The following is a 143,888-nucleotide window of genomic DNA, read 5'->3' on the forward strand; positions in this document are numbered from 1 at the left end:
AATTAAATCACTTCTGAATCAAATCATATTCAAAACCATTCTATGCTCATCATCGATACTCCAGGGTTACGTTCACTTTCGTTCTCTGTACCCCTGGGATATACCAAGACAAAATTGAAGGCTCAGTTACCGCCACCTCGTGGATACAAAACAGACAAGTGCGAACTTTTGGTGAACAAAATCAGTCTCGAAGTCGCAGTATCGTTAAATTGACAGGATATGAACTGGACGGTCGCTCCACTTTAAAAGAAATACATCAGTTGAGCGATCGGTCATTGTTTTCCCCGTGATACAATCAAACAGCTAGTTGTGTGCCTTCAATTATGGTGCACAGAGCGAAGGTGAACATAAGCCCTGGAGTATTAGATTTTCAAGATTTGAAGGTTAATCAATGTATGATAATGTATGTCTTATAGCCAGGAAGTCCAAACAGTATAAATTCATAGAAATTGGAACTTTTGGAAATGTTTATAGAAGAAGTGCAATTATATCAACATGTATCAGATCATATTTAATTGAACGAAACTATTAAATATTCACATTAATATTCTTCATGTGAAACTCGTGTTACATGTTACATCAATACCTTCATACTTGCATGAATAAATAAACCAAAGCATGACGTCAGAATATGACGAAGTCATAATTAGGACAATAAGATCGATATCAAAATGTTAGCATATTGGTAATTACCAATTTAAGCAAAGTCTGGTGAAGTGGAGCTACAAGCTCCTTTGATTCAAAACAACAACCAGCGAATTGATTATTGATTTCTGGCTCATATTTTTCAAATTAATTATTATTAAATTTTGCAAAGAACGCTTGTATAATATCAGATAGAAAAGAGGTCCCTTACATATAATGTTTACGTTAGCCTACAGCTGATAATCGATATAATTTCGGTTCAATTTTATTGAACAAAATGTAATTGTGTGATCTTAATTGGATCGTTCCTATTTTAGAAGTTCCAACCACGCCTTCTCACACCTAAGCCACGCCCCTAACACCAAGACCACGCCCTCTTACGCCTCTCTGATAGTTTCATTTTGACTCATTCATTTCAATATTGCTACGTTTCTCGGGGTTTGCATACCTTGCCTATGCTTGTTATGTCATCACAAACAAAAACATATAGACCCATCTCTGGCATTTAAGGTTCTTAAGTGTATCTATATATAATATTCAAACATAAATGACGAAGGAGGACATTTTACTCGTGCACTGACTGGGACTCGAACTCATAATCTACGCCACCTATTGCTCGTTCATATACTGCATTGTATTCATATATTATGAAATATTTCAAATAAACGAAACGAAATCCAGATTAAATTGTGAAATAAGAATGGAAAATTCTATATAATACGCAATTATCTTAGCTCTTGAAAAATTTGAAGTACACATAACATAATATTAAATGGTGAATATATCGTGAATATTTCCTCTCTATTAATATTATATACCAGGGTACATTCATAGTGCTTTGTCAGACATTTAAATTGGGATCATAAAAATTGGTCAAAATAGAAATATTTTGGGTTTTATCGGTTTATGAATGGAATATTTATGAACTGCACAAGAGGTTCTGTTATTGTAAAGCGATGGGCTTGAATGAAATGCATCCATAACTGCGTCACAGTTTGAAGAAGATCCTAAAATGACTCAAAGCTGAAAATACGAAGATAGTCAGATAATATGTAGCGGTTTACCGCAGACATTAACTGAGCACCAGTCAACTCTGATAAAATCCAGAAAATCAGAAATTTAAGTATTCATAATCCAATAAACGTCATCATATTCGGCTAAGTGACCACAAATGATGTGGATATCAGAGTTTATAAACCTGAAATATACCAACAGTAACCGACCCGACGGTTTACGAATGAGTGGGACCCCCTTGCTGTATACGAATTCGACAAGACCGGGATAGTATTGTCTGTTCATGTAAATTACACGGCATTTCTCAATGAAAGATTGTTGACCTGTGTATTTGTGTGAAATGTTCGGCACTGCAGTATGAAACAAGATTTAGACGAGTTTTAATCGGATTCACAGCCACATCAAAAGATAATTACACTACCCTAGGTGAGTGTTAAAGAAATGTTGAAAAAGAGTTCTCAATCAGGATGACACCCCTTTCATCCTCTTCTCAACAGAAAACAAAATTTGTGCAAGTCAACGAGAAAATCTCCCAGTAGCTGTCAATGGAAAAGTATCCCTATAGCCGCAATAGCGGTCTATATAAGGCTTGACCTTTAACCTACATTGGCGTAGATCGGGCACCTTGCTGTGCCGACGAAAACCTGTAAGCAACCACTGTCTACCATACAGACCTGCCCTAGTGGTTTATTGTCCAACTATGAACAAAACTCAATATATTTTGTCCCTGAACATTTTTTCAACTCTTCTGGAGTATATTGTACCTGAGCACCCCTTACAGAGCTCTGGTCGGTACAGAAAGAAGCCCCTTTGTTGCTCACGAAGTGTGAAACATGGCCCTGCAAGTGTTTACAAAGCCAGCGGTAAAGAGAAAATTTATCGGTTTTTTCAAAAGAGATCCTTTCATTTTAACGCCCTAATCCGAGAGGACTTTTTATAATAATTCAATTTAATATGAGTTAGAGAAACATATTTGATATTTTATTGACAATCTGTATGCCCCAACCATGAAAACCAATATTACGGCCGTATAGTCGAATTTGTTGACATATAGTACCGCTTATCTGTCGTTGAAGAATAATATTTTCAAATATTCTCAGCTACGCGGATAAAACCTATTCTTGTCGGATTTTATTAAATATTTTAGAAATGAGCCAGGACAATTATTTCATTTTATACAAAAAATATGAACCTATTTTTGATCTAGTTACTTTCAAAGTATTCCTTATTGGTGTCCATATTACAAATTGGTATCAAAGGACACTAATAAAAATCATCCGCAAGACCCATCCGCTGCTGAATGCATTAGAAGTCTTGTGTTCGTTCACAAGAATGCTTACATATGTAATACCTTTTATTTATTTTACAGGTCTCCATAGAAGCAGATGTATGTTGCAATGCAATGAAATTTCTCTGTAACATTTGAAACGTTGATCAAAAGGTCGAGACATGTTTTTAAATTCTGTCTTTCAATTTTTATAAGCACCTTCAATATAATAAATTTAGTTAAAATAATAAATCTTATTGAATATTACATAACAGATGTTGATGGATTTTAATATTGTCTCCAAAATAACTATTTTAATTTCTGATTTTTTTCTTGGCTGGACATTTGTACACTTTGTGAATTTAATTTGATTTTTATTTTGCCAAAGGAGTTCGATATCTGTTCCAACATTCTTTGCATTTGAAATCTAATATTTTTTTCATATTATGTATTTTGTATGTGTAAATCCATGTACAAGAATTTCATTATCAGTTTTTTTCTGAAACGAAGAAAAAGGCATATTAAACGAAATGTCGATTACGCTTTAATAAGGCCTGTTTCACTTTTATATAATACATTGGGACGTGCCCGACTTCGCCGTCTATGAACGAGAACTACCATTGGAAAGATCTTGACAGCTTATCAGCTTCGGGTGCAATCGAGCACTTACCGCGGGAAATGTGATCCTTACTAGTATCAGAATTTAACTCCGGAACAAGAGAGTTCTTATCGGGACAATTTTCGTCGACGTCTGATTAGGAATTAAATTATATCGGTTGTATTTGACCTTTGACATCTCAGCACGTTTAACATCATCCGTTTTTACAGTCACTGTCAAGTGTAATAGCGAGTGATAGCCCAAAACCGAGTCGGTCACATCGGCACAGGGCGATGATAAATCCCAGAACCAACGTTTAGTCATTGATACGATCATTCCGGAAAAGCCAAAATGGTCATCGTTGTCAGCAATTACGCTCGTTTTAGTTATGAGTGTAATAAATTTCTGCAGAAAGAAGATATAAAGTGTTGAGAAAGATGATTCCCAAAAATGCTAATTATTTATAAATACTTGGATCTTTAAGTCAAAAGGGGTTGACTAAAACTGTTCCATACACATAAATTATTCCCGTTTGTAAAGGCAATTCAGTGCAAACACAGCGAGATACAAGACATTGTGATTCTGTTACGTATTCTTTATCAAGTTGAATATGTTTTCCTATCGCTTTCTCCTTTGATGTTAAAAGCATACGCTTTAGTCAAGAGATCCATTTCAGTGAATTGGTATACACACACTTCATTTCGGGGACATTTTAGCATATTAAATGGTTACAGATATACATATTTTGTGTCGTCATTTACTTTGTAATTTTAAAGAGGAATTCAATTTGCATTTCATATTTATCATATGTAAGGATATACAATCACATGTATCGTATTCCACGTTTGAAGCGTTTTACCCTCGGGAAATGGGGCGTTCCCCCTTGATAGAGGCGTAATCATATCACCGAACTGAAAAACTAAATTTATTTGTGGTTTATCATCTTTGAGCAGATAAAAATCAAATCTGGTTAAACCTTTCCTTCGGGAAAGAAAAGCTGGTCGCCACACGTGGGTAGCATGTGCCTAAGGCGGAAGTGTAATTCAGCAGAAAATGAAGTCTCGCGATAGGCGTGAATTTGAGATAAATAACAATGGCGGGCGGTTGTAAGCCCGCGGGAATGCTTCATATGGACTAAGACCACAATTAGCTTCGCTATATGTTTCATTGTAACATTAAAATTCATAATAAATTCCCAACATCTCATATGCAACTTTCCATCTCACCTGGCCAAGACCAACATCTGAGAAGCAAAATATAAAAGTTTCAACCCAGCATGTTCAGCATTTTCTGGAGATAGCTGTCAAAATGTGTCACCAACGTGGATTATATACATCCGGGTCAGGGGTAGAGGTCAAATCAGGACTCATCACACAGGGTCCTGGAGCACATAATAAATGATCAATATCATTATTTTACATCACAAAACCTAGATTGACATCTCTACTATAAATCCACATTAAATTCATCAACAGAAATCAAGTTCAAAGAGGCATTTGATTTGTTTTCCTGAAATACATACATTTTTGAGGGGACTTCATTCGTGGGGCCTGAACCCGGAAGTACTTAATTGTGGTCTTAGTCCTATTATAGGACACTATTTTTATCAAAAACTTAAAATAATTATTTTCATAAACTTTGAGCTATTTGAAATCATGCTGTGAAAACAGAATTACTCTATGACACATACAACAGGAATTACAGAGATCTAAAAACACCCTATTGACACTGAAAATCAAGACACAATTCTACACACAGCTACTATGTATATTTCTGATATCATGTGATAGATAAAATGAAACAGTTTTTTCAATAATTGAGATATTTCAATTCTGTAAACTGTTTTAGAAACTTTGATATCCACTGCATATAACTATATATAGTTTGCTTCCAATTTCAAATTTTAACTTTAATTTTTAAAGAATTTAAAATTTTGCTTCAAAATATTTTAATTTTGTTATCAGACTGATATCATAACTGTTTCAAAGCATTAATCAGGTCTCATAAGGACATGAAATAATCTAAATGCAACAATAAAGACTTGCAGTGACCAACCACAGTGAGTTACCACCAATAGACACACTAGCCAGCACTTGTTTACAATTACTGTTATGCTGTCCACCCATAGGCAGAGAAGAGGGGTGGAGGGAAGTGAAGCATAAGCTGGTTCAACTGAGCTCAGAGAACTATACAGCAAAGTATAAACCTAAAATGAAAAAGAGAACTCTATCGCTACCAGTAGAACAGCACCAAGATCATGCGAGAGGTCCAAGTCTGCTCGGAAGTCTAACTACAGGAGAGGACAGCTAGATCCAGCAAATGCAGGGGAGACAATCAGCTTCAGGATCATCTATGTTGAGAAGCCAAAACAAACTGTTTAAGATACAGTGGGAAACCTGAAAATAAGACATTGAATTCAAAATTCAAAAACAAATGTGTAACAACAACAAAAAAGTTACATATACAAATATATATGACTACCTAAAGAGGGAGCCTCCCCGTGGCGGTGGTCGGGAATGTTGTGTCTCTGGATACAATAGCTAATACCCTCAAATCAATTAAAAAAATTAAAATAAATATGTTTTAAATTTTCAAATCTAACAATCAGTCCCTATAGAATACATGACCATGTCAAATATTTAAATAAAAAACAATACAAAAGTAATAAAAAAATTCTAAAAAAATAACATAAAAAATCATTTTAAAATTTAATTTGAAGTTAAATTCATGTTAAATTTGAAAAATAGCTTTCCTAACTAATCACAAATATAACTGTCAACAAGTATGTCAAATTTTAAGAGAATCGGCCAAAAAATGTGGATTTGTCAAATAAAAACATGTATTTCAGGGCCTATCATATTAGGACTAAGACCACAATTAGCTTCGCTATATGTTTCATTGTAACATTAAAATTCATAATAAATTCCCAACATCTCATATGCAACTTTCCATCTCACCTGGCCAAGACCAACATCTGAGAAGCAAAATATAAAAGTTTCAACCCAGCATGTTCAGCATTTTCTGGAGATAGCTGTCAAAATGTGTCACCAACGTGGATTATATACATCCGGGTCAGGGGTAGAGGTCAAATCAGGACTCATCACACAGGGTCCTGGAGCACATAATAAATGATCAATATCATTATTTTACATCACAAAACCTAGATTGACATCTCTACTATAAATCCACATTAAATTCATCAACAGAAATCAAGTTCAAAGAGGCATTTGATTTGTTTTCCTGAAATACATACATTTTTGAGGGGACTTCATTCGTGGGGCCTGAACCCGGAAGTACTTAATTGTGGTCTTAGTCCTATTATCGATCTGATAGCTACATATCGATACATGAAAACACGAGCAGGCGAGAGTTAATTACATACATACCCAGACAGGTGTAACTTAATTGTATACAAAGTATACACAAATACAGGTGGTCTAGAAGATTATATCTCTGAAGCCTAAAGCATGTTTGTTGATAGATGGGAGCTACTTCAGACAAATTGGATAAACCTCATCCTCCATACTGATCCTGCGATCTGAGCTGATCTTGAAGTACTCAAATGGATTACAGAGACAAATTGCTCGCGTTTTAAGATCACAGTTTAAGTAACCCCATGCCTTAATTACGATTACGACACATTCCTTTGACAATCACCACTTGTAATTTGTACTGTGTTTTACGTACACGCATACTACTATACAAGTACACGTGTTGTCGATACTGTGCAGGTGTCGGTCAAAGAGACAGTAGAATGATTTGAAATCCATCCATTCGCTATCAATCAAAGAGAAAACTAGTGAATCTCTCTAAGTTCTTATCAGAACACCACTTCATTAAGGTAAAGACAACTACCAGGCTATTTCCTTTGGAAATGTCATTGTGATGAAATGGTTTTATTCTTCTTCTTTTTTACTTTTATTCATTTTAAGTTATATGTTTAATCATATTTTTAAAAAAAGTAGGTTTTTTTCAAAAATGTTTGTGTTGCAAAGTAGTATACTAGTCAGCTAAAAGACGAAAGAAATCAAGTTCTAAATGACTAATGATTAAATCTTATAATTCACGGAACCAAAAGGAAATAATATTGTTTCAGGGGACATAACTATGAACGGGAAAACAGCATTTAGATTATTTCTATTTTCTAACGAATACATGTCTGAAGTAGTACTCGATTACAACTGGTAGTACAGTCGTTTATTTTACCCAGGCATGTAAAACATGTACTTTATATCCAAGGAAAAATAACCTTGATAGACATCCAAGCAATTTTCCATTTTTTTATCATCATTTTAGAATCTATAGATTAGATTTTATGGCGAAATCCTGTGCTTCAGAAATCCAGTTTCTACGCTAAAAGTTTATTTTTTTAACGATTTGTAATTAAGTTTTCATTATATATCAAAGTAAAAATAAAATTGATATTGAGTGTTATAGCCGATATACTAGTTCAGTGTGGTTTATAAATTATCGTACAGGCCTGATCAATTAGATGGCGTTCTATTCCGTAATTTGGGATAATAATGTTGTTTAAATGTGGAAAGGAGAAGGATTTGAAATGACGTGTATACTAACGTAAAACATATCTAGGCGGGAACATTTCCTAAGAAAGATACTTGAAAAAAGTACATGTTTAAGGTTTTTAATATTTATCTTGTAATTAAACTTTGTATCATTGTGGTTTAATTTATCGAAACCATCATAAACAAGACGTGAATTATTATCAACTTAAAAGATACATTTATAATTTCTAAACATTTCACAAGTCATTATTATAATGAATTGGGTATTGGGATGTAGCTGTTAACTAAACTGCATTTCTATTTGCCATCTGACAAAAATGACGATATTTTGCAATGATAACACTTGAAGTTCCGTTTTAAAAGTTAATTTTAATCCGATCCGAGATAGAGCAAATTGTACAGGTGTATAAGCTTCTAAAATCGGAACATTTAAACTACCAATATACATGCTTTCAAAAAGTCTCTTTTTTGTGATTTATAGAAAACATTTTTCCAGAGAGAGAAAAGATCATAAACATGCTTATTATCACATTCTTGCAAAGAGCACGTCAATATAGGTAAAGCTATGTCTATTTGTATAGACGTTTATATTCAAAATGATTAAGATTGCGAAAAAAATATCTCCCAGACCTTTACAAATATCTCAAACATTTTTACACCTTATCAATTCTATAGGGACAGGTTTGGTTACCTGTGGAATACCTGTAGGTGACACATCTGTCACCCTGATGAATATGTTCACGATTTACCTTAAAGAAGCTACCTCGTAACTCACAGGTATGTTGAACAGGTGCGCGTACATTTGATATGTTTCAGTATTGTACATCTCCCACCAAGATACCTGTGTAAAACTCTATTAATGATTCATGCCTTTGCAGAAATCATTCCTCTCGTGACGCGTTCCTATAGAAAACCAAATTAAATGAATATTTGTATTTGTGTAGTATACATCTCGAATGATGAACTTCACACATGAGAAATAAAAAATGTTTCAAAGGAGAATTAAAATAGGTTAATTTACAGAATCTAGTATTTCAAGTCTTACTCATCACCCATAACTCAGAACTCTTCTGTTCTCCCACACTATAAAGCAGTTTCAATTTTATTATCTGAGTTCTAACATCTTATCATTATTTCGTAGTCTAATTATGTTTTTGATGTGTTAACATTCCCAAGAAATACCTCAATCTAAAAAAGAAAAAAAAACCTTTTAGAAGTTTCACATTTTTGGGATGAAGTGCTATATTGTCAGGGTTTTTTCTGGGTTTTTTTAAGAAACTCAATCAGGACATTTTTTTTTCATTCTAAAACTATTATGCAGTGTTATTTTCAATTGTTTCTTAACCGACAAATTACATACAAATTATTAGAAACAATCCTCAAAATTATATACGTTTGATTTTGACAATTTAATGTAATTTTCAAGATTAGATAGGTTAATTTTGGACAAGAAAAATCTTAGCCCTGAAAAGATACTTCATGAATTCATTTAATCCAGAAATAAACTATTCAAAACAAAAAATTTGATACTTCTTTAAATCTTTATATTGGTCATTGATGTTATACATTTTGTGACTTACAATTATTTAAACTTGTTTCATGAGTAGAACTATTTAAGATAAATTATGGTTTGATTTACAAAGACCGTTTGGAGGGAGAGAATGGCAGAGTGTGTGGTAAGATTCAACACAAATCTAATTTGCCCTTCTTTTTATTTTTACACCAACTTAGATTTCAAACAACAAAGGACATCAAAGGATTAAACTCTTTAGGGATCAAACTTGAATGACAATTTAAAGAAAAAATATACAAGTTCTAAACTTTTGAGCTGCTTAGAAAATTGATTTTGACTAAATAGGGCATTTTGGTTTGTGCTACAAAGGAAAACGGAGAAGCAGGGTCAACCACACTATCACCTTCCAACAATAGGGAACCTAATTAGGGTAGCTCCCCTCGATAACCTCAGGGGCGTAATTGTAGATCGGTCTAGAGGATAGACTGAGGTAGTGTGCCCAACAGGGGTATAGAGTTCACCACCCTGTTCATGGCCAAGTAATACTACAGGTGAGTAGTTAAGGTGCGGAGCGAAAACGCTGAATTGACGCTGACCAAATTAGTCATCAGAGTCATTAAAATGTTTGACGGGTACATTGCGCACACAGATGATGTTACGGTTTTGTTTACCTGTAATGGACTTAGAAGATCAACAAAATAGAGTCTCCTTTTTTTTTATATATATATTTACGTGATTGCACATGATTTTTAAAGATTTATAGGAAAGAAGATACTATGTAAACACAAGAATTTATTTATATTTGGTCGAGTTCCTCTCCGATATTACGTCCCTCTCGGATCGCTTTCCCACATGACACGTCGCAAGTTTCTACATACTTCACGAATAAACATCATTAGTATATATTAAGCATTCATTCTATCATCACGTTATGTGTTTATAAATCCGAAAAAAATAGACACTGGCAAAATTTGTCGAATGTGTAAAACTACTGCGATATACTTTATAATTGAGGTGAATTTTGCAATAAATAAATACTTGCTTTAGACGGAATCACCTCCAGTCGGAATAACTATTCACATTTAAAGAGAGGTATGCTTTAGATGAAATATACATGGTTCAAGTAAATAATTGTGGTTCGTCGTAATTCGGGCAATGCTCGTGCTCACGAGATCAGTAGGCTTGAACAGGTGTAATTCTGTATGTCGTTCCTCCGTTTGAACTACACTTCAAACTTAAGAAAATATTCCGGTGACTTTGAATAAGGCACGCTAAAAATTGTTTACAAATACTTTCTATATAAACATCTATCCATCTCGGACCCCAAACGAATATTTCTCAAAACACACATACGCATTAAACATGTGTGGCTTTAGGTTGGTTTTCAAAACGTTGCGTTAAAGCGGCAGTATCTTCAGTTGAGGCATTCAGGAAAGTTCATGAATATTTGTTCCACACACATGAAAATGATCAATACAGAAATACACGGCCGATAAACCATTGATGTATTTAAATATTTGTGTTTCGATAAAATAATTTTAAAATGCATTTTTTCACTTAAATCGGAGTATTAATCAAAATGGTATCCTGTTCATAAATAGCTAAGTGTAGTTGGATCAGAGCCGAAATGTGGTCAAGAAAAACTCCATGTTATTTTATATTATATCACTAAATACTGATGTAAATAAATCTAGGGTTTTGAATAAGTTGTATAACTTTTGCCCAATCCCATTGCTAAGAAAAGGCAATAAGATATGTTTGTATCAAAATCAAATAAATATATACAATTTACAGGATTAACACTGGGTAGAGGTTTACAAAATGATGTAAACAATATTTCTTTAATTTTATTAGAGAAATGCACAGCATAACTTTATTCTGTATGGATGATATCTGCCGAGCTATGTCTAAGCTACATTTTAATTCAAAATCGACAACTAAATTATCGAAACTCAAGATTAGTTTCAATAATTAGTATCGCCATCTCTATAGATATTTTGAATATTTTTATATACATTATGTATTCTATGAAATGCACAACTTTTGTATTTGACCAAATTTCATGATCTTTTTTAAAATAAAGCGTAGAAATAATTAAAATGGATTATGATTTCTATTGCCATGCGTTTGTCCGTCCATTACGTACTTCCGCGATAAGACATGAGTTAAGTTACCAGCAAAGTCATTGTTCTCAGGCGAAAGAAAATGTTTAATGCATTATGAACGATGTTGTCCTTTAAATATTAAATATGTACCTCGACAATTTGTTTTAAGAAGACACTCATGCTTTTTAATTAACTGAGAATCGATAACATATAACGTAAACAAGAAAATAAAGTGTTGGCGCTCATTAAAGTGAATTGATTGTTCTCCTAATCTCCCACAAAAACAAATATATCACTGCGATATCTCGATCCTCCTACGTTTATATAAATAGTCTTAGTGAGATGGTGTAACCATCCACTTCAGGCTCTTAGCTTCACTGAAGAGCAGCTTAAGTAGATCTTGAAACGTAGAGAGTATTTTCTGTCAAATATGCCTCTAAACAAACTGCCGTACACGGCTGTTAATATACCTCACCACGCTTTCTCCGAATGGGGCAAAACCCACAACATTTTTTTTTTGGGTGAAGAAAAATCTGTATTTGTTTACCATCCGTGACAAGATTGTTTACAAAATTTAACGTTAAAGCCGGCATGAAGGCATGGGTCTGTATTTGTATGTTTTCGCTACAGTAACTACACTATATTTATTTTTGATTAGAGTAAACAAAAAAACTGTACTTACCCCAATGACAGAGGCTGCCATATTGTTTCACTAGTGAGTACTACTGTCGAGTACACACCTTCCCACTCAAGCTGTCTTGTAACACGCGGGGAGAGTGTCCCACACCCAGCAAAGGTATACATTAAAATCGCCCCGGATCCGCCTCCGACCGTCCCGTCTATTGTCCCGTTTATTAGTATAACCATCCTATCACCGGCACGCTTCAAGCTGCGTGCTATGATTGACTTCTAAAGGCGATGGGGCGACGCCCACTCCTCCTGATAACCTTTGATTGTACTGATACAAACCGGCTGTTAGTTTGTGCGTGGCGAGGAGAAGTTTACATAAAGATGAAAACTAAGACTTTAGTAGTGTATAAAATGACTCTAAATTCATTTAATTGGATGGTAGTCTTTAGGCCTTATGTCAGTGGCACGTTACTGGGGATTTGTAAGATGTCCCATTTAGTGCTATTATATCAACAAGTTTTGGAAACTTAACATAAATTTAAATTTTAGAAAACGTAATTATTTACATAAATATTAACACATGTGTTAGTTTTATATTTTTTTCCACTTCAATAAATGAAATTTCGGTGAAAATTGATACTTAAGAAAAAGTTTTTCTTTTGGTGTACAAATAACAGGAACATGCAGCCAGCCGTTATATACTGTTTTTATTAAATAAAATTGTATAAAGGGCATAAAGACAAAACAGAAGCTTCTCTTTCATGTGAATAAATACTGTAATACTGTTAATTAATTCCCCTCGCTCACATCATATTCCAGATGATTCGAGTTACTCGTCAGAAGTAAATGGATGGAAAATTATGCAAGTTGCTTTTATGTTTAACCATCAGCGTAATCGGTGAATTAGGTGAGAACCTCAATATATAGCAGCCTTGTGGCGAGGCACATCAGCGAGTCCCTCCCCTCAAATAGTTCCCATCCTCTATTCAAACACCCACTGAATTGATAAAAATTAGTAAATGAATTTCTTTTACTTTTTATGATAACTACATGTTTTTTTACATATTCTCAAAGTAAGAGTGCTGTATTTTGTAACTTGCTTGTTTTCAATTCTTAACTATAAAATACATTTAACCAACGGCTGATTACACTTGTTTTGTGAAAAAATGATTAATTGATAATACATTTATACATATGTATGTACATATTTGTTTAAAGTTATGCTATATTATATACATCTAAACATATGTTTTTACATATTTGTTTAAAGCTATATGTTATATTATATACATTTATACATATGTATGTACATATTTGTTTAAAGCTATGCTATTATATATACATATGTACATATTTTTTAAAGTTATGCTGCATCATACACATTTATACATATTTATGTACATTGTATATAATTGTTTAAAGTTATGCTATATCATATAGCAAATGTTTGTGAGAAACATCAAGAAATAAAAAGTATCCTGTCGACTCACTCTCGGGATATGAAAACTTTTTTTCTCTGATTGACTGTATATTTTCCTCTCATAGAACCAACAAGTGTTATGTATATATCATATTATTCATTATAAAACAGTATTAGTGTATTGTATTACACGTATATAATTTGTGTCCGTCAATCACCGGAAGTTGTTTTTATGTTTAGTTGAGAATAATAAGAAATAGAAGTTGGATGCAACACCCGTTCGACATAGTTAATAAAGAAATTGAAATTGACATTTTATATTGAAATAACCAGCCAAGCGATCCAAAACATGTACAAGAGTTGAGAAACAATTTCGAAAATTCTTCTAAATGCATTTGGTATCAGCATATTGTAGATCGATTTGAATTGCAGTTGTATCTCACGAAGTCTTTTAAATTCAGAAATGTACTTACTAAGTATAGGATACAAGCACACGATTCAAGTGTTGAAACTGGTAGATACCAAGGTATTCCCAGAGCCCAAAGACTGTGTGTATTATGTAATAGAAGGGAAGTTGAAGATGAAACTCATTTTATATTATTATGTCCAGTTTATTCAGAGTTGAGAAGTGTGTACATCAAGCCGTATTTTTATCGCCGCCCTTCTGTATTCAAGTTAACTGAATTATATGCAAGGGAAAATGTTAAAACTTTAAGAAATTTCAATAAATATCTAATGCATGCTTCGTCCAAAAGAATATCTCTACTCAATAACTGAATTTTGCGTTAGATAGTATTTGTCAAGTTTCGTTATTTTGCTTGCTTTAGGGAGTGTGTTATATACATGTGTGTAATGGTATAAATTATAATAATATCGGTTGTGTTCTCCGCCATCTTGTTCAAATTAATTGTAATGTACGTTTATGTATTATGTGATTCCTATATGTTGTGCTACATTCGGAAATAAACTAAACTAAACTAAAAACGTTATATGAACGCATGTACATGTACGCAAAAAAAATGTACATGTACGCAAAAAAAATGTACATGTACGCAAAAAAATGTACATGTATAAGCAAAGATGTATGGGCAGTTCGACCCTGAACACGGCCTTCTGAAGAATCAACCCGATCTCCATGGAAACGAACAAAGATAATCATATTAAACCAAATCTGTTAATTTTTTATTAACTGATCAATAAGGAATCGAATATATTATCCCGTTATTTAAATTGTTTATAAGCTTAGTTTTCGGTTATTATTTCCTCTGGTTAAAACTATAAACATCGACCTTAATAAAAGTGAATAGCTGTATATGACGTTTAATTGTCATATAATGTATACTTAACTATATGTATAGATATTAATTTGTATTGATATAATATAGAATTGATCAACCAAGTTGGAATCAATTTTACCTGAGCATGATCTTTTATGTAATACCAATTTGCAGAATGAGGACTTTTGAATAATTGAATAACCTATATTTATATACCGTATAACGAAACATAATAAAAAGATAAATTCACAGACATGCATGACAATGCCGAGCCATCGGACATTCGTTATGGTAATCCGAAAATTAAGGACTATAAGATAGCTTTCATGTTCTAATTGTATACTTCAGATTAAGTTGAGTTAAGTTTAGAGATATTTTTACAGGGAATTTGTGTGCTGTATATTCATTAAACATGTAATGAGGATTTCCTCTTTCTTTTTCTTGCATTCCCTTCAGTTACTCTAAGAGAATGTACAAATCTAAGTCACGTAACAAAGCCAAAGCCACGCCACTATGTAAGAGACCAGGGATTAGAGGAGAGGGGGGAGGGGGGGGGGGGGGGGGGAAGGGGGGGGGGGTGGTAAGATGGGGGGGGGGGGGGGGGGGGGGGTGGGGGTAAGATAGGGTTAAGATGGGGGGGGGGTAAGATAAGGGGGGGGGGGGGGGGGTAAGATGGGGGTGGGGGTGGGTGGGTTGTGATAGGATACAGTATAGTAGAATACAAATGTACACATCCAGACATACGTCATAAATATACACAAGCACATACTTCATGTTGATAATTAGAAGGTACAAAAATGAACAATAGTATGAATAAAGCAATCTAAACACAATGCGGTTTGTGAAGGATGTTTCATGTTGCGTTTTCGGCAGATTTTGCTAAAGGTATCGATTTATACATGTTTTGCAAACAAAAAGGCTCAAAGTCCATTATTCCTCATTTTTACACCTTATTCCTAATTTCTGATGTTAAACAAACCTTTCTCTCCTTAACCATAATACACAAGTTTTGTTTTTTATCGTCCTATTTCCTCAATCTTCCTTCCTTTATCTAACACTTAAAGCTATTTATAAATCAGTTTGACTTTCTTATAGTTTCTATATTTTCTATTATCCCATCTGCACTTCGCATGTCTCTTTTGGTGTCTCCTCCTCGACACCCGTCCTAAAATGACTCTGGCCATTGTGTCCTCCTCGACACCCGTCCTCAAATGACTCTGGCCGTTGTGTCCTCCTCGACACCCGTCCTAAAATGACTCTGGCCATTGTGTCCTCCTCGACACCCGTCCTAAAATGACTTTGGCCGTTGTCTTTTCCTCGACACCCGTCCTAAAATGACTCTGGCCATTGTGTCCTCCTCGACACCCGTCCTAAAATGACTTTGGCCGTTGTCTTTTCCCCGACACCCGTCCTAAAATGACTCTGGCCATTGTGTCCTCCTCGACACCCGTCCTAAAATGACTCTGGCCATTGTGTCCTCCTCGTCACCCGTCCTAAAATGACTCTGGCCGTTATGTCCTCCTCGACACCCGTCCTAAAATGACTTTGGCCGTTGTCTTCTCCTCGACACCCGTCCTAAAATGACTCTGGCCGTTGTGTCCTCCTCGACACCCGTCCTAAAATGACTCTGGCCGTTATGTCCTCCTCGACACCCGTCCTAAAATGACTTTGGCCGTTGTCTCCTCCTCGACACCCGTCCTAAAATGACTCTGGCCATTGTGTCCTCCTCGACCCCCGTCCTCAAATGACTCTGGCCATTGTGTCCTCCTCGACACCCGTCCTAAAATGACTCTGGCCATTGAGTCCTCCTCGACCTCCGTCCTCATATGGCCCTGGCCTTTGGTGTCTCCTTGGTGTTCGTTCTCATACGACTCTGACCTTTGGTGTCTCCTTGATATTCGTTCTAATATGACCCTGTCGTCTCCTTGACAATCGTCCTCATTATGGCCCTGTGTGATGGTGGTTCCTTGGCGCCCATTCGCTACGACTGTGGTGTTTGTCTTCTCCCCCTAAATACTCGTTCTCATATTACTCTGGCTGCTTGTGTCTCCGAATGTGGCTTTTGGTGTCTTCTTGACATCAAACCTCATCTGACCAAGACTTTTTTTTTTATCTCCTTGACACCCGTTCAAATTTAACCCTGACTGTTGGTGTATCCACAGTGCTCACATGACCTTTGCTGCTGGTGTCTCAACCATAGCACCCGTCCTCTAACTGTCGTGGAGACTTGAAATTTTGAAATAACATGCAAAATAATATATAAAACATACACTTTGCATCTATTTTTTATGTTCTCAAGACAATACGATAATGTTCCAAATAACACTGGATTGTGAAAAGCGACGAAGCAAATTCATGTTGGTGAATCATGTGGTTTGTGATTCAAGGCAAGATGGCGGCGAAACGCTCTCCTCAACTGATGAAATCGACATAGGCGCGTCGGATGTCTAAACAATTATTTTTCACTTTAAGAAACCATTACTGAGTGATTCAATACGTCATCTTCCATAATGCTTACATATGCTGCCATGGATATAATTCACGGTTTGATCACCGTTTCAGGGTAAATTACCGTTTAAGCGTTGATAGTCTTTCCATCTTGATAGAAAGGTTTACTTTTGTCACAATCAAGACTGTTGATATATTACTTACGACAGCATGGTATGGATTGAAAGCTGTCTGATTTTATTTTTAAAACGATTTATTACAGGGAATGGATGTAAGTCTTTAGGCGTTTCAACCAGTAACAATCACAAAAGCCTTCGATTGTTGGATTACCAGTGGTTTTGCTTGTTCAGTGGACGTTTTTACAGTGTCATCACACTGAAATGATTGGGCCACTGACGGTTGTTTTTAAAGTGCTAGCCTAACACACCGAAAAGATGGGGCCAGTGACGGACATCTTTATAGTGTCATCCCACTGAAATGATTGGGCCACAGACGGACGTCTTTATAGTGTCATCAAACTGATATGACAGGCCACAGACGGACGTCTACTTAGTGTCATCACACTGAAATGATAGGGCCACTGACGGACGTCTTTATAGTGTTGTCACGCTGAAATGATGGGGCCACTGAGGGTCGTCTTTATAGTGTCATCACACTGAAATGATATGACCACTGAAGGCCGTTTTTATAGTGTCATCAAACTGAAATGATGGGACCACTGACGGACGTTTTTATAGTGTTATCACGCTGAAATGATGGGGCCACTGAGGGTCGTCTTTATAGTGTCATCACACTGAAATGTCGAGGCCACTGACGGACGTTTTTACAGTGTTATCACGCTGAAATGATGGGGCCACAGATGGTCGTGTTGATAGTGTCATAGCACTGAAATGATGGGGCCACTAACGACATCTTTATAGTGTCATCACACTGAAATGATTGGGCCACAGATGGTGGTCTTGATAGTGTCATCACACTGAAATGATATGGCGCCACTGACGGACATCATTTCAGTGTTATCACGCTGAAATGATGGGGCCACTGAAAGACGTCTTTATAGTGTCATCACACTGAAATGCTGGGGCCACTGACGGACCTCTTTATAGTGTCATCACACTGAAATGATTGGGCCACTGACGGACGCCTTTATAGTGTCATCACACTGAAATGATGGGATCACTGACGGGCGTTTTTATAGTGTCATCACATTGAAATGATGGGGCCATTGACGGACGTCTGTTTAGTGTAACCCACCCACTGAAATGATGGGACTTCTGACGGACGTTTTTATAGGGTCATTACAATGAAATGATGGAGCAACTGACGGACGTTTTTACAATGTAATCAATCACACTGAAATGATGGAGCAACTGACGGACGTCTTTATCGTGTCATCACACTGAAATGATGGAGCCACTGACGGACGTTTTTACAGTGTCATCACGCTGAAATGAGGTTTTTATAGTGTTTCACAATGAATAGATTGGACTACTGACGGACGTCTTATAGTATCATTACAATGAGATGATGGGGCCACCGACAAACACTTTTAAAGTGCTAACACACTGAAATGATTGGGTAACTTATAATTACGGACACTTTTGTCGTGCGATCACACTGAAATACCATACACGAACAAGGGAGCACTATACTTGTAACATGGTAATCAGTTCTTATCCATCTTCCATAAAGAACGTTAATGAATACCCGGGATTCCATTGTTATCGGATTTTAATCTAGCCCACCCATCCGCCCCTTTATCAAGACACAGATAATACAAATACAATCACATGATATATAAACAGCATTAGAAAATACAATTGGAGACTAGTATTTTTGGTAGTTAATCATGGACCCGTCAGCTGGTGTGGGCCGAAGGCGGTGGCTAGCGTGACATGTACAACGCCATGTTCTATTATGGAACGCTAGTGACCAATGGCCAAAGACATTTGAAAATATCTCGCGCGTGCAAATGCCGAAATGTTAATGGACGTTTCGCCCCGTAATGATTTTATAAGGATACATCGTATAGGAACAGATGGACGATATTACATAAATACATAATGCATTATCGTCCATGAAATGATCATAAATATAATAAATATATTGTGTATAAAGTCTGGAGAACTCTCCAAATATCCTGTAACAAGTCAAATTGACCAACGTCCCAGACAGCAAAGTTATCTAAAAAAAATTATCAGGACAATACAAACCAAAATTTACGGGTGCCGAAATGTCACTTTGGGATACACTACAGACTCTATCAGAATCTATAGATTTAGAGTGGATTATATTTCATTTTCTAAATATTTATTGCATTAATGAAAGACTTAATTTTGTGTGACCTTATGCTTCCTCTGGTTTCTTTCTTCTGACTCCTAGTCTTGTCGTTCTTCTCCATAACTGCCGTTCGAATACTATGGTTTGTATTGTATAACGCCCTACCAATAGTTATGGTTATTTAAGGACAGCCTCCCCTGTGTGGGTTTGGTTTGGTTTGTATTGTATAACGCCCTACCAATAGTTATGGTCATTTAAGGACGGCCTCCCCTGCGTGGGTTTGGTTTTGGTTTGTATTGTTTAAGTTAACTATAACGCCAACGTAAAGTGTAGTAATGGTGTTGATGTACGAGGTTAAACTTCCTAGATAACATGTTCATATAAGGATGGGTAGCAATGGTCATACGAGGACACGTGTCATAGAGACACCAACCGCCAGGGCCATATGAGGACTGGTATAAATGAGACACCAACAGCCAGGGTCATATGAGGACTGGTGTCATGGAGACACCAACAGCCAGGGTCATATGAGGACTGGTTTCATAGAGACACCAACAGCCAGGGTCATATGAGGACACGTGTCATGGAGACACCAACAGCCAGGGTCATATGAGGACTGGTGTCATAGAGACACCAACAGCCAGGGTCATATGAGGACTGGTGTCATAGACATCAACAGCCAGGGTCATATGAGGACTGGTATCATCGAGACAACAACAGTCAGGGTCATATGAGGACTGGTGTCATGGAGACGCCAACAGTCAGGGTCATATGAGGACTGGTGTCATGGAGACGCCAACAGTCAGGGTCATATGAGGACTGGTGTCATGGAGACGCCAACAGTCAGGGTAATATGAGGACTGGTGTCATAGAGACACCAACAGCCAAGGTCATATGAGGACGGGTATAAATGAGACACCAACAGCCAGGGTCATATGAGGACTGGTGTCATAGAGACACCAACAGCCAGGGTCATCTGAGGAACCAGTTTCAATGTGTATTAGGAAACAACAGAGTAGGAAAGAAGGATCAAACGTAGAAAGAATAAAGATGTAATATAGATCCAAAGTGTTGCAATATGGTTAACAAGTAAATTTTGGTCTATTTAATGTATCACAAGCAGAAATCCTATTGGGCAGGGACCCACTTTTTGTCGCCTCCTATGGCCAATATGCACTGGGATGAGTTAGCCTCATTATTGGGGCTCTCATAAGTCTCCTGAGCAAAATGCATTAAAGAAACACTCGACGGTACATTGTTGGAATCGGAAGAAATATCTTGGCATTAATTATTAATGTTCTTAATGGTAAGGTATACATTCTTTACTCCGTCAGAAAGTCAGTATTGTCCGAGGTAACCACGTACGAACTGCGTTACGATGACAACCAACTCTGACAGCTCGTTCCTCATATAATCAATTAATTTTCCGGAAATAAAAAGAAATGACAAAAAACAACACGAGCACGTTTAGGTGGGTTTGAAACACGCATCAGAAAATTGCAATATTGCTACACACAAAATGCATTACCACTATTTACTCTTTTTACCAAAGAGAAAAACACAGAAAAACAATACATATTAATATTACTTCTGTTTTCCCACTTAAATAAATATGTTATAAATAACATAAATGATATTCTGTTAGGTTGTGAAGACGATGGGTTGTTCCGAAAATTATACCTATCAGCGTTTGCCGTTTGCTTGTAAATAACATCTATTTACTGTATCGCTACATCAGTTTAGTTGGGGAAAACATATCTATGTCATGTTTGTAAAAAAAACAATACCTGTACAAATGCTTACAGATGTTTTACATGTGAAATGTGCATCATACAGCGTTCAGAACGAATGTAAAAAGTGCGAAAGAGTTTCAGGAGAATATTGGCGCGGTTTAAATGAGAGCATAGAGTGCATATATTATTAGGAATGGTTATCTACTAAAAGAAAAAAACGAAACGAAATCGTTACATATTTATGTTCCCCTTTGTCAAATTTATCTCGAAATAAAGTAATAGCAACACGCGATGATTAGGCGTAGTTACAGCGCCGAGAGAACGGATGGTTTTACTTTTCGGATGAAAGAGAAATTTGTGGCGTAAATCTGAAATAATGGGTCGGTTAATTGTAAAATACATTAAAACCGAAAGTAGAGATGTGCGTGTTTCGTTAGATCCTTCGCTGTGTGTATAACGTGAGGCACTTTCATAGGAAATCAAATGAGTCCAGCACGGCCCTGGTTGCCAACTCGCAGTGCTTCACGGTTTTAGAGTAGACTGATGCTGTGGTGTATATGGCTGCGGGAGGGGGAGCTGCAGGAAAGTGGGAATTGAAGGGAGAGGGTGTTGTCAGCCCAGCGATAAAGTTTTATAGGTTTACATATTAAACCAAGCCGTTGACAGACCTGATTTATACCCCTTTAGTTAAAATCCTCCGGTCTTCAACGTAGGCTTACGTGCTGTGCAGCACACACGTGCGACTTTTCAAGAGAAAATATATCAGAAAGTTTACATGCGTGTCAAAAATGTTACTTTTAAATATGATACCGAGGATTATTATGTTTTAAATGTTGTCTAGAATGCATAATACGGCCATTTCAGTGCAAATATTTTTTCCTTATCAAGACATATCTAAAAGGCAAACTTTCGGGATAGACCATATTATTCAAATTAGCTGTATTTACGCATTCTATATTTCGTTTTTAATTCATTTTATTTTAACCTTTCGATTTCAGTTTTGAGCACAAAAAATACAAATAATGTAGTTTTGTAAAAAGGAATAACTATTATATGAACAACCCGGGTTCATCTAGTGGGGATCCTAACAACCAATCAAAATACAGTAAAAATTTGTCTTAATCCTTACTTCCGGTATTACGTAATGCAAACACATGAGATTAATACGATAGGTCAATAGATATTACATGCCGCCATGAGTAATTGGCATAAAACAAAAGGCCTGACAAAACAAGAGATTGGCATTGAGTTATGACTATTGTTTGCCGTTTTTGAATGTTTGTGAATTGTTTTGCGTTGTGTATACATTTTGTAGACGATTATCAGGAGATGTTTCATATCATCGCTCGTTACCAATGACTTAAGCCTGTTAGTGCTGCATTTTTGCACTTTCATTAGAATACACCTGTTGTATCACACTGCATGTCGTAGGAGGCGACTATTGGTGGGGCCTCCTCCAGACTCGAGGATGGTTTCTCTGTTGCGAGGATGTTAAATCTAAAACCGTTTTTTTGCTGAACTGATAATTATCAATAAACTCATTGTTTTGTTTATTTGTTCGTTTTGTCATGTTGTTTTTGGTTTTATTTCATTTTTTTAAATTCACCTTTTTGAATTTTAATCAATTTTATTGCAAACAATACACAAAAGGATTGGACGCAAGTAATCACAACTTATCAATGTCCTCTCCGTAATACAATTATATATATAGATTATCAATGTCCTCTCCGTAATACAATTATACATATACAAAACTTAGCTATGGCCTAATGATAAACAGCATATAATAATTCTATTATAGTATCTTAAACAGAGAAGAAAAGGAAAAGAAAGGAAAGGATAGAGGAAGAGAGAGAGAGAGAAAGAAAGAAGGATATTTGTATGTGAAATGAGAATACTCTGTAAAAGATAACGGACAGGCAGATGGTATATGAATATTAAACATGTATAGTGAATTGTACACGTACATATAACGTATTATGAATATTTCGCTATCAACAATCACACAAAACAATTTTTGCATAGTGTTAGCACTTTGTAATTATCTCTTGTAAAACTATATGGATATATATATATATATATATCTCAAAGTCCGTAACATTATTTTAGGGCCGCGGTGGCCGAGTGGTTAAGGTGCCCCGACACTTTATCACTAGCCCTCCACCTCTGGGTCGCGAGTTCGAAATCTACGAGGGGCAGTTGCAAGGTACTGACCGTAGGCCGGTGGTTTTTCTCCGGGTACTCCGGCTTTCCTCCATCTCCAAAACCTGACACGTCCTTAAATGACCCTGGCTGTTAATAGGACGTTACACAAAAACAAACCAAACTGTCTAGATATTATGAATGAAAATGACATTGTGTTACCTCAAGTACAAGTTACTATCGGGACAAAATTATAAAGGTCTTGTGACTATACATGCACGTCTTGTGGAAACGGATTAGCATTAGTAGTGTCTCCTCATATTCCCGTATACAAAATGCTCTAATTCTCGTACAAACTGGATAAGATAATGTTTAAACAGAAACTCACATAGATATTGTGGTTAAGTGATAAAATGTACTATCGTAGTTTTATACAGGGAGCTAATGAACTGCATGTTCTTTAATTAAAACGGGGTCGCAAATCATGATGAAGTGTTACTTAGTTAACATCACCGTATCTAAGAATGCACGTGCATAACGAAACTTTAACGTCCCTAACGAGCTCGCGAACGCTTTGCATGGACAACTAATAACATGCAGTATTTGAAGCGTTGGAGCTTGTGCAACAAAAGGGACGGTTCGTTTAATTGAGTTTTTGAAGGTCCCACGTGCCTTTGCAAGCTGTAATACAAAGGGGCCGGGCCCTTTAATTGTGTTTGTGGGAGTTAAACATGTTCATCGTTACTCTAAATATATGGGCGTCAACTATCGCTACACAAGGGTATCGCCAGTACACGCCTAGAGAAGTTTAGATACGTCCTAATTATGGAATCATTTTCTTCCAGGAAGATTTCACAAAATGACTGCATTTGAAATAAAAACATTTTTTTTTTTTTTTTGTATTTAATTCCAGTTTTTATAACAGGTTATATTTTACTTCAGTATTTATTTATGTAGATAATGGCTTATTATTTCAAAATGCTTCATCAACTTTTCGGAAAAAGTATCTCTATTTTCTACGATGTCTTAAGTTTATTTCAGGGAATGTTTATCTGAAACATCCGTTAGTTTTCTATACAATATGATTTTAATGACAATATTTGATGGATAGATGATGTATATTAATATTTTAGAAAAAAAAACATATTTGTTGCATTTTCATGACAAGTTGACCAAGCTTCGAATTTGATTTATTGACTACATGGGAGCAAACCCATTCTAAAATAAATCGTTTCTTGTTGAAAAATTTGCTAAATTATTCGGTTGTCCGTGAGTGAAGAACGAAGAAAAGTAAATATTGACTTTGGAGAATGGCTGTGCTTGTTAAACTGGCGTCGTGAGAAATTCAAATGTTGAATTTTAAAAAAGATAAGATTTTAACAAGACGTCATATATATTGGACCAAACGAATAGAACATTGTTAGCTTAACACCAACTAACTAAAAATCTTAATGTCAGATATTTTCAAAAACACCTTTAAAATATTTTATAGAAATATTAATGTTTTAGACCAATGCATGACATCCACATTAAAAAAAAATGTTTTGGTTATAACATTAAAAAATATCTGAAAATTGATGAAAGATAAATTTCAATTAAAAATCAGTTAACCGACTATGCATTAAAATCTTGAGTAGTCTGACTTCTGTAAATTGGGTGCAAGTTTCCAGTTAGTACGATTTCTAGAAGGTGGTAACAATAGGACAGTGTTTAAGAGGTAATACAATGTTGATATATCCTTATTGAGCCTGGAATAACCCTTTACATACCCGTCAAATTGTATCGGAATTCAAAAAGCGAGCCCCAGGATTAAATAATTAGATGTGTGTATATGGGCGTCATCGAGTCGCGTATCACACGAACAACTGTATACAATCACTAAATGCCTATGTGGACTTTGGAAACATCTTCTTATTAACTATTTGAAATACCAAAGTTGACGTTTTGATTGAAGTATGTTGACTTCCAGAATCGTGGCAGCAAGACTAAATGAACAGATTTTTTTTATTCTTTTCATTCACAAGATATGTCGTAAAACATCCCTTTTTAAAGTGTTATTTTTCTTATTAATCTCAAAATATATTAACAACAATAGGATCAATTAAAATTGGGTGTGACTAAGAACGTGCAAACAGTTTAAAATCATCAGATATTTTTCTTGGTATTTGAATCGATCTATACAGACTCTAGTACGATCTTATAACAAATATAGAAATCTAAAACTAACAAAACTAACATCACTTTGGTGAGGATATAATCATTTTTGTCCTTTTTTCATCAATTTGAAGACATGCATAACCATGAAAGCTTTGATTAGGCTTAAAACCATATACAGTGTTATCCCGTTCAGTCTCGATTTTTGTTGTATTTTGTCTTGTCTGTATGAAACGAGATTAAGTTCATACATGAGGCGATTCTAACAACTATCATCCAAATATGCTATACATGTACCTTACTTTCGTGTTAATTGTTTGAACATCTGTTGTTGTTTTTTCACATCTCAGAAATTAAACTAAAATAATATTTTTTTGTGAGGGTCAATTTTCGTGGTGTTTTCAAAAAACTTTTTCGTGGGTTCTTGACTTCATCAGTGAATAGTAACCGCTAAACACATTATTATAAAAGAAATCATGTTAGATTTTAACAGTTGATAACATTTTTGGACAAATTAGTTCTTAGAGTACCCACAAAATAAACTAAAATAGTAAAATTCGTCATCTTAGCTGTTACAAAATCGCAAACTGGAGACATAACTATCTCATGGTAAGCAAGAAGAGTTTAACCAGTCCTTTCTGGATAACCGGTAATGGACAATGTATTTCTATTGCCGCGCTCCTTAGCTCTTGGAAACTGCTGCTGTAAAACCGTATATAAATATATCTTATAAGAACAAAGACATTATACTGTCTCGTGCTAAGCTTGGATTTATTCAAATCAAAATAAACCACATTCACTAGCAAGAGCTTCAATTCACTAGAACTTCCGCACCTCAAATTGAGAAGAGTTCCAAAAACACAATTCGGCTGGTGCCATCACTTCCGGCATCAATTGCTGACCAATTAAAATCAATCTTTGTAATGGCATGGTCGATCAACCCTCAGTAAGTATAAAGGATTGTAAATGGTCAGCTTTGGTAGGCAAAGTTGTACTAATGACGACAAAGGTTGTCATTACGGCGACCTGTAATGCCAGGTTAGCTGAAGATACACACTAATCTTCTAGGTCAATTTAGGTACAGCTCAACATTGTTCCCGTTATAGATGTCCTGCCTCCCGTACTCACAAGTACCGTAAGTGGCTTCAACATGCAATGCTATGTTAAGATTATCCCGGTACAAAAAATGTGAAAACTGGCGTCTCTTCTGTTTTTGTAAAAAGGCGTGCTGTTGTGGACTGTATATCAGGCATTTGTTGTTGGTTTTTTTTGTTTTTGTTTTGTCTGACCTAGAAACTCGAATTTACATCATTGTTGTTTGTTCACCAGACTCCTTCTGTTTCAAAGGATTTTAAGTAAAACATCCTTCCAATAATTAATCTTTAACATGTTTCTTAAATGACAAACTACACTGCCATTAATAAGAATCGATACTCTCTAAAAAATGTTTTGAAATTCAGTAAATATCATTAGAATACTATCATTCTAATCTCTTGACCTCCCTAAAATCTGAAAGGTGTATTCTCATGAAAATGTGCCATTTTCATTGAAAAATGAATAATCTTCAAGAAAGTGCAAAGTTTAAGTTTGTGATGTACTTACAATATTTCAACATGTCAACGGAGGGTTTAAACAGAAGATTTTTTTAATTGATTGCAATGTTTATCATTTCCGGATATCAATGTCATCTAAACGGTTAAAACCCGTGTAAGTCTAATATCGCTACTCGGGCCATATTTAAATAACTTAGCCAATTCTTAGTCGTCAGCATGTCTAATGCGGGTCATGCTGTTGTTATGTTATTTTCTAAATTGTCTTTTACCAATTTTGCCAAAATGAGCGAAAAATGCATGTTTCAGGAGAACCTACACGGGCTCACGTGGACCACACATTTTACACACAACATCCATGACGCTATGCCAAGTAGCGACTATAGGATGCAGTAGTGACATTGGTTTAACCGGATATGTCGATATAAAACAATACACATTTACCTTGTCAATAGCAAGGTCCATGGTTAGCCATGGCAGACACTTACAGATGATCAAGTTCTTTCTGTTCAATGACACCAGAGTAGTGATGTATACATATAACTGGATTTGTTATTTAGCTCCATACCTAATATATATCTTACCAAACCATCATATCGGTTACCGAGTTGAAGGGTTAACACAAAGATTAACGTCAATGTGTAGTGTGGAAAATCCTCCAATTGTCATGCTTACTGAATATAATATTGCATTATTAACTAATTGAGGACATGATTTGCAAAAATGAAAATAAAAATGAAAGAGCACCAATCTTTTATTGATTTTTTAAAAAGTTATCGATCTTGGATAAGAAATGAAGAAATTTGACAGTGTCATTAACTGATTTATAACAATAGCATGCTACAATATATACTGATTTATAACAATAACACACTACATAACATACTGATTTATAACAATAACATACTACATAACATACTGATTTATAACAATAACATGCTACATAACATACTGATTTATAACAATAACGCTACATAACATACTGATTTATAACAATAACACTACATAACATACTGATTTATAACAATAACACACTACATAACATACTGATTAATAACAATAACACTACATAACGTACTGATTAATAACAATAACACTACATAACATACTGATTTATAACGATAACACACTACATAACATACTGATTAATAACAATAACACTACCTAACATACTGATTAATAACAATAACACTACATAACATACCGATTTATAACAATAACACTACATAACATACTGATTTATAACAATAACACTACATAACATACTGATATATAACACACTACATAACATACTGATTTATAACAATAACATACTACATAACGTACTGATTTATAACAATAACATACTACATAACATACTGATTAATAACAATAACACACTACATAACATACTGATATATAACACACTACATAACATACTGATTTATAACAATAACACTACATAATATACTGATTTATAACAATAACACTTCATAACATACTGATTTATAACAATAACACACTACATAACATACTGATTTATAACAATAACATACTACATAACATACTGATCTATAACAATAACACACTACATAACATACTGATTTATAACAATAACACATTACATAACATACTGATTTATAACAATTACATACTGATTTATAACAATAACACTACATAACATACTGATTTATAACAATAACACACTACATAACATACTGATTTATAACAATAACACACTACATAACATACTGATTTATAACAATAACACTACATAACATACTGATTTATAACAATAACACACTACATAACATACTGATTTATAACAATAACACTACATAACATACTGATTTATAACAATAACACATTACATAACATACTGATTTATAACAATTACATACTGATTTATAACAATAACACTACATAACATACTAATTTATAACAATAACACTACATAACATACTGATTTATAACAATAACATACTGATTTATAACAATACCACTACATAACATACTGATTAATAACAATAACACTTCATAACATACTGATTTATAACAATAACACACTACATAACATACTGATTTATAACAATAACACTACATAACATACTGATTTATAACAATAACATACTACATAACATACTGATCTATAACAATAACACACTACATAACATACTGATTTATAACAATACCACTACATAACATACTGATTTATAACAATAACACTTCATAACATACTGATTGATAACAATAACACACTACATAACATACTGATTTATAACAATAACACATTACATAACATACTGATTTATAACAATTACATACTGATTTATAACAATAACACTACATAACATACTGATTTATAACAATAACACTACATAACATACTGATTTATAACAATAACACACTACATAACATACTGATTTATAACAATAACACTACATAACATACTGATTTATAACAATAACACACTACATAACATACTGATTTATAACAATAACATACTACATAACATACTGATTTATAACAATAACACACTACATAACATACTGATTTATAACAATAACACTACATAACATACTGATTTATAACAATAACACACTACATAACATACTGATTTGTAACAATAACACACTACATAACATACTGATTTATAACAGTAACACTATATAACATACTGATTTATAACAGTAACACACTACATAACATACTGATTTATAACAATAACACACTACATAACATACTGATTTATAGCAATAACACTACATTACATACTGATTTATAACAATAACACACTACATAACATACTGATTTGTAATAGTAACACTATATAACATACTGATTTATAACAATAACACACTACATAACATACTGATTTATAACGATAACATACTACATAACATACTGATTTATAGCAATAACACACTACATAACATACTGATTTATAACAATAACATACTACATAGCATACTGATTTATAACAATAACACACTGCATAACATACGGATTTATAACAGTAACACACTACATAACATACTGATTTATAACAATAACACACTACATAACATACTGATTTATAACAATAACACACTACATAACATACTGATTTATAACAATAACACACTACATAACATACTGATTTATAACAATAACACTACATAACATACTGATTTATAACAGTAACACACTACATAACATACTGATTGATAACAATAACATACTACATAACATACTGATTAATAACAATAACACTACATAACATACTGATTTATATCAATAACACACTACATAACATACTGATTTATAAAAAATATCATACTGATTGATAACATAACATACTACAATACATACTGATTTATAACAATAACATACTACATAACATACGGATTTATAACAATAACACGAAAGTACATATTGATTGATATTAATAGCGTCAATACTTTTGGCTGACAAATTCCACTCACCATACTTATACATTTATACAATTCTCATTATTTAAGCAAAATACAGAGCTGAAATCTGACAACATCATAGGGAAAAACTCATTTCTGATAATGACATTTTAACGTCAATAGTAATCAGTTATGATATACTGAACACTGTATACGGAGGGTGTCCTAGGTATATGTGTCCCCAAACCTTCCCGCGAATTCTGAAATGATCGGCAGGTGAGACTGTATGTACTGACTCTAATAAAAATGATTGACAAATCTTGTGCAAACATCTTTACACGTTATAACTAAGACGATGAAATATCATTGTTTTTCAAGAGAGTGAAATTGTTCAAGAAGGAATTAGGTTATTTTTGTGGACATCATTTTTTTCTATACGGATGTATGGCCGGCTGTCAGCTGACATCCCCACGATTTCTCGAGTGGTTATTTTAGATTGCACTTATAATAATACGCTTTCAAAAATATCTCTTAAACCGACGACAAAATGAAATTAAAATCTTCTCAATGACCAAAATTTCCATACAAATCGATGAAAGGTTATTGGATATAGTCGCTTCAACATTATACCTTGTTCTCGGAGGTGAACTATTAGATCCGTGGAAATCTAGCACCTGCTTGCACCGGGCGTCTAACTCATCTGTGCACAGTGAAACCTTTTCAATTCAATAATACAAATGTCGTTTTGAACTATAATATTGGATATGAAATACAAGTGCACCTGATGTTAATATTCCGCTGTGATCGCACTTCTTCTAACTTACAATAATATTATGGAAATTTAGCACGAGACGACCCTTTGACTTGTCCGGAAATTAGCATGTCCGACTCCGATTTGGATATTAAACGGACAAGGGACACCGCGGAGGAGGAGAATATCTTGGGTTCATTCATCCTAACTGCATGGCGGGCGGTCTAATGGCTGTTTGCTGTTGATGAAAAAGATATAAATCATATCAAAGTCGTTTATACAGTTGAATTAAATTTCTTCGCGGTTATTTTTTTTCCTTCACTTCTTTTTTTTATAGAAATATGTTATATATTATATATCAATCAAACAAACTGGATGCAAAGATATTTTTCTGATATTCTGAATTAATATAAATTCACGTGGCCAATATATCAATCAAATAAACAAACATAATAAAAATCAATGTGACGAACTGAGACAAGGAAGCATGTCAATCCAATAAAGGCAGAAACATAAAGACATTATCAAACATTTTTGTCAAACATATTTGTAGATTGACTGATCAGTCTGATTTCGACGAAAAATATTTGTAACTTCGTTGTTTTTTGTTGTTTTTAGTAAACATTATTCTCAAATAATTTCTTTTTCTATAACAAAAGTGAATACTGACATGCGAAATCGCAATTCTAAATAAAAATCGACATAACGAGGGAAAGCTATGAACAAACAAACCTGGATTTGCATGTGAAGATCCCTGAAAATGTACAAATACTAGTTTAGATTGGTTAAAGTTTACACAACGGCAGTTCGCTTCTGGCAGGAAAAAAAAAACCATGCGTACAACGAATTATCTCAAGTATATCTTATCCATTTTATTATGCTCAGATGTATATTTTCATTGGAAATAATGTCATTATTATCAAGACAACGCATACATTATCTGCTTATAACATATAATTACTCTCGGATCAATATATAATGTAAAATAATGATACATTTAAATCTAAACTAAGGCTTTGATAAATACGTCTTTAGTATAACATGATCAAATGCCATAAATATATCACCAAGATATCAAAACCGAATTTTCATCTGTGCGTAAAAAAATCATTTCTATTCTAACAGTAATGTTATTTTAGTGCCTTTCGTGCTTAGATACTTTAGTTAATTTCTGTATACTGTATGGTTGGTAATATTTGCGGTCATTAAATATACCGCGACATGATACCGAAGTAATATTTTCACCTGTAAAATGTATAGATTGACATAGATATGTGTTTACCTGCTTAATACTATGTTTTGACAAGGCGGTATTCCGCAAGATTTAATCCCGGCAAGCCAGTCCCAAACAGAAAGCTACGAAAAATTGCCACCGCGAAATTAAACATTTATGCAATAAATTATTTTCCGTTGTAAAATATTGGTTATTTGCCATTTCATAATTGTACAAATTTATAAAAGCTATGCGCTGAAATTTGAGTGGACCAAACTAAATAAATGAATTTCTTATACCAAAATATAAACCAAAGCCCAGCCATTAATGCACTTGTAACCATAATTATCAATATAATGCCAAATACAATTGCTACCCCTACTAATTTTACTCATGTACGAAACATAGCGTGTATAGTTGATGATATTGATGTAAATTTATGTTAAAAAGAAAGGACTGGTTTACAAAATCCCCGTCGAATGGATTTCAAGCGATCTCGAAGCTATAGAAAATCTGCCATTTGTATAACAACTAGACGGATATGGAGATGAGATGGTAATTTTTGGTCCGGATTTAGTGATATGTTGTCAACTTCAAAATTAAGGAATCCGGACCGTAACAATGGTCTTTTCTTTTCTAAATTATATGATCGGTATGCATGCATAAAATGTGTGGTCACTTTAAATACATTCAGTGTGAAAACATTCGTTTTAATTGAAATGTATGTCCTGTTTAATGAATTGTGAGAAAAAGTCGATCCGAACTTGACATCAAGGGTACTTACTCATAATAGGTTTTCCAGATCGATCATTTTGTGAACATTTGACGCATTTTTCTTGCAATGCAAAAACTATAACAATTACACTCATCAAACAACTAAATAAAATAGAAATTAAGTCTAATTCGACCATTGTATACACAATACTATTGTACCATATCATTATGATTGTTTTCGTATATCAGTTAAATTGCCCAGTTAACAAACATCAATAACATGCAACATACCAATCTATGTAAAAAGCACTTTTGTTAGCCCGGATGGAAGCGCGCGAGGGGTGTTACTGTGGAAGGAATTCGGATTACCCGTAGAAAACCCACGTGGTCGGATAGATACCCCAAATCTGTTCACTTCTGATCGGGGAATCGAACCCTAGCCGCCTAGGTACAAGTCAAGTGTGTTTCCGTTGTGCCACCAGACACCCTTTAGTATGCATCTGAATTAATACAGAATCTGCTACCAAACTTCCACAAGCATACATTTTAAAATAACATACATTATAATATAATATACATTTTTGCATCCAAAAACCATATAACGTACCAACATGCTTCATGATATAACATGGACACTTCTCAGCATGTATCAAAATATTGCAAACAATTCCATGCATACATCATTTTATAACATATCACTTCTTATCATAAAGCACGCATAGCATGCACTTTCAAGTGCGTACATGCATCATATTATCACATACACTTCCTAGCATACAGTACATTCCCAAACATGCATGCATCACAATATGGCATGCACTGTTAAGAATGTATCAAAATATTACATAAAATCCTACGCAAGCATCATATCATCATGCACCCCTTCCTATCATACAGCACAATGCCAAGCATGCATACAGTGTAATATGGCATGCACTGTTTCAGAATATCACATACAATCCTACACAAGCATCATATAATCTTATATTACTCCTATGTTATATAGCACATTCCCAACCATCCATGTATCACACTATGACGTGCACTGTATCATATAGTCACTGCATTTTTTTCGGCATAGCCGCATAATATTCTTTTGGCCCGGATATGACGCGACAGGTGGCGTTACTGGTCAAGATGAAGTATGTCATTGGTCAATGTAGCGGTCAATGCAAAATGCAGATATGAAGTTAAAAACGAAACAAAGTTAAGATTGAATACAAGCTGAATAAGTGGATGTATCTTTTCAAATGACACATTAATAAAATGATATTCCTGATTCAAATGCACTCTTATTATCGCCAAAAATTATTCAAACTGATATAATTTTGTTATCTGTGCTGAAAAAAAAACACGAGTTCATTCATTTATTTCACCAGCAGTTTTATATTGTAACCACCAGCATTAAAACTATGCCGTTTATCTTTTTTAAAGATATTTCTTGTTTATTTTGAAGTGACTATCAGGGCAGTGCTACACAACTAAAGTATTTAACATGTTAGGACACGCCAATAGCCCTTACTCCGAGTTTATGTTAAACTAACCATACAGTAAAATCTTTGTGTACAGCGAGCAAATTCACCATGAAATCCATCCCCATTTTAATACAGTTATTAGCGGCATTTGCTTTGATGACCGAAAACCTTCATCTACTAATCGGCCCATCAAAAGGATTCTCTCCACTGCGGTTTGCAAGTAGCCTGTGTATATTTTCTTTGCAGTTTGCCGTCACAAGTTTTTACTCCAAAAGAAAAATGCTTGCATGTTTTAGAAATACGTATTGACATGAGCTCAAAGCAGTTCACACATTGTACATGTGGATGCTTCGCTGTAAATAGAATTCATATTTTGATTTTTTACGCGAATTCGGTCATTAAAATACCAACGCATACCCAAATATGTACTTCAGGAGATGACTGCAAATTATAAGTCGCTGTCGTGAAAATAGCATGATGGTTTTTTTTTGTTTTTTGTTTTTCAATAGTATATATTTACATTCTGTGTTGCATTTGCCTATACATGTATATCGTTAGTAAACCAAATTGTATTCATGAGACTGTATACTACAATTTACAGTGATTCGGTCAGAGTAGGAATACAGCCCCAGGTGTTGCAGGTCAAAACAATGGCCGCCAGTTACATTCGGCCAGGAGAGATTTCGAATGCTAGCATTTATCTACGTAAACCATCACAAAAAAAGCAACGCAAGTTATGAGAGTAAAATTTAATAATAGAAAAAATGAAGTCGACACAAAATTATTATAAGCTCTATTCCTGATCTATAGGAAGTAATAAAATTGTCACTGTCGTCACACAGGGGCTCGTTGTCGAATTGTCAGAAATGCTAGACACAGCAACATTTAAAGTCCAGCATTTTTTTTTTTAAATCTTGCGAAAAATCGACATGGTTTCTGGTTGTGTATGCATACTGAATTATAGTTATGTGGTTATTCACTGATGTCAAAGGCCTACCTTACTCCAAAATCGAGCCCCTGTGAAGTTGAACATCGTCTGCTAAGTTAGCGACACTGATGTGACCGGTTAGACTGGATTCTGTTTCTAATAAAATATCCTTGGAATCGTTTTCACCTACTGTCAAGACGATGTTCATTTAGAATTTAAGAGATGATATTCCTCTGAAAATAACGTAAATCCAGTCGATAGAAACATAAGTGTTTCCGAGGAATCGAGTCTGTCCATTCAACGCCGCATCACTTCTAAATGTTAACCGTATATCATGCGCCGAAAAACGGCTTTATTTTAAACAATCAGAAATTATGCAATTGTGAACAATTTGAAGATATCTACAAACGTTTATAAAATATAATATAAAGCCAAATTGTGCAAAAAACATTTCATGTGATTGCTATTGATAACGACATGAGGGACTATATTATTCCTTCTGGAAATTTCGGCTGTTCCGGTATTTGAACTTGATGACGTCAGTGATAGGAGAAGCGGCAAATTTAAACGCGTCTTAAGCTACAGTAAATAAAATAAAATTATGAATGTAAATATAAGCATTGAACTGTTACCAAATGGTAGTATACAGTCGATATGAATACAATTTGGGTGACATATAAATAGAATGTCGCCCGTTAGGACATTCTATTTATCTGTCACCCAAATTGTATTCATATCGACTGTATACTACCATTTGGTAGCAGTTCAATGCTTAAGTAAATGTTTCTCTGTAAATACACCATGTCTGCCTATGGTGGAGGTAGGTTATGTTAACAATAGTACAGCTATACAGGACAGAAAAACAATTACGCAATCATGATTTAGCGATAAAATAAGGTCATCGCTAAAATATAAACGTTTATAATACTAGTTTCTTAGTCTTGTAATGTGGTGAAGGGGTGGAAAGGAAACAGTTTGTGCTTCTCAAATGTTCCTTAAGACTTGAAACTCCGGTTCCTGAATCAGAAACAGTTGAACCAGGATGCAGTAGGACGGGTTCCATATCAGTTGGTAAGTCCTCAGATGGTCCAGTGTTCGAGAACAACCAGGTTCGTGTTGGGTTTTTTCTTCTAAGCACACTCTTATAAGGGAACGGTTTGGGTTTATCAAATGTTCCCTAAGGTGTGAAAACGCCGATTCTGAATCATAGAAAGTTAACGTGGAATATAGAAGGGTGCATTTCTTACTGGTGGATTAGTCCTACGATGTTCTAATGTTCGGAAATAGCCATGTTTGTGTTTCTGGGCGCACACTCATTAGGGGAACAATTACGTGGTCTGTCCCTCCTTTTTCCGTTAGCGGCAAAGTCATTTTTGCTCGCCCGTACTAGGTTTATCCGCACTATTTCCGAAAACATGGGATATAACAAATACCGATGAAGCGATAAAAAATAAATCAAAATAAAAGAAAGATATAGAATAAAGACAAGTAACGCCGATATACTACAGAAACCGTACTTCTAACTCAAATCCGACAAAACGAGGGTAAAGTATAAACAAAAAATACAAACATACATGGAGGCCCTTGGAAAAGTACAAGGAGAATAGGACCAGGTGTCCTCGAAGAATAAGCGTCTTCTGCTTCATCGACGTCACCCGCGCCATACAAATCTAGGTCAAATCCTAATTGTCATATTAAGAACTAGGTAACTTACAATTGAATCATTAGGTATATCACGTTTGACGACATAACTCTCAAGGAAAACGAATATTTCTACATGATATCACAGTGTCGACTATAAGACTTTCATGTGGTCTTCAGCAAACAGCACCTGCTAAAGATAAACATTTGATTGGTTTAGTTTAGATTAGTGTTGTTGAACGGCTATGGTGATTTAAGGAAGGTCTCCCCTTTGTCAGAGATGCATGCGTGTGATGAGTGTGTATTTGTCTTTGGATGCTGTGGTATACTCATGTCTGTTTCCATGCAATAGCGAAGAACTGGTGTCGAAATTATGCTATGTCACTGAAGCATACTGCCGAAGACATCCAGCATGACACCTCACACCGTCACATTATACTGACAGCGGGAGAACCAGTCTTCCCACTCCCAGAATACAGCGCATTAATTAAGCAAGAGTACTAACTCCATTTCTGATAGACTCTGGTATGTCTTTGGCAGGGGCAGAACCCAAATCCTTCCTCATGGGGGAAAGAGCTTAGCCAAAAGCCAAAAGTGAGGCAGTGTCAAGGGAGGCATTAGGAAGATGAAGGTTGTTAGAAAATTTGGTTTGGTTTGGTTGTTTAACGTCCTATCAAGAGCTAAGGTCATTACCTCCTGTGCGTGCAATATGCATGCGTGTGGTGGTTGTGTATATTTTTCGTATGTGTGTTTTGGGAGGCTACAATATGTTTGTGTAAAGTCTCCTTGTGATAGTCCGGAACTTTTGCCGATTTAAAGTGCTATCTCACTGAGGCATACTGCCGAAGACACCCAGCAGGACACCCCAGCCGGTCACATTATACTGACAACGGGAGAACCAGTCGTCGTCTCAATCCTAATTTGCTGAGCGCTAAGCAGGAGTAGAAACTACCATTTTTAGAGACTCTGGTACATGTATGTCTCGGCCAGGGGACAGAACCCAAAGCCTTTCTCACAGGGGCGAACGCTTAACTCAAGGTCAAAATTGAGGCACTATCAAGGGAGACATTAGGAAGAAGATACATGTAGTTGTTTAGAAATAAAAAAAATAAGATCCCAAATTTACGATCATGCAATGAGGACATTAGGTACAATTCTAACGCCCTACCTGCAGGACAATGTAAGAAAAGACTAGATCCGAAATTGTGTCGCCTCTTACGATCACGACCAAAATGAAAAAAAAGAAGAGGTACAGTTGATGGAACTAACGGGTATATTAATATCAGTATATTGTATATTAACAAGTAATTTGTTCGATTACACATTGAATTATAAAGTACGGAGAAACACCTGTTGAAATCATCGTAAATTCGTGATTCAATACTCAAATCCCTGCCTAGTGTTTTCCAAACGAAAACCTATGCACATGCATTTTTGTATTACCTACATGTACCTAAGTAGAAATTTTCTATACAAATACTCATTGTCTAAACTAGTAAGTTAGATTATGTTGTAAAGAAGTGACCAGATTGACTACCATTCCGTCTCCATTTTTATTTTAGAGAGCAAAAATATCATGTAAATGTAATTGAAAAGGAGTATTTTCTTCTCAACATAGGGAGATGTTTATCAGATGTAATTTTTTCTAGTTGAAAAGATGAAGATCCAATTAACAGACAATAACGCGAACTGTAATGAACAAGAAGACGAAGAAAGGTTCAGAGGCAACTCGACCGAAACTTCCTATCAACCCGTTACTTGCACGCTGAAATTTTTATATACTCTGTGTAAATCTTAAGAAAAGCTAACTGACCCCTCGCGGTCATAACGGGATGGTCAACCTGTTGATCTACCTAGACCCCACACTTCTCAATTACACTCATCCATCATCCCGCCATTGAAATTAGTCAGCTGAAAACTTTCCAATTTTGATGATTTGTATTAAGCTACTATGTACTTCTTACTTATCAAGGAGGAAATCGGAAACAGTAATCACACCACTAATAGCTCCTTAATTGATTTATAAATGACGGGTGATAAAAAATCATGTCAAGATTGGCCGGGTACAGCCACGAAGGTTAAGTCACCCGTAGCAACCGTCTGACAGGACGCACAAGGTCACTGAGTACAAAGTGATCGATTTTAACGTCAAGGGGAGTGCAATGGATATGTTGAAGGAATTATGAGAGGATATTTATAGATCTCTTGACTAGCATGTGATGATGTATTGGACGTGACAAAGGCAGACTTCCTTCTGTTAGTTATTAGTAGTGCTTCTAGAGTTGTGGGGGAGTGATAGTGGTTATGTTAGGTGTCGTGAGTGGTTGTAGGTGGAGACGGGTTTCTTTTAAAAGAACAAAGCGACTAGTACCGGTAGTTCGTTATTGTAGGAATTGAAAGTGATACCATGAGCTAAAGTAGTGAAATCCGGAATAGATTTTAGGAAAGTCGGTCTAAACTGTTAAAATGTAGAAAGTGTGCTAGTCCGAATAATTAAAATAAATTTGATAAAATTAGATATTTTGATAATTTTGAAAAAATGTCAAATGCGAGGGTATATTCTGAGAAGCTAGAGACACCCTCGAATTGAAACCAGCAGATTGACCCTTGATTTCACAATAATTACATTCTGATATGTATGTTTATTGTGGAGGCTGAAAGGAAAGCACAGACGTTCGTCTATAATATTCTTAAGTTCAACTCCTACTTAGTACTAGAACAACTAACTCCTTCACTATTGCTAGGATGTTTTCATAGGGCTATTTCTTTTCAACATAGGTTATCTCCCTTTTTGTGGTGATTATCTCCCTTATTTGATGCTAGGTCATGAATTTTGTTTTGCCTTCTCATTGATTTCAGATAGATTTTCAATAAATGTAAATGCTATCAGACGTTTTTTATTAATACTATTCCCATTTTATGCAATATCTCCACGACTTCTAGTATATTGTCACATCATTGGATTATTTCCATTGACTCTATAATTGTAGTACGCGAAATCAATGATGCATGAATGTTTATGTTCTATATATATTGATCTAGAAATGTACACTTGTCAGTGAATAAACCCCGAGACAAACATGTTTTACACCGCAATATGTATGACAGGAGTTACTAATCTCACAATGATATGCAATATCTGTTCCCAAACCGAGGTCTATAAAGGAACCTCGGTTTGACATTCCGCCCAATTACACACTCTTTTCTAATCTACAGAACAGGTGGCCGATACAACCGTCGACAGACAGCGCTGCTCATCGGCCTTACAAAAATTGTTTCTGACAATAATTTCTTGAAATATCACCGATCTGGTTGGTCTGTTTCTCTATAAAACAACAAATCAGTCATCAGTTTTTTGTTTGTTTGTTTGTTTGTTTGTTTTGTTGTTGGTGGTGTTGTTTTTGTTGTTGTTGTTTTTAATGTAACTATTTTTAGTATTCCTAACCATCAACATGAGGTAGGGTCATCAATATCCTTTATTCTAAACTTATACATGTAGCTATGGCTGTTTTGTCTGGTTCATTGAACACATTGCATCAAATCTTATAGTTATAGTATAATATTCCAATACCAACCAAATGTACTTTTAAGACAATATCCTACGTTCGATAGTTTGCTTGATGTCCTTATTGTAACGTGAACTTCCCATTTATTGATAGCGACATACCTACGCCACACACTTATATTATGAGTTCTGTGATAGAGATGCATAAAACCATTGAAAAGTGTTCAGTATTGTGATATTTATAGTCGAAATTCTACTTCCTTCTGAGAAATGACATAAAACATAATTTTTTTGAAACTAGTTAGTATGTCTGACGGGGTCGTTAAGTGTAATTATCATGTGCCTTTGTGTAATATACTAATATGACAAGGGGCCGCGGTGGCCGAGTGTTTTAGATGTCTCGACACTTTATCACTAGCCCTCCACCTCTGGGTTGCGAGTTCGAAACCTACGTGGGGTAGTTGCCTGGTACTGACTGTAGGCCGGTGTTTTTCTCCGGGTACTCCGGCTTTCCTCCACCTCTGAAACCAGGCACGTCCTAAAATGGCACTGGCTCTTATAGGACGTTAAACAAAATAAATCAAGCTAAACTAATATGACATTAAACATATTCTATTTAGGGGACAATGAAGAGACCAAAATAGATATGTCCCCTATTGCAACACTTAGGATATTAAAATATGTCCCTTCTTTCCTCACTGCTCTGTCTTCTTTAGTTTTGTTTCCTCTACACGTGTCTCCTCCTCTACACGTGTCTCCTCCTCTACACGTGTCTCCTCCTCTACACGTGTCTCCTTGACACCCATCGTCATATGACCCTGGCTGTATGTGTCTCCTTGACACCCATCGTCATATGACCCTGGCTGTATGTGTCTCCTTGACACCCATCGTCATATGACCCTGGCTGTTGGTGTCTCCTTGACACCCATCGTCATATGACCCTGGCTGTTGCGAACCTGTTAAACCCCTGAACGTCCTAGCGTCGTCGATTTTGGGACAAAGTTTCGGGATATGTTTTTACACCTTAACCTCGGGTTTTCTGCGAGAACCGTAGAACATCAGCAGCATAATCAATAACAAAAACTAGAGTCCTGTGTGGCTCCTTTTTATAGTGAGAAAATGATGATTTGAAGTATTTGTGCGATGTAAACATTTCATGTATTTTTTTATATTATTAAGCAGTCCTTAATTACTGTTGATAGGACGTTTAACAATACAACCAAACCGTTGTTCTGAACACAAGAAAACCCCTGCTACAAAACAATAATGTTTTTATTTTTCTGCTCGATAGCTTATTTTCTATGATCAATCCCAATTATCTTGTAGTTGATAAACACTTGAATGACCTATTGAAAATATTACATGGTACATGTGAAAGCAGACCGGTTAAATTAATTATATGGACGTTTTATATGAACACATTACCATTGATATCAGGGACCTCTACATTTCTGTTCAAGGCAGCTCAAACAACAGCTGTATGCAACTGTTGGAAGAGAGGTAACTCTTCGTTTTAAACAGCTCCAAGTCACCAACAGTAAGATGGTGAGTTGGCTGTTAATCCTGGCAATACAATAAATTCATTTGAGGACGTTATCTACTCGAATGGGTCGCTTAAAAGTGCTACTTCATTGAAATACAATATGTCTGAGGTACATTTGGATGAAATATCTGCTAGTCCGTCATACAGACACTGGAATCACAGGGACAAGATAATCTGTTATTGTCTATTAGGACATTCCCTGGTGTATATAGCACATTTTCAGACTTCCAAGGCCTCCCCGGCTTGACCCTCATACCGCAAGGGACAAACATAACTTGTCTATACTCCACAGAGACCTCAACATTTGCTACAGTCTATAAGTATTTGGACATTTTCTAATATGTATAGCACATTTTCAGACGTTTTGGAGGGCTAGAAACTCGGTTAATATGACACCACTCTGTTCCTAATTTTATATAGAAAATAGAAATATTATATTCTTCGCTATTTTTTTTTATAATAATTTCATTTAAGGCATAGATTATATTATATTACCTGACAAAACATCGTTTGTTTTAATTGATATAACTATATATATACATCCATTATCGGGCGGGCATTATGTAAATACATTGCGATCCGGGTATTCATCATCTAATAGACGACTTCCACAATAATCATATCAAAATATCGGGCCGACTATCACTGCGCCATTGAAACGTAAGCTTCGGGTATTTCTGCCTAGGCAATTGGGTGCCGTAGATCGTTAGTTGGAGGCCCGGCCAGGGCACGAGTCATAAAGTTGTCTTTCTTCGTCAATTGTGTTACTATGATATATACACCTGAAGAGCTTGCTCTCAAAGCATGTTGAAAGCGCTAGTGTGAATTTCTGGTTTGTGTTTTTTATTATTATTACTATGTATATCCATCACAAGGACATTATATATTTTTAATTATATATATATATATACATGTATAAGTAAAATAAAAAAAAAAACTCTCCGTTAGCGCTTTCGTCGCGTCATGGCGACTCTTCAGAATGATTTTATTTTCAAAATAGATGATTATGACGTCATATATTATGACGTCATAGACGTAGACACAGAGACAGTAATACACAACACAGAATGGCAACATTGTGAATATAAAATTATTCGAAATGAAAATAAAAATAAAACTGCCCTTACGAGGAATCGATCTCACGATATATGTATATATATATATAGGGTCTAGTAAGTAATAACGACGGTATAAACCAATATAGGTACTGGATCCTAACAAACAAATGTTGGATGCGTATTACTAGAAATATATATATATATATATATAGAACTCAAAATTTATATATATACACACTGTATATATATAAATTTTGAGTTCTAATGAAAAGATCTAGGAAACACTCTTTGTACCTGGAATATTACTCGCGAATTGTGATTATTGTATGCTGAAACAATGAGAATGTGTTGGTGGAAAACAGTCGTCAATATCTCTTTGATTACGATGATGACAATGAAAATATTCAATTTGAGAATCGTTTCCTAGAAACTGGACATATATTCTATGACTTTGAATGTAAAGTAAAGTTTACTCATTACAAGCACCAGTAAGAAGCATTCTGATTGGTTGTTACATTATTTAACAGTCTGAATCACCATCACGTCTCCAGCTAAAGGTTGGTGTCCAAGCTAATGAGCAGTCCAAGCTGTGAGGAACCTTGATGTACACAAGAACAGAAATAGATTATGTTCACTGTGTGATGGAAATGATATAGAGGATGAATTTCACTTTATTATTAAATGTCCTTTTTTTTGTCGATTTACGTAGGTCACTTATCAAATCGTACTATATCAGAAACACAAGTATGTACAAATTTATCCAATTATTATGCACAGAAAATCAAAAAGATCTATATAATTTGGCCAAATATATAAAAACTGCTAATAGAAGACGTGATATTGCATTAAATTAAGCTAACGTCTTGAGAGTTTATTAATCACAAAATAGTTATTATTATATGCAGTGCTAGATATCTCTCTACACTTCTAGGCGTACTGTAGGTGCGATAGTGGTGCGTGTGTGTTTTTGTTTATATGTTAAATGATATATTGCACTGTATATATGCACAACTGATGAGCGGTATAGCTCAAAGTAATAAATGAACTTGAACTTGAACATTGAAAGCTCTCTGATCATTGAGAAACAGATTAACACTATCGCAAGCGCCTGTTATTACCAAATTAGAAATATCGAATGTAAATGACAGTTCATCACCACTTATTACTTCTGTATTAGACGGGAACAACTTACATTATTACCGTGCAACTGTTTCCAGGAAGACCAAAACCCTTGACAAATTCAGGGAGTGCGCTATACAAATGTTGTTTGTTGTCATAATTATTATCTTTATTCCTCTATCGGAGGCAGGTCCCCCCTGGAAATGTAAAAAAAAAAATGAATGGTAGAGTATAATGAGCATCAAAACTAAATTGTTGTGTTCACTTCTATAAATTGTTACAAAACTCCGTCACTTGATAAACTTAAATTGTATCTCTTGGTGTACATTAGAGTTGCTTACTTCGTAAGTTTTATTAAGGAAGTATTTCCCAACCCTTTTCCCTTTAAACTACGCTAAACAATCGGGGAGTCGAAATCACTTCAAAATGACCCTACTACAGCCAGTACATGGGGAATAGATTGTTCTGTAACAAGGGAGCAGAAAATGTAGCGGCCAGACCGGGGTTCGAACCCGGGACCTCCGAACACTAGCCAGATGCTCTACCAATTGAGCTACCTGATCACCGATGATCGACCTAGTCCAGTCCCGCTACAGTTCAAAGGGAGATAACTCGAACTAGGCTAGTCGCTGAAACAATATTAGGCGTTCCTTACACGTTCTATTAATCCTCTCCCGACAGCTTTTGTTGTTTTTAATTCAAAATTTTAACCTTAGATAGTGTACTAAATAAAATGCAAACTTGTTCCGATTTCGTTTATCGTGGTCAGTTGTGGTGATTTTTCCCCCCGACGAACCCTGACAAAAGCTTTCAATGTCTGCAGGTCTATCGAATATATGCCTTAAATGTTACATTTTAAAAAAGACGATCCGGTTTGTCTGCATATGTACATTGCTTGTATGTATGTCCCTGCATAAACCAAGAGGATATTGAAGGTTAGTTATTTTTATTCCTACTTTCATTTTGAGCAACAGGAAGTAGGTGGCGATACCGCTTTCCTGTTGCGATTTCGCCATATTGGGTAAACCACGTTTTGCCGGTTGGCAGGGTAGTGACATAAGCTATTTTGGAAAACACGTAAGTTGCTCATCGAGTGGTGCAATAAATTGTGTTTTGTGTTTTAAAACGGCTATAGAAGTGTCTTCATCCTACATATATTGTTTTCGTCAATCCAGAGGTGAGAATTGAGTAGGTTAAGCAAAATAATCAGAGGATGATTTATATTATTGACATCTGACACGATCAAAATAATATTAAGATATTGTTCTGTAACTTATCGAATCCTTATAAACATTTATATATATATATATATATATGTTGATGAGCCAATTGTGTTACCGAAAACCAGAAATTAATTGGGGGTTACAACTTACAGATGTGCTATCAGCTTGTGACGTGCATGTACAGTCAAGATTATCATTGTTTGTGGTCGTTTAAAGAAAACATGTCTTAGCCAGGCCTCTATTTTGAACTGAGATCCTTGAATTTTTAGTAAACAGTGAATTAGCAATGTCAATAGATCCTACTGTATCACAAGTTCAGTGTAATCTTGGACAATAAAGATGCACATTACATAGAACGCTGTATGTGTTACTCCTACGTTACATCAGAGACTGCTGGCCAGCTGTCTACACTGACAAGGTACCTGATACCCTTCCTAGATGACACTGGTTAGCTGATGTCAGCTAATTCTGACGCATCTTGTAATAATAACTCGCTGTTATTCATAATTTGGCCTAAAAAAATGTACCTGTATTTCTGATTACCCTACACCAAATTAAACCTTAATTAAATTTTATGTCCAATTTCAAGAAGGACTATATATATATTAAAGCCAACATTCTTTGTCTATATAGCATTAGTAAAAACTATTTCAAAAATAAAAAGACCTCTCTACCTTCCTGCCCAATTTGTCTGGCGTGTTACAGGGGTCGACATTAAGGCTTGTCCGGTACCACACTAAATTGCTGTCGGACAAGTGAAAGTATCAAAACACTTGTCCGACTGGACAAGTAACAATTATTGTCTTCATGTTGTTTATTTATATTCTGAAATCAACATTCACAAGACTTCACCTTATACTTATGATGAAAAAGAAACGAAAACATGGATAGTGTACATGGAGTGTGACTTGTTCATAACGAAAATAGTTGAATTTGGAACACTATGCAGATGATAACTAAACTTCCATGTTTTTCGAAAATATTCAATCAGCCCCATTGGTGTCTTTGAATTCCATACTGGAAAAAAGGGAATATGAATGAAAGTGTACAAGGAAATTGAAAGGACTAAAGTGGCGACAGATGCTGATACTATCTGCCTCGCTATTTATTGCAAGATTTAGCAAATATATTTTTTCAGATATTTATATATATGCACTATTGCATTTCTTCAATTATGTTCATGTTTTAGTCAGTTTATTTCTATTCTTATAAGACTAGTTTAGTTTCTGTAAATCGAAAATAGGCAGTCAGTAGTGTTTTTTTCTTCATTATTTAACTTGGACAAAACACCAATAAATATCAGTAATATAGTTGCCATTGCAATGTTATCGTTTTACTGCATGACACACAGACATTGAAAAACATCATTATTTGATTGAAAATGTTCAAGTGGGACAAGTGATAATTCCATTCGGACAAGTGAATAAAGTGTTATTTGTCCAAAGGGACAAGTGCAGAAAAAGGTTAATGTTGACCCCTGTGTTAGCAGAAACATCTATTATTTTTTAGGTCCGACTCTCTTGTTGTGTACCTCTAATGCTGTAATTAAGTGTGTATATATATATACTGCCTTCCAAAGGTTTAATTATGTTGGAAACAAACATAAAAAAGAATGATTCAATTCAATGTCAAAACCTGGATTTTACACTTCCAAACTCGAGTACATGTAGTCAAAAGCTTATGTTCATGTCTTATTGTATGAGTTGCTTTTTTCAAAGGGCTACATCTAGATACAGTCCAAATGATCACACTAGATTTGAGAACGTAGCCTTACCAAGACATTTATTTATTGTCTTGGGCGAAAGGGGACGGGGTAAGATTATTGGTACTACACCACCTTGTTCTCTAAGCCCATTACTTGCCAAGCTAATCCAAATGATTCAAAATAGCTAACACTTTAATATAACGTAGGTAGCAGATACCTACAGTATATTGAAGGGGGACAGGTTAAGTCCATCATAGTATTTAATTATTAAAAAGATCGAAAACTGGCCCGAATTAATATTTAAACCCAAATATCAATAGGAAACGGACAAGAATTTTAAATTGGGAGTTTCTGAGATGAGATCACGTCATGAATATTAGATTATCAGATTTGGACAAAATATTTATTTTTTGCCAGATATATATCCGTTACCGGTAGTATCATTTTGTTTTTACAGGTTGGAAGCAGACCAATTGGTGAACGATGCCTCCCAAGAAAAAAGATGATGGGGCTGCAGCCATACCTCCTCTAATTGGTCGTCTGGGAACGAATCTCAAGATCGGGATTGTTGGTCTGCCCAACGTAGGGTAAGTTTTGTGGCAGGTTTAGCATAATAAGATGATGAAGCCATGTTGATTATCAAAACCAATCAGAAAGCTGCATACAATTAATGGAAAATTAATTATATACGTGTAGGTTTGTTACAAGTTCAAGAACAAAATGACTTGCAAGTAATTTGGAATTCAAAATATTAAAAAGAAATCTCGCTATTATAGATAAAGGGTTGAACGTCATTCTAATAAGACAATATCTTACAGCAGTATGATTTTTTGTGCATCAAATCACCAGATTCGGTTGTTATATTGACATAGGTATCAAAACAATGATTTACATCCATTAATGATAAGGATGATAATAAATTTTAAGATTACAGTCATAATGGTGGAAGCAAAGATCCGTCGGGTATCATTTCTCGTGCTCTTAATTTGGGATAGTTTTGAAAACAAGAAGCATAACGATATATATCATTAATTAAACTACTCATCTTTTGTCTTTTTTTTTGACATTTCAGGAAATCAACATTTTTCAATGTACTAACCAAAAGCTCCATCCCTGCTGAGAACTTTCCATTTTGCACAATTGATCCAAGTGAAAGTAAGTTTTAATCTATTGATACCCAACTAAAACAAGATACATGTTTGTTAAGTTGTACTGTTCTAAAAAAGATGGACAAGTGTACTGAAATAGAAGTACACTGTATTTATCCTTAAACAAGCCCCCTCCTCACTGTAAAAGTTCAGTGACATTTTTTGTCCTCAAATAATCTCCTAAGGTAAAAGTTTGGTAACATATTGATCCCCAAATAAGCACTCTCGACAAGTTAAAATGTTTAGTACTAGTTTTATCCTCAAATAGGCCCCCTCGGCTAGTTCAAAAGTATCATATCCTCAAATAAGGTCCTCCCCAAGTGCAAAAGTTTAGCAACATAATTATCCTCCAGTATGCCCCCTCCCCAAATGTAAAAGTTTAGTTTGTATTTATTGTCAAATAAGCCCCCTCTCCTTAATACAAAAGTTTAGTTCTGGTTTTATCCTCAAATAAGCCCCCTCCCCTTAATACAAAAGTTTAGTTCTGGTTTTATCCTCAAATAAGCCCCCTCCCCTTAATACATAAGTTTAGTTCTGGATTTTAGCTCACCGGTTACGAGTAACCATGAGCTAATGCTGTCACCCCGGCGTCGGCATCCCACCCCACTTTAAAGTTTTTGAGATCAGTTTTTGGAAAGCTTGTAAGTCCAAAAGTATACACCTCACACCCTTCTAATATAGTTTATACATTCATTAGAGGTCTAGGAGTAATGTTATGGCAAAATCATGCAGAAAAAATTGTGATTTTTTTTTCGCATTTTACCATTTTGTGAACTAAACTTTTAAAGCACCAAAATCCACTTTAAAGTTTTTGGGGCAAGTCCAAAATTATGCTCTCACACCCTTCTAATTTGGTTTATGCATTCATTAGATGTCCTGGAGTGATGTTATGGCAAAATCATGCAAAAAAAATTGTGATTTTTGATTTTTTTGGGCATTTTACCATTTAGTGGACTTAATTTTTTTGGCACAAAAACCCTCTTTAAAGATTTTTGGATTAAGTTTTGGAAAGCTTGTAAGTTCACACCCTTCTTATTTGGTTTATACATCCATTGGAGGTCTAGGAGCGATATTATGTGACATGCAATTTCAAAATGACATGCTTATACATACATAAAAAATGAATGCCTAGTGTGATTGCTGTCGCCGGTGAGCTTACGTAATCATTGATTGCACTTGTTTTATCCTCCAGTAAGCCCCCTCCCAAAATGTAAAAGTTCAGTGTTGAATTTTATCTTAAAATAAGCCCCCTCCCCTTAGAAGAAAAGTTTGGTACTGGTTTTATTCTCAAATAAGTCCCCTCCCCTAGTGCAAATGTTTCATACTAAAGTATGGTGAGCTTATTTGTGAAACGCTTTTAGTTTACATATTTCAAAATTGAACATTCTGCTTATTTGTGGGTGGGGGCTTATTATCAGATAAATGTGGTAAAAGTAATTGCTTGTGTTTAAATGCTATAATTAAATATCAAGGAACATATATTTGGTATTGAAGAGATTTGTATTCAACTAACCAAAATTTATGTTGATACAGACTGTGTAAATGTGTATATGATCGGTCCTCATGCGAGGAACTGAAATTTCTGTCATAAAAATAAATACTGGAAAATAAATAGAAATGCTTCCCAACCTACCTACCTTATATTTTTAGCCCACCATCATCAGATGGTGGGCTATTCAAATCGCCCTGCGTCCGTGGTCCGTGGTCCGTCCGTCCCTCCGTCCGTCCCTCCGTCCGTAAACAATTCTTGTTATCGCTATTTCTCAGAAAGTGCTGAAGGGATCTTTCTCAAATTTCATATATAGGTTCCCCTTGGTTCCTAGTTATGCATATTGCATTTTGAGACCGATCGGAAAACAACATGGCCGACAGGCAGCCATCTTGGATTTTGACGAGTGAAGTTTGTTATCGCTATTTCTCAGAAAGTAATGAAGGGATCTTTCTCAAATTTCATATGTAGGTTCCTCTTGGTGCCTAGTTATGCATATTGCATTTTGAGACCAATCGGAAAACAACATGGCCGACAGGCAGCCATCTTGGATTTTGACAATTGAAGTTTGTTATCGCTATTTCTGAGAAAGTATTGAAGGGATATTTCTCAAATTTCCTATGTAGGTTTCCGTAGGTGCCTAGTTATGCATATTGCATTTTGAGACCAATCGGAAAACAACATGGCCGACAGGCAGCCATCTTGGATTTTGACAATTGAAGTTTGTTATCGCTATTTCTCAGAAAATACTGAAGGGATCTTTCTCAAATTTCATATGTAGGTTCCTCTTGGTGCCTAGTTATGCATATTGCATTTTGAGACCAATCGGAAAACAACATGGCCGACAGGCAGCCATCTTGGATTTTGACAATTGAAGTTTGTTATCGCTATTTCTGAGAAAGTATTGAAGGGATATTTCTCAAATTTCCTATGTAGGTTTCCGTAGGTGCCTAGTTATGCATATTGCATTTTGAGACCAATCGGAAAACAACATGGCCGACAGGCAGCCATCTTGGATTTTGACAATTGAAGTTTGTTATCGCTATTTCTCAGAAAATACTGAAGGGATCTTTCTCAAATTTCATATGTAGGTTCCTCTTGGTGCCTAGTTATGCATGTTGCATTTTGAGACCAATCAGAAAACAACATGGCCGACAGGCAGCCATCTTGGATTTTGACAATTGAAGTTTGTTATCGCTATTTCTCCGAAAGTGATGAAGGGATCATTCTCAAATTTCATATGTAGGTTCCCCTCGGTGCCTAGTGATGCATATTGCATTTTGAGACTAATGGGAAAACAACATGGCCGACAGGCAGCCATCTTAGATTTTGACAATTGAAGTTTGTTATCGCTTTTCTCAGAAAGCACTGAAGGGATCTTTCTCAAATTTCACATGTAGGTTTCTCTTGGTGCTTAGTTATGCATATTGCATTTTGAGACCGATTGGAAAACAAAATGGCCGACAGGCAGCCATCTTGGATTTTGACAATTGAAGTTTGTTATCGCTATTTCTCAGAAAGTACTGAAGGGATCTTTCTTAAATTTCATATGTAGGTTCCCCTCGGTGCCTAGTTATGCATATTGCATTTTGAGACTAATGGGAAAACAACATGGCCGACAGGCAGCCATCTTGGATTTTGACAATTGAAGTTTGTTATCGCTATTTCTTAGAAAGTGCTGAAGGGATCTTTCTCATATTTCATATGTAGGTTCCTCTTGGTGCCTAGTTATGCATATTGCATTTTGAGACCAATCAGAAAACAACATGGCCGACAGGCAGCCATCTTGGATTTTGACAATTGAAGTTTGTTATCGCTATTTCTCAGAAAGTAATGAAGGGATCATTCTCAATTTTCATATGTAGGTTCCCCCTCGGTGCCTGGTTATGCATATTGCATTTTGAGACCAATCGGAAAACAACATGGCCGACAGGCAGCCATCTTTGATTTTGACAATTGAAGTTTGTTATCGCCATTTCTCAGAAAGTGCTGAAGGGATCTTTATCAAATTTCATATGTAGGTTCCCCTTGATGCCTAGTTATGCATATTGCATTTTGGGACCAATAGGAAATCAACATGGCGGACAGGCAGCCATCTTGGATTTTGACAATTGAAGTTTGTTATCGCTATTTCTCAGAAAATACTGAAGGGATCTTTCTCAAATTTCATTTGTAGGTTCCTCTCGGTTTCTTATTATGCATATTGCATTTTGGGACCGATCAGAAAACAACATGGCCGAGAGGCAGCCATCTTTGATTTTGACTATTGAAGTTTGTTATCGCTATTTCTCAGAAATTGCTGAAAGGATCTTCCTCAAATTTCATATATAGGTTCCCCTTGGTTCCTGGTATTGCATTTTTGGACCAATCTGAAAACAACATGGCCGAGAGACAGCCATTATCGCTAAATCTTAAATTTGTTATATAGGTTCCCTTTGTTTGAAAAGTACCAGAGGGCTATTAGTAAGACTTAGAGGAAGGGAAAAGTATAGAAAAGATCAATCTGACATGGAACCTATAAAGATCATTCAATGGTGGGCGCCAAGATCCCTCTGGGATCTCTTGTTTGAAATAGAAATGATAGAAAGATGAATGTTTGATATATTTTCAGGTCGTGTAGCAGTGCCTGATGCTAGATTTGACCATCTCTGTCAGCACTATGCACCTGCAAGGTAAGGTTTATCTAACGATCAATATCCCCACTTCGATAAATTTTATACATCGTGAATTAGCATCTATGTCAGTTTCATGTATCTGCAAGGTAAGCTGTCTAAAAATCAATATCCTAGCTTTGATAAAAAATTTGTACTGTGTGAATCAGCATCTGTATCTGCTATGTACCTGAAAGATACAGTAAACTCTCTCTAAAGATTTCAGCTAAATTTTATAGCTTGATATAGGTCTTTATTCTTACAAAAAATATCTCGGCAATCATTCATTGAAATAGAACCCTTGTACAACTTATTAGAGAAATATTTAATTCAAGTTTGATATAAAAAAAATCAGTCAACAAACTTTAGATTTACATTTTCATAGACAATAGGTCTATGGGATTTGAGAATGTGATAGACCTATTTTACATAAACCAACAACAAATCGTCTCGGTCCATCAGTCTATCGTTAAGTTCGCAAATTGCACAAGTGAGGTCTTAATGAATGAATTCTGAAGGGAAAAAAAAACAAAGTATGTGGTAAAGAAAAAAATTCATCTAATAATGTACAAATGGGGCTGATAGGTACAAAAATACTGTGTATATTGTCGACTACAAAGGGGACAAAGGTGAGGTCCTAACACCTATACCTCAATTATATATTTTTGCTAATACCGGGTAGGTCATTTAATTTTTGAAGCATTTCTTTTTGTTAAAGGGAAAAAAACATTTTGGGAAAGGATTTGATAAGCTTCGAATATGTTGATTAATTTATGTTTGCAGCAAAGTACCAGCATATTTGAATGTGGTGGACATTGCTGGACTGGTGAAGGGTGCTCACGAAGGTCAAGGTCTCGGAAATGCTTTCCTGTCCAACATCAACGCATGTGATGCCATCTTCCATCTCATTCGTAAGATTTCTTCGGACATTTGAATTGCTTGCCTCTTATTATAATTCAAGTTAGCATAATGATTTGTAATTTAAAGATGTTGAATACTGCTGTCTGTGTTTCTACTGCTTGTCATAAAAATGCTTAAAAATAGAAATACAGAGGAGCCCACTTATTTGCATATCGGTTATTTGAATATCCCGCTTATTTGCATAAAATTCTAAGGTCCCGATTTTTTTCTTCTTTATCTTTGTATTTTAATCCCGTGTATTTGCATAGTTCGAACAAAATTCAATAAATATTGACGAACCTGTTCGAATTATTCGAAATTATGCTTCAGAAAATAAGCGCGAGTTCGAACTATCCGAGTTGATATCGGCGAAAATCTCGGCAGAGTAAAATCATTAGACACAAACACATCCATTGTAAATCTGATACGTAACAACGGCCGCCTGAACAATGGCACACTTATAAGTAAGTAAAATGATACTATTTTATTTAATTCAATGTTAATTGATCGTGAAACGTTCTTCATTTCGCGATAATTATGATGGCGATATATGTTGAAAAAATTAGGTCAGAACATCAACATGTTTAAATATGCCCAGACGTATTATCTACCACACATATATTTGATACCTGCAAAATTATCCATCACTAATTGGGACACCTGTGGATTGTTTTGACTGGATACGAATGCTTATCATGTCACTCAGCATGACTGGGCAGCCGATCCTTTCAACTTTACCGCAAGCGACACCTCGTGTGGCTTGCTTACCTAGCGTGAGGTCGCAGGTTTTCAGGTAATACCTTGATTGGCAATACTCAAGAGATGTCCAGTCACAACTAAATAATCATAATGCTAAGTTAACACTAGTTATATTTGAAGATACACAGACGATTTCTTAGTTTGCCATACAGTGCGAATACAAATATAGCATGTTATTTATACATTGTCGGGGCCTAAATTTGGAATCAGCTGTCTCGTGCGTGGTGTATTTTGCAATATAAAAAAACTGAATTAATTTTTCTGGGTTGGTCGTCGGGGCCGTGTCATCGCGAGCTTTCAATTGAGTTTGCCGAAAAAAATCTTACTTTACGTTCTTCATTTGACAAGTTTGAACTATCCAAAATATTGTCAGTTATAAACGAGAGTTCAAACTATTACTAGCTAAAAAATATTGTTTTTCTAGAAAAAAATGTGTGTTCGAACTATCTGCATGTTCAAAGTAATCAGGTTTACCGTATGTAAAAGATCAACTTTTGTAGGGCGGTAATAGTGTAAAGTATGTAACTTTTGTAGGGTGGTAATAGTGTAAAGTATGTAACTTTTGGAGGGTGGTAATAGTATAAAGTATGTAACTTTTGGAGGGTGGTAATAGTGTAAAGTATGTAACTTATGGAGGGTGGTAATAGTGTAAAGTATGTAACTTATGGAGGATAGTAATAGTGTAAAGTGTGTAACTTTTGGAGGGTGGTAATAGTGTAAAGTATGTAACTTATGGAGGATGGTAATAGTGTAAAGTATGTAACTTTTGGAGGGTGGTAATAGTGTAAAGTATGTAACTTGTGGAGGATGGTAATAATGTAAAGTATGTAACTTTTGGAGGGTGGTAATAGTGTAAAGTATGTAACTTATGGAGGGTGGTAATGGTGTAAAGTATTTAACTTATGGAGGGTGGTAATAGTGTAAAGTATGTAACTTTTGGAGGGTGGTAATAGTGTAAAGTATGTAACATATGGAGGGTGGTAATAGTATAAACTATGTAACTTATGGAGGATAGTAATAATGTAAAGTATGTAACTTTTGGAGGGTGGTAATAGTGTAAAGTATGTAACTTTTGGAGGGTGGTAATAGTGTAAAGTATGTAACATATGGAGGGTGGTAATAGTATAAACTATGTAACTTGTGGAGGATGGTAATAATGTAAAGTATGTAACTTATGGAGGGTGGTAATAGTACAAAGTATGTAACTTGTGGAGGATGGTAATAATGTAAAGTATGTAACTTTTGGAGGGTGGTAATAGTACAAAGTATGTAACTTGTGGAGGATGGTAATAATGTAAAGTATGTAACTTTTGGAGGGTGGTAATAGTACAAAGTATGTAACTTGTGGAGGATGGTAGTAGTGTAAAGTATGTAACTTTTGGAGGGTGGTAATAGTACAAAGTATGTAACTTGTGGAGGATGGTAGTAGTGTAAAGTATGTAACTTTTGGAGGGTGGTAATAGTACAAAGTATGTAACTTATGGAGGATGGTAATAGTGTAAAGTATGTAACTTATGGAGGGTGGTAATAGTACAAAGTATGTAACTTATGGAGGATGGTAATAGTACAAAGTATGTAACTTATGGAGGGTGGTAATAGTGTAAGGTATGAAACTTATGGAGGGTGGTAATAGTGTAAAGTATGTAACTTATGGAGGGTGGTAATAGTGTAAAGAATGTAACTTATGTAGGGTGGTAATAATGTAAAGTATGTAACTTATGGAGGGTGGTAATAGTGTAAAGTATGTAACTTATGGAGGGTGGTAATAGTGTAAAATATGTAAATTATGTAGGATGGTAATAATATAAAGTATGTTACTATTGGAGGTTGGTAAAAGTATAAAGTATGTAACTTATGGAGGGTGGTAGTAGTGTAAGCTATGTTACTATTGGAGGTTGGTAAAAGTATAAAGAATGTAACTTATGGAGGGTGGTAGTAGTGTAAAGTATGTAACTTTTGGAGGGTGGTAATAGTGTAAGGTATGAAACCTATGGAGGGTGGTAATAGTGTAAAGTATGTAACTTTTGGAGGGTGGTAGTAGTGTAAGGTATGTAACCTATGGAAGGTGGTAATAATATAAAGTATGTAACTTTTGTAGAGTGGTAACAGTGTAAAGTATGTAACTTATGGAGGATGGTAATAGTGTAAGGTATGTAACTTATGGAGGGTAGTAATAGTGTAAAATATGTAACTTATGTAGGGTGAAATGTAGCACCTTAGATGTAAAATGTCTGAGATATCGTGTGATATGGTTTGATAATTTCATTATATATACAATGTGTTGACAGGTGCGTTTGATGACGAGGAGATCGTCCACGTGGAGGGGGATGTAAACCCTGCACGAGATTTGGAAATTATCCACAATGAGCTCCGACTAAAAGACCTGGAGTACCTAACCAAACATCTAGATGGACTAGAGCGTACTGTCGTCAGGGGAGGCAACAAGCAGGGCAAGGCTGAATATGTATGTTGTTGATACGAAGGTCAATATATGTAGTAAGATTTACCGTAACTTGGATATTCTTTTTCTTGCATGACTTGTGATATAAATTATGTTCTTGGTTGCTTATTTTTGTTGTTGACTACCAGTAATATTGTTTTGTTGACCACTAGTAATATTTTTTGTTGACCACCAGTAATATTTTTTGTTGACCATCGGTAATATTTTTTGTTGACTACCAGTAATATTGTTTTGTTGACTACCAGTAATATTGTTTTGTTGACTACCAGTAATATTGTTTTGTTGACCACCAGTAATATTTTTTGTTGACCATCGGTAATATTTTTCGTTGACTACCAGTAATATTGTTTTGTTGACTACCAGTAATATTGTTTTGTTGACCACTAGTAATATTTTTTGTTGACTACCAGTAATATTGTTTTGTTGACCACTAGTAATATTTTTTGTTGACCACCAGTAATATTTTTTGTTGACCATCGGTAATATTTTTTGTTGACTACCAGTAATATTGTTTTGTTGACTACCAGTAATATTGTTTTGTTGACTACCAGTAATATTGTTTTGTTGACCACCAGTAATATTTTTTGTTGACCATCGGTAATATTTTTCGTTGACTACCAGTAATATTGTTTTGTTGACTACCAGTAATATTGTTTTGTTGACCACTAGTAATATTTTTTGTTGACTACCAGTAATATTGTTTTGTTGACCACCAGTAATATTTTTTGTTGACCATCGGTAATGAATATCGCAATTGTACCTATGATCTGTAAATGCAGTGTCTATGTGTAGTTATTTAGATACATTTGCTGTTCTCCAGGACTGTTTGGTGAAAGTCAAAGATGTACTCAATGCGAATCAGTGGGTCCGACAATCATCTTGGGACAATAAAGAAGTAAGTATACCTATCTATTTGTCACACACTTTTGTTGTCTCCCACCCAAAATATCTCCATGCCTTCCATCACCCACCCAATGGACAGCTTCATTCTAACTTAAATACCTACCTCCAATCATAATCACTTTCTCCACTAGTAATCCAAACTACCGACAGAGCCCCAATCCTCCACCTCTCTAGCCCGATACCTGATCAGACGACCTACTTGGAAATCCACCCATCCTTCCTGTCTAGTTATTTGCCCAACCTACTAATCCCAATTACCTGACAAACCTGCTAACCTATCTTCCCACCTATAAAGGAATTTCTCTCTCCTGCCTTATAAAAACATCATACATAAAACTTAGGACTTTGGTTAGAGGATATTCAATAGAAAAAGACTCTAATCATCTTTTAGCTTTGATTAAGTTATCTTTCGGTATATGATTTAAACAAGAAAAATGTCAGCACCATGACATGGTTAAGTGATAAATTGTTTTCATTGAAAGCTTAGAATATGAGGAAAATGAAAGTTGGTATCAAAACTAACAAAAATGTTAATTTAAGCAGTGACAAACAATATTAATAAGCTGTGGAATATTAATATGATTTTTAGAAATGTATCATATGACTACTGTGAGATATATGTCTGGTTTATTGTTAGACATACATCATAGAATGATGTGGAGTGTCCTTATACAGCAAGTTAATGTTTTTTCTTTTTTGTTTGCACAATTTCCAGATTGATATCTTAAATGGACACCTTTTCCTGACATCCAAACCTGTAATATATCTAGTAAATTTATCAGAAAAAGATTACACAAGAAAGAAAAATAAATGGTGAGTATGATTTATAGCTATGTTATAAATTTCTCTGACTTCCCTGTTTGAGGGGCCGCAATAGCTCCGTTTGTTAAAGCACCAGCCAAGGAACCGCCTGTGAGTGGGCTGCGATGATGTAACCTCAGGTCAAAACCTGAGGTGGATAGTTTGATGCTCCCTACCCGTGTCAGTTTGTGTTTCTCAGGAAGTTTAGTCTAGTCTGTACTGTCGTGGTTGTGTCCTTTGGCAAGACACTTAACCCTAATCGCTCTGGATGGCATGCGGCGGGCATCATTTATGTTGTGAGGTAGTCACAAACTACTACAAGGAGATCCCGCAGCCTCAGAATGATATGGCTATTCACAGGGCAATAGCAATACCAATGCTGTAGTTTTAGTCTGCCTTCTAATTTGTATATTTGCTTCTTGACCACCTGTTTACATATCTAAAACTCCACATTTTCTTTAGAGAACCCAGCAAACAAACAGTATGAGAGTGTCTACTGTAGTTTAAGTACTTAATCTCATGTGTGCCTTTCACTTATTCCAAGGTGAAGAAATATGTATTTTGAACATTTCGAATATATTTTGGTAATTTGCAGCAAAAAATAGGCTGGTTTCATCTAAAGCATACAGAAAAATGAGATGTATTTCTGAAATTCATTCCAAATCAGAATGCTGTACAAAATTGATAGAAGAAGCTAATTTTGTATTTAGTTATATACCACAAATTACTGGCTTTAGTCGGTGAGATGAAACCTATCAATAGGCAGAGTCGTATAGGCGATAAACCATTAACTAACTAATGCTGACAGAACACAAAGACAAAACCTGGCAATAGGCGGAGTCATAGGTGGTAAACCATTACCTAACTTACATTGACAGAACACGGAGACAAAACCTGGCAATAGGCGGAGTCATAGGTGGTAAACCATTACCTAACTTACATTGACAGAACACGGAGACAAAACCTGGCAATAGGCGGAGTCATAGGTGGTAAACCATTACCTAACTTACATTGACAGAACACGGAGACAAAACCTGGCAATAGGCGGAGTCATAGGTGGTAAACCATTACCTAACTTACATTGACAGAACACGGAGACAAAACCTGGCAATAGGCGGAGTCATAGGTGGTAAACCATTACCTAACTTACATTGACAGAACACGGAGACAAAACCTGGCAATAGGCGGAGTCATAGGTGGTAAACCATTACCTAACTTACATTGACAGAACACGGAGACAAAACCTGGCAATAGGCGGAGTCATAGGTGGTAAACCATTACCTAACTTACATTGACAGAACACGGAGACAAAACCTGGCAATAGGCGGAGTCATAGGTGGTAAACCATTACCTAACTTACATTGACAGAACACGGAGACAAAACCTGGCAATAGGCGGAGTCATAGGTGGTAAACCATTACCTAACTTACATTGACAGAACACGGAGACAAAACCTGGCAATAGGCGGAGTCATAGGTGGTAAACCATTACCTAACTTACATTGACAGAACACGGAGACAAAACCTGGCAATAGGCGGAGTCATAGGTGGTAAACCATTACCTAACTTACATTGACAGAACACGGAGACAAAACCTGGCAATAGGCGGAGTCATAGGTGGTAAACCATTACCTAACTTGCGCTGACAGAACATAGAGACAAAACAATAGGCAGAGTCATATAGGTGGTAAACCATTTACGAACTAACGCTGACAGAACACGAAGACAAAACCTGGCAAAAGGTGGAGTGATATAGGCAGTAAACCATTAACTAACTATCACCGACAAAACACGGAGACAAAACCTAGCAATAGGCGGAGTCATATACATGTAGGTGGTAAACCATTAACTTACTAACTAGCTACAACAAGTTAGGTTAATACAAATATTGATTTTAATACACAATTTTAAGAAATATGTATACCTACCTTTGTTTGGGGTGAATTATAAAAGGGTGATATTACCATCTATCTGCCAGGTTAGTGAAAATAAAGGAATGGATCGATGCTAACGATAAAGGTGCCATTGTGATCCTGTTCAGTGGAATACTGGAGACCAAACTGCTGGACATGGAAGTGGAGGAACAAGAAGGATACCTCAAGGAGCATTCAATTGTCAGGTAGAACTGGGATACTGGTACTGTTCAGGGGAACGTAGGCTATATTACCGTATTTATCCTCTAATAAGCACCCTCCCCTAGCTGTGCTAGTGATTGGATACAATTTCTTGTTGTCATTTGGCTAATTTTTATGAATATACTTTTGCCGAAACACATGAAATGCTTTATTGTACTTTGCATATTGGCTAAAAATCTAGTGAAAATAGCAGTTGCATTTAGCCAAACCATCTCAAGATTAGCCATTGGCTAAATGACTACTGTCTAGCGGTAGCACAGCCTAGTATAAAATTTTAGTTTGAGGAGGGGTTATTTGTGAATCACTTTCAGCGATTTCAAAATTGATTATTCTGAAAAAATGATGAAGGGGGCTTATTCGTTGGTAGGTACTTATTTGAGATAAATACATTTAATCAGTTCATGTGTATGTGTGTCTATACTTGTATTGAAGATATCTCGTGAATCACTTGGCAGAATAAGTTCTTATTCTCACCATAATATCACACGATGATTGCATTTTCAAAGGTCAAACTTTACCATGAGATGTTTATAAAAGTCACAAAAAATTATTTGAAAAGTATGTGAGAATCTAGAATATTTCTGTAGGAAATATAAAACTAGTTAAAACAATGTTACTAGTCCTGTGGATGATCACTAAATCTGAGCTAATTTTACTCATGGTCATGGATAATTATTTAATACATATACATATATATTATTATAATTTAATACAATATTTGTTATTACACTTAATGTTTTTGTGAAGGAATGATTTTTAAGACAAGTGCTTTTTGTTTTCAGCGCTCTAGACAAAATCATTGTCAATGGCTACAAGGCACTTAACTTGGTGTACTTTTTCACATCAGGAAAGGACGAAGTCAAAGCCTGGACTATACATGTAAGTGACTATTCTTATTACCCTGCCATGTCGGGGAGCGGCGATACTGTTATCCATGTGTATCAACTTCTTTACTTTAGAAATTTAGAATTTGATTGGGGAAAAAAAATGATTGCAAAGGTGCAAAGGTGGATTGCAACAATACCTCAGATGTTTCAGGGTTCCAATGCCAAATCCAGGTCATCTCAACTATCCATTAAAAATTGTCGCAGAAATGTTTTCATCACTCTAGCAACATCATTTCCTAAGGGATTTTATATAGAACAATCTTTATACTTGCATTTCATAAACTGTGCATCCATGATTTTCAATTAACAACTTCACATCATATTGTCATCTTGAACTTATTAAAGAAAAACCTGACTTAATGTTGATTATGGAAAATAAGCAAAATGCAATTTTAAATTAAAAAGTGAAAAGTAGATATATTTAAAATGTTTCACCTGTTTCAGAAAATCACCAAAGCACCACAAGCTGCCGGTCGGATCCATACAGACTTTGAGAAAGGTTTTATCATGGCGGAAGTCATGAACTATGCAGATTTCAAAGAATTTGGTTCTGAAAGTGAATGCAAGGTGAGGGGTTGATTAATGATATTTATTTCATATAATCTGATACAATTAAATAGCTGAATAATGAAATAAATAAATTCATCTATTTTGGCACAATTAAATTTCAGCACAAAATTTTTAACATCTAATACTGAGGGGCGGAATGGGTAAACATCTTTCCCCTCCCTCTGCCTACCTACAGCATTAGAGTGCTTTTTCGGCCTATTTTGGGTAGTGAGCCAATTTCAGCGGTCAGAATACAGACACTCGGGTATTGTACTCTTTGCTTGACAAAGGAAACACACGTTTTTGAAGGCTTGCAAATTAACTTTTTGATTTCTGTTTGTGTACAAAACAAACTTGCAATCCATTTCGGTAATAGCTTACGTTTATTTTTTTAGGCCAATGGAAAGTACCGTCAAAAGGGTCGTGACTATCATGTGGAAGATGGTGACATTATACTCTTCAAATTCAACGCTGGAGCTGGATTGTCAGATAAAAAGAAAAAGTGAAGGATATTATCAAATATTCCAGCTGCTTGTAGACTCCTGATGTACCCAGGTATTCCAAAATGACTATCCTGATTAAGATGACTTTGGTACCAATTCATGCAAGTGAAGCGCATGTCTGATGAATTAACTGAGGGTGGAAGTGTATTGAAATATCCCCTGTCAGTATGTCGGGGACCAAAATGTGATCAACAGTGTGAAATTCTCAACAGCTCAGCTATTGAATATTGAAATTTTGTTTAATTTGTCCTGTTATAATTTTCTATTGATGCTTTCAGCTACTATCAGAAAACCCTGTAGCATTTTGCCAATGAAATTTCACTGTACATGCCCTGTTTTAATTAACATATGTGAATTACCTCCCTTTAGATGTTAAATTCTTTCATAAAAAGTATTTTAATTTTGACATGTATTTTCTTTCCCTTATTTTTTTCTTCCAATAATCTTAACTTTTCTTTTTGTCTTGCATGAAATGAAAGGGATAAAACTTATTAATTATTTCTTCTAGAAGTTAGAAGACTATACAGATGTAATAAATGTTGTTTGGGGAGGTGAAGTGTTAAAGATACATGATATTCCCCAAATACTTTCATCATAATTTTTCAGAGGTTTCATTCATATTTGGAGAAAATTGGCCTTAAATCTGTTTGTTCTGACCCCACAAAGCCAAAAAAGTCCCAAAGGACCTGTACGAGCCTTTCATTTTATTTGTCCTCAAGTCTACTTGTAAAATTACTGTTAGTTATGTTACAAGATTATGCCAATTACTTCTAGAATTGATTTTGTTTTAAGATTTGCTCGTCATGTTTATTTAGGGGGGAAACAGAAATATTCATGCATGTATTGCAAGAAAATATATTGCTTGTTGAAAGTTTAGAAACATTCTTCAACTTATGAAAATCCCATTGGTGATGTTGCTTGTGGGTTGGGGAATTCCACTGGAAAATTTGCCTGTGAAAAGCAGGATTAAATTTAAATTGAATATCCTTAAATGCTTAACTTTTAAATGAGGAAAAATGAGTTAAAAAGTATTTTTAAACTGACCAAACCAAATTTATGATGATAAAGTGAAGAGTTGCAATTTGCTCAGTTGCTGCAAAAGTATTGATACTTTTATTTTCACTAAATATTGCTTAATTTTAGAGTCAATATTAAATATTATGCATGCCACTATATTGCATAAACACCACATATTATATAAGATATTGTGCACTGACAGTCCAAGGGTTCCACTTGGACTTGAAGATGTTTCAGTATAGTTAAGAGGTTTTTCACTAGACATAAAACCTGACCAAGGCCGATAGGGTTTGAGGATAATCAGGGAGATTAATTAAATTCCAAGTTTATCTGTTTTACTATCACTTCATCTTAAAGCATATTTTCCAAGATCACAGGTACACTGGACTTGACAGCACTGTTACTGGGTGTCATGTACGGGACTCGATGTCTGCCAAAAATTGATGCTTCAGAACAAGAAAATAAACAATGCATTTCATAGATATATTAACAAGTTCCTATAGAGTATTTGACTTAATAAATATTTGCCAGAGTTCCAAAGTAGAATGCTGTTTAATTCACAAAGGACTACATGAAACTGCTTGATATTCATGAAGTATTGCAAAATTTTGTTGAATATTAATGAAATGGTATTGATATTCTGTTGAATAACCATGAAGTAATTTGAAATTACTTGCATATTCTAAAGAAATGCGAAAGTATATTCATATTGCAAAAATGCCAGCTTGGCTGACGTTTAACATCTCCTGTAGAGGCAAGAGAGGAAGACTGGAAAACCAGGTATTAAGGTTGAAAACATAAGTTTGAAAACAAAATCTGATTGCTACAATGTACAAAACAAAATCTGTACAACGTTACTGTATCAGAATTTAAATAAATTGAACCAACAAGAGATCTTGCTTCGATTATTTGTCTATTACCAAAGTTTAATATTACCTGTGACCTCGCACCCTTGTTACCAAAGTTTTATATACCTGTGACCTCGTACCCTTGTCTATAACCAAAGTTTTATATTACCGGTGACCTTGCACCCTTGTCTATTACCAAAGTTTTATATTAACTGTGACCTCACACCCTTGTCAGTTATCAAAGTTTTATATTAACTGTGTCTTCACACCCTTGTCTGTCATAAAGTTTTATATTACCGGTGACTTCTCACCCTTGTCTGTTATCAAAGATTTATATTACCGGTGACTCCACACCCTTGTCTATTACCGAATTTTTATATTACCGGTAACCTCACCCTTGTCTGTTATCAAAGTTCTATATAATCGGTGACCTCACACCCTTCAATACAGATGATACAAGCATGTCCACGTCCATACAGATGATACAAGTATGTCCATACAGATGATACAAGTATGTCCATACAGATGATACAAGTATGTCCATACAGATGATACAAGTATGTCCATACAGATGATACAAGCATGTCCATACAGATGATACAAGTATGTCCATACAGATGATACAAGTGTGTCCAAACAGATGATACAAGTATGTCCGTACAGATGATACAAGTATGTCCATACAGATGATACAAGTGTGTCCATGTCCATACAGATGATACAAGTGTGTCCATACAGATGATACAAGTATGTCCATACAGATGATACAAGTGTGTCCATACAGATGATACAAGTGTGTCATACATATTATACAAGTGTGTCCATACATATTATACAAGTATGTCCATACAGATGATACAAGTATGCCCATACAGATGATACAAGTGTGTCCATGTCCATACAGATGATACAAGTATGTCCATACAGATGATATAAGTGTGTCCATACAGATGATACAAGTGTGTCCATACAGATGATACAAGTGTGTCCATGTCCATACAGATGATACAAGTGTGTCCATGTCCATACAGATGATACAAGTGTGTCCATACAGATGATACAAGTGTGTCCATACAGATGATACAAGTATGTCCATACAGATGATACAAGTATGTCCATACAGATGATACAAGTGTGTCCATGTCCATACAGATGATACAAGTATTTCCATGTCCATACAGATGATACAAGTATGTCCATACAGATGATACAAGTATGTCCATACAGATGATACAAGTGTGTCCATACAGATGATACAAGTATGTCCATACAGATGATACAAGTATGTCCATACAGATGATATAAGTGTGTCCATACAGATGATACAAGTGTGTCCATACATATTATACAAGTGTGTCCATACATATTATACAAGTATGTCCATACAGATGATACAAGTATGTCCATACAGATGATACAAGTATGTCCATACAGATGATACAAGTGTGTCCATGTCCATACAGATGATATAAGTGTGTCCATACAGATGATACAAGTATGTCCATGCATATGATACAAGTGTGTCCATGTCCATACAGATGATACAAGTATGTCCATGCATATGATACAAGTGTGTCCATGTCCATACAGATGATACAAGTATGTCCATGCATATGATACAAGTATGTCCATGTCCATACAGATGATACAAGTATGTCCATACAGATGATACAAGTGTGTCCATACAGATGATACAAATGTGTCCATACAGATGATACAAGTGTGTCCATACAGATGATACAAGTATGTCCATACAGATGATACAAGTGTGTCCATACAGATGATACAAGTGTGTCCATACAGATGATACAAGTATGTCAATACAGATGATACAAGTGTGTCCATACAGATGATACAAGTGTGTCCATGTCCATACAGATGATACAAGTATGTCCATACAGATGATACAAATGTGTCCATGTCCATACAGATGATACAAGTGTGTCCATGTCCATACGTATGATACAAGTATGTCCATGTCCATACGGATGATACAAGTATGTCCACGTCCATACAGATGATACAAGTATGTCCCATGTCCATACAGATGATACAAGTATGTCCATACAGATGATACAAGTGTGTCCATGTCCATACAGATGATACAAGTATGTCCATACAGATGATACAAGTATGTCCATACAGATGATACAAGTATGTCCATACAGATGATACAAGTGTGTCCATACAGATGATACAAGTATGTCCATACATATGATACAAGTATGTCCATACAGATGATACATGTATGTCCATACAGTTGATACAAGTCCTTCTCTGTTTATGATAGAATAACATCATATCACTACTTCAAAGAACAATTATTTGGTCAGACTTACTTTTTGTGTGCTAGTTTTGAATGACGCAGCTCTGGGCGACGGACGGACGATTTCTGACAGATGCATGGTCGTTGCCGGAGCGTATAGTGAAGACAGAATATGAACTTCAATTTGGAAAAGCCTTACAAGTTACCTCACAGCGTGGAAATATGGTAAAATGAAAGATCGGCATGTTACAGGTATAAGAGGTAATTTGCCAAGTTCTATTTCAAACTTCCTATTAAGACGAAGCGCTCCACGTGCGGACGGAACAACGCCTTCTGATGTCCGTGAGCAGGAAATGGTGTACCAAAGGGAAGCGATTTCTCTCCGTTTTACTTTTTGGGCTGAATATGAACATTGTCAAAACTTGGCACTTCAGTACAGGATCCTTATACGTTAATGGTTTTCTTACATGTTAGAAATTACGAAAAAAACTCTCATGAATTTCATTGAAAGACAATAACAGCAAAGCAGAATAATCTCCAAATTTGGGCGGACGAAAACGATTCAGTTTTCTAAATATAAAACTGAACATTTTTGTCAGATGCTCCATATTTCTCCCTCTGTGTTATACCCATTCCTGTAGCGGAACGAACTTACTTTCTTGGCATAATCTTTGACAGAAAACTATAATTTCCTCTCATGCTAAATATCCTGAAGTAGTTTCCCACACTGACCGGTAGCCGGAGTTTCCTCTGGCACTGACACCATGTCAGGGCCAGAGGAAACTCGGGCTAACTGGCCGACTGTGAAGCCGATAGGGAGGTTATGATAAGAATCTAAACCATTATCAGATCAAAACTGAACTATGGTCCATTGTCTTTGGACCCTATTGAAAATCCTAGTATACTGTACATCACCGGGTCTGAGGCCTTCAAAACCACACCATCTGCGAGTGTCGCAAATAATGGAATTTGTGTAACAAAATAATTATCCAACTTATTAAGATTTGCTTCAAAAATGTAATCCAACGTTTGATTTACACAGGGACGTACATAAATGTATGTCCCTGATTTACACAGGGACACGTACATACATGTATGTCCCTGATTTACACAGGGACGTACATACATGTGTGTCCCTGATTTACACAGGGACACGTACATACATGTATGTCCCTGATTTACACAGGGACGTAAATACATGTATGTCCCTGATTTACACAGGGACACGTACATACATGTATGTCCCTGATTTACACAGGGACACGTACATACATGTATGTCCCTGATTGTCCCTGATTTACACTGGGACACGTACATACATGTATGTCCCTGATTGTCCCTGATTTACACTGGGACACGTACATACATGTATGTCCCTGATTTACACTGGGACACGTACATACATGTATGTCCCTGATTGTCCCTGATTTACACTGGGACACGTACATACATGTATTTCCCTGATTTACACAGGGACACGTACATACATGTATGTCCCTGATTTACACTGGGACGTACATACATGTATGTCCCTGATTTACACTGGGACACGTACATACATGTATTTCCCTGATTTACACTGGGACACGTACATACATGTATTTCCCTGATTTACACTGGGACACGTACATACATGTATGTCCCTGATTTACACTGGGACACGTACATACATGTATGTCCCTGATTTACACTGGGACGTACATACATGTGTGTCCCTGATTTACACTGGGACGACGTACATGTATGTCCCTGATTGTCCCTGATTTACACTGGGACACGTACGTACATGTGTTCCGTAATTTACACTTGGATGTATGTCCCTGATTGTTCCTGATTTACACTGGGACACGTACGTACTTATATGTCCCTGATTTACACTGGGACGTACGTACATGTATGTCCCTGATTGTCCCTGATTTACACTGGGACACGTACATAAATGTATGTCCCTGATTGTCCCTGATTTACACTGGGACGTACGTACATGTATGTCCCTGATTTACACTGGGACGTACGTACATGTATTCCCTGATTTACACTGGGACACGTACGTACATGTATTCCCTAATTTACACTTGGATGTATGTCCCTGATTGTTCCTGATTTACACTGGGACACGTACATACATGTATGTCCCTGATTTACACAGGGACGTACATACATGTATGTCCCTGATTTACACTGGGACGTACGTACATGTATGTCCCTGATTGTCCCTGATTTACACAGGGACGTACATACATGTATGTCCCTGATTTACACTGGGACACGTACATACATGTATGTCCCTGATTTACACTGGGGCACGTACATAAATGTATGTCCCTGATTTACACTGGGACGTACGTACATGTATGTCCCTGATTTACACAGGGACACGTACATGTATATCCCTGATTTACACTAGGACGTATGACATGTGTGTCCCTGATTTACAGAAATGAATGTTGATACAACAATGAGAATTTAATTTCTCGGTTTTTTATATACATAATATGAAACAATTCTAACACTGACCATTGTTCCGTTCATCAAAAGGCTACACTAGCTGACAGTTCGATAAAGAACACCGCTACCAATCGTCTTACATGAGTTCGGATTATTTCAAAATAATTTACACGACCATTTTGTCATCGGCAGAACGATGTTGTTTCTTCTCCTTTTTCCTCGACAAAAGGTATGACGGGAAAGTCATATAGGCCTATGTATATGAATCGTATACGCTTAGAAGCTGCCTACATGGTATCCAAGTGTTGGTATGAGGAAAGATATTGAAGACTATAGTATGATTAAATAAATGCCACTATTTCAATATATAAACGTTCCTGAAGTATATTAATCATATTCCGTGTAGAGTACTTTCTAAGACATTATTTATAAAATATAATATTGTAATGGTTCTCTAAAACCGATAGGAGAGCTTACCATTGTGGTTCTTCAGAATCGTACGCCTTGATGAAACTGCTGTTTGATAAATAGTAAATGCTGCATTATACTGATTTAACTTAACATCACGTAATTAATCAAATCATAATTAAATAATGTTTTATTGCATTTAAATGAATAAGGAATTCAGAGATCTTCAGTTGTATGTCCCTATTCTAATTTACTTTTTTTCTTCCAAATTTGAGGTAAACGTCATAATTCATATAACCAGAGACCTATATATAATACATCTTTATTTATAATTTCCTACAAAAAATCTTAATGATCTCCATTCAGTTTATTGATTTATACCTGGAACACGAGATCGGCCTACATATAGGCAGCTTTCTACGTAGAACTACTGGGAAGGGGCGGATTTCTCATCGATCCTCATGTCTGGAGTCAAGCAGTTTATGAAAGTAAATTGCTACGGGTTACACCCCCTCGAAGTCCGATTATGTACACACGAGTGATCTTCTTACCGTCGACGCCTAGTTGGGGCCAACGAAGGGGCTCCCATTTCAATAAATGTTATTATATGATTATAAACTATTTTATATCGTCGAACACGCATATAGAAAACAGGCTATGCTATTATGTAAAACAAGTGCCACAAAAAGATATTTTGACCGATGTAATTTCGTAAAATGTAAATAAGAGAAATGAAATTTCTGCTGGGGTGGCCTCAGTGACAGGAAACTAACTTGGCCACACCCCATGTAGGCCGGAATCGATAATTTTTCTCATATTCTCGTAAACCATTCAGTTGATTCCGTCTATTTTTGTGATCCGTTCCACACACTGAACCATTGCAGTTCTAAATTTACTAAGACAGCGATCATATCATCTCGGTACATAATTATGGCGTTATCCGTGCGATAATATAGTCTAGCTGTTTGCTATCAGTTGTTGACACACACACGAGGTCACCTAATTAACATACCCAGGAAAAGAAGTTCCTTTGATGTTGGCCTTCCCTTGATTGCCAACCTGTCAATCAAAACGACATTAAACACGCCACGAGCCGCGTCACCACACCCACAAAGAAATTAATCTAACGCCTATAAAAAGAGGTCGTGAAAGATTGCTTGTGATTTTTTTAAAATGAATTAACATTTCTCTAAAACAAAATAAAAAACATATGGATATGTTATACACAACTTGCTTAAATGAATGGTTTTAAACAGGATGGAAGATGAATGTAAAAGTATGGCCGAGAAATGTTAGTTGTATGTGGCGTAGGAATACACCCAGACGTCGAATTTGGACGGAAGCCACGGCCGGGGCACGCACTCATACACAGTCTTTGTTCACTGCCCATTTCAGCCTAAATCCGCCTCGAATATTTATAATTTCTCTGTTTTAACCAAAAGCGGTAGAATATATGACATCGGTTACTCCGAGACGGAACAACCAGGAGTATGTTGTGCCATCCAGTACATCCCAGGTACGTGACAAATTCTGTTTATCTTCGATTTTCGTGTGGTGTTTGTCGGGTTCATCATTTCGAACGCCATTGTTATTCACACCCCTAAACTAACCCCGCCTTGTTGCAGGAGGTACAACCGTCCCCCTTAGCTCTACTAGCCGCTACGTGTAGTAAGATTGGGGCACCCCCTCCCACGCCCACGGAAGAAGGGAACAACCCCGCAGGAGGGACACAAGTCAGGGTAATCGGCCAGGGGAGTGGAGAAGGCTCTGTGGCCCCGACATGGATACAACTGTCGAACGGAACGATCGTTGACGCCAGTGGTAAACAACAGACAATTGGGATTCCGATTCAGGCAGGAGGGGCACAACCGCAGTTGATTACTTCGGTAATCCCACAATTTCAGACAGTCAACGTGGATGGTCAAGAAGCTATATTTATTCCATCGTCCGGTGTGGGCGGTGGCCAAACCATCCTGGCGGGGAACCAACAACAAGTTTACACCACACCCACGGGACAGATAATAAGACAGGGGCTACCCACGGGGAGTATGATTCCAAATATGGGATATAATTTGGCGGGAAATATGGTTAACATTGGTGGAAATGTCGTCAGTTTAGCAGGCGTACAAGGACTACAGACCCGCCCACATGGTGTTGTACAGGCAGTTCAAATGCCACAACAAGTGCAACAAATGTCTAACCTTATACAAATCCCTGTGTCCACTACGAATGGTCAGTCTACATACCAAACAATTCAGGTACCAACCATGCAGGGGTTCCCAGTTGCCTTTCCCCAAGGCCAACAAGGGACACCTCAGTTACAGACACTGTCAGTGAATACTACTACTGGACAGAGTGCTTCTGGCCAGATAACATCGTCAGTGAACCAAGTCAACCAACAACAGGTAACACAGGTAGCACAACCCCAGCTTATAGAAATAGCTGCTGCAGCAACAGCCACAGCTAAATCCCAAGCTGAAAGTGGCAAGCCCTCGACCCCACAGTCCCAACCCCAGTCAGCTACATCGCAAGTGACATCTACCCCAGTGTTACAGTCGTCGCAACAAAATAACGGGGGAGCGATTATGACGGCTGGTTCGTTCGGTACACCTATTGCTAACCCCACCACTCCGAACATTTTATCTCAAATGCCTACGCTGGTACCAATAGGTACGAACTTTATAAATACAGCAACAGGTCAGGTTATACCAATGTCTCAAGCCGTAGGGACAAATGGACAGAATGTCATTGTGGCATCTATGCCACAACAGAGTGCTACAAGTTCTACCACTACAACCTCTGCAACGACGACGGTGGCATCCTCGCAGCAACAACAACCATCTTTAGTGCAAACTGTCCCACAACAAATCACAGTGCAAGCGTTACCGTCACAAAACTTTACAAACCTTACAATTTGCAGGACAGAATCAAGTAATTGCTCAAAATCCATGGTTGTCCGCATTAAATGTGGCCAATATCCGTGCTCCAAGCATGCAGACAATACAGGTACCAAATTTACAGTCTTTGCAAAATCTGCAGGGATTACAAGCTGTGCAAAATGTTCAGGGGTTGCAGGGATTTCAAATCACACCACAAGGGCAATTGATCGCCACTGGGAATGTACAAAACATGGGAGCTGTGACACTGACCCCTTCAGGGGCACTCACTGTAGCAAATGCAGTTGGTAACACACAACAACAGCCTAGTCCACAGCAGTTTACAGCGACCATACAGAATGTCGCGACGCAGCTATCAACTGGGCAGACAGGACAGACTGTACCTGGAACTCCACAGATAATTGGTAAATCCTAAAACTCATTCGTTCATTATGTTATATAATTAAATCTTAAAATAATATTTTGCTTTGAAAGTTCATATTAAAAAAAAATAATTTAATAATCATTGTCTAATCTTATCAAGATTTTGTTATATATATAAATTCGTAATTTAATAGTGGAACTTGGATTTGCAGACTTTCATGTTTACGAAATATAAGAAGATTTAACAAGTTTCAGTCATTCTTTTAGAACCTTTTTTCAGGAAAGTTCAAAAATTCATAATGATTATATTTCACCAGCTGCAGGCCAGCAGATTCAACAGGATCCAAACGACCCTACAAAATGGCAAGTTGTACAGACATCGCAGGGATCAGCAGTGACATTGAGTCCATCCCAGGTGTCACAGCAAGGCGTGTCGGTGCTTGGCAGTGAACCAAGCGTCACCTCCAACCGTAGACTACGTCGGGTGGCATGTACCTGTCCCAACTGTACCGACAACGAGGGGAGGTAACTTGCATAACATTTTAGTCTACCTTTTATGACCTTTATATTGGAAAGATTATTTCATTATTGGAAAATTAATTGCGTTTCATGATTGACAAAGTCCCATTGTCACCTTACTACAGTGCAAGGACAATAAAAATATGAATCCAATGTTTAAAAAAAAGTAGCACAGGTCAAAATATGTAAAGGTTTAATGTTATCTGCCAGAATAGTTCCGATTGACTCTAAAATTGTCTCGTCAATAAAAGTTGAAGCTATTGAGACATGCTGTAACAGCATAATAATTATCAGTTCTACAAAACATGGCAAGATGAAGTGCCCTACAGCAATCGAGTTAGCAGATCTTTTGTTTCTCCAAGAGTTTTCTGGAATTCAAGTCAACATTTCTGATATTTTACATGTAGGTTCACTTTGGTGTGAAGATGTGCAACATGTTTCTAAAGGTAAAAATTTAAACTTCTGTGTACTTAAGTCGGGGGAAAATCTGATGAATTCATTATTGACATATTTTTGTTTGTTTCAGAACTGGAGAAAACAAGAAAAAACAACACATATGTCATATTCCTGGATGTAAGAAAGTGTACGGGAAAACATCACATTTACGAGCACATTTACGGTAAATAAATAAGGTTACGTCACATTGTAAAATATAGAGCGCAGATTTCTGAGTAAATTTGTTGTCGAGTTAAAGTGTGTGGTCTTCAGTAGGTAGATTTAGTATCCTGATGATCTAGGTGTGACATCGGTTTTCACTTAGCCATACAATTAAAACAGTGTAGTTTAATCTTTTGTTAACAAGACTGTTCAAAACTTAATGTTCACATACATGTACACTTTGCTTAAAAAAACTCATCTTGTTGTTCAAAACTTAATGTTCACATGTACACTTTGCTTAAAAAAACTCATCTTGTTGTTCAAAACTTAATGTTCCCATGTACACTTTGCTTAAAAAAACTCGTCTTGGTATGAAATAAAAATTCTGCTTTAGGTTACTGTCTACTGATGATGAGTTTAATGCAAGACTTGCCTATTATGATAATGTTTCAGTTGAGTAGCAAAGACTGGAATTATGATACATAGATAACCTTTGTTTTTATTTTGCCTGCTTAAATATTTTTATTTATATTGACTCCTCAATGATTTAAAAATGACAAATAATTAGAATATGCAAATTAAATTAAATATAAGTCATCAGTAGATATTTCAATATGAAATCTGAATGTTACAGCTGGCACACTGGAGAACGTCCGTTTGTTTGTAACTGGATGTTTTGTGGGAAGCGTTTCACACGGTCTGATGAACTGCAGCGACATAAACGCACACATACAGGTATTTAAATAATTATTCCATTGGTAGTCTATGGTCCGCTGTTTTTTTTAATCTAAATGGGAGTCCTGTGTCTTAAAACCATTCTCACTTCATTTCTCTCCAACATACTATTCCAGCAGTCCAAACCTTGCTTACACATGGTGACAACATCTTTGAAAGTTTGAGAGCTGTCCAATAATAAATGTAGGTCACTGTGACCTTTATTTTGTGCTTCACTGAATTTGGTTGTATACTACACATTAAGATATTTCTATCTTGATCTGGAAACCATCTCAGTAAACTGTTTGATCTGATATGTCTGTGTCTATACATTTACATTGCTACGTGAAATTGACAACATTAATTAGCCTCCAGTACTTTGTCAATGTCCCAACTTTTTTGTACATAATCCAGCGCTAACTTAAGAAAGATTTGGGATAGTTACAACTATATGTATGGCTATATCACAGAATTGTTTCTACAATTTGCAACTTCTGTCAATTAAATATCATTATTGGCAAACATCAATAACAGCTTGGAAAAATCATCATCATGTAATCTTTGTGTAACCAGGAGAGAAGAGGTTTGAGTGTAAAGAATGCAAGAAGAAATTCATGAGAAGTGACCATCTATCGAAACATAGGAAGACTCACTTTAACAAGAAAACTGGTCCAAATCTAGGTAAGTATTTTCCAGATTTCAAACTAATTCTTCGGACGATATATTTAATTTTTTCAGTCCACAAAGGTTAGATAAATCTACGTTTTAATAAGGCTCTGTTTTCCATCTCTTGGAATAATGTTATATATATTTATAGAATTGGGCGTATTTGTCGTTTATAACTTTCAGTATGGGTACGGTCAGCAATAACTGGCACCTCTTGATATTGCTTCAAGTAGCAACCATATTTATACAGGTCAAAACTCACAGGTATGACTGTGTGCTATGAAATTATGTTAATTTCAAGTAAATTGAGATATTTGTTTCATGGTACAGCACCGTCAGCATTAACACTGCTTGTCAAAAAAAATTTTTTTTAATAGCAGCCATTCTATAGAAATATATCAATTTATCATCAACAAATAAATGAAATCATGATAGCACTCTAAAACTGATAACTTTTAAGAAGTTATTCAACAACTATAGAGGTGAAGTATGATAGAAATTTTTGTGATGTAATAATTCATGCTATATTCACTTTCAATTCAAAAGATACTTATTTTCTGGGATGGTGGTAATAGAATAAAAGTATCAATTTTGGTATGGTTTCAGAATTTACAACAGACCTTTTTAGCTTGGAAGTCAGTCATCAATGCATAATTACTCTTTTTTGTCAATGATGTCAATTGGACATTCTACACACTTCAAACTATTATCTAGTGTAACGTGTTGTATTGTAGACTGATACTCTGATGTCCGAGTTACTGTAAAAGTGGATACTTTCGCGCCGTCAAGATATTTTTGCGCTAAATTGTATCTTTTATATTTAGTATTTTTATGTGTTAATATATTCGCGTGTGGAAATTTTCGCGGAGATTTACTGATAGCGAAATAAGCGAAAATTTCCACACCGCAAATATTTCCACTTTTGCAGTATCACAGACTGTCCCAAACCTGATACATTCAAACTTTATACAATTCAGATCCACAAGTAGTTGTACAAAGATTTACTATAATTTTTGTTTCTCATTTGTGATTTTTCCTCTACTTCTCAGATAACAGTGGAAGTGTTGAGGATGAGGAGGGAGAGATGATGGAGGGTGGTACCATGGTGATGATCGAGTGTGATGATGGAGGAGAGGATGGTGTTGAACCTTCGTTTGAAGTCACGGACGATGATATTGATGTACAATGACCTCAATTCTTTAGTAGAATTGGATGACTAAACCTTATCGAGTCAGATATATATGACTTTAATGTATAAACCATGACATAAATTATTTGGTATTAATTTATAAATGAAAGGACGATGAATGTGGCGGGTATATCCAAAGGGTCAAGGACAATGAGTGTAGCAGGTATATCTAAAGGGTCAATGTCAGGCAACGATGAATGTGGCGGGTATATCCAAAGGGTCAAGGACAATGAGTGTAGCAGGTATATCTAAAGGGTCAATGTCAAGGACAATGAGTGTAGCAAGTATATCTAAAGGGTCAATGTCAAGGACAATGAGTAGTTCAATTAGATTGTGACCGGTAGAAGCAAAATGCTGAAGGTCAAGGATGATGACCCTAGTAGGTATATTCAAATGTCGAGGACAGTGGTCATTACAGGAAAAGTAGATGAAGCAGAGGCCATCGTCAACGGAGCAACTGTACACACATTTGTATTGGTTTAGTAGAGCTACAGACGATGCAACATGATTATAATTAAAAGAGATGGATATCAGTGGTTAAATGTTGTGATCAACTCTCACAGAAACCACAATAATAAATTTAAATGGACACTTCAGGAGGCATACATACGTCGCACTACAGGAGGCATACATACGTCGCACTACAGGAGGCATACATACGTCGCACTACAGGAGGCATACATACGTCGCACTACAGGAGGCATACATACGTCGCACTACAGGAGGCATACATACGTCGCACTACAGGAGGCATACATACGTCGCACTACAGGAGGCATACATACGTCGCACTACAGGAGGCATACATATGTCGCACTACAGGAGGCATACATACGTCGCACTACAGGAGACATACATACGTCGCACTACAGGAGACATACATACGTCAACACTGAAAAGGGGAAACATTATCAGGATTCCACAGTGAAGATAGAAGTAGAAATCGGACACTTTCTTCAAAAGAATTGTCGGCAATAATTAAGAATCATTCCATTTGATGTATTAATGTTCAAAGTAGATTTTGGTGCAGATGTGATATTGTTTTCAAATGAATTTTATTAGACATTTACTGTTCTGCATAGTTGCATTTATGAGTATTCTTTATATAGCTATCGTCCTGTAGATTTTTATTAGCCCACCATCATCAGATGGTGGGCTATTCAAATCGCCCTGCGTCCGTGGTCCGTCCGTCCCTCCCTCCCTCCCTCCGTCCGTCCGTCCGTCCGTCCGTAAACAATTCTTGTTATCGCTAATCCTCAGAAAGTACTGAAGGGATCTTTCTCAAATTTCATATGTAGGTTCCCCTTGGTGCCTAGTTATGCATATTGCATTTTGGGACCGATCGGAAAACAACATGGCCGACAGGCAGCCATCTTGGATTTTGACCATTGAAGTTTGTTATCGCTATTTCTGAGAAAGAGCTGAAGGGATCTTTCTGAAATTTCATATGTTGGTTTCCCTTGGTGCCTAGTTATGCATATTGCATTTTGGGACAGATCGGAAAACAACATGGCCGACAGGCAGCCATCTTGGATTTTGACAATTGAAGTTTGTTATCGCTATTTCTAAGAAAGTACTGAAGGGATCTTTCTGAAATTTGATATGTGGGTTTCCCTTGGTGCCTAGTTATGCATATTGCATTTTGGGACCGATCGGAAAACAACATGGACGACGGGCAGCCATCTTGGATTTTGACCATTGAAGTTTGTTATCGCTATTTCTGAGAAAGTACTGAAGGGATCTTTCTCAAATTTTATATGTAGGTTTCCCTTGGTGCCTAGTTATGCATATTGCATTTTGAGACCGATCGGAAAACAACATGGCGACGGGCAGCCATCTTGGATTTTGACCATTGAAGTTTGTTATCGCTATTTCTAAGAAAGAACTGAAGGGATCTTTCTCAAATTTCATATGTAGGTTCCCCTTGGTGCCTAGTTATGCATATTGCATTTTGAGACCGATCTGAAAACAACATGGCCGACAGGCAGCCATCTTGGATTTTGACAATTGAAGTTTGTTATCGCTATTTCTGTGAAAGTACTAAAGGGATCTTTTTCATATTTGTTATGTAGGTTCCCCTTGGTGCTTAGTTATGCATATAGCATTTTGAGACCAATCGGAAAACAACATGGCCGACAGGCAGCCATCTTGGATTTTGACCATTAAAGTTTGTTATTGCCATTTCTGAGAAAGTACTGAAGGGATCTTTCTCAAATTTCATATGTAGGTTCCCCTTGGTGCCTAGTAATGCATATCGCATTTTGGGACTGATCGGAAAACAAAATGGACGACAGGCAGCCATCTTGGATTTTGACCATAGAAGTTTGTTATCGCTATTTCTGAGAAATTTCTGATTGGATCTTTCTCCAATTTCATATGTAGGTTCCCCTTGGTGCCTAGTTATGCATATTGCATTTTGAGACCAATCAGAAAACAACATGGCCGACAGGCAGCCATCTTGGATTTCGAAAATTGAAACTGGTTATCACTATTACTAAGAAACTAATGAAGGGATCTTCCTGAAATTTCATATGTAGGTTCCCCCAGGTGCCTAGTTATGCATATTGCATTTTGAGACCAATCGGAAAACAACATGGCCGACAAGCAGTCATCTTGGATTTTGACAATTGAAGTTTGTTATCACTATTCCTCAGAAAGCACTGAAGGAATCTTTCTCAAATTCCATATATATAGGTTCCCCTTGGTGCCTAAATCTTAAATTTTATATATAGGTTTCCCTTGTTTGAAAAGTACTAGAGGTTTCTTCTGAGTTTACACAGATTAGTAAGACTTAGAAGAAGAGAAAAGTAGAGAAAAGATCAATCTGACATGGAACCTATGAAGAACATTCAATGGTGGGCGCCAAGATCCCTCTGGGATCTCTTGTTGATGTTTGAATGTGAAAAGTAACTTAAATTGCAGTTAAAGATCATGTGTGAATCAGAAAAGATAAAAAATATATTGGATTATGTCGGATATAGTGTTAACATTAATTTTCTAGCAAAATTAAACTGAAACAATGTTTGAATAGATATGTCCATTTAATTTTACTGATAAATCTTCCCATAGTCCAGTGTTATAAGTAAAAGAATGCGCGAGGTAAAACTTAGTTAAAAGTTCACTCTTCTAGCTAGTGCTGTTATTGTTGCATTATTGTTATAGAATATAGATGTTGAGACTAAATAACAATGGGCTTGTTGATTTTTACCATATATTTTATCACAATATAGATACGATTTATTAAAAATGATAATAAGGCCTAAAAAATAACTGTTTTCCACTAACCCTATCGACTATACTTTTGTGCTTATCCTGGGGGTTTGGGGTTGGGTTTTTTTCCCCTCATTCTCAAGGAAGGGTTATTAAATGGGGTCTAGGTAACCTTGGTAAAAACTTTTTTTAAGTGGGGAAATTTTAATTAAAAAAAATATTAAAAAATCCCCACTTCCTTATCCTTTTTTTTTCTGGTCTGTAATCGTTAGCAAAAACCTGTGTATGTGTATTTTTTTATTCCCTATAAAGAGAGTACATGTGAAACGAGAATATCAATTTTCTATGTCAAATTTCTGAACAACATTTTAAATCTGGGATTAAATTTAAACTCTTTATTTCATCAGTTGGCCTTGGAATAGGGCGATATTAAGTCGGGGAAATATATATAAATTGATTCCAACTTTTTAAATCGGCCCTACATTCCCTGCTGAATATGATTAAATATTATGAAACGTCCATGTGTGAAAGAATTTATAGAAGGTTTAATTTAATTTTTTAATTTTCCAGTTATGAAATGAAGCAAACTTGACAATCGTTATGAAAGTCAATCTGGGTAGTGTATACTCAAATATTATGGGATTGTCAACCTTTAATTGTAAAAAATAATGCCATTTAGGGTGATGAAAACTTGGTTAGATGTATTGGGAACATTATTGGTTCATCTGATAATTTTATTGGGACAAAATTGTTTCAGGTGATTATTAAGTTGTGAAAATGTTATAATGTCAGCGTACATGTGTGTGTTTCATGGATATTTACAGGATTAAATATTAATCTTGACATGAAAGGGGAAAATAATTACATGTACCTGCATGTATGGTGTCCCCACAGTACTTGTATACGTACTATATGTTCTGTGTCTGATCATGAGAGCTTGTAAAATGTAGATCATGTATTCCCATGCAAGTATTTTCACTTATTTGTAATGAAGTCCTTTTTTCCCCTTTTTGGGGAAAACTTTCTGTAGTCAACTGCAAATCCTTGAAAATTTGGTTTAGATATGAAATATTTGTTGCTTTGGTCCCAAAAAGCCCTAAGAAAAGGCCTTCTCTTAGACTTGTAAAATGTACCGTTTTCAATGCAGGTTTTTTTACTGGTTTGGGATGGGGTCCTTTTGAAAAAAAATACTTAAATTTGGTATTGAAATTGGGAAGAACATTTTTAGATGTCAACTGAAAATTTTGGGAATTTGGCTTAAATACATAAGAAAGCCTTTAGGAAGGCTGCGCCTTGAGACTTGTGAAATGTACTCTGTGCCTTTAGAAAGGCTCCGCCTTGGGACTTGTGAAATGTACTCGGTCTCTTGGTACTGCCTGTATTGATGTGACAGATACGTTGTACAATCGATAGGTACTATCATCATAATGGTTTTTCATGCCCGTGTTTTCTGTCTCCCACGTACGATTCACATTTTTAATTAATGTATTTACATGTTTTGATATTCATTTTTAAGTATGGTGCTTTGTCTAGTAGTTAAGATATGTGCAATGTTTTCACCTACACGTGTATCTTATACTGTGAGGGAAAAAATGTTTCTAGGAGAGATTTTTATGTTTTAAGCTTCCATACATAGTTGAAGGATATTGTGTACCTGATTTCAGTTAATTTATGTTAAACCCATGCATCGCCTTAACCCACCTAGGACCTTGGTACTCTGAGACATTTATAAAAATATTCCCAAAAAAGATTTTCTGTTTTATTCGATGAGTATTTCGGACACTTTTTACCTTTAGAAGTTTTCATAAGTACGTGTTGTTTCAGCTAATAGTTTATGTATGTTTTACCCCAAACATTGGGATGAAAACTGGTATTTGTATGGAAGTTTTGATATCCCTTTTAGCAAGTTAATATCTTCTTAGTGTTCATTGATTTCATGAAATACATTTGTTAAGAATTGAAACTTGTGATAACTGAGATGGAATTATTGAAAATATTGTTAATTTATTGAGATTTTGACCAAACATCCATCTTCAGTAAGTTCACAACTCTAAATCAGTGTCCATTGAGGCATTTGATTGAAATAATTATTTTTTGTGATTAAAATATTTTGACACTATCATTGCCTTTTTTCTGTTTTTAGCTCGAGCTGGTTAAGACCAGAACCGTTGTGGCACATCCTCTAAACGTCTATAAGTCCGTCTTGTTGTGTCTACTCCTCCAGAATGTTATGATATATTATATTATTGTTATGACTACCGCTCCAAAATGGTACGGTACATGGAGTTTGTCTTGTGACTATTCCTTCAGAATGGTGTAGTACATGGAGTTTGTCTTGAGACTATTCCTTCAGAATGGCGTAATACGTGGAATTTGCCTTGTGACCGCTTCAGAATAGTGTAATACATGGAATTTGCCTTGTGATTGCTTCAGAATGGTGTAATACATGGAATTTGCCTTGTGACCGCTTCAGAATGGTGTAATACATGGAATTTGCCTTATGACCGTTTCAGAATGGTGTAATACATGGAATTTGCCTTGTGATCGCTTCAGAATGGTGTAACCACAGACCTCAACATCTGATTAGTATTAATAGAAAAAATGCCGACCCTTACTATGGTATAGTAGGAGAAAGGGCTAATTATTTTTTCTGTAAATACTAACCAAATGATGCCTGTGGTGTTATACATATAGATTTCATCTTTGATTACTCCGGAATGGTTTATATATAGCTTGTCTTGTGACCACTCCAGACTGGTATATATATAGTTTGTCTTGTGACTACTCCAGACTGATATATATATAGCTTGTCTTGTGACTACTCCAGACTGATATATATATAGCTTGTCTTGTGACCACTCCAGACTGGTATATATATAGCTTGTCTTGTGACCACTCCAGACTGGTATATATATATAGCTTGTCTTGTGACCACTCCGGAATGGTTTATATATAGCTTGTCTTGTGACCACTCCAGACTGGTATATATATAGTTTGTCTCGTGACCACTCCAGACTGGTATATATATAGTTTGTCTTGTGACTACTCCAGACTGGTATATATATAGTTTGTCTTGTGACCACTCCAGACTGGTATATATATAGTTTGTCTTGTGACTACTCCAGACTGGTATATATATAGTTTGTCTTGTGACCACTCCAGACTGGTATATATATAGTTTGTCTTGTGACCACTCCAGACTGGTATATATATAGTTTGTCTTGTGACTACTCCAGACTGGTGTGTATATATATAGTTTGTCTCGTGACTACTCCAGACTGGTATATATATAGTTTGTCTCGTGACTACTCCAGACTGGTATATATATAGCTTGTCTTGTGACTACTCCAGACTGGTTTATATATAGTTTGTCTTGTGACTACTCCAGACTGGTATATATATAGTTTGTCTTGACTACTCCAGACTGGTATATATATAGTTTGTCTCGTGACTACTCCAGACTGGTATATATATAGCTTGTCTTGTGACTACTCCAGACTGGTATATATATAGTTTGTCTCGTGACTACTCCAGACTGGTATATATATAGTTTGTCTCGTGACTACTCCAGACTGGTATATATATAGTTTGTCTCGTGACCACTCCAGACTGGTATATATATAGTTTGTCTTGTGACAACTCGAGAATGGAGATGGAACAGTACTTGTCTTTGACTCTGGTAATATGCCATCCTGGACTATACATACCGGACTATACTGCCTTCAAAGAAAATAAGTTCTTGGTACATTACACATACATTTTACTTTGCTGTTTTCACTATTCAACTGAATATTGAATTCACTACAGGAATCCCATGCCAGATTTGATAGTGCCCGGAGGAGCAGGCATTATTGCCTTGCAGTACCATTATCTCCTGTTATGATATTAAGTAGTTTTCCTGAGTGACTGATTAGACAATTCTTACCCCTTTTTTTTATCAACTATTGATCAATGCTGAATAGTGCCGGGTTTCATATTGCTAGTGATGCATTGCTTAAGTTATTTTTCCCCATTAGGCTCTAGCTATCTGTCCCATACGTAGGGGTAGGGCAGGCCCTAAATATTATGTTCCATTATCACAGATTGATTTTGGATTGATCAAAATCCATTAATCGGAACAAAAAAAAGGGATTTTAAAAATTCAACTTTTTTCCTGCATTTGGTGTGCAGTACCATGTTTTACCAAAGGGTATTGCAGACCAAATTTCATTCTGATCTATTGGAGTTACTTTCCTTGGTTTCACACTGTCAGTATGGTGTTATAGGGATAGCTTGACAGCTGTTAGGGCCAGAGAATAGCCAAATATGGACCCATCCATCTTTCCCCTGGCCCCAGGGGATTGTTACATCATTTACTACAAAATTAAGGACTCTTCAAAATAAGAATGATTTTCCAGACCAAATATGGTCAAATTTTGTTCAACCATTCTTGACTAGTAGCATTATGATGACAAACTGAAGGTATAAACTCACAAATCCTTTTGGACCAGTTAAGCTTAAAGAACCAACAAACTTAAAACAAAGCTCTAAAAGTCTTAAATATTTTAATGTTTTGTGTCATACATACAGCACACATACTCACTTTTTCTAACAATAAATGGAAAGTACAGCTCTTCATAGACCTGCTCGGAAGCTCAATACTACAAAGCACAATTGCATTTAAAGGTCAAAATAATTGTATCGCATAGAGGTCAGTCTCCAAAGACCTGCTTGGAGGTCTGACACTCTCTACCTGTTTTATAGGGTCTGTGCTGTTATGGTTGTACAGTGGGGTAGTCACCAACTACTACAAGGAGACCATACCTCAAAATGACCCTGGACTGTTTAACGGGGTGATAAACCCAGCAAACAAACAAAAATAAACTTGGAAGCACAATACTAGAAAACATGAAAGCATTTTAAGGACAAGATAATTGTATCATAAAGAGGCTAGACAGTAAAGTTACCTAACTTCAGCTGAACCTTATTCTGGGGGGTGAAATTAAAACAAACAATGAAAAGGTTCATTTAACTGGATATGTCTTTCATCTGAACATACATGATGAAAATTTCTCTCATATATTTTCTGCAGAAGATCCCAGAGAGATCTTGGCGCCCACCATTGAATGATCTTTATAGGTTCCATATCAGATTGATCTTCTCTCTATTTTTCCCTTCCTCTTATATTAATTACTAATCTGTGTAAATTGAGAAACATCCCTCCAGTACTTCTCAAACAAGGGGAACCTATATATGAAATTTGAGATTTAGCGATAATGGCTGTCTGTTGGCCATGTTGTTTTCAGATTGGTCCCAAAATGCAATACAAGGGACCCATGGGAACCTACATATGAAATTTAAGTCCAATTTAAATCAAAGATGGCTGCCTGTCGGCATTGTTGTTTTCAGATTGGTTCCAAAATGCAATATGCATAACTAGGGACCAAGGGGAACCTACATATGAAATTTAGAAAGATCCCTTCAGTACTTTCTGAGAAATAGCGATAACAAACTTCAATTGTCAAAATCCAAGATTGCTGCCTGTCGGCCATGTTGTTTTCCGACTGGTCCGAAATTACAATATGCATAATAAGGCACCAAGGGGAACCTACATATGAAATTTCAGAAAGATCCCTTCAGTACTTTCTGAGAAATAGTGATAACAAACTTCAATTGTCAAAATCCAAGATGGCTGCCTGTTGGCCATATTGTTTTCTGATTGGTTCCAAAATGAAATATGCATAACTAGGGACCAAGGGCAACCTACATATGAAATTTGAGAAAGATCCCTTCAGCACTTCTGAGAAATAGCGATAATAAGAATTGTTTACGGAGGGAAGGACGGACCACAGATGCAGGGCAATTTGAATAGCCCACCATCATCAATAGCCCACCATCTGATGATGGTGTGCTAAAAATGTACATTTTTTAATGATGATTGTTAACACAAAACATAGGCAAGATATAGACAACTTTTAGATATTCCATCCGAGTTCTAGATATACATACTAAGTATATTTGTGCTACATTGATTCAAAAGGAACTGAATCTAAAATAGGTATAAAAAGGGTTTTCTAATGGATTAATCGGGAATAACAATTCTTTTTCATTTCCATTAAATAGAAATAATTCCAATGCAGAGTATTGCAAGAGAACACAAAAAAATGTAGCAAGTTTAACATAAAAACGATGGCATATAACCTTAAGGGAGATAACTCTAAAAATAATTACCAGTATAACATTCAAGGAACAAAATGTAGCATATTGCTTTAACGAAGATCACTTTTAACAAAAATGTTATCAAATGTAGAACTTCATGTTGTATGATAATATTATGGTTAAAGTGTGAATTAAATCTGATAAGGTGCTCATGTGCTGTCTTGTACAACAGGCTTTATATTTTCAGAAATTATCTCGCGTGACCTTTGACCTTTTAACCTTTACTGATAACCACCAAAATGTTATCAGGTATAAAATGTTATCATACTATGGTGTGATGATTAAACTAAGTTGTTGGAAGAGGCTCATGTAATATCTTGCACACCAGCTTTAGATTTCTAAAGTTGTAAAGTCTGACCTTTGACCTTTTAACATTAACCAATGACCACAAAATTGTATTCACCGATGACCACCCAAATGTATTCAAGGGCTGGACAGAACTTTATCAACCGAGATGCTCACGAGATGTCTTGTACACAAACTTAGTGGTATGGATGGACTAGTGCACACAGACACAGTGATTATTTATTATAGCTCCTTCTTCACTGAGTGAAGGCGTGTGTACGCACATATAGGTATATAGGTATATTGGTAAAGGGAAAATCCAGGTTATCATGACTTTTAACAAAATGTGTAGAATGTGTCATTTATTTTTATTTTTTTTTTAATATTTTTTTTATGTTTATATTCAATTACTAAGTAAGTTAAATATACCCTATGGGGTCCAAACATTAAAATAAACCTGTGAAATCAAATTTAAACTATATTTATTTTGCAACAATTTTTGAAACAAGTTTTATTAACTAATAACAATATCATCCTTGTCTCCGATATCTCGGATGCATGTGAGCAAGTGGTCTTACTATGGGAGGAAACCCGAGTACCTGGAGAAAACCCACATGGTCAGGCAGGTGACCCCATAATTTTTCACATCTGATTTGGGAATAACAAACCCAGACTTCCTAGATAAAAGGCCAGCGGGTAAACACTGCCAACCAGCTACCCTGTGAAATTAGAGTGGAAATTTGTCTTGTTCATCAGGAAATGATGAAACTTAATTAACACAAAAATACATCTTATCTTTAATATTAATCAAATGGTATATTGTGTAAGGAAGCATCTAACATTGAGTACAAACATTTTAAGGAACATGATTTATTTCTGAAAATTCTTTACCTTTCGTCCAAGTAATAGTAAAAATATTACCAGTAGTTATATATGCCCACATTGTCATCACTATTAATTAAATCAATATTGTAAAAACACATTTCAATATCACAGTTTTTTTTTAAATATAATGCAACATTTATTGAATCTTATGCAATTATTGAGGAAAATTTAATTTGATAACAATAAGGAAATTCACAACATTCAAAATGAGCCCACAAGTTACTTGATAATATATTAAAAGTTGGTGTGGGGATTAAAATCATTATCCAGGACACAAAAGATAGAAAAAAAAATCTGTAAATTTTTCGACAATTGTCAATAAATTCATTTTGAAAATAATGTGTTTTCACAACTTGTTAAGCTACACTAAAAAGGATGTTAAAATCTAATTTTACTGGCATTGCAGGTTTTAGTGTAATTTTTTTTACAGAAGCAGACATGGAAGTATGAAATTACTGAGAGACACCAGCATTGATAGTTACACTGTAAGACATGCATGCTGTAAAATTGTCTCCAGGATGTACCTAGGCAACATAACACTGCCATAAACAAATTATTTACAACATTTAATACATGTTCCTCGTATTGTGATATCAGACTGTGCAATAAAACAATATGTGTGTAAATTTCCTTTAAATTCTCTGATTAAATTTTCTCACAAAATGTGTATTTTTACATACTTTGCTTTGGTTAAACATGAGATAAATAAATCTTGGAAATGTGACTTTAAGATCTTGTGTGACTAGTTCATTAACATACAGATATGTATAAAAATTACTGGAATATCAGCACTGGCTTTCTGAACAAGGTTTTACAGAATGAATATAAATCACTCTCAGACATGACTGATGATGAATTCAGTAAAGACGTCATTTGAAAGAACATTTTGTTTCAAATCCGTCACATCCTCCAGGGCTTCCTTTAATATATGTAACCTTAAAAAGCAAAAACTTCACCAACAATCACCTTGACATCATGTGACCTTGACCTTTAGCTCCTCTTTGTTTTTCCTACATACATGTATACATGTACATAGTCACCAGTGTTTATTTACATTATAACTTTTCATTATTTACATATCAGCAACATTCAAATGAAATTTACACTTTGACCTTTCACTTTAGGCCCAGTGACCTTTCTTTTTTTTCTTGACCTCTTCCTTTTATCACTGTTACGTTTTCTCTCTCGCACTTTGACCTTTCACCCTAAAGCATGTGACCTTCCCTCCTTAACGTATCATTAAAATTGTTACATTTTCTACCTCTCACTCTGACCTTTCACCCTAAAGCTAGTGATGTATCATTTGTTACATTTTCTAAATTGCACTCTGACCTTTCACCCTTAAGCAAGTGATGTGACTTCTTAACATACTATTTCTAACATTCTGATCTTAACACTTACTTCAATGGAGCTGATTTGACTTTTAATCAAAGTATCAATTCATTATTATTTCTCATTCCTATATTCTGAATTTCTATAAATAACACAGATAGAAAACATCTATAGATAGAAACTTAATTAATGTTAACTTGATTATCTGTTAGTGTCAGCTCATCAATATTTTACTGCCACAATGAAACTAAAATCACTTTTTACTCTTCAATTAATTCAAGATGGAAGGGCGGAAAATTGAGGGTTGTATGTTTAAATAAAAAAGGATGGTTCATGTGTTCTCTCTCAGGAAACACCCAGATTCATCTTCAATATGCAATCGTTATCCCCATATTTTTATATGGAAATATGTAGTTTAAATGTTATTGATTTTCCACTTTTTTCATAGGCATGGAATAAAATTTAAAAAATAACAAAAAGCACACAGACCATAGAAATGTAAAATTAATCATGGTCCAACCACCAAAACAATCCTTCAACATCAATCTTTTGGTAAAAACATGGAAATTGGAGACATGAAAAAAAATTTTCAAAAACAATTTATCCTCTTTATAAAGATATGCCCGTGGAATATAATTCTGATCAGATTATGAGTAATCTATACTGTTTAGAAAACAAACATAATTGATTGAAAATCTTTGGATTTCATTGGGTTTTTATATACACTTATAAATAGCTATTCATTTTTTCTCTAAATATCAATGATAAAAATTCTTAAGATATAAATTAATAACTAGAAAATATATTTGTATACTAAATTCAAATTTTGCAGTCAATATTCAGAGAGTAATAAACACAATTTTTTTTTTATTAAAAATAAATATTCATGCTCTTTGTACAGCACTTTGTATGAGAAAATTGCATAAAATACAAGTTATACAAGATATGGCACAGACTTTCATACTCAAGATTCTGAACATTAACTTTCATACTAAAGATTTTGAACATTAACTTTCCAAAAAGCATTTTATGGGACTAGAACTTGTTAATCTCCTTCGTGTATTTCGTGATCTATTTACATTTATGAATTGTCCTTACAGGCCCTTTTTGCCTTTTCAATACATTTTGTATCCATGTGTAAGTATCTGTATGTTAAAACAAATTGAAATAGTTCCAACATGGAAAGGAGGAAATGGACCCAAAATGTTTGCTTATTAATTTAAGTCACTTAATCCATATTGTAGCAGTTAAACAGTTTAAGTACACACAAAGACGAACATTTTAGCAAAATTTTGAATGAACCGTAGGTCTTTATGGAAACTTGCCCAAAAAATATAACCACATGTCGGGACCTTTCTCCCTGGTACGCAATGTTAAATTTATCTCACAATTTATTACCTTGTAATATCTAACGCAAACCATTACCCTGTTGGTATTTATTATATAATGTAATTTTCACTTAAACAGAAAAAAAATGTGTTGATATAAAACATTGTATCACAATTTTCTCTCCCATGAAATTTTTACCCACAGCATTAACAGGAACATAATGTATACATTTTTACAAAACACCATATAGTTATCCAATGCCTGGATAAAAGCTCATACCCTGGTAATAAGTCCATGTCTGGTAATAAGCCCATGTCTGGTAATAAGCCCATGCCTTGCAATAATCCAATGCCTAGTAATAAGCCCACACAGATGTATTGCTATTAATTCAGTGAAATGACATCAAATCCTACTTAATAATCCTGCACCACCCTCTACTGTTAGAGAAGTTCATGTGTTGGCCTCATGGGCTTATTACAGGATAATTTCGGCATTGAGTAAACAGTAAATAAATATATTATAGGAGAAGATTGATAAACAGAGTCATGGATGTAACTGCTAATAAATACAGTTAACATTTCCAAACACATCTTCACCCATATGACACGAGGAGCACAGTTAGGAAAAAATTCAAGCAAAAGGGAGTTAATCCCATGATGATTCCAAGCACATCCACTCAGTCCATCAATTTGAAATGTTAAAGGAACGGAGTTAAGAATAATTCGAGCAAAAATGGACTTAACTCATCCAAACATCTCAATCAACTCATGATTTTAAATGTTAAAAGGAACAGAGTTCTGAATCTTACAAAATCATCCAGTGAGACAAAAAGCAAAAACAATATCCAGCTTCACTTTCACTGAAAATACATAAGCAATAAAGGAACAACTTTTTTTTAAAGAAACTCTATAAGAAAATAATAGAGGTATATAAATATTTTGATAGTTATTTTGAAGAAGAGAGATATACTAATGTAAAAATGTACTCCTGCAGGCTGTAGGCTTTGATTTTATTTCTATTACTTATTTAAGAATAGAATGGCTATGTTTCTGGCACAAGTATGAGATACAGTTTCTCTTAGTTCAAACAAAGTCTTAAACTAATACTGGATGAAACTGTAAATAAAAATATATGCAATTACATATACATGTATAAAGCACATTAGAAAAATGTCAACCAAATTGATTATGTTGATAGGTGACAAAGTCTTCATAATTCGTCATGGGATGTCTGGAAAGGAAATACAGAAACATTAACAAAGTTAATAAACCTAACATATTATAAATAGAGGATATCTAACAGTGTCTTCAGTAATATCAAATATATTTCACGAGTGGGGCTAATATTTTGATATTTTTCACGAGTGCTGCGCGCACTCGTGAAAAATATCAAAATATTAGCCCCACTCGTGAAATATATTTGGTATTACTGAAGACACTGTTAGATATTCTGTTTATTACATTTTTTATCAACGAAAAACCTACCCCGTATGCTAACTAGGCCTAATGTAAATAAAAAAAGTAGTTCCCCCTGTCTAGGTGCTGACATATATGTCGGGCTTTCTGATTGGTCAATTATTTTGGTATTTTCTAATCATTGATTTGATTGGTCAAATCAGCAAAAGTGATATTTTTCACTACTAGTGAAAAATATGATATTTTTCATAAAAATATCACTTTTATAGAATGAATAATTTTTGATATTTCACTGGTAAAAATGTAATAAAATCTGTTTTTCCTTGAAACCAAATAAATATGAATTTACGATTTCATTTTCTTACTATACTGTATACCATGTAAGGGTGTTCGTCAAAGTTCCACCACTCACTTAAACTTATAGGATTGTTAGTGCGTTTGGATATTTTTTCTCCCTTTTTTCTTTTAAGTTAACAAATTGTAATTAGTATGAAGTGTTCAATATTATCAAAATACATTTTGTAGTACACTACACTGCAATTTGTGATATTTTTATAGTGTTATATCTAATGTACTGATGTTGGTCTAATTGGCATCATGTGACAATTCGATGATTTAAAAAGTTGGATCAAGTCCTAGGTTAGTAACTTACAAGTAGAGGTGCATACATGTTTTGCAGGTTAAAAAAACCACATATCAACCTCAAAAAATTGCACATTCAAATATATTCAGTTTTATCTTTCTGATATTATTTTTCTTAACACTATCAAATTATTTTAATCAGTAACAATGTTAAGTGCTCACACATCCAACTTTTTTTTATATCAATTTGCTTTCGTTGATAAGGATGTTAACCGTTTTACACTTCCTACTACTTTTACCGTTTTTGCAGGTATCTTCCCTTTGAGAAATCTGATGATTTGATCTGCATCTAGGAAGTCAATATCTTGTCCATACATGTGCTGAAAACACAAAGAAAATCAAATAATACCTATTTTCTCAAATACCTATCGCTGTCATTCAGGTTTCCCTTCCACAAGTGTATGTTTGGGGTGAGATGGGGAATCTCAACCTAGGTGGAGAGATTCTTAAGTGGACAGACAGGTGATCGAGTGTTGGACAGCTTAACAGTGTTACCCTAAGGTTGTGATCCCCTTGTCACACCACTAGGGTTTGTTTGTTTGTTTGATTTATCGCCCCATGAACAGCCATGGACATTTTGAGACGGTCTCCTTGTAGTAGTTGGTGACTACTGTCCTGAACAATATACGGGAGACCCATCACATGTGCCATCCAGAGCAATAAGGGTAAAGTTTTTTGTCCATGGACACAACCACAACAGCACAGACCGGGCCACTTCTCAGCTTCCCGAGAAACACAAACCGTTACTGGAAGCTTCAAACTATGCACCTCGGATCTTCACCTGAGGTTGATCAACTTAACATGTATATAATATTGATGCTGCAATACTGATGTGATGTGACCCGTCTTTATTCCTATACACACATCATACAGTATACTTAATACAAACGTAATCAACACATATTGACTAAGTATACTGAATATATTGTATAAACCTTTGGTATGATGTTTCTGAAGTTTTACATTTGTGTAATTGTGTGTGAGTTAATGAGAAATGGATTTAAGCTTGACATGATAAATTTAAGTTGTAAAAAAGCTGATGTAAACAAGAAAAGAATAAATTTAAAATGATTTATTAATATTGTAAATAAGGGAAGGATCCCAGGGCATCTCAACCCCGGCCTTCCTTCCTGCATTCCTGCACATCGCAGGGAATTTAAAAAATAAATTAATAATGTTGTTCAAGGCATAAAACTCTATTATAGATTGTCATGTCATGTCATGCCTTTGTGTGTCTGAAATATTTTGACTATCAAGGAAATTTTTTTCAATGGATACCGGTAAATTTTATAATTCAAGGGGAATAACTCTATCACAGATTACCATACCTGAGCCATGCCTTTGCGTGAGCCCTTGTAGAACCTGACCGTTGGGTAGGCAGACACTCCTGCCTGCTGACACAGATTACGTTCTTCATCACAGTTCACCTTGCCAGCCTTCACACGACCTTCAAGTGTCTGTAATAGGAAAATTATTGTATGAAACATGGATTTCAAATCTTCGATACTCCAGGGGTTACATTTGTATTTGCTCTCTGCACCCCAGGAATATATCTTGTCAAAATTAAAGGCTCAGTCACTGCCAACCTTGTGTAATAAACAGTAGTTTGGTCACATACATCAAACGAATCTCTAGGTGTCATACAGTTAAATTGACGGGCTTTGACCTTGGTTGTCATACGGTTAAATTGACTGGTTTTGACCTTGGTTGTCATATCGTTAAATAGACTTTGACCTTGGTCGTCATTCTATTCATTTTGTGAGTGATAATACATGTGTTTATGATCTGATGATCTCAACATTACTTGAGTTTGATTAATTATAGCAGCGGAGAAGTACTTTGACTTTCTAGTGCCACTTTGTATGATAATGAACTGATAATACATGTATTTATGTAATAAAAGTACTGAAGTGGTTATAACAATTATGAATAGTTTTTTATAGACTTTCAACTGCCTGTTTTTGTGACATTTATAGATAATGTACTCGACCAGCAATCAGCAAACCACCCTCCACGAATAGGAACATAAATACTGGGGTATCGTGAATGCAAATTCAATATCAATAACATGATGAAATATGACGGTTTAGTAAACAATTTTGATATCATAGATCCATACATCATACGAAATGTCACTTTAAATATTCAAAGTCAATACTTAAAAATGTGTGATAACTCGTCAATCGTGTCTTTAAAAATAAATAAATTATTCAAAGTTACCTCTGCAATTTTTTCAAATTCTGGTTTAAAAACTTGGCAATGTCCACACCATGGAGCGTAAAAGTCGACGATGAATGGCGTTGTGCTGGACAGCACATTCTGGTGGAAGTTATAGTTGTGAAGTGTCTCCACCTTACTCGGTAAGAACTCGAACGCCCAGGCTCGCAGTGACTGGGCATCTCTGTGCCAGCCATTGTAGGTACTGTAATGTTGTACTGATTTTGTCAATAAACATCTGTTAACATTATTGGACAGGATTTTAAGCCAATTAGATAAATATCATATTTATTCAGCCTTAAGCCCATATTGTATATTTGTTAAATGTTACTTGGCTAATTTGTGTCACAGTTGGACATGGGTCACGGGTATTTAAATTCATGCAACACTGACTTTTAAACATTCTGTAGTAAACATATTAATTGTGTTTATAAATTAAATATTCACTAGGTTTTTATCTTCATGCTATATTTAATGGCTGTGAATTTAACGAAATTAAAACCCCCTAAAAAATAACAAACTACAGTATATTGTAATGATAATAGTCTTGAAGAATTTACAGTTCACATCTACATTGAACTGTTCAGAGATGACCATATAATTCGTCATATTTGAGGGTTTTATTTCACTGTTTATATGGTTATTAAATATAGTCTGAAAATATTTGATGAATATCTATACTTACACACAAATGTACAAAAAAATTTACCACAGACTGTTTATAAATCAGTGTTGTGCAAGATTTACTAAAACGTCAAGCCAGGACTGGGATTACCGCGAAATATATCCCCTTCAAACAACTATGCAGTAAGTGATGGCCCCTTAAGTAAAATAATAATGTAAATCACCACTATATTTCACAAATTCACACATGTTCTGATTTTACATAGATAGATTTTCCTCTTGGCAAGAATCTCAAATAAATCTCATAAAAGTTAAATTGTCTTATAAATGTTGGAGCAATTTTGTGACAATTTAAGATTGAGAAAATCAACCTCTGAATCTTCAATATTGTAAAAACACTTACAAAAAAGATCCACTGCCCTTTCGAGAATCAGCTGGGTACAGTCTCATGCTAGGATAGGAGTTAACATTTTCTTGTCGGCACAGTGTCGCTTCCTTTTGACATTCCACTTGGGCCACAAAGATATTCTTGGTATTTTTCAACATCTAGTGTCAGATAAAATAAATTTGTGCATTTTAAGTGGTATACTTTACCTACAAGATGTTGGACAAGTGGTTTATAAGACAGCAACTCTTCCTTTCATCGTTTGTTTTGTTTATTTGCAGGGATGATCACAGTGTTAAGCAGATTATCCCTGTAGTAGCTGGTGGCTACCTCACTGAACCTTAATGGAGAGGAAGGGATGTCACATGATATCAAGAGCAATTGTAGTATTGTTTTGTCCAATAATACAACCACAACAAAACAGGACGATCTGTGATCCCATCTTCCAAGAGAAACACAAACCACTCGGGGATTGATCGCCCACCGTGGATCTTTACCTGATATTACATGAGGATTTTTCTCTGAGTATTCTGGTGTTCTTCCCGTAACAACCTGCAGACTTCCATCAGGGCCAACAAGAGTGACATTACATATCATGATTCATAGCTTATCAAAGATTAATTATTTTTTCGATTCTAAAATTAATTATTTTTTTTTATTATTCTCACAACGTGATTTACCTTTATGAATCATCACTATGTGTCATCTAGCACTATGAGACTTGTGTTTTAATCCTTAAATGACTGCGTTGTTTTGTTTAATGATGACCTCCTCCAACCACCTGACATCACACCAACACATGAGCTTCCTTGCCCAAGTCAAAAAATCTTTTTTTATTCGCAAGTTGTCTCATCTGTACATGTGGTACACAGGTGACAAACACAGACAGCCAATACCTTAATTACAGGTCAAAATAACTCCTGTTGCCTATAGCAATAATGCTAGGTTAATCAACATAACTATAATTTCTACTAGAAATCAAAAATGATCAAGAGTTACCTACCTTGGCAAGCCTTCTCCACTCAGGAGCTAGTTGTTGACATGGGCCACACCAGGAGGCGTAGAAGTCGATGATCCAGAGAACTCCCTCCTCTTTCTGTCTCACCAGTCTATCAAAGCTGTTGTAATCCAGAGATAACACCGGAGGTTTCAGGGTGTCCTCTATAAACTCTCCCAAGTCGTTGGCACGGTGATGCCCGTGGTACTGTATAGGCACGGTGGCGTTATAAAGAATCGTGGTGGGGTACGAGTTGATGTTATACTGGAATGGAAAAAAGAGGATCACTACAATACTAGCACAAACACTGACTGGTGGCGCAGTGTTGACACATTTGCTTTTTGTCTAGGAAACCCTGATCGGACAATGAATGGTAAGGGTGGTGACATACCCGACTATGTTGGTTTTATATGTGTAAAGTAAGACCCCTCACACACTTCTACAAGTGTGATTAATATAAGTTGATATAATTTGTTTTACGATTGTTGTAAAATCAAATTTTTTATATACATCTACTGAACGGAGAGAACCACAGGGCGTAACAACATGTGTTGTCCCAGCATGGCAAAATCTCACTTGTTCCGAGATTTCATGATAATTATGCTTCTAATAAAGTTTGAAGTTAATCTATCCATTGTTATTCCAGATAGCGATAGGACAGTTAATGTTTACAGGAAGTAAAAGAATCATGACTTTAAAGTTTTACCACCTATCAGAACATACCATTTGACAGATGTCCGAGTGTATCGTACAGTCGACAGTGCCAAAGTTGACCAACCCTCCGTAGTTTTTGGCCGCCTTCCTGAACTCTGGTAACAGCCTCATACAGGGGGGACACCACTGTAAAACATAATAATAAGAGCTGATTTAAACATCTTCAATAAAAACAAAGAAAGTGTGGGCTCACACAGATATACCCCGTCACCTCATCAGTAAATACTGTATACCTGGTAATTTTCACCCCCCGTTTAATTTTCGCCATTTTCGCCCTTTGATGACAGGTCGAATTTAAGATGACGGCGAACATTTCAAGCTCAATTGAAGGATTTACAAGTCATCGTACATAGGCCAATTGTAGTCGGATCCAAAACATACCCTCGTACTTTTCAAGTGTGTTTTATTCCTTACAATCACAAGCAACACGGGTTGTATATATTTCCACTAAATTTATAAAATCTAAATCGCAATATTACGTCGAGTTAAATCGAGAATATGGGCTAAGATAGCGTTCTAGGTTAAGTAAATACTAAGTACCTTTAAAAATCCAAGGAAGCAAGGAAAAGACATTTCTTAAAAGTAGTTTAGGGCAAATTTAAAATGGGGCAAATATCTTTTGTGTTGCTCAAGGGCGAAAATAACCTGGGGCAAAAAAATACCAGATATACAGTAGTGCACATTGCTAGTGATTACATCAATTTACAATACAGAGTTGAAGTGATCTTTTAACAGTATCCATTGACCACCAAAATCTAGTCAGGTGTAGAAGTTAATGCTATGATTTTCCGTTGTGAAAATAAATTAAATTGTTGAGGAGATTATGATATAGCTTGTACACAGAAATGTTTTATTTCAAAATGTTAAGTGTGACCTTGACCCTTTAACCTTGACCGATGACCACCACTTGACGTTATCATGCTATGTTATGAATATGAAATAAATCTGTCATTGGGGTTCCAGAGTTATTTTGTACACAAGCTTTTTTTTACTTCTAAAGTGGTCAAATATAATGGTATCACATCTTAGGTTATCCACAGGTGTCTGGTTAGTATTGATAGAAAAATATATTAGCCCCTACTCCTACTATACCAACAAGGTGTAACACTTGAAGATCGGACGATGTATCTACTGGGGAACAGAAGTAGACTATGTTCAAGCTACATGTATTTTTAAAGGGACAGTCTGATTGGTCGACAACAGTTAGTATTGTTTACAGAGCTGTTGACCAATAAGATTGCCCATTACAAAATCACTCAAACATTTATAGCCTACTTCTGTTCCACAGTTGAGATATCCTCCACTATCACGACCACTTTTGGTCCATTTTCTCATCTTTAAATCATTGTCACATGACAGAAGAATAACATGCATTTATATTAAAGAATTCTAAACCAAGGTACATTACAGAAGTTTGTATGCAGTTGATATTCTAGTCAGATTGAACCTAAATTAAAAGTGAATCGAAGCTCACACCCCACTTCCAACTTTTCACATGTTGATGTAGTAGGAGTAGGGGTGATATTTATTTTGATAAGTAATAATCACATGTTGATGTAGTAGGAGTAGGGGTGATATTTATTTTGATAACCACATGTTGATGTAGTAGGAGTAGGGGTGATATTTATTTTGATAAGTAATAATCACATGTTGATGTAGTAGGAGTAGGGGTAATATTTATTTCGATAAGTAATAACCACATGTAGATGCCTGTTGGTTATCTCATTCTGTGTGAATGCAAATGTGCTACATAATACAATAGCAGGTGTAAAAAAAGACACATTTTGTGTTTAAAAGAACAAAGAAATGTATATTTCAGATCTGTCGGTGGCATGTACAGCTCCATATATATATTGACACATTTTAACAACTGGTAGGACAGCCATTTCTGTAAGAACAGTTACAGTTAGGGCTATTCAATTTTACCATATTAATCCACAATAAGCTCCAGCCAAACAATAACCCCTTCCTCATTTCTGCTGAATCATCAACTTTGAAATAGTAAGCTAAAGGTGGTAAGCCTTGGCCTCCCCAAACTTCAATACCAGCAGAGGGGGCTAATTTGGGGATAAATACAGTAAAATCTACCTAATGGGAGGATTCCAGGTTTGAATGATAGAAACCACTGAAAGAAGTAAAGCTATATTCCAGGCCCAGTATCAAACATCTACATTTTTTGCCATGATAACAGAAAGAAACGACAGTACCCTAATTCAATACCTGAAAATATCTAAATATGATTTTCAAATTTTTGAGGTTGTACATTTCATCAATTATACTATAATAGCTGTAAGAAGAGTTTTAGGAAGACTACATAGCATGCCAAGTGGGTTGAAATTCAGAATTAGTCTTTTAAAATGTAGGTCAAGGTCACAGTGAAGGTCACCACATCTGCAAATGTAGTACCACAAGAAAGGTCTTGTGACAATTAAGGAACACACATATCAAATACGAAAGCCCTATCTTGTACGGTTAATTTAATGTGGCAAAGGATAAAGTTTTTTAAAAACTAGGTCAAAAGTCACGTCAAGGTCAGTAGGTCCACAAATGTCTTGTGACAAGGAATGCACATGTTAAACACCAAAGCTGTATTGTCATCAGTATTGACAAAATGTTTTTAAATTTTCTTTTAATCTAGCTGTCTATATATGTCAACGATGCCTAAAATAGGGGTATAGCAGTAACTTGCCTAGACTTCATCCCTGTTACCTAAAAACACAAAATTAATTGACTGCAATAAATTGGGAGAGAAAACTCACCGGAGCAAAGAAATCGACGAACCATGGATCCGAGCTGTCAGGTCCAACTCTGTGATCTCGGAAATCTTCCTTACCAAGAGATTCCACTTTTGCCACTGCACTGTCGCGCGCAAACGCCGCAACATCATGAGCCGTCATTCGACCTGGTTACAAGGTCAAGAACAAATATTGGTCTTAACTTGCAGGTAAGATTTATGTCAAATGATGACTGAGTATGAATCAATTGTTTTTGGCCGTGCTGATCTCATAAAGGAATCATAGACATTCAATACATGAACTTCAGATTTCAGTTAGCACAAAACTCATCAGTCAAAGAGTCGCATCAAATCTTTAATTTATTTCCCCATGGAAATGTGATCGCTGCCTTTGAAGGTAAACTTTTCTTTGCAGAGAAAATATAAATCATAAACTTATGGTATCAAAATGGTGTTTCTAGTTCTACAATATTTATCAAATTAGCGTAGTCCACAGTAAATAGAACTAGTTTTGAGATAATACTCCTTACTGACAATTAAAATATAAAATCTCTGACAAGAGAGTGATTACCATGACATCAAAATGGTGTTTCTAGCACACATGTCCTATAATATTTATAAAATTAGTGTATTAAACAGCAAATAAAACTTGTTTGGAGATAACACTTGTAATTGACAATTAAGATTACCATAGTAGATTTCATAGCCCCCTGTCTGCTTAAACACCAGAAAGCTTGGGAACTTGATCACATGTACACTGTTACACTCGGCCCTCATCACCTGGCAGTCAACTCGTCCAATCTACAACACAATCAGGTAGTGTTGATCCGATCAATTTAATTGATAAGTCGTTAAACCTCTAGCTACGACCGAAACTTTCTGTGAGTGATCATGTTTGACTAGTGAGGTTCGCAGCAGACTTGAAAATCCAGTAATTAGAAAATAATACATTTACATCAAAACGTATTTAAACAATTTTTTAAAACAAAGACTGATATTTTCACACATATCCACCACTTTGTCCCTTTTTTTATTTAATTTTTCATTAGTGATGGGAATCTGTTTCATTTTCAGAATAGATAATTGCAAACTTGAAATTGATTGATTGATTATAATTGGTTGTCTAATAAAAATAGAATTGCCCTTTTGTAGAAAATTTATCTACATCAGAAGTACATTTATTACATGTCTTAGTCTTATTTTTAATACTGAACACAAAGCACTGAATGTTTGTTGATATACTAAAATCTCCTTAATCGCTTGTAAACGACCAATGAATATAATGGTAAAATATAAGAACTTCTTGGTTCGGTAACATTACAAAAATATGCCAAGCCAAAGATTGACAAATACTTCCAAAATATTCGAATTAGTTGCCTTTCCAAAATCATCATTAATGATTAATGAATTTAACTTTTTTTTAAAACTTATTTCCAAAATTTTATTTTATATCCTCAGCTCACCGCTAGTTTTGATATATAGAAAAATTAATGCTAATCACAGGTCAGCAGTGGGGCAGTGTCAAGGGAAACAATGCTAATCACAGGTCAGCAGTGGGGCAGTGTCAAGGGAAACATAGGGAAGAAAAACATTAAAGGGAAAGGATCCCAAAATTAGTTACTTCTTTCAAATCATAAGGTAAGTTTTTGTAATGGTACAATAATTTTGGACTAAAATAACGGATTCACAAAGAGAAATGAAACACTAGAATGCCCTTTTATGTAAAAATACAGAGATAAAAAAATGGTTGAACATATGTGGAACAGATACAAAACTTAAACATTTTGAGACTGTACCTGAATATCGGTGAGCATGCCCGGTAATTTCCTGAACTCAATGTCCTGAACAGCGTCCCCTTCCACAAAGTGTATCAGCCACGCCCTCTTCTGTCCCTTCTTTAGCCTCTCTTTGATCTCCTGATAAAACACAATCAAAATCAAAACCACATGACTAGACTAGGAATGAGTGTTTGGTGAGTCACACATCCAAACTAGGACTCGTATATCTGCTGTGGTCGATTTTCAATATACAGGATGCGTACAGATCTGGTGAACCAAATCCAATGCCTTTTGAGGCCCTAATTCAGTTTTGTCAAGGACATTTTCATTTAGAATACAAGACATTTTTTATAAACAATGCCATTTCAGATGTAATTCCAGTACTGATTCATCCATTTCTGGAAATCCATCAGATTTTGGACACAAACACGTCACCTTTGAATTTGTGGAACCAAGATTTCTTATAATTTCAACTGAAAATACATTTCCCAATACTTGTTGTGATATGTCATTACATTATTTTAAGTACAAATGTATTTTTCAAGACCACTGGCCAGGATTCAAGGACTTTTCAAGACCACTGGCCAGGATTCAAGGGCTTTTCATAACCACTGGCCAGGATTCAAGGGCTTTTCAAGACCACTGGCCAGGATTCAAGGGCTTTTCATAACCACTGGCCAGGATTCAAGGGCTTTTCAAGACCACTGGCCAGGATTCAAGGGCTTTTCATAACCACTGGCCAGGATTCAAGGGCTTTTCATAACCACTGGCCAGGATTCAAGGGCTTTTCAAGACCACTGGCCAGGATTCAAGGGCTTTTCATAACCACTGGCCAGGATTCAAGGGCTTTTCATAACCACTGGTCAGGTTTCAAGGGCTTTTCATAACCACTGGTCAGGTTTCAAGGGCTTTTCATAACCACTGGTCAGGTTTCAAGGGCTTTTCAAGACCACTGGCCAGGATTCAAGGACTTTTCAAGGCCACAGGTCAGGATTCAAGGAATTTTCAAGGCCACAGGCCAGGACTCAAGAGCTTTGCAGGGCAAAAAGTCATGATTCCAAGACTTTAATATCACAGGCCAAGATTCAAGGGTTTTTCATGGTCACACTCACAGGCTGGGATTCAATTAAATTCAAGACTTTTCACATTTAGCTGAAAGTCAAATTCAAATACTCTAAGGATTGTGTTCCTTCTGTGATTATTGTGATATTATGGCTTTGGTAGAGCACTCTTATTGCAATCATCTTACTATTGATGTCTACTTTGTTGCAGTTGCAAAACTTCAGGAAATGTCTCTCTCTATTAGCCATATGTACCTGAAGTGATGACCTAACCTTTGACCTCAAAGTTTATGGTGACATAACCTTTGACCTTGAGTTATGGTGACCTAAGTGATGTGTTTTCTTACTGTAATGGAGACATTACAAAACTCATTGACCTTACCTTTGACCTTGAAGTCTATGGGGACATAACCTTTGACCTTGAGTTATGGTGACCTTAGTGATGTGTTTTCTTAGTGTAACGGAGACATTACAAATCTCATTGACCTTACCTTTGACCTTGAAGTTTATGGGGACATAACCTTTGACCTTGAGTTATGGTGACCTTAGTGATGTGTTTTCTTAGTGTAACGGAGACATTACAAATCTCATTGACCTTACCTTTGACCTTGAAGTCTATGGGGACATAACCTTTGACCTTGAAGTCTATGGGGACATAACTTTTGACCTTGAAGTTTATGGTGACATAACCTTTGACCTTGAGTTATGGTGACCGAAGTCATGTGCATTCTTTGTGAAAAGGGACATTACAAAACTCATTGACCTTACCTTAAAGGTTGTCTTGTCCAGAACTGCTACATCTGGTAGCTGAGACATCACCTGATGAGCTATCTCCTGGGCAAACAAACTGGTGATTTTCTGAAATATGCCAAATATATTGTAAGTAGTAAAGGCATCTTCAAAGCTATAAAGAGGTACCCTCTGCTATTACTGTATAAACATGTACCAGCTCTTATCCATGTTGAACCACCTCCCGTCACCTTCATGACCCTTATAAACTGACCCTCATCTCTTGTTGAGATCCCATATACATGTACCATATATACCATATATACCATGATATACAGTATATAATTATGTACATGTATAACCCCTCAGCCCACATTGAATCTCCTACCCCCCCCCCCCCCCCCCCCCCCCCCCCCTCATTAACATAAATAAACCAACCCTGGTCCTTTGTTGAGTTCCTCCTCACACACCATTGTTGAACCTCCTCCCTCATTCCATATATTTTCACAAACACTACCATATACATCTATTGTTAGGCCCGGATAGAAGCGCATGAGGGGTCTAACTGTAGGAAGAAACTGGGGTACCTGATGTAGGTGAAAGGCAAGTGTGTTAGTTACCACTGTGCCCCTCAACTATATATACCTACCTCTCAACTATATATACCTACCACTCAACTATATATACCTACCTCTCAACTATATATACCTACCACTCAACTATATATATCTACCACTCAACTATATATACCTACCTCTCAACTATATATACCTACCACTCAACTATATATACCTACCTCTCAACTATATATACCTACCTCTCAACTATATATACCTACCGCTCAACTATATATACCTACCTCTCAACTATATATACCTACCTCTCAACTATATATACCTACCTCTCAACTATATATACCTACCTCTCAACTATATATACCTACGACTCAACTATATATACCTACCACTCAACTATATATACCTACCACTCAACTATATATACCTACCACTCAACTATGTATACCTACCACTCAACTATATATACCTACAACTCAATTATATATACCTACCACACAACTATATATACCTACCACTCAACTATATATACCTACCACTCAACTATATATACCTACCTCTCAACTATATACATGTATACCTACCACTCAACTATATATATACCTACCTCTCAACTATATATATACCTACCTCTCAACTATATATACCTACCTCTCAACTATATATATACCTACCTCTCAACTATATATATACCTACTCAACTATATATACCTACCTCTCAACTATATATATACCTACTCAACTATATATACCAACCACTCAACTATATATACCTACCACTCAACTATATATACCTACCTCTCAATTATATATACCTACCACTCAACTATATATACCTACCACTCAACTATATATACCTACCTCTCAACTATATATACCTACCACTCAACTATATATACCTACCTCTCAACTATATATACCTACCTCTCAACTATATATACCTACCTCTCAACTATATATACCTACCACTCAACTATATATATCTACCACTCAACTATATATACCTACCACTCAACTATATATACCTACCACTCAACTATATATATATCTACCACTCAACTATATATACCTACCACACAACTATATATACCTACCACTCAACTATATATACCTACCACTCATCTATATATACCTACCACTCGACTATATATACCTACCTCTCAACTATATATATACCTACCACTCAACTATATATACCTACCACTCAACTATATATACCTACCGCTCAACTATATACCTACCACTCACTATTACGTATACCTACCACTCAACTATATATACCTACCTACTCACTATATACTACCTCCACTCAACTAGATACATGTATACCTACCACTCACTATATATACCTACCCTCAACTATATATACCTACCACTCAACTATATATACCTACCAACGCAACTATATAGACCTACCTCTCAACTAACAATACCTACCACTCAACTATATATACCTACCGCTCAACTATATATACCTACCTCTCAACTATATATACCTACCACTCAACTATATATACCTACCTCTCAACTATATATACCTACCTCTCAACTATATATACCTACCACTCAACTATATATACCTACCACTCAACTATATATACCTACCGCTCAACTATATTCACTTACCACTCAACTTTATACATGTATACCTACCACTCAACTATATATACCTACCACTCGACTATATATACCTACCACTCAACTGTATATACCTATCACTCAACTATATATACATACCAATCAACTATATATACCTACCACTCAACTATATATACCTACCACTCAACTATATATACCTACCACTCAACTATATATACCTACCACTCAACTATATATACCTACCACTCAACTATATATACCTACCACTCATCTATATATACCTACCACTCGACTATATATACCTACCGCTCAACTATATATACCTACCACTCAACTATATACATGTATACCTACCACTCAACTATATATACCTACCTCTCAACTATATATACCTACCACTCAACTATATATACCTACCGCTCAACTATATATACCTACCACTCAACTATATATACCTACCGCTCAACTATATATACCTACCTCTCAACTATATATACCTACCTCTCAACTATATATACCTACCACTCAACTATATATACCTACCTCTCAACTATATATATCTACCACTCAACTATATATACCTACCTCTCAACTATATATACCTACCACTCAACTATATATACCTACCACTCAACTATATATACCTACCACTCAACTATATATACCTACCACTCAACTATATATACCTACCTCTCAACTATATATACCTACCACTCAACTATATATACCTACCTCTCAACTATATATACCTACCACTCAATACCTACCGCTCACCTATATATACATACCACTCAACTATATATACCTACCTCTCAGCTATATATACCTACCTCTCAGCTATATATACCTACCTCTCAGCTATATATACCTACCACTCAACTATATATACCTACCAGCCCGACTCCTTTCATGACTTGTTGACTTTCGTAGAACATGGTACCATAGTCCACACCGAGACGTGTACACACATCCTCACTGTTGTGGCAGTCTATCTTCCCAACGTTCACCAGCTCCTCCTGGTGGTACACAAAATGTATTTAAAAAAAATGTCAGTCTTACATATTGATACAGAGGGCCGGGGACTAAAAATTTACAGGGAGCAATTGTAGTTGACAGAATATACATACTAGAATTATCAATTATATATATATATATATAACTTAGCAACACAAATTACGAAGGAAGACAACTTTTTGACTTGTGCACTGACCGGCCTTGAACTCACGATCTACGGCACCCAATCGCCTAGCCAGAAATACCCGCAGCTTATACCACTGCGCCACATCGGCATTCATATATATATATATATATGAACTAAGCCTTAAACAGAGTGACAGGTTGAGTGACTGATAAAGCTGAAATCTTTGTTCCGTAGTGATATTTGTTTTCTGTTTTCACATGGCACATGATGTTTCCCCTAGCCAAAAATAAATGTGTTATATTCCCAAAATAAAGAAAATGGCAGAATACCTTTCCAATTTTCATTAAAATAATACATGTACTGTATTTACCCAGTTTATGCAGGCACATAATACTATTACAGCCACAAAATTAGGTAGAAAATAACACTAACACCCCCATCTTAGGAAAGGAAACACCTGTTCTGACCAAGCATGTATTCTTGAAAATTTATATTTTATATAAAGTCTATCTTGAATTTTCTCTATACCTTTTAATACTGATGTAACAAAACAAGCTCTTATGCAGAGAGCCAAATGGCCTACATATACCTGTGTTTTGATAAATGTATATATATGCTTTAAAGATCACCAGGGGAGGCGATCACTATAGTAAATAGGACTAGATGATTTCATTTACGTACCAACATGGCCGCCAGTTTGATACATGTGCTCTTCGTCAAACAGTCTGAAGATAAAATAGTATGGTTAATATGTGTGCAGGGTTCCTCTATACATTTCATTTCATTGTAAAATATATAAACGGTATATGGTATTGCCTGCTCTTTTAAACTGCCCCCACAAGCCAAAAGAATTTATTTATGAATTTAAGTCTACAGATACTTTGCTCTGGTACATTGCCTACAAGTTTTCTGCTTTGTAAAGAATTTAAATTGCAAATACTTTTTTTTCGCAAAATTACCTCTTCAGACAAATTTGGGAATAAATGGTTTGGCAAACGTTGATCTAGAAATGACTTTTAAATCACAAATGATTTATTAGAGTTATGGACTTGCAAGATAAGTCTGCTGAATCGGTAAATGATAGCCTGGTCAGGATTTGAATTCATGACAGACTCTCCTCGCATATTAATGCAAAAGTCAAACCCATGTGAAATATAAGTGATTTACAGGCTCTACAATGTGGGCACCAGCTGACACAAAGTCGACATTTTGTGTTTTCAATGTTTGTATTAGATGTATTGGTTTCGTAGATTAGACAATTACTGTAAAATGACTAGGCACAACCTTTTCCCAGGTATAAGAGTAGTCATTCTTGATAATTTAAGTTTGAATGGTGACTATATGTGCCATAGTCAGAAACCTGCCCGATTGTTCCGTTATTTATTCATAATATACCCGAGTTGAAACTGCTCCCACATGGTGTCGTGCATTATTTTTTACAATCTTCAAAAGCCAGTTAAAATCCGACTGTGTACTAATACAGAAAAAGTTGGACCATGAGAATTTTCGACCTATGTTAATAATGCATATATTTTAGGTCACATGACCCAGCTGAGGAAGATAACTACGTCATGCACTGTAGACTGGTTCACAACCATCAGGTTCCTAAACAAGATGTGTATTGTATCTGTATTTGGTGATCTGCATGAGAAAATAGCCATTTCCATAAACACTGTGAATATTTCTCAGATTTATTTAAGAAGTACAGCATTAACACCCATGTGCGTATGATGTTTTGTCTATAACTGAGAGTACAGCATAGTTTTTTGTTTTGTTTTGTTTTTTGGGAAAAAACCTAGATAACTAGCAGAAGGCAGTCTTTGATGATTTAAACAAATCCAGCTGACAACACAGAAAATTACAACATGGTACGCTAGATATATTATGGTGAGTAAACCATCACACATTTGATTAATGGCTGCTATCCCTACAGTTAGAAGGCAGACAATGAAGAAAGCTGTTTTATATTAATTTTGTCCCTCATAGCTGATTAAGTAATACACATTATACCTGATTCCATATCTTATTGAATTAATTCAGTAGGTAATGGGCAAAGGCTTATCATGTAATACCTATATAAGTCCCCTCCCTAGGGTGGAATAATGGACTGTATACATAGACAGTATAATATAATTAATACCTATATAAGTCCCCTCCCTAAGGTAGAATAACGGACTGTCTACATAGATAGTATAATATCATTAATATCTATATAAGTCCCCTCCCTAGGGTGGAATAATGGACTATAAATAGACAGTATAATATAATTAATACCTATATAAGTCCCCTCCCTAGGGTGGAATAATGGACTGTATACATAGATAGTATAATATCATTAATACCTATATAAGTCCCCTCCCTAGGGTAGAATAATGGACTGTATACATAGATTATAAGACTCTTTCATATGTGTATATGTAGGATAGGGACATTCCACCCGAGGGGTCACAAAATGTGGTGAAACCCGAGGCTTGCCGAGGGTTTTACCACATTTTGTGATCCCGAGGGTGGAATATCCCTATCCTACATACACACATAATGAAAGAGTCTTTTTCTCTCATATCATTACCGAATTTCTGGCGAAAGTGTCCCTCAGCCATCCATTTTCTTCAATTTTTTAATTTCTTTATTTGACGTTTTTACTAAATATACTTGTGATATTCTGAAAGATCATACCCTATTTTTAGCAAACAGTGTTTGCACACAAATTTCATTCATTTTGTGGTTAAGTGATGAACGAATGAACAATTCGCCGATAAAAATTAACGTAACTTGACCGACTTTTACGTGGCCGTGATCAAATTGTCAACATCCGAGAAAAAGAAGTTCTATCAACAATACTGAAAGCCAACGCTGAAATGAGTTTCCCAACTTCACATATAATTTGATTTGCACCTCGACATATTTAATCATTTCACAGAACACACTGTACTTTTAAATGTCAAGTCAATTTTTTTTTTATAAAATACTACGTCACTGCATGACGTCACGACTGTCATTGGAATTCCATTCATAGTTCAATGAGAGTGATGTCGATCTCGATCGCCATGACGCGGCGATGTTTCGTGGCTGGTAATTTTAAATTCACTGTGATTTTGGCAACTTCGTGTGTGAACCAGCGAACAGTGACTCTATACGAGTATTCGATCTTTTCTGTGACATAGGATTATATGTGTTTAACCGGTTGTCTTGATGGAATGACGAAGGTAGGTCAGTCGATAGGCTAACGATGATCATATTGAAAGGCTAGGATGGCAGTTAGTTTTCATGGTTACTCTACACAAATATAGACTCTGAGTTACAATTGAAATAAATATTTTTTATATGAACATCGAGGGGTGTCATTTTTACCGAATGTTCGTTCATTTAAGAGCCAATTCCCAACTTCCAAATACACAGGTTACTGAGTAGGCCTAACAGTTACTGACAGTACAGTAGAGTAAACAAATTCCAGGGCCCCCTGCTGACGCAAACGGAACCATTTCATAGGTTGTGACGTTTGACATTTTCTTTTTTATATTTTTTTATGTATGGCTTTTATTTTACTTCCTGTCATTGCCAGGTGATTGTGTGTGTTTACATGTTTTTAATGACAAATGACAAATCTGTCGGGTAGGCAAGTCTGTATTGTACTGTAACTGTTACAACAGGCCTGTAACGTTAGGCGTAGTCTAACTGTTTGTTACAGTAACGGAGTTATATGTTCGCTCAGATGAAATGTCTAATCGTTTAACCGTGTAGCCCTATTGATTTACTGCTGATATGATATATATTTATCTAAGAATGTATGTATTTTTATAGTTAAGTCCAACGTTTCAAAACCGACACCGACGATAAGGACTGTCGGATGTGAACACAAGCAGACGACGTTGTGAGAGTTGTCCCCCTTGAACGCAGATTAATCCGCGCGCGTGAAATGCTATGTAAGATAGATTTATCTTACATAGCTATCTTACATGGGCAAACTCTATCCAACATGGCGAGATATGAGAGAAAGTATAATATCATTAATACCTATATAAGTCCCCTCCCTAGGGTGGAATAATGGACTGTATATATAGACAGTATAATATAATTAATACCTATATAAGTCCCCTCCCTAGGGTAGAATAATGGACTGTATACATAGATAGTATAATATTATTAATACCTATATAAGTCCCCTCCCTAGGGTGGAATAATGGACTATAAATAGACAGTATAATATAAAATTCAACAAGACAGTATACGAATATCACAGCAACACGACCTAACACATGCCACATATAGTAAGGTGTTAGTTACCAACATGACCTAACACATGCCACATAGTAAGGTGTTGGTTACCAACACGACCTAACACATGCCACATAGTAAGGTGTTAGTTACCAACACGACCTAACACATGCCACATAGTAAGGTGTTGGTTACCAACACGACCTAACACATGCCACATAGTAAGGTGTTGGTTACCAACATGACCTAACACATGCCACATAGTAAGGTGTTGGTTACCAACACGACCTAACACATGCCACATAGTAAGGTGTTAGTTACCAACACGACCTACCACATGCCACATAGTAAGATGTTGGTTACCTCCCTTACATCGTGTTTATGTTCACATAAAGAGTTAATGCCTTATAGATTTTTTTCTTACTTTACCTCGTCATCGTCCAAATATACTTCATATTATTTATTTATCAGCAAATAAGCCCCTGCTCATAAATGTTCTCTCCCCAAAGTTTTATACTAAACTTTTACACTAGGGGAGGGGGTTTATTTGATACTAAACTTTTACACTAGGGGAGGAGCCTTATTTGATACTAAACTTTTACACTAGGGGAGGGGGCTTATTTGATACTAAACTTTTACACTAGCAGAGGGGGCTTATTTGATACTAAACTTTTAAAGTAGGGGAGGAGCCTTATTTGATACTAAACTTTTACACTAGGGGAGGGGGCTTATTTGATATTAAACTTTTACACTAGCAGAGGGGGCTTATTTGATACTAAACTTTTAAAGTAGGGGAGGAGCCTTATTTGATACTAAACTTTTACACTAGGGGAGGGGGCTTATTTGATACTAAACTTTTACACTAGGGGAGGAGCCTTATTTGATACTAAACTTTTACACTAGGGGAGGAGCCTTATTTGATACTAAACTTTTACACTAGGGGAGGGGGCTTATTTGATACTAAACTTTTACACTAGCAGAGGGGGCTTATTTGATACTAAACTTTTACACTAGGGGAGGAGCCTTATTTGATACTAAACTTTTACACTAGGGGAGGGGGCTTATTTGATACTAAACTTTTACACTAGCAGAGGGGGCTTATTTGATACTAAACTTTTACACTAGGGGAGGAGCCTTATTTGATACTAAACTTTTACACTAGGGGAGGAGCCTTATTTGATACTAAACTTTTACACTAGGGGAGGGGGCTTATAGTAGCATAAATATTGTAATAACATTTACACTAGGGGAGGGGGCTTCTTTGAGTATAAGTACTAAACACTAGAGGAAGGAGCTTATCTAAGGATAAATCATTTTACTTAACTTTAACATTTTGGGAAGCTGATATGGTACTAACTTTCACACTGGGAAGGGGGGCTTATATATAGGATAAATAGGCTAACAGTCAATGTGTGCTTACCTCCCCCGTCACCACAGAATGTGATGAGCCATGGTCGGTCATTGTCAGGGTTAGTGGTAAAACTGTCAAAGTTTCCCCTCCACAGGTCCACCACCGAGGCCTTCACCTCTTTTAAAGCATACTTCACCATCGGCCCTGTCATCCTCTCTCCATGGTACTTCTCTCTCTGTAATCGGTTTTACAGTACATAAATTTCAGGTATGGGTAATATCTCATTTCTGTTGGATTTTATGTATTCAAAGGCAAGTGAGGTAAAGTCCAAAAAATTTCAAAAATCTTTTTTTTTTTCCCAAAAACTCTTTTAGTTCAACTCCAGCAGGGGATAGTTTAACCCCCACAGGGACCATATTACCATAAATTACTATGCCTTTCAACACTTGCACCAACAACTTAACATTTGAAATCCAACGCCAGCGCCGGAGCTCTCCCTATTCTCAGAAGAGATGAGCTAAAATTGACATATCACAAGTGAGTCACAATTGTGTTCCAATCAACCCAACTGTAAATGAGTACGGTGTAGGACAGGGCAAGGATTTTTGTGTGTAAACTGTTAGACTGTTAGGCTGTTAGCGCCGAAATGGCAGCTCTGGCTGTATGCTCCCCAGGTAGTTGGGAAAGACATTAGCTAGTTGCTAAAGCCCAATAACTACAGACAGTCCCTGACATTACCGCTGGGTACATGATGAGAGAGGAGTATTTCATCATAAGGGGAGACAACTTTGACTTTACCACTGGGTACATGATGAGAGAGGGGTATTACATAATAAGGGGAGACAACTTTGACATTACCACTGGGTACATGATGAGAGAGGAGTATTTCATCATAAGGGGAGACAACTTTGACATTACCACTGGGTACATGATGAGAAAGGAGTATTTTATCATAAGGGGAGACAACTTTGACATTACCGCTGGGTACATGATGAGAGAGGGGTATTACATCACAAGGGGAGACAACTTTGACATTACCACTGGGTACATGATGAGAGAGGAGTATTTCATCATAAGGGGAGACAACTTTGACTTTACCACTGGGTACATGATGAGAGAGGGGTATTACATAATAAGGGGAGACAACTTTGACATTACCACTGGGTACATGATGAGAGAGGAGTATTTCATCATAAGGGGAGACAACTTTGACATTACCACTGGGTACATGATGAGAAAGGAGTATTTTATCATAAGGGGAGACAACTTTGACATTACCGCTGGGTTCATGATGAGAGAGGGGTATTACATCACAAGGGGAGACAACTTTGACATTACCACTGGGTACATGATGAGAAAGGAGTATTTTATCATAAGGGGAGACAACTTTGACATTACCGCTGGGTTCATGATGAGAGAGGAGTATTACATCATAAGGGGAGACAACTTTGACATTACCGCTGGGTACATGATGAGAGAGGAGTATTACATCATAAGGGGAGACAACTTTGACATTACCGCTGGGTACATAATGAGAGAGGGGTATTACATAATAAGGGGAGACAACTTTGACATTACCGCTGGGTTCATGATGAGAGAGGGGTATTACATCACAAGGGGAGACAACTTTGTCATTACCGCTGGATACATGATGAGAGAGGGGTAGGACCGGACACCCTGCATCCTACACAGCTGCCAATCATCTTCACAGTTCACGGCTCCGATTCTGATCACACCCTCCAACTCTTGTGCAACTTCTCTCCACTGTCAACAAGAAAAAGAAGTATCCTCAAATGAGCCTCTGCCCACTCAAATTTAAGATGGATTTTTTTTACTTTTATGTAAAAACCATAGCTTTAAAAAGGTTACCTGAAAGTTATTCACAAATCAGCCTTTCCCAAATTTAAGGATGAAGACCCTAACCTTTTGTTAATATAATTAAATACATTAATGGTATATATTTAATGTAACATTTTTGAAATATTACTGTACTACATTTTCTCATTTCACAATTTGGAAATTCAGCAGAAAATAACAACATTGTCATTTGACAGTATTTCAGGCTCTGATGTGATGTTATATTTTTTAGGTGTGGGTTTTACTTCATGCATCTGGGGGCATACTACAGTATTTATCAGACATCTTGACATGGTCTAACTGTATCAATACTGCTTGTTTGTTTAAAATGTGTTGTTAGATGTTTTTACATTGTAATACTCTGCTTTAATATAAGATACTTACGTGTGGCGCTAAGTCATGGCAGTGGCCGCAGTGAGGGGAGTAATAGTTGACAAACCAAATGTCATCTGTTCCTTCAACAGACTGTTCTGTAAACAAAAAATAGACATAGTATCACAAAACATACATTGTATTATAAAACATACATTATATTACAAAACATACATTGTATTATAAAACATACATTATATTACAAAACATACATTGTATTATAAAACATACATTATATTACAAAACATACATTGCACCACAAAACATACATTATATTATGGAACATACATTGTATTACATAACATACATAATACCACAAAACATACATTGTATTACAAAACATACATTGTCCCACAAAACATACATTGTATTACAAAACATACATTGTACCACAAAACATACATTGTACCACAAAACATACATTGTACCACAAAACATACATTGTATAATGGAACATACATTGTATAATGGAACATACATTGTATTACGGAACATACATTGTATTATGGAACATACATTGTATTAGAAATCAGCAATTATATTACAAACAAGAGGCCCATGGGCTTTAACGGTCACCTGAGATTTGAAATATTTCAGTTAATGAAACTGACCCTTTTTGGCCCCACCCATCAGTCCCTGGGGGTCAATCAAGGCCAACATGTGCACACCATCAAACTGTCATCCCATGCTGGTAATGTTATCCAAATTAGAATTAATTCCAATAGAAATCAAACAAATGATAGTCAAAAATGTGATTTCCCTATATAAACTATAGTAAAGTTTACTCCCAACCCAGGGGCAAACGTGCAACCCCAGGATCATGAAATTCACAATTTTGGTAAAGCACCTTAAGACCCTTCAATCTATGAAGAGTGTTTGATTCTACCTTATCTCAGAGTAGAGAAGAAGATTTTTGAAATTTCAGTCACTTTGACCCTTTTTAGCCCCGCCCATCAGCCCCTGGGGATCAATTAGGGCCAAAATGTGCATACCATCAAACTGTCATCCCATGCTGATAATATAAACCAAGTTAGAATGAATTCCAATAGAAATCCAACAAAAAATAGTCAAAAATGTGATTTCCTTATATAAACTATAGTAAAGTTTACACCCACCCCAAGGGCAAACATGAGACCCCAGGGTCATGAAATTCACAACTTTGGTAAAACACCTTAAGACCCTTATATCTATGAAGTGTGTTTGATTCCACTATATCTGAGAGTAGAGAAGAAGATTTTTGAAATTTTAGTCAATTTGCTCCCTGCAAAATTTTATTGAATTTGGTCCAGTGGTTTTGGAGAAGAAGTTGAAAATGTAAATTGTTTACGGACGGACGACGCACAACGGACGTAGACAGACAAAAGGCAATTAGAATAGGTCACTTGAGACTTTGTCTCAGGTGACCTAAAAATATATTATATTACAAAACATACATAAAATCAGACTCATCATTGAATGAGCATAACTAGAGACCAAACGGATCCCTTCAGTTCTTTTCAAGAAATAGCATTAACAATCTTCAACTGGCAAAATTCAAGATCAGCCTGTTGGCCATCTTGCTTTCCCGATCAGACTGGACACCATTAGGGATCAAGGAAAACTCTCATGTGAAGTTTGAGAATAATCCTTCTGGTACTTCTCAGAAATATTGAGAACAAGCACAGTTGTAGTGCGATTAGAAGAAGATGGGCTAAAAATACAACTACATTATTGCATATAATGCATCATCCCATTACATTTTTACTTACCAAAGTCTGATCGGCTCAATGTTATAATCTCCTTGTCATCATCGTAGATTCCTAAAATAGATACAAACATCCAAAATGAACAAGGATATACATTGTTATACCCACAGTAGAACTTAATATCAAGTATTACAACAGACACTTCAACATCAGTCTCTCACCTCAATCATTATTCAAAGCACAACTTCCATTTCTCAACAGTAACTTCTCCTACCTTGGATATTTACATGTCCCAGCTGATTCGATGTTCAAGGACTTGTGTCCTTTATCACAATTTCTGTGACAAATGTCGACTACTGACAGGAAACTTATCAACACATGGTTTCAGGAGATAGAGGTTCATTAGGACCAAAGTTTTAAGGCTAATATCATAATCTCATTTGGAAATGTTATAACTCCGATCCTTGTGCGATATGAAGTCATAACTCTGATCCTTGTGCGATAGGGGCCGCGGTGGCAGAGTGGTTAAGGTGTCGCGACACTTTAACACTAGCCCTCCACCTCTGGGTTGCGAGTTCGAAACCTACGTGGGGCAATTGCCAGGTACTGACCGTAGGCCGGTGGTTTTTCTCCGGGTACTCCGGCTTTCCTCCACCTCCAAAACCTGGCACGTCCTTAAATGACCCTGGCTGTTAATAGGACGTTAAACAAAAACAAAAAAATGTGCGATATGAAGTCAGACGTGTTTGATAGTTGTTGATAAGCCTAGTGATTCCGGTGTCACCATCCAAATTCTCACTTGGAAGATGAGGCCTGACACAGATTTGACCTAAATTTAAATGGTAGGGGATGTTTGTGAAACAGAAGATTCTTCCTCTTCTGGAACACATGGTCCGTATTCTCTTTGTACTCAAATCTTAACTTGGTTTGTGTTTGGCACTTGTTTATGGATTATAGTAAGAATTTTAGTTACGTTTACATGTGCATATTCTGGGTTTTTTTTGTTTTTGATTTTTTATAATTTTATATTGTGCATGTACCAACACTGTCAATACAGTTTCCAGAATTGTAGGATTAACAGATCAGCCTGTGTGGCTGTATTAAACTAGACCTAATCTGTGGTTTTAATTTTGTTCCAAAATACACAAAATAAAATAACATTCATGATAGATGTTGGTACTACATTGTAGCTTATAGTTCAGGTTATTGGCCGTCTTTACCTCATAAAGAAAAAAAATTCAGTTTTGGTGAAAATAACAGTGGAACGTATATAAACTGGTACAGTTCCATTATATCCTATCACAAAAAACATTAAATATTTTTTAACAACAAAAAAATTATCATATTTTATTGTTCGTAACTTTGCTTTAACTGGTACACATAGACAATTATAGGATGTTCATATTCAATACATGTGCATAAACATCCGTCCAATATTGATTTTGTTAAATTGTATACTCACTCTCTGTACATCCTATAGATGATTAATATCCTATCGAGGGGAACTCCCAGTTTACAAAGAAAACCCCATGACTAACTAATGTAGTGAAATCCCAGCTGTCTACACAGTATAATGATGTATGTATAATGATGTATGTATTTATTTTGTGACCCTACAGGCTACAACATAATGTGTACATGTCTGAGTATCTCTAGTTTAGGTGACACAGTACAGTAAAGATTAGAGAGATTTCAGGATTTTTTGTTTTTATTTACACACTTGTCACATGGTATATTTAATTTGCTTTTAAATTATTCTACTTAAATACTGTATACCTGGTAATTTTCGCCCCCGTTTAATCTTCGCTACTTTCGCCCTTTGAAGATAGGGCGAATTTAAGATGAAGGCAAAAATTTCAAGCTGAATTGAAGGATTTATAAATCATAGTACATGGGCCAAGTGTAGTCAGATCACAAACATATCCTCCTCCTTGTAACTGTAAAAACACGTACTAGGCTAAGCACTAAATACGATACATTCTAAGTTATTAAAAAAAATCAGTCATTTTTTTTAAATTATCAAGTCCAGTAATGAAAAAAAATGAAATACAAAGTGGCATCAAATTCCTGCCATGGAAAAGACTAATTTTATGAGTTTATCGTCGCTTAATTGTGGCTAATCCATTCATGTGTACTGGTCAGTCATTAGTCACGGAGCGGTAATCTTACAATTGATCGTGTTTGCTTAAAATCACCCATGCATACCCGATACTTCTTGAATGAGCATGGACTAAAAGAAAATCTGAACACAGGTAAACATTCTTTGTTTCACACCTGATTACCTTTCACAGCTCATGTCGGTAAGACAATTTGGGAACTCGATAAGTCCTGAGTGGTCCGAGTGCAATTGTATTGAGAGTTCCGAATGGAATTTATCGATTTTAAAAACGAGGAAAATGATATTTCTTGAAAACCATTTAGGGCGAATTTAAAACGGGGCGAATATGTTTTGTGTTGCTCAAGGGCGAAAATAACCCGGGGCGAAACTTACCAGGTATACAGTAATCACCAATCAAATTATTTTCTGTCCTAATCATAATCAGTACACCAGAAACAAATTCACAATGATTTAAAGGCAGCCATAGCTCAGTCGGTTAGAGCGCCGGCCACGTAACCTCTGGTGTGTGGTTGGACACTCCCTACCAGTGGAAGGGGCCGCGGTGGCCGAGTGGTTAAGGTGTCCCGACACTTTAACACTAGCCCTCCACCTCTGGGTGGCGAGTTCGAAACCTACGTGGGGCAGTTGCCAGGTACTGACCGTAGGCCAGTGGTTTTTCTCCGGGTACTCCGGCTTTCCTCCACCTCCAAACCTGGCACGTCCTTAAATGACCCTGGCTGTTAATAGGACGTTAAACAAAAACAAACCAAACCAAACCCTACCAGTAGCGGTTTGCGTTTCTTGGGAAACTGAGAAATGGGCTGGTCTGTGCTGTCATGGTTGTATCCTTGGGCAAGACACTTAACCCAATTTGCTCTTGATGGCATGGGATGGGCCTCCCATATGTTGTTGAGTGAGGTAGTCACCAACTACTACAAGGAGGCCTCATCTCAAAATGACCTGGCTGTTCAGGGCGCAATAAAAACGAGAAAATAAACTGACCAACAAACAACAATCACAATGATCTGTGAAGGATTTAACATTTGATTTACTGTATTCTCTTGTAATGGACCTGGTAAGGAAACTCACGGAGAAACAAAATATAATAAACTGTATCAACTGAACACTCTGGTTGGCTCAGGTGAAACCAAGAGGGGTCTTACTGTGGGAGGAAACCAGAGTTCCCAGAAAAAACATACCTGGTCAGACAGACGACCCCATATACCTTTTAATGTCCAATCGGGAAATCGAATCCCAGTTGTAATTGCCTATATGTGAAAGGCAAGTGAGTTAACACTGTGCTACCAGACCATCTCATCAATTTCATGTTCTTATTACATTCTTGTGATCTAATAGATGCTGTCAGTGTATAAAGCTTAGTCATACAATTTTAATTTTAACCAAGAAGTCAAAAAGGTATTGAAAATAAGAATAAAGTCATCGTTTTGATCCATACAATCATGTTTGAACAGGAAATCAAAATTTAAACCAAGAGGTCAAAGATATTGAAAGAAAAAATGGTTTCTGAGTAATTATATGATGATACTTGTATTTACCGAATTCCTCTTGGTAGAACTTCCAGCTTTCGTACTGTCTCCCTCCATGGAAATCTTCCTTTAGGCCTTCCTCCCCATGAGTATCATATTTTTTTCTCAAATCTTCATCCTTCAGAACTTCATATGCACGTGTTAGTTTTAAGAATAGATCGTGGGCATTCGGATCATCCTATCAAACAAAATATTAGATATAGTTTGACATCCCTCAATCTCATTGGCTAAATTTATACAGTCACTTTCGGGTTAATATTTTGAGACACTGACATGACGTTTCTATTTTTAGAAACACCGAGTCAATATTGTGTTGTCACTTTGATGTGACTTTGCCCCAATGTAAATATTCTGATATCAAAAGAAATACCTGCAATTCTTCATCATATGTATTTAATATATACTAGAAAATGTCTGCAAGACTTCAATGCCACTGCTGTCACTTGACACCCCGAATCAGAGTTTGGTGAGGATCACATCAGCAGTTCCTGAGATAAGCTAGTTACATTGCATCAGCACAAGACGAGACGGACATGGGTAACATGATATACCCTCCCTCATTTCAGGACGGGGCATGCGCATAATTAAGAATATTTGATTTGGTCAATATGGTGTTTGACTGACATGGTAGTCTTAAATATCTCCATATATAGGGCATATGTTTGAGAATACCAGGTCAGTATAACACCATACTCACCTTAAAAAAGGTCCATATTTGATAAATGATACAGTATTAAAATTAATATTTAATCATATTCAGCAGGAAATAAATAGCCTATGCCTGATAAAAAGCCCTCCCATTTTGGTGCAGCTAGCTCAGTAACAAGTCAAGCAATAAGCCTGTGCAGTGGCATTATACATCCTACATTAAGTTAAAGTCTAATCGTGTCCAACCCTGACTCTTATTACAGGTTTAATACAGTACTATTGTGTATGTGTATCAATGTTATAAGCTATTTTTATCATAACTGGCCTGTTCCGACCATGGCATATGGATGGCTACGTAATAAATATTGACAAAATTGAAATAACACTTATGTGATGTCACAAATGCACTTTTGACGTCTCATAATTGTCAATTGTTGGGAGTCAAAACTTGCCCATTTTGTATAGGAATAAATTCAAAGCTTTGACCTATATCCTTATAAATATAATTTATATGATAAACGGAATCTTACACTTGTGGCTATGTCATACGGAATTAATAAAACTAGTTAGATAATCTGATACGCCACTTGCCTTAATGTTCATGGTGTATTAAATAAATTGAACTCATTTGGTAAGTTCTATCGGTATATTACACTGCCATGAGTATAAGACCCTGTATACATAAGTCAAAACATTAAACACTAGAACCGTTAACGTTGATGTCGAAAAGTAACACCACAATCTCGTAATGATGACTCTCTTAACTTCTGATGGAATGAAAAAAAAACCTAAGCTGTAATTATATAACTACAGACCTACATTAAGATACAAAAGTAAAAATTTATATTACTTACCGGATTTTTATCTGGATGCTTTGTGATGGCTAATGATTTGAATGCTTTTCTAATCTCCTTTGTCGTTGCACTTTTGGAAATGCCCAAGAGGTCGTAGAAATTCTCGGCACTCACCAACACCAGTACATTCCATATAATGCACAGTATGATAAATGATCGGAGTAGACGAACATTCTTTATGATATTCTTGTCCATGGAAATTAATTCCATTTTTATATATTTCCCCACTTCTGACTGTTTTATGTCACGTTTTGTACCAACTAGATGTATACAAGGTTTTCTTTACCTGAAATCAGGAAAAACAAATTTTTTCAAGATTTCTAAATAATGATCAAGGTATTGTTGTCTTGTACCTTCTATAAATTTGGTTAAAATGCAGAAAGGAGAGCTCACACATGTGTCACAAGCAGCCAAACAGACAACAGTATATATATCTGCATCCATCATGAAATATGTTGCAGTGACCACTAAAAAAACAAGCCTTTGGGGCGACAATAGCTCAGTCGGTTAGAACGCTGGCAACAACATCTCAGGTGGAAATCCTTGGTGCGTGGTTCAAAGCTCCCTACCTGTGTCTGTTTGTGTTTTTCAGGAAGCTGAGAAATGGTCTGTACTGTCATTGTTTTGTCCTTAGGCATGGAACTTTACACTGATTGCTCTGGACAGCATACCACGGGCCTCCTGTATGTTGTTCAGTGAGGTAGTCACCAACTACTACAAGGAGACCCTGCCTCAAAATTACCATGGCTGGTCACGGGGCGATAAATTAAACCAAGCAAACAATCAATCCAGCAGTTACCATTTTTATAATTGTTTAAGTACACTGACAACTATAACTTGAATTTACTTGTTTTCTGATAGAACTCACTATCTCATATATATAATATGTACAATGTGAAGGTCCCCCAAGTGAGCAAAGAAAAGAGCTATGCCTTTATATAGCTTTTTGCATAAAGTGACAATCATGGGTTAACTTGTTTACATGAAGAACTCACCATCTACATCATACAGTCAAACCTGTCTATAAAGGTCACCCACATGAGCAAAGAAAAGAGCAGGGCTTTTTCTCACTTGTTTGGGATGGGGCCTTTTCGTCTCATTTTGGGAAAAAAATTAGTGAATTGGGAAAGATTTTTCAGGTGTAAACTGCAAATTTTGGGAATTTGGCTTAAATATGAACAAATTTTAATTGGGAATGGGGCCCATTAAAGGCCCCAAAAAGTGGCCTTTATTAGCAGATTTTTTGTTTCATAAAGGTGGTCAATTTCACGTCTAACTTGATACACAATAAACATTTTAATTACTGCAAGCTGCCATTCAGGAAAAGGAACAGTACATGATCAAACAATGTTAAAGAGGATTGGTGAGAAACTTACAACGGGCACCTTGTAACAGCTGTCACGATAGTGTCAGATGATCAGCGACCTAAGTAAAGTATTGTATTAAAACTTGTATAAGCCTTTTAAATCAAGTTACAAGCATACATCAATCAATAACACACCAAGATCATGTGTCGGACATTTACATGGTAGAAACACTTTTTCTCGTTTCATTTGGATGTCTCCATTCTATACAAGAATACTGGATATTGTTAAAGCAATACTAGTCTCCTACTAGCCCCTGCTATAATAAATTACCAGTGACCTTGACCTAATATATCCCTGAAACTCGAACTTGTGCAAGATATCGTGGTCTTTTATCATTGTGAGAAGTTTGTTCAAAATCACTTAAAGAATGAAGCACTGACAAACTTTGGTGTAAGGTACAAAACGGGACAGAGGGGAAACTTTTTGTTTTATTTTTAGGGGTTTAATGTCCTCGCAACAGCCAGGGTCGTATGAGGATGATCAACATACAGTAGGATACAGCAGGCCTTATTCTGTCCCTGCTCCTTCAAGGTTTGACAAGGGTTGTATAGTTGTCTTTGAGGAAGAAGACAGTGAAGAAGGCAAGGAAGACAGTGTCCCTTAATGATCTGCCCATACAATCTTTAGACATTTAACTGAAAGACTTTAGATTGTTTTCACTACAAAAGAGGTAAATAAAAAAAAATAAAAATTCTACCCAGATTATATACTGTAGTTAAATTACACATGATCCCTAGGCCTGTACATGGTTTAATAATTAGCACACCTCTTTGATGTTTTTGTATGTGTGCTTATTTGGTAAATTACAGTACTTGATAGTCCATATAAACAAAATACTTCTTAATTTTAACTGGTTGCCCTATAGCTCTTGAACCAGTTCATTAATATATAGGATTGTGTTAATTCATTTCTATTTTTTAACTTCTTAATTAAACCATAAGGCTTCTATCCAAAGCTTCAGTAATAGATTTAAGTATCTGGTCTATTTAAACTTCACACGGTGATCCTATTTTTGCTAATTAGGAAGAGATAACTCTTTCTCTCACCCTGGACAGGAATATCCGCTGTTTTTTCTTATCTCACCCTAGGGAAAAGACAAGCTACACGTGCTCTTTGAACATGCTCTTGTTCTCAATAGGGTGACGTCACTATGAGCAACCCGGAACGTTTGACTGCTAAATATCAATATTATTCACAAAAGAAATTAAAATATTTATTAATTATCACAAACCTCGTGTTTGGAAATTTAACAATCTCCTTCCTCGGGTTGAGATCCCCCTATCTCACCCCAAAAGGGGTAAAGATTCTATTAATCTCACATGTGATAGGGAAAGACAGCTGACACAAACTATAATATAATGATGCTGAATTGTTGATGTGATGTATTATTTCAATGGGAAATCCCAGTCTCAACCCTAAAATTGTTGGCATTCAAAACAGATAAATGTTTATGCCAACTCAAATTTGTTTATTTCTATGAGAAAAATTACCTTCAAACATTGTTGATCTGCCCGAATCCTATGCTCTATGGACAACTTGATACAGATTAACCCATATGTGTAAGACTGGTATCTAGCGATGGTAATCAGTTGAAATTTCTTGATCAATTGTCAATTTTATCTATACAATCAACGATTGATTAAACTTGATAGATTTTTAATTAGAAACACCTCATTTCTTACTCGATTAATTGGACAAACACACACCTCAAACAAGTGATAGTCGACAAACATGATTAATCTGAAACACCAATACTGGTACCTTAGCTGTAGTTAAGTATCAGAAGTGTTGAGTGCTGGCAAGCTAAACTCATATATGTACATGAACACAAGGATGGAGATATGCTTGTTGATGGAATATAGACCGAAGTGACAGATTCTATACATGTAGAAAGGTGTACAGTGTTGGCAATATTAACAATGAGAATGCTAATGTATATCTCAAGCGGTGAAGGAGACATATGGTTTAATTTATCAGGGCACCCAGTTGACCCTGAATTTTTACCAATTTCAGAATTCAAATCACCATTTCTCAGAAATACATGTATGAAGGGTCAAAATATAGGATAATAGACATGTTCCTTTAACCTCAAAAGTCAAATATGATTTTGGGGAGTCAAAAAATACTCTCAATGGTCTACTAGATATGCCCTGATATTAATATAGTCCAGAATGTATAAATCCAAAATAGATCAATCTGAACTACTACAATGTAAATTGTACCCACATGGGCATACATATCATTCAATGCTTTTGGGAGAGGCGGGCTTGTGTAGTATATACATTTGTAATAAGAATTAAGGAGTGATGAAAATTACCCAGTCCAGTTCTACTACACATGTTTTACATGCCATTGTGATTGAACAGATGGCTTAAATAAGTAACCTACATTTGGGAGCAAACAAAACTTGGTAGTTAAGTGTACAGGAGTGCACAAGAGATAGGAATGGAAAACTGCACGGCCAGACTGAAGTTCGAACCAAGGACCTCCAAACACTAGACATGATCTACAGATTGAGCTTCCTCTAGTCACTCATGATTGAGCAGTCCAGTTCCACTATACAGAAGAAAAGTGAAATTTGCACTGGAGTCAACACTGTAGTGCAGTGAGTTCACATTGTAGTGCACTCCACTAAGTCAAGTGCACTAAATCTAGTGCACTTGTTCACTAGACCTACGTTGCACTATAAAATGCACAAGATACCAAGTTTACACCAATTGTTAAAATTTCAATTTGACGACTAACAGGTCAATACCACTGTCGAAAACATAGGTGAGATACATACGAACAGCACAACGTGTAGATAGTGTAGGCCTAGATATCGACAAAATATTCTGACATTTGTTGGGGACACGAAGCCGGTGGTTAATATTGTGAACGAACCATTATTTAGAGCATTACCGAACGTCTAGATGAATTTTAAAGACTAACACTTTCTTAAAGAACGTAGATATTTCGAATTAAAAGTTCAAGATGTGTATACGTACTTACAAAACCCGTTATTTAACTCCTGTCAAGTTGGCAATTCCTCCATGTGCGACAGCTGGCGGATGTTGACACACGTGTTACTACGCAGGCGCAGTAATTGAATTTATTCGGAACTGATCGGGGGTTATTATAAAAATAAATGATACCGAAAAGTAGAAAAAAAAAGGATTTATTCCCGCGAAAATTTAACTAATGTTAAAAATCCACCTTTTTAAAATAAAACACCAATTTTCTTTTCGTCAATGCTGAGACTGTAATAACTTCTATTCATACGGCTGGATAATGATAATCAAACTCCCATAGGTCGAGTAAATTAAGGAAACATGTGCTGATAAGAAAGCCACTGCGAGTCCATAGATGCAGTGCTTGAATAGTGATGATGTTATGAAATGATGATGTAGTGATTAAAGAAGGAGGAGGAGGAGGAGGAGAAACATAGCATCTTGAAACGTGAAAATAATCTTATACAGAAACTTAGGAGTTATAGGATTATTGGAAAGGCTAATACTTGGGTACGTAGCTTTTTAACTAGCAAGACCCAAACTGTAGTACATCATTGTAGTTGATGGAGAACGTCCGACTTAGCCTAACTCAAAGCTGGGGTCCCACAGGGCTCGGTCCCCGGTCCGAGCCTCTTTTTATACTACATGAGGGAATAACATCCATAGACAACGATAGATTAGTTATAGATGAATATGCAAAAAATTATTAGAATTAGATTAGATATCGATGTCTCTCTCAGAGATCGGATCGAAGACGTTCAAGCTCGTATCACTCGCCATATTCACGCTTCGCGCTCCCTCCGAGTGCGTCGCCACGCCCCCTAATGCAAGGGGACGCTAGTCCTGCGCCCTCCAAGTCCGTTAACCTTCTCCACGGTGACATCGTCCGTCAGATGACACCATCATGTATCTCACAGTAAAATCCTAGAACGAATAATCATACCATGCCTTCACTCCGTTCCCGGCAGGGTATGAAGTCCCTCCCATTGCCGATAGCGTAGCACGGCCCGATATGATTCACATCGGGCGGTTTCAGGTTGATAAAAATATATATTTTCGGATAATATCCAACTGTAAATTATTGTTCTGGCAACTTTGACCAATATTCAATTCACAAACCTACCAATTATAATGTTTCCTCAACTATAAGCGGTAAAAGTCGGAGCAAACACAACGTATACATGAATCTGTTCAAATACGCCGCCATGTTTGGTTTACATATTCCTTATAAGGAAACTGTAACGAAATCTTCCGTCCGTCGTTCAGAGCTACGTCATCACAGCTATAAAATCCCAGAGAGATGTAAACACTTTGAAAAGAGATCTTGACTAACTAGCTCACTTAGATGTAAACACTCTGAAAAGAGATATTAACTAACTAGCTCATTTAGATATAAACACTCTGAAAAGAGATCTCGACTAACTAGCTGCGATGACGTAGCTCTGAACGACGGACGGAAGATTTCTGACAGATGGTCGTCGTCAGAGCTAAGATTCCGTCCCATTGACCGTAACGGAGTGAAGGCAGGGTATGATTATTCGTTCTATCGACTAACTAGCTCACTTAGATGTTAACACTGTGAAAAGAGATCTTGACTTTTTGACAAAATACTAACTTGACGCTAGCTATTTATTCAAAATGGCGCACTCATGAAAATATCGATATTCTGTCATACTCGTGAATTATATGTTATATTAAACGGGAAACCATTCAATATCCTCTATATACTGTATATCCCCATTTGTTTTGTCTTTTCGTTTGGGTTACTGTGATTCACTAGCGGATCCGGGGGGGGGGGGGGGGGGCTTTTTTCGGAGGAGCAAAATTTGTGCATAGCCTTAAAAATGGAGAAAAAAAAATCTAAAATCCTGGATCCGCGCCTGATCCCAAATAATTGCAAATTTGCTATATTCATTTTCCGCCGCGGGCTTCGCCCCTGGAACTCCCTACCCTCCCTACGTTGCCCTGGACACGCTGGGGGCCTTGACCCCTCGCAAAAAAAAAAGAAATAGGCTCGCGCCTAAGGTGCTCGCATTATCACTAAATTACTGGACGACACGACCCCCCCCCCCCCCCCCCCCCCCCCCCCTCTTTTCGAAAATCCTGGATCCGCACCTGGTGATTCATGTTTTACTATAAATAATATATCCTGATTTGCGTAAATAGTTTATTTCATACTACATAAATTATCATGTGGCTGTTTAAATGATAATCATTGGCTAACTTTGTGTTCAGTGCGTACAATTTAAGGTTAAAAAAAAAAAAACCTCCGGGTTGCGAGTTCGAAACCTACTTGGGGCAGTTGCCAGGTACTGACCGTAGGCCGGTGGTTTTTCTCCGGGTACTCCGGCTTTCCTCCACCTCCAAAACCTGGCACGTCCTTAAATGACCCTGGCTGTTAATAGGACGTTAAACAAAAACAAACCAAACCAAACCAAACACGGCCACGAGTTAGTGCACGTGGCAGAAGCAAAATATCTTGGTGTTAATTTCAATTATTGTCTTAAACAGGACACACACATTAATAATATCACTAAAAAAGCAAATTCCACCCTAGGCTTTCTGAGGCGCAATTTGAAAGTGACATCTGTTATCAAAGTAAAGGCATATAAGTCCCTTGTCCGCCCTCATGTTGAATAATGCTGGTAGAATATTGGACCCTAATCATAACAAGAGGCCAAGGGCCACGTAGTTCTCTGGGCATGGTATTAGTATTCAATTCATTGTTGTCAATTTTCTAGCATTTGGTAATTATAGTTTGTTTGTCTGAACGCTGCAGCCTTATAGCTGACCAATGCCTTGTATAGATACTTTTATAATGGAACTTTAATCCAGCATTTATTATAATTTCATTTAGGGCATATGCGGGTCAAAATGGCCTTAGAAATCGACAAGCCGTCAAACAATTTTGTTTTAATGCACAACGAGGTCTTGTCGTTACTTCTTTACTCATTTTCCTCCCCTGTATGTGCATGTAGCTATATAGCGCGTGATAATTGATATTGTGCCCGCTGCCAACATCTCATGATTGTACAAGAGGCCCAGATGACCTGTATCACTCACCTGGTTATTTAAGAAATTACATGTTAAATGATTTAAATCAAAAGTTACCTAAAGTGCATTTTATCTGTGCATCTAGACCCATATTTTGTAAGTATATTACTAAATGGACCCATTTTGGCACTGCCCTTCGGGCCCTTAGGTTGTCAACCCCGTTAAATTGAATCAGTCACCTAGGGATGTTATCTTTGTAACATGAGCGATTACATATGATAATATCCATAGTCAGGAAAGTGGTATGAAATTCCTTTCCGATTAAAACACACAATCTGAAATTTACTGAAAATATCGCTGTTGAGATCTTGTCGTGAGTGCTATTCAACGGAAACCTATTGGTACTTCTCATAAAATAGCGATAATAAGGATTGTTTACGAATGGACGGACGAAGGGCGATTTGGATTGAATAGTTCACCATCTGATGATACCCGAAGTTGAAATATGTCACAGTATTTCCACGTACTCTTCGGAATTTGTTTTTTCTAATTTTATCTTTTAAAGTGGATTTTTGAAGTATCTTTCGGTATTTCAATTTATCAGTATGATGATGCTGTTAACGTCGAGTCAATTAGATAAAGATATTTATTACATTTTATCGGTGAAATATAGAAAATTATTCATTCCACAAAGTGATATTTTTTCACGAGTGAAAAATATCACATTTTCTGATGTGACCAATCATAGCCCTGCTTACAAACGACAATGGGAGAACTTTAAAGCTGCCCGGGTATATTTTGCTATAAAATGTAATCAACAGAATATCCAACAGTATCTTCAGAAATACAAAATATATTTCACTGATGCGGCAAATATTTTGATCAAAATATCAGCCCTACTCGTGAAATATATAATATATTTGGTATTACTGAAGACATGGTCAGATCTCCTCTCTAAATATTTGGTGACATTTTTTTGGTATTAAATCAATACAGTAGTATACCTATGGTGACATTTGTTGGTGTTAGTTAGATATACAATGTATTTGTATACCGTGGTTGACATTTGTTGATGTTCATTAGATATATGAAATTATCATAGAAGAATGCTGAATTTATAAAAACACACTATATGGGTGAGTGACATTTCTTGGTGTTGGTTAAATATATTGCTATACGTTATAGTTATTGAATAGCATTACGAGTGTATCCGAAATATTTGTTGAAGGGGCGGGTACGAGGCGCGTCAGCGCCGAGTCCCCCGCCCCTTCAACAAATAACTCGTTACACGAGTAATGATTTCAATAACTGGCTTATACCATGGCACCTCCCATTTTGTGTCAATCAAATTCTAGTTCCTTTGTCATTGACCAATCATATTCAACCGCACCCGCTTTCCCACGGTGAGATTCTGCAGTACGGAAATCATCTGTCAAATTCCCACGTTGCGACACAGTACCATAAACTTTCCAATAGGAGAGTTGTTATTTAGAAAAGATGTCGGATTTGGGCAATTTTATAATTGGAGACGGCGGACTCGATTTGCAAGAACTGTCCGCCATTAACGACTTCGATGTTTTTCTATAACTGTAAATTGTTTGGCATGAGGGGCCATGACGAACACCATGCACTTGAGTGTGATCAGTTCATTATTGGAGAAGACTCTAAAGGAAAGTACTTCGAGTTTGTGGGAAGAGCTTCGAAGACATTCAAAGGAGGACTCGCGCAGCGAGAGATCGACATAAAGAATATCAGACACTACAGTAACCAAGGTGAATAAAATATATAAGAATTAGAAATATTAGACTATTTGTGAACTATTCTATTCACTAATGTGTTAATCCTCAAATCCGCAGTCCGCATTAATTAATTATAAATGTACTGCTTATACTGTCTCGCAATAGTTGTATTACCATCAATGCACTTTTAAAAGCTTTCAAAGAAAAAACAGCCGCTTAATTTTAACTGTAAGTTTATAATGAAGTATTCTAATATTTAGATCTTAACCATTGTAGGTGAACGCTTCATAGTCGATTTGTATGAGCTAGAAGTACCTGCAGGTCCTAGTCTCTGGGAAATTCTACAGGCGTGGATTACCTGGCACACCTCCGAGGTTTGGGAACCAACCGGAAGGAGTTTATAAACTGAGAAATCTTATGAAAATTATTTGTGCACGCGCGGGATTAAGTGGAAATTATACCAATCATTCGGGAAAACGCACATGCGCAACACAACTCTACATCGCCGGGGTTGATGAGCAGGAGATCATGAACATAACTCGACATAGGTCAGAAAAGGCTGTGAGAAAATACAAGTCAGCTGACGAATCGGTGTTACGCAAAGTATCCTCAGTGTTAGGTCCTCCACAGAAAAGAAAATGTCCCGAAAACAAAACTCACCAAGAAGAGCCGACTGCCAAACGTGCTACAGTGCCTCTCAGTGATATAAGTAATCTCCCGACAGGAAGTCTTTTTAACAACTGTCAAGTTACTTTTAATGTCGGAAACAAGTGACCTTTTAAACGATTTTTGAAGACGTGGCATAGTGACATTAGTGTTTATGATTTTTAAGAAGACATCGGGTATAGACTTATAACCTTTAAATTGTTTGTTTATAATTTTGTAAAAAATATAACATGTATTAAAAATGAAATAAACAGATTTTTTGTTTGTTTTTCAAAATGAACAGTGTAGTAATTTGCATCTTGATTGTAGCGATTTTTCTCTGGGACATGACTGTAAATCGATACATAAACATTGTTTCAGTCTAACTGTGAAAAATAACATGGAACTTATTGCACAGCTAGGCTCCACCCCAATCAATGTATCGGGGTAGTTAGTGTATGCCTAGGCTCCGCCTCTTCTCGGACTATCGAGATTTATACAACAGTCAACTTCAAAGAAAAATAGCCGCAACCATGGTACAATTAGATATATCGCTATCATTAGGTATATTTTTATCATTATAAAAAAACAATGTACATTGTATATGTATTTATTACATTTTTACCAGTGAAATATCAAAAATTATTCATTCTATAAAAGTGATATTTTTCATATTTTTCACTAGTGAAAAATATCATTTTGCTGATTTGACCAATCAAATTAATGATTAGAAAATACAAAAATAATTGACCAATCAGAAAGCCCGACATATATGTCAGCACCTGGACAGGGGGAACTACTTTTTTTGTTTAGAAATCATCGCTGTAGGCCTAGTTAGCATACGGGGTAGGTTTTTCGTTGATAAAAAATGTAATAAACAGAATATCTAACAGTGTCTTCAGTAATACCAAATATATTTCACTCGTGCGGCTAATATTTTGATATTTTTCACTCGTGCTGCGCACTCGTGAAAAATATCAAAATATCAGCCCCACTCGTGAAATATATTTGGTATTACTGAAGACACTGTTAGATATCCTCTATATATTTACACTGCAGACCCAATATATAACTTTACCAAGCTCACTTGGAAGTTATGAGCCCATAACTTCCAAATCTTTATTATGACGTCATTATTATAGTGACGTCATAATTGTAACGTCGGCGATAACGAAAGATGGCTGTTGAAAAGGCTGTTCCGTCTTTGACGATAATAATTTGTTTATTCATTATCAGAGTAAAATTCCTGGATATAGTCTTTCAAATTCGTTGTCAAATGTAAATATAAGCATTGAACTGCTTTCATTCGGAAGTTATGGACTGATGAATGCCAACTGGACAAAGGCAAATTCAACATGAAGCGCTAGCGCGCTTCATTAAATTTGCCTTTTTCCAGTTGGCATTCATCAGCCCATAACTTCCGAATGAAAGCAGTTCAATGCTTAAATACCCTATTTGTCATTTGATGTTTTTTTGTGAGAAGGAGTTGTCGGCGATGTAGTATCTGTGAATATGGAGAAAACAAATAAGACGGTCGTTTTCATGGTAAACATGTTTATTGACATCTCAATATATACAAACAGCAAAAGTATCAATAAAACAACTACTTTTCGCTAATTAACAAGGACTATATATACATAACATATATCCACATATCTCTATAACATCAATGTAAACTGTACTCACCTTCACCTAGTTTCTTCAAGGTCGTCTAATTTGTTTGTTTTATTGTTTAACGTCCTATCATCCAAGGACGACCTCCTCTGTGTGCGAGATACATGCGTGTATTGTATGTATGTGTTTGGAAAGACTGTGATAATAACACAACTGTATTCACGTTTGTATCCTTGTGATAGCGGGTTCATTACAAATGATATATGATATGAGTCACAAACACGCACGCACACACGCATAAAAATATCTTAACTAAAATCACAGACTTTTCACAGGCATCTTCAGACGGACTGCGTGTTTATCATAAACATTTATGTGCAACCCATCTCCTATATCATAGCATTTGCTACTTCACGAACAGTTTACATATTATATATGTAATTGCACTCCTGTCAATAAAATATTAAATCAATACTGGCCAATTGACAGTGGAAATTTAAATAAACAAAGCTAAAATAAATTTATCAAGATAAAACTATACAAACTATTATGTTTAAAGTTCAGAACATAATCTTATAGTATTTAATCCTATAACATGGAGTTACTTCCCCTATAATGATACGTGTAAATGTACGTGTGTGGGTGTGTGCGTGCGTGCGTGTGTGTGTAATGTTTCACTGCTCGAACCATACGCCAACAGCTACCATAGGGAAACTGGTACGGGTTTACTGCCCATCAACATTTAAAATTAATGTTTAGTCATATGATACTATTGAGGGGTTAACACAACGGGAACGAGGAAATATTCTCGATTAAATGCTGGACTGTTGTTTTAGCAGCGAATGCGAGATGCATGCGTGTGAAGAGTGTACTTGAGTGTGTGATTGTGTCCTTGTGATACCTCACTGAATGAAGCATATTGCCCAGGACACTCCACTCGGTCAGATATTAGACTGACAACAAGAAAACCAGTCGTTCCACACCTAAAATGCTGAAGGTTAAACAAAAGTTGAAACTAACATTTCAAGATGCTCTGGTATGTTTCTGCCAGGGGCAGAACCAAAGGTATTCCTTCCAAGGGATGTGTCAAGTGAGATTTTAGGAAGAATGTTAGAAAAGATAAGATGCACCTTTACGATCATGCAATGGGGACAGCAAGTACAATTCTTACGCCCTATGTGCAGGGCATAGACGTAAAAAGTATAGTTTGGGTTCGGGTTATTACTGTTTAACGTCCTACCAACATCTAAGGTCAATTAATGACGGCCTCCCGTACGTGCGATATGCATGCGTGTCTGTGTTTTGGAAGGCTGTGGTATGTTTGTGATAGGCCGGAACTTTTGCCGATACACCCATCCGGTCAGATTATACTGACAACAGGCAAATCAGTTGTCCCACTTCCAAAATGCTGAGCGCTGAGCAGGAGAAGCAACAACCATTTTAAAGACCCTGGTACGTCTCGGCTTTCCTCATAGGGACGAACGCTCAACTAAAGGCAAAAAGTGAGGCATTGCCAGGGCAGGCATTAGGAAGATAAGGTTGTTAAGGAAAAAAAAGAGAAATAATTCAGATACCAAATTTAGTCGCCTCTTACGATCATGCAATGGGGACAGCAGGTACAATTCTTACGCCCTACCTGCAGGGCAATAGAAATAAGGCTTCAATGACTAAGTACGATACGATACTGTCACCTTCATCTGACAAAATCATGGTTAGTGACTTCTACATGTTTATCAACACAATAAATATGTTTAGCTTGATTCTGATGCGTGGTGATTAAATCTTTTTTCATATAAAGCGTAGGGATTTAGCACAAATTCCCAATGTATGTCATATATATTAGTGGATCGCGGAGTGAGAATTCATACCAAGTCACTGTGGTGTTAATTGCTCACCTGTGAAAATTTGTTCATTTTTTAAAATATCAATGGAATTCTCAGCTCCCTGGGGGACTATAATTATCCGTATATAATGATACAGGGTATTCGAAAGGTAGTAGTAAATTACAACGGTGAATGAAAATATGTGCATATATACCAATAAAGGAATATATTACACCCAAACATGAAAATGTTACAATGTATTTCATATCTGGAACATCATAATGGTCATCATGTTTATGTTTGAAATGAGCACATCGGATCATATTTTCATTGGGGTTGTTCCTCATTACTCAAGTTTGATACCCTAGAAGTTTTGTGAGTTTTGCTACAAATCATGATTTCATGAGACTGCACAGAGTATTATACCGTGTCGTTCGTGTTCTGTTCCAATATCGGAGTTTTCACTCCCTGCAATAAGGACGATTCCTGCATATTTTTTATGTGTGTATGGAGTGATGTGTACAAGATTGTTATGATTTCTAGCAAACTTTGTATGTATGTATGGAGTGATGTGTATAAGATTGACATGATTTCTAGCATATATTGTGCATGTGTATATGGAATGATGTGGAAAACAGTGATATGTTTTCTAGCATATTTGTATGCATGTATGGAGTGACGTGTATAGTTATAATGGATGATAAAATGACATATGTATTACAGATATTGGAAACATGAATGTTTTTTTTCTAGCAAAGTGTTTGAAGGTGGGTGGGTGCATATATGTGATGCAGTGTGTGATTGATTTTGTAGTAACTGACCTGGTTTAGATGTGTAGAATTGAACAGTAAATATGAGCAAGTCATTTATATAATGTATGTACATTGTATTGCTTAAAAACTGAATAAAAAGTAAATTATATAAAAAAAAAAAAAAAAAATAAGGACGATTCCAGTTGTGAACCTAGTTGATCAAGCAACATTATTTTAGTTTCGTTAGGTGATCAGTGATGGACCAGGAAAATCTTATCACATTAGATTGATTTTAATCATGAAAGAGCAACCATCGGATTCTAACTGCCGTTACTCCAAGCCCTAGACGACTTGTGCTCGACATAACTCAATACCTTGAAGCTAGTTCGATTGAACAAGATGTGATTCCTGTTTGACTGTATCTTCAGGAGAGAGCCAGAAGCATGGAATACACAGCACATGTGACATAACTCCTGTCCTTTATATGTTTACACAGCTCTTCCACCCGAGAGAATTCCTCCGGGTCAATGTCATTCTTCAGCTGATAGTGATCCTCGCACAGTTGGCGCTTTGCCTCCTCACTTTTGTCCTTTTGACTGGTAGTCAAATACCAACGATACTGAGGGAAAACAATAACAATTTGTTGCTAAGGTGACATTTTTTATCATTTTTAATTTTGTTTTAGGGGTTTTACTTCCTCGTAATATCAGGGGTCATGTGAGGACGGGAGTCAAAGAAACACCTAGGGTAAGCAAACACGGCACATGAAGAGATGACAGCGAGGAAAGAAATCACAAGTGTTGCAATGAGGGCAAAATATCTATTTTGGTCTCATCAATGTCCTCTTACAGTCACACAGTTATTCGTATCCTGTGATATACAGTAAGATGCAGCAGGTATAATGTTTTCCCGCTCCTGGGAGGGCATTTTAAAATTTCAATAGCAATGACAAGTTCCATTGCAACACTTGTGATCTTCGTCTGATTGTTACTTTCCTGTATAATAAGTTTGCTCTTTTCCCGTGCGCTGATTTCCCTGTTTGTGTCTCTCTCAACACATATTTTCACATATTTTCATGTACAATTGTTGACTTTGAATGAGGTTCACACTAGGATGTATGAGCCTTCGTAATCTGATTATCACCTCGGCTACGGTTAACAATTCTATATCACAAATACCTGTAGGGAAGGTCTCGACCAATTAAAGACCCAGACACATAGCACAGACATTTTTTGTTGTAAGGAAATTGAAACACGAACTAATTTACAAAACATTCATGTCCCTATCGATATACTTTTGTCACACTATTGGTTTATATCTGAATTAACTTATAACGCATGAGAGACTTCAAAATTTACCTGAATTACTTCTTGACGAGTTAATTGTTAAAATTTTTAAAAGGCATTCTTTGTCGAAGCACTGATGTTTATTTCATGAATGTCATCACATTAAATCTTTGATTTGCCATTTATGTTAAATTACATTAATACTGGGGCAAATGTAACATATAAAAACAAACTTACTATTCCACAAAGGTGTTTTCGTGTCGTCGATGAAAAGGAATTGATGTCTTCGATGACAGCTGTATGCTCGTGATGTAGTCTTTTCATCAACACAAAGAAACATTCAAACAAATCCATTCGTTTAGTGTCATCTGGCTTAGCCATGGTACCATCCTTCTGAAAAAAAGATTTGTTTCGAGCAACTTAAAATCTAAATTAAAATTTAAGGTTGGAAAATCACACCAGCATTGTAGAGCAGTTAAAAATACAAATGATTCATGTAAACTTTCAATGTTTGAAAGGAATGGTTTGGGTTGTATTGTTTAACAGACTATACACAGCTGTGGCTATTTAAGAACGAGATGCATGCGTGAAGTGAATGTGTTTGTGAATTTTGGGAGGCTGTAGTATGAGAAAGAACATATTTCCTTTCATCTGTATAATAGGTTAAACAAAATAAATATTTTGTCATATCATTACAATGTAGATTATTCATACAATAGTATAAATCATCCTTACCATTATCTGCCATCCTATCACTTCAAGCATTCTCCGAAAAGCCTGCGGTTTCGAGGTCAAATATAGGATTTGTTCGTCGGCTGTCTGGATTTGATTGTTCATGTCGTTGACAGAAACCGTATCCTTTTTACAAAAGTAAAACAGAAAAGGTTTTCTCAAATATAGGATTCATACAGGAAAATGAAATCGATAAAATAAAATGAAGAGACAATGTATACATTTCATTATAGTTTGATTGTTTTGGTTAATCGGCACATTGCTGGCTGTGGTCATTTAGAGCCATGATGATTAATTTACTATACACTAACATGTCGGTATAGTGGAGACAAAATCAGATAGTTCAAATAGTAAAAGAAATAACGAATGGATGATGGGACTAGATGATATAATATAACGTCAAAGGCGTCATTGGAACTGAAAACAGTTTTCATATCCGGGACTTGAAAGGATTAATCAAGAATGTGCTTAAAATCGGAATATTCTTTCAAAAATGCTCCACTGTAAATGGAGTGTCACATGGTGTAATTACAATGGAATTGGTATAACTGTATTCGAGATGAATACTTGTGATAAGTGTTTAGAAAAGAAAATTTCCTATTAAATCTAGACTAGAGTATTACTAACTAGAGTATAGTGTACGTGGAGTATGTTGTTCTTACCAATTGAATAGGCGGCGAGGTGGTATCATCTGCAGGAGATGTGGGTTCTGAATCTCCGACCAAACTTGATGAAGATATAGACATGCTTTCTCCTCCCGAGCTTGATGAACACGAAGAATTTCTCATGCTCTCAAATAAGTCCTCAAGGCCCATCCCCGAACTACATTCCTCACAATCTTCGAAAAACTCATCTTGGTGCAGCTTGGAAAATCAATAAAAATATTTTTTTAAATACCTCATTGTTGTATTTTCTGAGGCACTGCAGATTCTCCGAATGTTTATTGAAAGAGGAAACAGTATCACTTGAAGAAAATTAACATAGATAAGATACTAGTACTCCTTAAAACTTACTGTCAGTACTCCTTAAAACTTACTGTCAGTACTCCTTAAAACTTACTGTCGGGACAGGTGTAACGGGCTCATCATCAGTCGAGATTGTCGAGTATGAAGAAACACTCATGCTCTCAAACGAGTCATTTAAGCTTTCCTCCGAACTTGATTCCTCAATATCATCAAAGCCAGTTTGATACATCTGGGAAAGTAAACACACGATTTAATAGACTGATTTTGTTTTAGAAAAATAGACAATTTTAAGATATTAATAATGAGACTCGTCTATGTATACCATAGTCTCATAGAAATGCCATGACACTCCGTCCGACCACATTTAGCTGTCGTTAACTGGGGAATTAGTCCTTAACGCCAACTTCCATAATTTAGAATAGTACACCAAGCAGAGATCAGGAAGTACCTATTTCATAGAATTTGGGTTGTCATGGCTACATGACAGAACACATAACCTTCCTCACTGAGGTGACCGCTAAACTAAAGGTCATAGGGTGTGTTAGCATGGGAAACGTAATGAAGGGAAAATGTTCTGGTTTTATAAGATTCCAAATTTTGTCGACTCTTATCAATCGTGTAATGGAGACAGCAGGCACACTTATTATGCGCTACTTCTTGAGCAAAGGCAATATGATAGAGCAATCATTTACGACGTTTAACATAATATGAAGATTAGTACCATAAAAATACAATACATGTATTTCCGCTATATGGTTCCTAACCTAATAATTTCGACTGACATGTAGCGGGAATAGTTTGTGTTCTCTACAAAAACCTTTTGGGTTTTCCCCCGCTTAATGTCAAAGAAACGCTATCTTACGGGAAGTATCCAGAGATGGAGAAAGAGGTAAAATTAGCACTTACAATTTGGCAAATTATGTCTGCGTCATCGGCTGACATGGTTGCAATCTCTCTGACTATATTCCGTTCTTCAGTAGACATTTCCTCAAGCGTTTCGTATAAGGACAGCATGTAGTTGCTTTCAACTGTGTCATCTGCTATGCCTTCACAAACTATCGATGGAAAATAAAATATGTTCTGTGATGATAGTTACACAAATGACAAAATAAAACAAAATTATCAATAACATACATGTATTTAGTACTTATACTTTAAACTTATTTTCGCGTTTTTATGTCTAAAGACTTCTAGTTGTAATTGAAACTATTGCATGGTGATTAATTTTCGCGAGTTTTAATCACCTGCAAAACAAGTGAAAGTAAATTATAGATTTTAGCGTAGAACTTAAACATATTAGCACAGTGATGAATTGTGCACCTACATTACTTTTCATAGAAAACATTAAATATAATCTACAATTAACGCAATTTTAATTCAACTCAGCGTAAATAGTGCTAAAATAGGATTACCGCTATGATAATATTTCTGCTAAAATAAGATTACCAGTGAATTATTATTACCGATAAAATAAGGTTTCCGCTAAGATATGATAACCACTAAAATATGTAGGTTTACAGTAAGCGATTTTAACCTGAAAATGTTCAAGTACTTCACCGGAGTAAAGAAGTTATATTGTTGGGCATAACCATTCGAATATAAACATATGAATGACAAACAAAATATTGATTTACATCCTAGACCTTTAACGTATTACGGTACTTACTGTCAATGTCGTCGGGGATATTGACGAATCCTCCTTGCCCTTCCGGATCCACCACTAAATCCATGGTCCCTTTGGTCATGTCAACCTCCAACTCGCATACCTCGTAAGCCAAAACTGTCGGTTCGATTGATAATTCTGGACAGGTTTGTTTTCCTCTTCCCATTCTGAGGGATAGTCCCCCTGAACCGTCGACCATGTCAAACTAAAAAGCAAGTGAATGTAGGTTTGGTTTTAGTTTAGTAGTGATTAGTTTAGTATTACATTCTACGATGTATTGTATAAGTTTCATTTTTATGAAATAGCGATAACAAACTTCAACTGTCAAAATTCAAAAAGGTCCTCTGTCGACCATCTCGTTTTTCTACCAGTCTCAAAATCAGAAACGCACAACTAGGAAAATCTACATATGAAAATTGAATTTTTTTTTAGAGTCTAACATTATTGATTTGAAATGAAAAATAAATGTGACGAGGACGAGGAACGGTACCGTATACCAATGAGGACGAGGATAATTAATAACTTGATCACTGCGGAAGAGATTCCCTGATGATTGGTACCTTATGGGGGCATACGCGGTATTGATTGGTCCTAACGCCCGGGTAATTCCTAATTGCGTTTCTTTGACCTTTCAGTATGATTACATTTTAAATACTTTTCATTTTACCTTCTTGAACAATAATTACCTTAACATCCGCCTCATCTAAACTTCGTACCTCTTCTTTAATGTTCACCGGCTTTGTTGTACGTATCACTTCAACAACAACACAAACAATGGAACTTTTATTTACTTTTAAAATCTGGGATAACACCGGATAGTTGATATTGATTTTTCTGAAATGGAATCAGATTTAAATATTAATATTGATATAGTAATATATGCCTAAGGAGACAAACACAAACATACTACAGCCTCCCCAATCACACACTACACACATGGATAGCCTATCGTACACAGGGAGGTCGTCAACCAAAACAAAACCAATATACGTCTGTTTATCCATTGAAGTTGGACGTTTATTCTAGCATCAAAAATATACGTTGGTTTTTTCCTTTTTTTAAGCAACCAGATCTATTTACATTTTCAATGCATATATGATAAGATTTAGTTTCGTTTTGTTTAACGTCCTATCAACAGCTATGGTCATTTAAGGGCGGCTTGTCGTGCGTGTTGTGTATGTGTGTGTTTTTGGGAAGCTGGGGTACCATAAATTATACTTCTGATTACCTGTTCTTTAAAGCTTTCATTAAATCCTCCTTTTCCACGCTTTCAGCTATTGTTCTACCAGAGTCAAATGTCTGGCATTTACCAGCTTTTCTCTTGTAACGAGCAAGGAACGCTCCTAAAACATTGAAACCGCCCATCGTGTCTAGAGCAGTACAATCTGTATTCCTATAGTTGATCACGTGGTCTTTGATTTTCGTTTCCATATCCAGTTTTGATGTATCCCCGAGAAAATCTGTAAGCTATGAAACACAAACAAGTATAAGCTTAATGTTTTATGCTAAATTTGATCGTGATCAATATATCCCCCTTCTTTTTGAATTTGGAAACGATCATTATATGTGATGAAGTACCACAAACTGACATCAAATTTACAACGCTTATCTCGCTTCAGTAATAATAACAATGATATACAACATTTATATAACGTACTATCTAATTTGTAAAATTACTCAAATACGCTTCACATTACATACTATGATAACAAATTTTATTGCAAGAGCTACACTATGTTCAAAACATAAAAATGTAAATAAAATAACGTGTACAGTACATCTGCAGAACTCTAAAAAGCACAAGTCAGCACCGAGTTTTAACCTTCTCCTTGAATTTGGCCATGTTTTCGACTTCCTGGTAACAGATGATAAGATGTTCCACAAATGGCCATTACCTTTCCAAAGCACATGTTGCCATACATAATAGTACCAGGAACATTACGTCTTATATATGAGAAAATCATCACTCTATTTGAATGCTGAGGTCTCCAAAATTAGAATACTATTCAATAATGGGGTTCCCTCTATCAATCAATGTCTATCAATAAAACCTGTTGAAACACTATTCCTTCCTTTTTATATATCGTACCTAGTCTATTGTTTAAGAGAATATATAACGAGATAGTAGACAGATCTATACGTTCCTTTTCTATTGCCTTCGAAATAAGTTGATAATAAATACTATAGAACAATAGGTATTTTATATAAACTGGTTTTTACGTAATAACCAACGTGAAATTAACCCATACCTTTGATTCTCTTATTGAATAGTCATGTTTGGTTCGACGAAACCATTTCTTGTTTGGACGCTTCACGACGATGCTTAGTGGCATCAATTTGTGGCTAGAATGGACGTCAGGGACTGCACGTAAGTTACGGCTACCTACCGACTTCACATAAGTTTTGGTCGCCCACCGAAATAACCTGAAATCAAATTTTAAAGAAGTATCGCTATATGATAGATTAAAATAAAAAATAAAGTCATAAACAAATAATAACTATATAAGCATACTTAAGTAAAATATTTTAATATAGCTCTCCTAGTTTGGTTTTGGTTTAATGTTCTATCAACAGCTATGGTCTGTTAAAACGACCTCCCCGTTATAAGAGATACACGATTGTGAATAGTTTGGTTGGCTGCAGTTTGTTCATGTTTGTCTCCTTTTGATTTCACGAAACTGATACCGACTTTCTAGTGCTACCTCGATGTCGAATCAAGTCTCATTGCATAATTGTAAGTGGCAATTCAATTTGGGATATGATTTTTTCTCTTCTTTCTGAACGTCTCCCTTGACACTGCCACCCATTTGGCATTTAGTTCACATACCAGAGTCTATAAAATGATAGTTGGTACTCCTGCTTAGCGCACAGCATTTTCGGGAGTGGGACGACTGGCTCACAGTTGTCAGTATAATGTGACCGGTGTGACCAGTTTAGTGTCGACAGACATGCGGCTATAGTCATTGGAGAGATTTGCATAAATATATTGTTATACGTTTATGCGTAGTAACAATTCGAGATTGTTCTGGGTTATTTTGTTATTTTGCTATAGAGTTTACAGTTTAGTTGATGAGACTTAAGTTTAGAGCATACTTCCGTAGTGTACGTGCCATCGTTGAAACCGGAAAACTATGTACTTCCTTATCGCCAAATATGGATGCATGCGACACTACAGTAAAATCTGGGGCCACTTAATATCATGAATGAAACCACTCCTAAATTTATGATAAAAATTGATAAAAAAAATTATTAAAGCGAGAAAAATACATTTAATCAACGAACGTCATCCCACCTTTTACATTGCAGCTTAGTATAGCAGTCATAAGGCAACACGTGATTTGTATGAAATATCATAACTGCCTGTTAGTTTCTTATTCCGCAACGTTCGAACATCAACATTTTGTGTGCTGCCGACTTACAAATTCCCTCTTTAAGTAAAGCTTTGCCTTTGGAACTATAATCTGATTCTGACACCTCTAACTTTATCAGTGGCAAAGTTGGGGGAGCATAGAGGTTCTAAATTCTAAACACCAAGAAAAAGTCATTTTTGTTTAGCGAGAACTCAGAAAATCAAGCATTCTCTTCTCTCAGTCCTTCTCGAAACTCATCAAAAGAATGTAGGTCGATAATTCTGGTTTCAGTAAAATTGACAGACAAATGATAATGTTTCAACTGAATGACCCTCAAATCGGTTGTGAAAGGTCTTAATCACCTAATAAATTATCGAAGTGACCCGTTTGTTTGTATTAGCGAAGTTCACCTGGCCATAATTCCTGTTACCCAGAGATGAGCAAGTAACACTTAAAACACTTACCAAGACTTATATGTTAGGTATCCTATATGTTTCAATTCCGTTAAGTAACAAATATCACAAACTATCGTTAAATAAGAGGTGAAGAAGTGAAATGAAAATCTATTCCGATATCTACTGTTAGATGCTTTTTTGAGGTTTCTAAATCTCGGGTATTACAAAAGAGTTGAAGGGGCTGATTTTTGTTTTTGTTTTTTATTTCCGAGGTTCAAGTTATCTTTTCATGGTCTTCGCAATGAAAAAAAAATGGACTTAATTAGAAATTCCCATTAGGATTATTATTGAAGGAAAGGAAAAATAAAATGATAAATATTTCTGCTGTATTTAACTTTTCTTCACTAACTAATCCGGAATATTGGTCAATATTA

At 35.9% G+C, this 143,888-nt stretch overlaps 6 protein-coding genes across 9 annotated transcripts in view; 3 read left to right on the plus strand and 3 right to left on the minus strand.

Moving 5' to 3' along the window:
• Positions 1-12,479, minus strand: part of LOC117317895 (transcription factor Sp9-like) — a 13,976-nt gene extending 1,497 nt beyond the window's left edge. Inside the window, exon 1 of the mRNA XM_033872865.1 lies at positions 12,348-12,479. Coding sequence (XP_033728756.1) covers positions 12,348-12,368 — 21 coding nt within the window. The 5' untranslated portion in view covers positions 12,369-12,479. The remainder of the gene's footprint in view (positions 1-12,347) is intronic.
• A 33,136-nt stretch (positions 12,480-45,615) lies between these two features.
• On the plus strand, positions 45,616-64,639 carry LOC117317866 (obg-like ATPase 1). 2 transcript variants are annotated; one of them, XM_033872825.1, is made up of 12 exons: positions 45,616-45,694; positions 48,003-48,132; positions 48,618-48,700; positions 52,794-52,854; positions 53,617-53,744; positions 56,781-56,956; positions 57,774-57,848; positions 58,572-58,669; positions 60,635-60,775; positions 61,574-61,670; positions 62,123-62,245; positions 62,623-64,639. In XM_033872825.1, the coding sequence occupies exons 2-12, from the start codon at positions 48,029-48,031 to the stop codon at positions 62,731-62,733; spliced, it is 1,197 nt and encodes a 398-aa protein (XP_033728716.1). In that variant the 5' UTR covers positions 45,616-45,694; positions 48,003-48,028; the 3' UTR covers positions 62,734-64,639. The 2 variants fall into 2 exon arrangements, with proteins under 2 accessions (XP_033728716.1, XP_033728717.1); XM_033872826.1 differs by having other exon boundaries at positions 45,686-45,794.
• Positions 64,640-71,065: 6,426 nt separating this feature from the next.
• LOC117317867 (transcription factor Sp4-like) lies at positions 71,066-76,842 on the plus strand. The gene is given in 8 exon segments (XM_033872827.1): positions 71,066-71,233; positions 71,343-72,631; positions 72,633-73,018; positions 73,295-73,502; positions 74,023-74,115; positions 74,728-74,828; positions 75,381-75,488; positions 76,523-76,842. Coding segments are annotated over 8 exon segments (2,388 nt in total). The 5' UTR covers positions 71,066-71,170; the 3' UTR covers positions 76,663-76,842.
• A 10,059-nt stretch (positions 76,843-86,901) lies between these two features.
• LOC117317869 (dnaJ homolog subfamily C member 10-like) lies at positions 86,902-121,419 on the minus strand. 2 transcript variants are annotated; one of them, XM_033872829.1, is made up of 19 exons: positions 121,140-121,419; positions 119,647-119,815; positions 116,056-116,106; positions 114,320-114,405; positions 113,717-113,842; positions 112,148-112,313; positions 107,194-107,237; positions 106,265-106,387; positions 103,237-103,326; positions 101,426-101,545; positions 100,319-100,430; positions 99,655-99,797; positions 96,905-97,021; positions 96,188-96,445; positions 95,203-95,345; positions 94,179-94,380; positions 93,287-93,415; positions 92,198-92,278; positions 86,902-91,131 (listed from the first exon to the last, which is right to left on the minus strand). In XM_033872829.1, the coding sequence occupies exons 1-19, from the start codon at positions 121,347-121,349 to the stop codon at positions 91,111-91,113; spliced, it is 2,391 nt and encodes a 796-aa protein (XP_033728720.1). In that variant the 5' UTR covers positions 121,350-121,419; the 3' UTR covers positions 86,902-91,110. The 2 variants fall into 2 exon arrangements, with proteins under 2 accessions (XP_033728720.1, XP_033728719.1); XM_033872828.1 differs by having other exon boundaries at positions 92,192-92,278.
• An 8,462-nt stretch (positions 121,420-129,881) lies between these two features.
• On the plus strand, positions 129,882-131,072 carry LOC117317870. The gene is made up of 2 exons (XM_033872830.1): positions 129,882-130,262; positions 130,506-131,072. Exons 1-2 carry the CDS (start codon positions 130,064-130,066, stop codon positions 130,631-130,633), a joined length of 327 nt encoding a protein of 108 aa, XP_033728721.1. The 5' UTR covers positions 129,882-130,063; the 3' UTR covers positions 130,634-131,072.
• A 1,339-nt stretch (positions 131,073-132,411) lies between these two features.
• Positions 132,412-143,888, minus strand: part of LOC117317871 — a 12,273-nt gene continuing 796 nt past the window's right edge. Inside the window, exons 2-11 of one of the 2 annotated variants that reach the window (XM_033872832.1) lie at positions 141,959-142,133; positions 140,938-141,176; positions 140,396-140,543; positions 139,713-139,914; positions 138,953-139,101; positions 138,141-138,275; positions 137,744-137,944; positions 137,085-137,207; positions 136,587-136,739; positions 132,412-135,682 (exon numbers count right to left, since the gene is read on the minus strand). In XM_033872832.1, coding sequence (XP_033728723.1) covers positions 135,488-135,682; positions 136,587-136,739; positions 137,085-137,207; positions 137,744-137,944; positions 138,141-138,275; positions 138,953-139,101; positions 139,713-139,914; positions 140,396-140,543; positions 140,938-141,176; positions 141,959-142,133 — 1,720 coding nt within the window. In that variant the 3' untranslated portion in view covers positions 132,412-135,487. Of the gene's footprint in view, positions 135,683-136,586; positions 136,743-137,084; positions 137,208-137,743; positions 137,945-138,140; positions 138,276-138,952; positions 139,102-139,712; positions 139,915-140,395; positions 140,544-140,937; positions 141,177-141,958; positions 142,134-143,888 lie in introns of both variants that reach the window. The other variant, XM_033872831.1, reaches the window with a different exon arrangement.

This window comes from Pecten maximus, chromosome 19 (genome assembly GCF_902652985.1).
Source record: "Pecten maximus chromosome 19, xPecMax1.1, whole genome shotgun sequence".
NCBI classification, from domain to species: Eukaryota; Metazoa; Mollusca; class Bivalvia; order Pectinida; family Pectinidae; genus Pecten; species Pecten maximus.

Coding starts and splice junctions, on each gene's coding strand:
- LOC117317869 (XM_033872828.1), bottom strand. CDS start 121,349: ATGGAATTAATTTCCATGGACAAGAATATCATAAAGAATGTTCGTCTA. Junction 114,406..116,055: donor ATTGAGCCGATCAGACTTTG/GTAAGTAAAAAT, acceptor TTTTGTTTACAG/AACAGTCTGTTGAAGGAACA. Junction 91,132..92,191: donor TACCTGCAAAAACGGTAAAA/GTAGTAGGAAGT, acceptor TTTCCTTTCCAG/ACATCCCATGACGAATTATG.
- LOC117317866 (XM_033872825.1), top strand. CDS start 48,029: ATGCCTCCCAAGAAAAAAGATGATGGGGCTGCAGCCATACCTCCTCTA. Junction 52,855..53,616: donor CAGCACTATGCACCTGCAAG/GTAAGGTTTATC, acceptor TTATGTTTGCAG/CAAAGTACCAGCATATTTGA. Junction 62,246..62,622: donor GTTCTGAAAGTGAATGCAAG/GTGAGGGGTTGA, acceptor TTATTTTTTTAG/GCCAATGGAAAGTACCGTCA.
- LOC117317870 (XM_033872830.1), top strand. CDS start 130,064: ATGTTTTTCTATAACTGTAAATTGTTTGGCATGAGGGGCCATGACGAA. Junction 130,263..130,505: donor CAGACACTACAGTAACCAAG/GTGAATAAAATA, acceptor TAACCATTGTAG/GTGAACGCTTCATAGTCGAT.